The 144,179-nt window shown below is 39.7% G+C and overlaps 2 protein-coding genes and 1 non-coding gene across 4 annotated transcripts in view; 1 reads left to right on the plus strand and 2 right to left on the minus strand.

Moving 5' to 3' along the window:
- Positions 1-25,289: 25,289 nt before the first annotated feature.
- KCNK13 (potassium two pore domain channel subfamily K member 13) lies at positions 25,290-92,579 on the minus strand. The gene is made up of 2 exons (XM_061998212.1): positions 92,216-92,579; positions 25,290-28,344 (listed from the first exon to the last, which is right to left on the minus strand). The coding sequence occupies exons 1-2, from the start codon at positions 92,559-92,561 to the stop codon at positions 27,452-27,454; spliced, it is 1,239 nt and encodes a 412-aa protein (XP_061854196.1). The 5' UTR covers positions 92,562-92,579; the 3' UTR covers positions 25,290-27,451.
- A 7,938-nt stretch (positions 92,580-100,517) lies between these two features.
- TDP1 (tyrosyl-DNA phosphodiesterase 1) overlaps positions 100,518-144,179 on the minus strand; it is a 49,533-nt gene continuing 5,871 nt past the window's right edge. Inside the window, exons 6-16 of one of the 2 annotated variants that reach the window (XM_061998061.1) lie at positions 143,734-143,768; positions 141,408-141,500; positions 139,144-139,314; positions 138,100-138,178; positions 136,368-136,553; positions 135,189-135,237; positions 133,573-133,639; positions 128,520-128,627; positions 127,081-127,183; positions 112,274-112,388; positions 100,518-100,960 (exon numbers count right to left, since the gene is read on the minus strand). In XM_061998061.1, the coding sequence (XP_061854045.1) occupies positions 100,887-100,960; positions 112,274-112,388; positions 127,081-127,183; positions 128,520-128,627; positions 133,573-133,639; positions 135,189-135,237; positions 136,368-136,553; positions 138,100-138,178; positions 139,144-139,314; positions 141,408-141,500; positions 143,734-143,768 (1,080 nt within the window). In that variant the 3' untranslated portion in view covers positions 100,518-100,886. The remainder of the gene's footprint in view (positions 100,961-112,273; positions 112,389-127,080; positions 127,184-128,519; positions 128,628-133,572; positions 133,640-135,188; positions 135,238-136,367; positions 136,554-138,099; positions 138,179-139,143; positions 139,315-141,407; positions 141,501-143,733; positions 143,769-144,179) is intronic. The other variant, XM_061998063.1, reaches the window with a different exon arrangement.
- TRNAL-AAG (transfer RNA leucine (anticodon AAG)) lies at positions 120,453-120,534 on the plus strand. The gene has a single exon. It is a non-coding gene; the product is annotated as a tRNA-Leu (tRNA).

The raw sequence follows: 144,179 nt of genomic DNA on the forward strand, positions 1-144,179 counted from the left end.
TTCTCCCTCCCCATCGTACTGAGCAAAGCTACCTGCATATGTTGAGCTCTCTCGGTCCTCCTTCTCCTGCCATACATGCTGCCAGCAAGCCTGATTGCCACATTTCTCACAAGCCCAAGTACACTTGCTTTTTTGCATCAAATAAGTTTTCTGCCCAAGCAGAACACAGCCACTGCACCGTGGCCTCTCAACTGAACCCACATGAAGAGCTGCTTCTCTCACTCCATTCAGCAGTTCTATGCCACCTGACTGGCAATTCAGGTCCTGCTCCCTCCCTGCACTTCTCTTCGCTGTATAGAATCTGTTCCTGTGTCACAGGCTGCCTGTTTCCCATCTCACACAACACAGCAGTTTGTATACTCTAACTGTCAGCTACCCTTTTGTTCTCATGGTATGTTTTAAGAGGTGTCACCCCCATCTAAGAGCCAAAAGGAACTGTGGCACTTGATCATGCTGCAGAGCCTGTGGCACCCACAGGCTACTCCAAGGAACTGGTTGTGCTGACAAAAACTTGTAAGAGTGATGCATTTTTCCCTCCCTGCTCTCTTTTCAGTGCAGGTCATCCTGTTTGTGTCTCAAAGAGTGCAGCAGGAGAGGCCACCATGCTGTTGTCACCCTTTCACCTCTCAGCACAGCGAGGAGAGAAAGTAAGAGGCAAAGCAAACGCAGCTTTTGCTGTGTCCCACCGAGGAAGCCGTGGCTTGCAGAGCACTGCCAGAGCAGCAGAAGGGCTGCTGCAGGGAAGGGCCTGAATAGGCAAGTGGAGATCCACCTGTGGCAAACCAAGAGACCTGCAGCTGTTAGAGGTACCAGTCAAAGCAGCTCACTGAAGGGAATGGGGGTCCCTGCTGTCATCAGAGTAGGGCATTTTAGTGTATTTGTCTAAGGACAACACTTTACCCTTTTTCAAATTGCCATAGAACAAATTACCCCACCAAAACAAGGAGCTTCAGAGGCTTTATTCAGAAGGGGAAGACTTGCTTCTTGCCAACCACACATAGCTGTCACCTGCACCACCTGATTAGCTTCCCACAGTCTAGTCTATGTTGTTTCAGAATGTGATCTATCCTATATCTGACAATGTCATTTCTGTTTCCATGTCATGCTTCAATTGCCCCAGTTTGCAGGAAGTATTTGGGTGTTAAATTTGATTTCAGACATTATGTTTCATTTTTACTGGGACTCTTTCACTCACCATTTATTTAGCTGCTTCAGTCACTTGCATGGCAGGTTGCCCATTGCCAAGGCATCTGAGCACCTCATCACCAGTTTAATCATCAGCAGACTGACAAGCCTCAAATCCTGAGAGACTGGGCCAGATTTTACAAGGGGTGATTCATCTTTCAGTTGACAACTTCCAGCTGCTGATATTGGGAGGTTTAGTCCTCTGTATAGACTGCATAACTGTCTCAATCAGTCTTAGCCATTTAATGCAATATGAAGAGATAATGTATAAACCAGCTGATCCCTGCTGTGAAAGGGCCTGTTTGCATTTGTTGGCAATATCATGAAGGGCATGAACTCTCTCTGGTGCCACTGACATCCCCTGACATCAGTGAGAACAAGGCAGGGGTGTCTCTGTGTGTCATCTTCTTAATCCATGGTATCAAGATTATGAATCAAGACAGTGTGAAGCATCTTGTACTATAGCAGCATGGCTGTGAGCTGCAAGGAGGAACATGCACAGGGCATTCCTTACAGCCTCAGAGACCCTAAATCAGTGTGTAGGTTGTGGGAGTTCCTGGGACTGATTTCTAATCTTCCTGGTGGCAGTCTAACAGGATTGTTGAGAGGCAGAATCATTTCACTAGGCTGTAAAATGCATGAACAGCAGACAAGATTTATGACATATTGTGTGTGAGTAATGAAGTTGGTTTAGTATTTACAAACACTGACAACTCCAATGAGAAGCTGATATTTTCCAAAAGTACAGTGTTTTTTAAAGTTATCCTTAGAAAACCTCAAAACCATTAGAAGAACCTGCAAAGCCAGATTAAGGAGTTCAGAGCAGATACACAAAGCACAGTTAATGTTCATTTTAAACAACTACATAAAAAACTTTGATTCTCAAAATGAATGTCCTATTCCTACCCATCTCTTGAGGACATATAAAACAGATCCAGTAAGCACACAGCCTATAGGCATGTGGACAAACAACCAAAGTTTGTAGGCTTGAAGAGTCTAGGTGCCACTCAAATTGGTGGTATGCTGTGAGAGCTCTAACCCACATCTTTGCAGAACCTTCATCCAACAAGCTAAGAGCATTACAATGTCAAAGCACCACACGTTTAGGGAAAGGTAGTGCCATCCCTCCTGGGCAATGTTAATGTTTAGGGCAGTCTTTATTAAGTTTTCTACATCTTATAAGATACATTGTGTGCTCACAGGGCAACACACACCATTTGAATCCCACGGAAGACAAAAAAATGAGTGAAGAGCAGGATCTGGATCCTAAGAGTCACGTATATTTTATAGCACTACTGACTATGGACATAAACAACTGCAGAGTTGAATGGATTTCTGCATAATTGGCCTCCAATTGCCTGCTTAGGGCCAAGACACTGGCTTTTCACAAACTCTGACTTCTTTCCTGCTCCTTTTTCTTTTATTTCATCATATTTAAAATATGTGAGAAGAAGATGCCTTAGAATTGTTTCCATTATTATCCATTAATTATTTGAAGCATAATTAATATTCATTTTGTACAGCATGAAGTAGAGCAGAAAGTAACCCTGGTTTTGGATAAATTAATTTCTTAACATCTTCAGGTAGGAGGAGAAGAGTCCATTTTTTCTGTTCTATAACCTTTGATAGTGTTTTATTCAAAACACAATTAAATCACAGCTACACCCAGGCTGGCAGACACCACAGAAGCCTGACTATCACTAGCAAAAAGTGAAAATCCATTTTCTGCCCCCCTCGCAGGAAGGGCTGATATAACTGAGCTGTGGAGAAAGGGTATGCTCTTTCTTAAATTTGTTTCTTCCACCAGTTATCCCTAGGGAAGCAGTATAACATGTTTTTTTAAAGTCATAGCTCAAGGATATTAAAGTTACCACAGGCAAAAATCATTTTATTGGATAACCACTCAACAAACAACTATTCTTCTGCCTCTGGACCTGCCTACTTGCACCTGTCCTGTTTATTCACACTTAGCAGGGTGAGTGGTTCACTTAGTTGGCTCAAAAGGAAATAATTGTGTGTGTCATCTGCAGCTGGACAAAGGTTGCCCCAGGACTCTGTGAAAGCCTTTCCCCATCAGAAGGTTTCCAGCAGTGGATGCAGCAGAATGAGTAAGGATCCCTCCTGAAGCCATGGAGTAAAGGAATAGGTTTGCCTTACTTGTCAAAGCTGGAGAAGGTCTTCTTTTGAAGGCATTTGCCAACCAAACACTACCTCATGAAGTGAGACTGGGGACAATTCAGAACGTCTCAGCCTCAGGACAGAGATGGACAGCGCTCACTGTAACATTGCTTGATACAAGAAACTGTACATCAGATGTCAGGAGTGAGTACAAGAATTAGGTGCATGAATAGGTCAGATCAAAGATTACAAAACCTCACAGCAGTTGACTGATTAAATAGAATGAATTTTCAACCCAATTTTCTTCCCTCCAGCTTTGAAAGCATACCTAATGTTTTAGGTAACTAAAATCATTAAACTTCAGGATTTGAAACCTAGTCAAGTATTTTTAAACAAGATGAGATTATCTAATAGCATTCTACCGTTTTGGAGTGCAAAGTTTATACTGCATGAGGAGCTGTGCATGTAACATTCACAGAGTGCAGAACACTCCACGGTGGCACACAGCTTGCCCTACAGAGTCCCTGTTTGTGGTAGTACAGAGCACATACAGTTTGGGAATCCCTGGTGTAAAATTGAAAAGACCACAGTAACATCCTGTAGCACTAATGATGTTCATTAACACTTGTCATCCATTGTTTTGCCTGCAGTAAACTATGACATACTGCAAAGATGAGATTAAACTTTAATGAAAATGTGCCAGAAAGTCCCCCTTCCTGCTGGTTAAAACTGAAAAGCTGAAGTGGCAAGCAGTGACTGGATAGTTGCTGGTGCTCAGGAGAAAAACGTGACAGGATGTCTTTCCCAGGGGCTGTCACCTGAACAAAGAGAATTTAAGTTCACATTAACATTAGTCATCTGCCAATTTCACTATCCATCAGCAAAACCTGAATTGTGTGAGTAGTTAGAGCAGTAATAGAAATACAGCACAGAACAAACATTGCAGTATTGAACTATAAGTATTTTTACCAATAACTTTTTAGAACAAGAGCCAAAGCTGAGAAAACTTGCTTGAAACCAGGCACTGATGGCAGATTGGCTGGAGCACACCAACACAGTGTCTGTGCCAGACACAAGCAGTAGTGTGCTGCCTTGGAGTGTCTCGTTTTACGGTGTCAGTCTTTCAGCCCCTAAATAACCTGTATGGTGTGTACACATTTCTGTACCTCGTCACAGTGCTCAGAAGTTACCTATTTTTTGTTTTTTACCACTCCAGAGTAACACTGGGGAGAACATAAAGCCCTTGGCTTTTGTTCTGTAGCAGGTCATGTATTGGTTTCTCCAGGAGCAATAGACATCCTCACATCCCTCTGACAAGGCCACCTGCACTCTTTCCTCATGTGCAGAGTGATCTCCTACTGCTACTACTTTGCAATGCAAATAATAGTTTAAGCTGAACATTTTGCAGGTTCAAAACCTGATAATCTCAGTTTGCATATGACCTCTCATCAGTGCCCTGAAGGCCCTGTTCATAGCCACAGAGGAGGATGCTTCTGTAACGCTGCAGTGGCCACCACCACCAAGGAACCAAACCAGGGGGATGTACGTAAACTTCAAGTTCCAGCTTTCCCCAGCCACTTACAAGGATACATAAATCACTATATTGCTGTGACCCCTTACACTTCAATCTAATGATTTCATGCCCACCATACTATTAATTTTAGACCTGCTGGAACCTCTAAATGAGCTGAGCTGGGGCAGAATGGGAACATGCAAAAATGGCTGTTTCAAAGCAATAAAACTATCCTTTGGATGAAGGATATACATCTATTATACTATGAGAAATCAGATAGCAATAACTGAAATCCACAGTACAGTCAGATACCTTAAAATGAAATTATTAATAATTTACTGAGTTCATAATACTTGGGTAGTTTTTCATATGAAGGATGCTTTATCAGAAGACAAAGAAATATCTTTGTTCTTTTTACTACTGCTGCTATCACCTTATTGAAGTAGTAGGATATGTCATCTTGCCATATAAGAAAAATGAGTACTTCAGAACCAACTTTGCAAAGTGTGTAGCTGAAAGAGATACAGGTGCTTACATAGCTGCAATAGAAAAGTAGATCATTAGAAATGAAAAACACGTTTTCCCTGTAAATTTGGAAGAATGGCGAGAGGCAAATCAGTGAGACTTTTTTGGCCAGCTAGAATACCATGTTGTAAGAGTGAAGATGGTTCAGTGCCTAAGGTCTTGCAGAGCTTAGATCAGGAAGATTTTCTATAGAAACATCCCAGTTTTAATAGCACTGGCCGTATTCTCCACTGCTTTTCTCTTATTCATTTTGTGTAGCTGTTTAAACTGTTACGATCAACCCACAGAACTCCAATGTGTATTTTCTCTTACACAGAACAAAGTAAGACAGTAACATCCACCTGACCAGAACCATTCAATATTAGACATGACAATCTTCTGAGCAATATTAACTGTCTTGTTTCTGGACATAAGTTCTATTTAAAGTGAAAGACATTATAACAATTTCCCAAAGATAATTCCCAAAGACAGTCTGGGATGCATCGAGAAGAATGTGGGCAGCAAGTAAAGGGAGGTTCTGCTCCCCCTCTACTCTGGTGAAGCCTCATCTGGAGTACTGTGTCCAGTTCTGGGCTCCCCAGCTCAAGAGGGACAGGGAACTGCTGGAGAGAGTCCAGCACAGGGCCACCAAGACGATCAGGGGACTGAAGTATGTTCCTCATGAGGAAAGGCTGTGGGATCTGGGGCTGTTTAGTCTGGAGAAGAGGAGACTGAAGGGTGAATCTCATTAATATTTATAAGTAAGGAGGTTGGGACATCCCTTTTTTCTATAGTAGCTAGCAACAGGACAAGGGGTAATGGGATGAAGCTGGAACACAAAAAGTTCCATTTAAACATAAGAAAAAACTATTTCACTGTTCAGGTGAGGGAGCCCTGGCACAGGCTGCCCAGGGAGGGTGTGGAGTCTCCTTCCTTGGAGGTCCTCAAGACCCAACCTGGACACGTTCCTATGTGACCTGATCTAGGTTGACCTGCTTCTGCAGTGGAGTTGGACTAGATGATCTCTGGCAGTCCCTTCCAACCCCTACCATTCTATGATTCCCTGATAAACAGATTATTTCATAGCTATCCATTAAGAGAACTCAGGTAGTCTTTCCTAAGGCATCTTGCACTCACTGCTGCCAGCTACAGATTTGAATCCATCATTAATCTGATCCAGTATTATAGTCTTCTCTCCTCAAAGATAAATGAAAGTCCTACCTTTTAATTCTGGGATTTTTTTTTTTTGTGGTGTGGGTGAGTGGAATGAGACTGAGTTAGAGGGTTTCTGGTCTTGAAGTTTTTACCCCAGGATGCTCCCTACTACCTCTTAATTTCAGATGCATTACATTTATAGTAGAAATAGTATAATTGTACTTTTGGTGGGAAAAAAGAAAGTTACCACCAAATGCAAAGTGTTTCCACCCTTAAAGGCATTGGAATTTGGAAATTGGGTACAAAAAAAGGAAAAAAAACAAACCAACTGTGATAACATTTTCCCTGTGCAAATCTTGACATTCTTTAAAATACCAATTCTGAAAGGCATTATTTTAAAAGAGAGACTGATGTGAGAACAGATTTTGGAGTTGGATGGGATCATCATGCCCAAAAATTCCTTTATACAGCTTAATGGAGTAGCAGAAGCAAGGATTACTGACTACTCTAGGGTATGTCTTTTTCCCTTTCTCTTTTATTGCAGCTGTATTACACATTAATATTTGTATAGAACATTTGAACAGTCATGGTAGAATAACTTGACATCTTAGGTAACCTAGCAAGTGAAATACCAGGTTTTTTTCAGACTCTGTTCCCATGGAAAGGTCAAGTAAAACTGGACTGTAAGAAGGACAATCCTTGGAAGAAGGAAGAAACCAGCTTAAATGCTTTGATACTTGTGCAACCTGAAGATAGACCTCTTTCAAGCAGTGCATATGCTACAACCATACAAACAATAAGATTGCTATCAAGGCAAGCTATGAGAGGGGTTTTTTATTGCTCAGTTGTGACCTTTTGGCCAGCAGATGAATTTTATGACTGAGAAAATTAAAATGGATTTTTTTTTTCTTGTAAACCTACTATTCTATTAAACATCTGTGAAGATAACCAAGGGAAAAAAGTGAAGTAACAAGCAGTAGATCACCATGATAGCAGGAGATGGCTCTGAGCAGAGGCAGGCTCAGGAAGAGCAGATGGAGCTGTGCAGAGAGAGCACAAACACTGCTGCAGAAGTGCCCAAATGGACAATGAAGCTGGTGGGGCTGAAGGCTGCACATGACAAATGAGGGCAGTATGATACACTTTACAATGGAAATACGGCATTTAAGTGGCACAGCAACTTCCTAGTCCACACAGAGAGGGATAGAGAAAGGACTGGAAGTCACATGGTAAGAACAGAGATAGATTAAAGGGCTGTTGCAGATCTAGTCTGTAGTTGGCAAGGCCAGGGAAGGTTTGTCTAGTTCTATGTAATCCCTAGCTCAGAAATGCCTCACTAAGCCCAAATGTTGTAGAAATGTTTCCACATCCATTATGAAATGTTGGCACAAGTGTAGAGCACTTGAAAGAAATAAAGAGATGGCACATCCATCCATTGGAACACGATGGAACTGAAGCAGACAGCAGCTGCTGTTTCACTGTGGTTAGCAGATAAAAAGTACCTCCAAGAGGCATTGTAGAAAAACTGTTGTTGTTCAGTTAAAGATATTCAAACTCGCAGAACCAAGGAGCCTGTGTTAACCATAGGCAGCATAGCATTCACCACCATACTCAACTGCTTCTATCCAAATGCATATATGAAGAGTCCAGATAGCTAATCAGGCATCCATAAGTAAGAGGACGAGGAAAGTAACAGTTTCCTTCTGAAGTGTTTATCTGAGGAACAGTGAACACAATTAATGATTTTGAAGAGATGGAATTATCTCCTTCCCCTTATGGGCCTCATTTTTGTAATCATCTGAGCCAAGCTGCTCTCTGAAGGCTGAAAGTACCATTGTATCTTTTTCTCTAGGCTCAGATAATCTTTGACAAGAAGATATTCAGTTGAGCCTCTTGAGATTGATGAGATTTCTGAGTCTTGTCAGGAGAGATGTACCTGCTATACTTGGTGAACAAAATTGCAGGGTCTTCCTTTGCTTATCAGAGACAGTCCAGGCTGATGTGTATAAAAAAAAAGCTACAGCTCATAGGCTTCAAAACACTTAATTTCAGTTTCACATTCACAAGGGATGGCCTGGCAAAGCCTAAAGATGTTTAACCAGTCTCTGTCTTTGCCACATATTTGCACTAGTGTAATAATTAGAGCCACTGGGCTGTTTCAAGTTCTTATGCTTGCAGACATGACCTTTACTTTTAAAGTCTTAAAAAGGATTTTCCTCTTCCCTCTCCACAATTCAACACCTAGAACCCTGTCTAGTGTCCCTACCCATAATCTACTTCAGTAAGTTTGCTAGAACTGGAGTTTGATCTAATTTGTCTCAGATGGATCAGTTGGATGGCTTGAAGGATTCCCTACCAAATACAAGCACAGGGCAGTCCAGAGAAACACCAGTAAGTACGATGTAAAGGCAAAATGATTAATGCCCTTTATCCAAGCATGGATGTAACCCAGTACTTTGTGTGGTTAAATTCAGTTCTCTTCCCTGAGAAGAATGAGGTAAAGTGGAGTGGAAGCCAATGTTCTCAGAAGAGATTCATAGAGATAATCACTAGTGATAACAAAAGAGACATGCCTTAAATACATCAGGGAACCACCCGCACTCTGCTGCTTTATTAAAGCAACTGCTAGTGAGGTGTCTAAATCAACTCGTTATGAAACAGAATGTCTACAAATTACTTTGCAGCTTCGTGACAGTCTTAGAATATTAGAACTATTATAGATCAAAGCTATTTTATGTGTGTGCTTAAAGTAGTACTGCTTTGGGAATAAACATGCAACTACAGTAAGTGTCTGATAAAATCCTTAATAGCCAGATTCCAATATGAAAATAATACCTGTATGTGTATTTGCCTTGCTGCAAGTGGAATGGCTTGACTTTGTGCTAAATTGCTAAAGCTGTAGCAAAGTTAACCCCTATTGCTCAAACAAAAGGTAAGTGCTTTTGAAGTAGAATGCTCGTATTTTGGTCTACTGGTCACTGAAAAATTTCAGATGACCATGACATGCAGCACAGTGATAACCCCAGAGTGCTATGTGGACACAGATTTGTTAAAAGGCTTACAGTTAAATGAAATTGTCATCCTTTTTCCTATTACAGATAATTCTATTTCTTCTGTCACTGGGAGAAAAAAAATTGTACAGTAAGTAATTTTAAGTATTTTTGCCATAAAACTTGTCTGGTACCAAATCATTAAGAGGCAAAAGATTTTGAAGGTTGGGAGGAGAGCCACACAGCAGTTAAAACAGTGAACGTGCGAAAACGGTCAATATATTTTTAAGAGCTAATATAAAGGCACACACATGAGATAAATAATGCAATTTCCAAAGGTAGTTTAGCTGAATATGTCTCTGGGATGCATCTCAATCATTCTTCTTGCTCAGTCTAGACTATGAGCATTTCAGTTCAGCCTCATTTCCTAGACTGCTGCAGACACGATATGAAAAAACGCATGACCTTACATAGTGCTGCCATTTAATCTATTTAGGATTGTCGTTCTCTTTAGCTTTTGGCTACCATCCCAGGAAAAGCACATAGATAAGGGAAACATTTGCAAAATAAAGGAGAAGCCTTGGAGGAGTTAATTCAAAGAAGCTAAACTGGATTCTTTTCTGCAGGAATCTTAGAAAATCTGCTTGCAGAAAGTCAAGCAACTTTAACATCTAGGAACAAGCTGAGGTTTTTACTGTAGGTATGACAGTAGCATATGCAAATGAATCCATTGATAGTTTTGAAATTAACTATCTGGACAACAGTAGAAATGAAAATGCAACCCTTCAACACATTAGCAGATTGCCTGTAGGTATGGCAATCTCAAGAGCAGCATTCCAAGGCACTCTGTGCTCTGGTTCTCAGCTCACAGTAAAACTAAGACTGTTACATCTTTATTTTGCTGTTTTCCCTCCTGCATTCATGCCTGAAACTTCATACCAAAACACACTCCAGATCTCTTAAGTGTTGTGATTTTTACAGTTACATCCTCTTGAAGGGCAAGAAAAAAAAAATAGCCATAGTTTTGAACTGTGTTCTTAGAGACTTGCAAAGATGTCTGTTCGCCTGTAGAATCAGCAGCTCCAAAGAAAATGACTCAACTTCTGTGTAAGGCAAAAGGTTTGAGGTAAAAATCACATGACTCAATATATATATTTTTTTTTTCCCCTGTAGCTGTTCCTAGAAGACAGAATGAAGTATCCTGTATTTTCTGCAAATAGAGAATGGAAAGGAGAAACATGTTTCCTTGTTCTTTTTTGAGGTCATCTATCCCATCATAATTTCCATTTAAACAGGCTACAAGAACCCCAGTGCAATAATCAGGAAGAAAAGGAACCTTCAGTCATCTCCTTTTCAATCAAATATTTTAATTTAAAAGCAGAAGATTGCAGTACAGTAAGATATGGCAACTCATTCTGCTCCTGTATTTCAGATAATTAATTCATAAGGATGCTCCATCTGCTATATGAGGGGAAGGGAGGAGTGCTGTTAAATGCAGAGGAAACTGCCAGCCTACTAAGTGGCAAATTTCCATGAGCATCCACAGTTTTCTCTCAATCTGCACATGTAGACTTCCTCTGAACGCAGCTTCCAACATTCAGATAAAAAAATAATGGCCAAGTGAAGTAAATGAGACCACTTAACATTTATTTTCATCAGCAATAAGTGGGTTTAAATTATCATCGTGGCATTGGCATGCTACGAAAACCTCCAAGTCAATCAGGAAATAACAGGAAGTAATCAGTAAATTGTGGGAGTCTTCAAAGTGAAAAAAAGAGGGTAAGTTTAGCAGGAAGGTCAGTGAAACTTGACATGAAAAACAATTCTCCCCTCAGCTGCTCTCAATATTGGTAAAAACAAATGTACTATCAAAAGTTAAATATACTTGGCTACCCCTTAGAGTAAGAACAAGGCTTTCAAACATGATTAGAGTAACCAGACAAAACAGAAAACACACACAAAAAAAAAATCTCCCAACATCTAAAACCTGCTCACTACTTCATTAGGACTACACTAATAAGCACTAAGAGAAACCAGTCACTCAATAACTGTCAGAAGTAACACAATTGGAAACAAATGGGAGAACTTGTGGTTATTTCATCTGAAGACTGAGAGTCTTAGAACTCAAAGACTGAAAAAAAAAAAACCCAAACAAAACCAACCCAACAAAAGAGATTACTCACTAAAGGAAGCCACGTTCAGATGCAAAACCAAAACCCATTGCAAGGTCTCTTCTATTATCACGTTAGTGCACTGGCCTTGCCCAAAGAGCTAGTCTTTTAGATAGGCTTTCAATTCTCACTCTAAAGTTCATCAAAACTGATGAAGATTCAGTGTCTGGAAGGTGGGTTCCTAAACTTGGCATGTTAGTATACCAAAAAGAATAAAGGGGAAAAGCAGAAATCTTCAACATGTGTAGCTTTCCAGAAGCTCCTCTAGTCTCATTGGTGTTGATATGACGGAGGGTGATTCCAGGTAACAGCAAGCTAACATCATGTACTCAAAGCTGCTAACATCAGACAAGCCTACTGCTTGATGTAAAGCACAACACACTCCTGACAGAGTACTTGTTGGTCAGTATTGATTGCACTGGAAATGAGGAATAGGCAGAGGAAATGGAAATGATAAATTGGAAGGTACTGACAGCCAACGAGAAAAGAACAACCAGATTCACACCCACACATACGTGCATTTGTCTCATCTCAGCTTGGTAAGTACATCTCAGGACAGCTCCATTATCAGTCCATGGTGCTGCAGTCCAAGATGAAAATGGTGTGCTTTTTTTGGCCAGCTAGCACAGCAGAGTACTCCACCACCCCAGCTGTTCACCAGAATAGATCACACAGAATTTTATGCTTTAGGACAAACCTCACTTGGTCAAAAAACCCACAGCCAGGCAGAGGAGTAATGTCTCTACTGTGACATTAGTTACTGCCTTTCCTCTGTGTAATTGTGGTAGGAAAAGAAATGGAAGGTGTGAAGCATGCTGAGCAGGTGCTACAGGACTGAGCTCTCTCACAACCTATGCTGCAGCTCTGGTCCCCCAGCTATCCCCTGGCCATACATCAGTGGCACACAGAAACTGGGCTTGAGACTTACACCTACCTCCAAGTTTCCTTCAAAAGGAAGTGAACACAAGTGACAGAGGTGATGTGAGCTGCCTGATAAACAAGTGTCCAGCAAAGCCTGGTGTAAAGGAAAGGGTGACCTGAAGCGTCCAACATACAAAGGAGACCTCTTGTCCTCTCATATAAGTTCAGCCTCAACAATGATCACAGCAGTATCACAGAAGTTAGTTTCCCGATAAATAAGTACCTGGAAGCACTGTTAACAGGCCTTTTCCCCACCAGTTTGCCTAATTCTCCTTTGAAAGAATTAGAATTTTTTTGACACTTCCAAATTGGAGAACTTGCAGGCCCAAAGTAACATTTTCTTACACAGATATAATCTAAAGAAAGCAGTCCATGACCCTTGAGTCACCAGCTTGGGATACAGGAGTCTGCTCTTTAGAAGAACAAAAATCAGGTCTGATCATTTGCTCCCAACAGGGACGTCAATCTGAATATTTGTCCTCTGCTTATACAAAGCCAATGCATTTGTTATTTCAAGCAAAGCAGGAGGAGAGGCCTGCAGGAATATGTAAAACACAACCACCTAGGTATGCTAGGACAGCAACATAATCATTTACTTCCCACATGGAAACTGAGCTCTCCCCTCCCTCATCACTGATACTGTATTTGTAAGGAGCACAAACACAGCTGCAAAAATAGCTTCTGAAAAAATATAACTGAAGCCATAAAAACCATCTAATTGTAGAGACTGAATTTCAATGAACAGAAACACCTGCCTTTTGACAAACAGCACACACAGGAGCTGGATACATGGATTTGAGACATTGCATTAGAGGGGACAAGTGTCTCATCTGGCTTTTTGGTGGGATCATGAGAGCACTTTGACAAGCTGTGCTAACATACTAATAGACTGGGTTAGAGACACTCTTGCCCAAAACGGCCCAAGTCTGTGACAGGCAAATTAGATTAGAGAGCATTTAATTGACAAGCTCTCTTTTTGGCAGTGAGTGGTGACTGTCTCTCCTGTGACAGGACACATCAGGGCCTCCCTGCACTGAGGAGCAGATATGTCATCTCATGTTGTGCCCCATGGAGCAAACAGAAGGTGGGGTCTGGGGGTGTGGCTGGTAGGGCTCTTCCAGGGAACTGAGACTGAGCTGAAGCAAGCTACAGATCTTGTCATGCTGCCCCTTGAGAAGCTCCCGACTAACACGGGGGTTTCCAAGCTCCACCAGCTGAGAGCCGTGCCCAGCAGCAACCATAGCCATCTAAGCCAAAACTCTCATCCTTACCACGGCAAACCCCACCGAGACAGGACACTGTGGGCCTCACTGGCCCTAACAGCCTCTCCCACTACGACCACAGCCTGGGCTCATGCAGACTCACCTCACCATCAGCAGGAGCCAGGGGTCCCCCACACTGCCTCACCAGCTTGGATTTCCTGCCCAGCTGAGCACAGCTCTGTAGAGAACAGGCGAGGGCATATTTCTCCCCCAAGCCCAGATCACTATTTGCTTCACCTGCAGCCTCTCAAAATGCCTTACAGCTGTGAGGGGCGGGAGTGGGGCCTTTGCACGGGGCTGAGATCAGTCCCTCTGCTTTGAAGAATACTATGGGGGCCAGGCTGTATCCCTGTTGCAGGAGCAGCAAAAGCCTTCTTGGTTTAGCTTCGAATCTCTGCTCAAACAGCAGCCTTTTGACTTGAGCAAACACTTTTGCATTGTGTTGCAAAATGCCAAATTCCACTTTCCCTCCAAACCACTTTGAAAAGATGTTTGGAAAAAACCCTGAAAGTGCTTCCTAACGTCAGCTAGTTTGTAGTTTTAAACACATATTGGTCAAACATTACCTGAAAACCATGTTTAAAAGGAGTTAGGGGGAAAAAAACTCAATATGCTTCCTAATGTCTCCTTGTTTGTAGTTCTAAGAAGTAGCCATTTTGGCCAGTGTTACCTGAACAAAATTAATCAGTGCACATATGATAATATTTCTATCTTTTATTGACTAGAAAAAATATCAATATCTTGATAAAGTATCAGCATCTATTATCTCAAAATAATTTGCAAACCATTTCTGGGTGCCAAAATAATTAGACTGCATGTTATGGATACTCTCATAGCTTCCCATTTTGGTAGCCACACTCAATGAGGATTGTACTTTTATAGTGTCATATTTTAAACTTCATTATTGGTTTCAGCACCATTATTTCTAATAACTGGTCAATAATTGTATACTCTGAATGAGAAACTATCATCAAATGAATAGGTAATTCAGAAATAGTGGAAAAATCACTTTGAAAGACTTGAATCTCTTAAAATGGGAGTGTCCAATGATTTATTATCACAGTTGACTGTCTTTATAGCCTAAGCTTATGTACCAAGTCCCAGCCTCTGCAAAAAGCAACTAGCTTTTGGAGATACAGGCAATTGCTTTTTTACTTGCCTCTAAAAATATCATTCAGAACCCACCTCATGCAATTTAATGTTTTCCCTTTAAAATAGAATGCACTCAACTGGTTTGTGGTATATTACATCTGCTAATAATGCAGTGTTTCTAGTATGCCTCAGAGTTGCCTCTAGCCCAATGAATGTGAAATGTTATTATTTGTTCAGGTTTTCTACTGACCCTGAAATATTCTCATGTTCTTTCCTGGAATACTCTGATTCTGATTAATTATTAGAGTATTTGTGCTGGCAGCTGGTCTGAGTCAGATGTAGGTTCCTTTCCCCCTTCACAATACCTGTTTATTATTAGAGGTGTGTCATGGTTACAGCCTCCTACTCACACTTTTCGTTGTTAATAAGCTGGGAACCCAACTGTTTGGACTTTTTGAAAGCATTTAACCTCTTGGTTATTTTCAACCACATTTGATGCAGTGGCAGAAATATGAAAGATATTAAATTTCTACAAAATTTGTGAAGATCACAGAATCACTGAGTCTTAAGGGTTGGAAGGGATCTTGAAAGACCATCTAGTCCCACCCCACTGCCAGAGCAGGACTACCTAGAGTGGGTCACACAGGAACCCATCCAGGTGGGTTTTGAATGTGTCCAGAAAATGAGACTCCATAACTCAGCTAGGCAGTCTGCCAGTGCTCCCTCACCCTCACAGTGAAAAAGTTTTTCCTTATGTTCTTTTGGAATCTCTTATCTTCCATCTTGTACCCACTGCCCCTTGTCCTGTTATTGGACATTGGGATGTATGCCTCAGACAAAGGCGAAGCAAGTGTTCCCTGGCCTATTAGCAGCCTGCCCACCACTGTCAGCTTAGGATGCACTGACCAGAGAGCAGGGGGCAATGCAGGAGACAGAGGTACTAAAAATGTTGGAAATAGGATTTCATAGTGGGTTTGCTATGGTTACAGGAATAAGCTGAGAATACCTGAATACTGGATATTTGGTATCTAGTGGAGTATTGGAGTGTCACTGGGAATAGAAAGAAACAGGCTGGATTGCTTTGCTAATTGTATAGGGAATATGTGGATGTTACAGTCCTTGTAGGAAATAAGTATAGCTGAGATTAGACATAAACTTTTATGTAAACAGATATTACTAGTTCTGCTGCTCACAGGAAAAGTTGCTCATAGTGATCTTAGTAAAGAGATGTTTTCAGTAAAGGAATATCTGAGTAGAATCTTACAATTTCATCCTAAAGCTCTTCCAAAACTGTCCATCTGTGTAAGCATCTGCCCTAGGAATGTGCAGGGGGGGCTGGACATCCAAACTGCTGGCTGGGAAGCGAACCCTCTGTCAGGGAGCTTGAAGCACAGCCTTTTCTGCTACTATGGTGCAGGAACATGGGACTGAGGGTGAGTGTCCACGAGGCCCCCAGCACGTGTGTCTGCCTGGCTGGTGAGCCTGCTCCCTGGGAAAGCCTGAACTGAATAACCATGAAAACAAACCCCAGGAGCAAGGAAATCCCTTGCTACTGCAAACAGCTGCTTTCGTGGGATGGGGCTATGCATGGCATATAGAATCACAGAATTGTTTCAGTAGGAAAAGACCTTTAGGGTCATTGAGTCCAGCCACTAACCTCACACTGCCAAGCCCACCACTGACTCAAATCTCTCAGCACCTCATCTACATATCTTCTGAATATCTCCAGGGAGAGTGACTCCACCACCTCCCTGGGCAGCCCATTCCAGTGGAGCCCCAGCTCGCTGTGTGGAGCAGGATGCATGTAGTGGCCGTGTTCACAATGCAGGCAGCATTCAGAGTGATGTGGCCCCATTGCCCCCTTTCTATGGAGCTGTGGTATAGTGGATTGACAAAGTGGGCTGCTGTTGGAAACACTGACTGTTTTACAGTGGCCCATGGAATCTGACTGAAAATAACTCCAATTTTGGGTTCAGGCACCTAAATAATCTAGATCTTTTGGAAATTTTATTTGGGAGGAACATAGTCTAAGGTACTTAAGTCCTACTCTTCCCTTCAGAAGAATACTCTGTTCCTGTATTAACTCAGACATGCTTGGATTATTCCCCTGCTGCAGCTCACCATGGCAATAGGATTACTGGGTTGTATGCAGCAGGCTGTTTTGCTTACACATTTAGGGGCAACTTCTTGAAAAAGCTGTCCCAAAAATTTCCCACTTTACCATTCCCACTACACCCAGTTCTCATTGACATCCAATGTCACTTCCTAATGGTGGTAAGAAGATGAGGAGTGTGTTTTGTGAGTTCTCATCACTTTTCTCCCTGTGGTCCTGTTCTATGTTGTCTCTGTTGATTGCTACTATTGTTATGTTTGCTTCCAGAGCCTCCATTTAGCTCTGTGCTGTCCTGTGCTGTAAACTACTTGTTGAAATCATTACTGTTGCCAAACAGTTGTGATGCAACTCTTCTCATGAGCCCATTCAAAGTTTATGAAAATCAGGATGGCTTTACTGTATTGATCTACTTCCTGCAAAGCAGATTTTGTATCTTTAATGTGTAACTCTCCAGAGTTCAGAGAGGAAGCAGCAACCTCCAGCAAGCCTTTGCTCAGGCCAGCTTCCTCACAAGGAAGATTTCATTATGATGGGTATTTGGTGGGAATGCCAAGTATGTTTTACACTTTTTTTTTTTGCTGTCAGACAAGCATTTGCTAGTAGACTGTAAATCAAGACACCTTAGACGAATGAATAATGAACTTCCCCATATGCAGCACATTCATTATAAATCCACAAGGTTTGTTTGGGGATTGAGGCAAGGAAGTTTCCATGATCTGCTGAGCACACGGCTCTATTCCTGTTTGTCCTCACAGAGATCAGTCTCTCAAAGAGATAATCATCAGCCTGACACATCAAGGAAAAATTGTTCTTGAAAAACCTTCTTATCACACACAGAGAAAGTTTTGTGTTTCAGTACATTTAGCCAATCAGGTAAAACATGTCGAGCACAATCTCATATATAATAGGATTTGATGTACAAACATAAATGAAAATTGAACTCATATATCTAGAAAAAAAATTCCATGCTGCCTTTTGACTTCTTTTAAATGGATTTTGATCAGTAGGACAGAAATACATGGTGCAGAGAAAAAAGCCCAAGCCAAGTCCTACTATATATGACCAAAATACTTCTGTATTTTTCAGATTAAATTCTTCCAAGTAATCTTTCAAGTTATTTCATCCACTTCTGCAGCTCTGGGAACACAATTATTTTATAAGATGTAACTGTAAAAGGACTGAGTGGAATTTTATTTTGGAGGCTTGGTAAATCATTATTTACTTTTGCTTGATTTTAAACTTTAACAACTTTTTACCCTGATAACAAGTTTTGCAAATTCACTCAGGGCTCTGCAAGATGAATCTTTTCCAGCTCATATCTCATGTCTTGGAATAAAAATGTTGCAATTGCAGCTTATTGGCAAGTACACTTAATAAAACTAACACAAGATGAGTGCAAAATTGATCAGGAAACAGTAAGTACAGAGTGATACTTTACTTTCAAACTGGAAGAAGGTATCTATTGAGTTCTGCAAGACTTACCCTCAGTCAATATTTTATTAATAACTTGGATGATGGAATATAGAACACAATTTTAAAGTCTGAAGATGCTACCAGGCAGTCAGAGGTGATAAAGATGCCGAAGGACTAGGATTCAAACCAAAATGGATATGGGAAAGAGATTTGAAAAAATAGAAGCAATTCAACAATACTTGTAAGATGTACATAGGAATAATCACCTGCATAGACTGGAGGCACTACAGTTTAGGTAACAGTTTTTCACAAAAGAATTTGGCATTAACAGCACATGACAGTGTTTTAAAATAGCAAGCACTAGCCTCGAACCTAAATGAACAGGATGTTGTACGCAAGACGTGGAAAATAATCATGCTGCTCCAAGCTCCCTTAATAACTTATTTTCTGTGTCACTGTATCTGATTTGGAGCACCGTACGTCAAAGGAAAAATAAATGTGGATCAAGCAGACAGTCTGGAGCACAATAGAGCAACTATAGAAAACGTCAAATAATGAAAGGAGATTTTTCTAATCTGAGGTAGAGAAGACTGAGAGGAGATATTTAAAAAAATACCTTCCTTTGGAAAAGGAAGGCAATATTCTTTTCTTTAGTTTCAGCATGGCTAGAATGCAAACAATGTGCCTCAGCTGCAGCAAGGGAGAGTGAAATTAAGCATTTGGAAAAAAATGTTTAGAAGTGAAATCAATGATGCTCTGCAAAGAATTGCATGGAACATCTGTGCAATCCCTAACATTGAAAATTCATTAAGAACATGACAAAGGTCTCTGTTTTCTCATCGTCTCTGGATACTAATTATTGCTGTCACACAGAGCTATTACACGGTGTTGAACAAGAACCAAAACTTTTGCAAATATTGTGACACAGTTCTGTAGTTTCAGTTGTTTAAGCACAGGGCATTTAAGTCTTGGGCTTCTGAAGAAGGTAACAGTACTCAGGGCTGGGATTGATTTTTATATAAAAATGCTTAAATCCTGGTCAATTAAGATGGTCAGTTAAAATCCTGGTCTATTTTTTTAGTGATACTAAAATATCACAACACTTGCTGGCTTCCCTTCAGATCTTTGCTGGAAGTCTGAGGCAATGTAAGCCCTGCTTGACACCTTCTCAGCTTACAGGACATTCAGAACATCATTCCCTCTCTGTGCCTCACTTTCTTTTCCTCCTGACCTGCTTTGTGTGGCTTTTCTTGTTATCTAACAGGTGGTGAGCCTGCCTGTCAGACTTTTTCTCAGGTGAGGTGCTAAATTTATGACAAGGTGTTGGAAGTCACTTCTGTGTGAGACATCTCCCTCTGACAATTTTTTTTTAAACTGGACAATGTTTAAAACAGAGGAGAGGCACACAGACATGTGTCTACATTCTGATCCCATGCACTCTGTCTCCATAAGGCATCAAGCAAAACTGCATTCAAAACATCTTGCCTCTGGTACTGGTGTGAGAAATTCCACTTGAATGCCAGTGAAATCATGGCTGAGAAGCTGATGAGATAAAAACTTCATCATCCGTGCCATCACTGTGTTTTACAGCAGCCATGAAGATTAGTCCTTATCAGAGGAAGAAAGTTAGTCAAGACTATTTTTTTTCTACTATGTAGGGTAGTCTGGAGTGTTGTTGATTGTTACTATGCTCACTGATTAATACAGACCCATTCACTTATTAGAAAGGTAATTAAAAAGCTAATAAGCCAAAAGTAACAAATACTGACTCTCTGAGGCCAAATCAACTCAGCAACCTCCATTCAATAACATAAGAGTCACAGGCCAATTGGATGTACAAAAAGAGGCGGAATATCCCTTCCAGCTGCCAAGGCACCAAAGTCACTTCTGCTGCTTTCCATCCATGTACCTGAATGTGATACTTGTATTCCAGCTTCTTGAAATCTGTCTTGCTATTCTCAATGGGAGGAGGAAAGAAAATAATAACAATGTCTCTTTATCATTACATTTAATAGATGAGGTTTGGCTCTGAATCCATGTTGAATAAAGAGGTGGTTGTTCACAAGAATCGTCTCAAAAGGTGACAGTGAGTCCACTTTCAAGTGGACTTGAAAATTCAGCAGAGGCAAACCCCTCCAAAAAAAAAGGTGGGAAGAGGATCTTACAGACGTGGACTGAAGGAAGAAAAGAGAGAAAGAACAAGCTGACAAAGGCAGTCAGCACAGGGCAAAACTTGCCATTGCAGAGCCGCAGGAAATTTCAGTGGCAATGTGATATTTGTCAGAGCTTCCCAGCTGAGGAAATGAGTGACTACCAAGCAATTCTTACAGATAATAATCTGGATACTTTCAATTTTAAATAAGTGTTCCTTGTAAGTAGATTATTATTTGTAAACCAAATAATGGTCCGTGGGTAATACACTGGTGTAGAACACAGTACTGGATGAGTACAATTAGCATTTGCAGAGCTGGTAGTAAAAGCAAAGAAAAAGGCTAGTCAACGTTTCTTTGGATTATTTTGTAGAATGACATTAATTCTGGTGAAAAATGCCAGCTAAAGAGCTCAGTAGCAAAGTCTCCATTAATTTCAGTGGGGCAGAATCAGTTCCTGAGCTGAGAGGGCAGCCAAATGCAGCTGTGTGTTCTTTGCCAAAGGGGTAATACCCCTGCCTGGGAGCCTTGGGCTGCCAGACTGACTGACCTTTTCGGTCTTTGACATCTCTAGTAAGGCAGCCAACAATTAGGATACCTAGGGATTGAAATATCCATCTGCTATGTATTAGTGTGAGAAAAGCAGCTGCCTAGATGCTATTTACAAAGAAAAGTGTTTAACTTAGAACTAGGTATTGCCTAAACACAATAGCTGCAGAGGAAAGGCCTTTGGGTATGGGGTGGTGGTCACTATTTAATGAAAGAAGCAGCATCACACAGCAAATTACAGATATTTGCACTGGGATGCCCAGGAACTAGCTGGACATGCTTTGGAAAAGAGTTTGGAGACTAGACAGCATCCAGAGGCCTCCTTCAGAGTAAATTATTGGGTGAATTTCTGAACTGGTGGTTCTGGACAGTGTTATCTCTGTTTACTTCTGTCCCTGTAGACTAGATGCAGACAATCTGACACACAGAAGTTAATGGGCAGCAATTGCTGCGACTGCAGCCACATGGACTCTGCTGGTTACAGAGCATGTCCCTGACCATTGCAGAGATGAGAGCAATGGTGATTCCAGCGTGTTTCACTCTAGCAGACTTTGCACAGCACCCACTATTCAGACCATCAGCTTGTTTCCAGCATTTAGAACAGATGAACAAACACAGCTTTAAAGTTCTTTGATTTGAACTCTGACTACTCACTAGTAAAACCAAACAACTTGAGTTCTCAAAGAGGAGGATTTTAGCAGCTCCAGGTGATACATGTAAAGGTTATATATGGTTATTTTTTTTTATTCATGTACATATTTTTCTTCTAAAGATATAGAGAGGTTCAGATTTTTCAGGTAAGACTGACTACAAACGGTAAACACTGTCAGTGTTCTGTTGCTTTGAAAGAGGGAATGGCTTTGAAAGACATTTCAAAACAGAATGTTTGACGACTAGGGCATCTTGCCTCTCTCTAGGAGCTTCTGCATGGACACATAATAGTAAATCTATCTGGAATTCACAAACTGGCACACTTGCTTGGAAAGAGAGCCTGTTGATGCTACTTCTAATCAAACTTTCCCTTTATAAAAAGCTAAGCAGCCTGAGGAAAAGGATATTTCATTTTAAACAAATCTCACCATCATGCCTCTCAAAATCTTGTCAAATTTACATCCTTTACTCTGTTATCACAAATAGTTTCAAACAATGAAACCGGGGAAATATTGAGTGGAACTGTAGAAAAACATAATATTAATCAGTTTATCTGTTCCACAAGATTGTTCTTACATTTACTAATGCTTTTAGAAATCTGCAGCAATGGGGTTTTTCTCTGGTTTGACACAAAACAGCTCTATTAACATTGCCCACATCAAAAGGCTTCTGACTACTTGAACCTGAAGTGTCATTCTTTGAGTTCATACTGTTTCTCTTAAATCTAATAAAGAATAGGACTGTGTTGGTCTACCTTGGAGAGCAATAGCTTTAATTTTCCTCGTGAAATGTGACCTTTTAAGCAGTAAGCACAGAGCACTGTGTAGGCATTGTTGCCAAGAGATGTTTGGAAAACAGGGAAGAGGGAAGGCATAGTAGTCTTATTTCCTGGATTAAGCAAAAAACTACAGTGAAAGTTCTGAAATAGACAGATTGGACTCATATTTGGCAGTATTTTCTGCACAGGGGAAAGAAAATACTTGGCAATTCTCCACAGCTTGTACGTGACATTGGACAAAAGAACTTTACTGCTTCTTGAAGAGCCCAAGAAATTATGATATTAGCCCAACTTTAGTAAACTAAACTGAAATAACAAAAGATGCAAACTGTATGGATTGAAATGCTGACCCTTCTCTCAGCTAAGGCTCACTGAACTGCTGTTCCCAGAGCAGAGACATTGGAGGGTCATAGCAAATGGCTCCATTTTTGCAGCTGCTGGAGAGGCGTCATCCAAACAACTTAATGCCCTCCACCTCCAGAGGAACTTTTTCAAATACAATGTTAATCAGAAAGCTTTTTTCCTTAACCTGACCTCTTTCTCTTGATTAATTCGGTCTGAAAAATGGAGTCAGTTTGGTTTTAATGCCTAGCCCAACCTTCTCTTTGTTATTCAATTTATAAATATGTCAAATACAATTAAAACCAGCAGAGGCCAAGATTAAACCAAACAGACTATAAACATTGCCTGTGCTGTTTGGTTGATGGAAAGCTTTCACCATAAAAGGCTTTTACATAAATTAATTCAGCTATTACTGTGCTGCAGCACTGAAACCTTACTCTAAATGTTTGAACTTTTCAGGGACAGCTTGAGCTGTCAGGTGGGTTTAGATTCAGAACTTAAAACACAACTGGGATTCTGACATTGCCTAAGGGAATTAGGTACCTGACTTCTATTGAATGACAACCAGTGTGTGGTGGGAAGTGAATTGACTTTCAGCAGCCATTAGATGCCTTTGAAAAGCCTGTTCATACCCTTGTAAACAGAGGATCATGTTCTTCATAGAATCATAGACTCATAGAATGGTAGGGGTTGGAAGGGACCTTTAGAGATCGTCTAGTCCAATCCCCCCTGCAGAAGCAGGGTCACCTAGATCAGGTCGCATAGGAACATGTCCAAGTGGATCTTGAAGACCTCCAAGGAAGGAGACTCCACACCTTCCCTGGGCAGCCTGTGCCAGGGCTCCCTCACCCTTATAGTAAAGAAGTTTACCCCTGTTTAAATGGAACTTTTTGTGTTCCAGCTTTTGTCCATTACCTCTTTTCCTATAATTGGACACTACAGAAAAAAGCATTGCCTCATCCTCTTGACACACACCTTTCAAATACTTGTAAGTATTAATGAGCTCTCCCCTCAGTCTCCTCTTCTCCAGGCTGAACAGCCCCAGTTCCCATAGCCTTTCCTCATAAGGAAGATGTTCCAGTCCCCTGATCATCTTGGTGGCCCTGTGCTGGGCTCTCTCTGAGTGAACTGGTGATGAACTGAGCTTTTTGCAACTTCTCTGTCCAATGCCTTTAGTAAAAGAACTGTAATACCATTGGACTGGAGTCAGGAATTTCCATTTTCTGATATTCAAAGCTTTCTTATTTGTTCCCAAATATTCTGTAAGAATTCTACTATCTCCTAGGTAAAGCTACAGGTAAAGTTACCTCATTCATATTTCAGTGTGACTGCCAGAAGGGGAACTCAGTGACAAAATTAGAGGTCTTTTGGGGGCAGTATGACATCACGGTACAAGATGGCTCAATCACAGAATGTACCAGTCCTTCATCTCTGGAATGGCAATTCACATCTGAACAAAGATGATTAGACAAAATTAGTGCACTTATTCCCTCTTTATCTTCAGTGGACACAAAATCAGACCACAAATCCACTGCAGGGAGCCTTGTAGCTGTCAGGCTCAGGTCATAAGAAAGTCAAGTCTTGAGAGAGCAGGAGTGATCAATGAAGGCAAAGATTTCATACAGCCTTGTACAACTTATTTGATCAAGGCTAGACATTAGTCCCTCACTTTCCTAACCACAGATGTTTTCAGATCTAGTGAAAATAGCTGATAAAGATTCCTCCATGGTGATGGGTAACTGAGGCTCGGTATCACAAATAATGGAAAGGAGCAGCAAAACTTGTCTCATGTCTTGAGAGCAGTTGAAACCATCTGAAGATCATGTGTCATATTCCAAAAGCTAAATAACCTCTGTTGAATTGACTATAAAGGTTGTCATATTTTGTCCATTTCCATCAGTGTATATGTGTTTTTCTCTCTCATTCATTTTGCTTTCTTACCTATTTTTGAAAGTTAATTGGAGATAGAAGGTTTTGAGTGAAAATCCTATCTAGAAACCAGATCTATCATTAATGATGACACAGAAGTATACAATAAATGAGCTAAAGAAACTTGGATGTTTTAGTAATTTGTCTGAGATGATACTGTGCAACACCTCAGCCATCTGGAAAACAGCACGTCTGGAGCAGTGCTGAGTAACTTCTGTGTTCAGTGCTCAGTAAAATCTGACATTTGCAACTCAGAGTTACCAACTGTCATAAGCAGAGAAGCAAGCTGCACTTTTCAAGACCGTGGCTGTTCTGCCCAGAATGAGAACCCTGAGATCTTGGGGTTACAAGCAGTGAACAGAGGCATCACTGAATGAATTGGGAAAGAAGGCTTCAGAGCAGTATGTTTTGGTTTTTATATCCAAGTATTTTTATTCAGTGAGGTTGAGACAAAGAAGATCTTGGGAGAAAAAAAAAAAAGTATAACAATATAATGGATCTTGGGTATTATGATATCATGTAAAATAATTCAGTGGCAATTTTTGCTAATAAATACACCCCCCACACTCAAAACAAGCCAGACTGTTTTCTCACCAAAGTTAGGGTTAGGGCCAATTCAGATTCTACACAGATGAAAATATGAAGGGAGACTATTGGCAGTATTGCACTGCTGCCCAGCTGAGCTGGTATCAGAATCTGGACTAACAGCTTCAGCTTGAACCTCTCCTTGTCACTAAGGACAGCAGGATTTGATTCTTAATCAGGATTTTAGCTGTAAAATGTCAAAAGAGCTTGCAACTCTTTTCACCAGTGAAGTAACTTGGTTTAGTATCTGGTTTTACTTTACTATATGAAAGGATTCCAAGAGGCATGTTTTTGTTTTCAAATTCAAATGTTGCTTAAATGAGTACTAAAATATTATTCTACAGTATTAGGAACCTAAAGAAAGTAACTTTTGTCCAGAAGAAATAAAAAGAAAATGATATAAATTCCTAATACAAGTTAAACTGAAAAGGCTATCTGTATTTTTCTGTATCAAGAACTGCGTAATACTGTTTTAAATTCTCCAAAATGGTAGCACTCCGCAAGGTTTTTCGGTCCTGATGCATGTACTGTTCTTTTCAGGGGGAACTGGATCAGGTCATTTGTGACCAATTCTGCTTACCCATACTCTCATACACTGTCTAGAATAATGCATTTCACAGTTAAAGGAGAATGAGAAATTCAGGTCAGTTTTCCTTAATTTCTTGCTAGACTTGACGTCAATTTAATCCCTATTTCTCCAGTTACCTAATACAAAAGATTATTTTACTGTCATTAAAGATCACCTCTTTTCTGGTTTTCATATTCTTCTCACTGCCATTATTCTTCTTATTGAAGTCTCCTTTCAAGTCATAATGAACACTCAGAGCATATCATTGAGGAAAAAAATGAGGAGCTGAACATTTTCTATTTCCCTAATCAAGACCATGCCATTATCATCATTGAAAGCCAGAAGGAATGACAGAATTACATGAAAGGCAAAAAGGACACTGTCAAAGCGATTTCGTGGCCAGGGTCGCTCCTAATAATACACTGAATGTTGGCATGGCAATCTAATTGCATGCTAGAGCTTGTTGTGTAAACTCAGTTACTAGTTGCATTAATAACGTTGATGCTCAATTGCTTCAGTCACAATTGAGCAAAATACAAACAGAAATTTGGAAAAGCCTCTGATTGTCACTGTGGAATAACTGATATAACTCATTAGTATGTCTGTTTTAACTGTAATTTGATATTTTTGAAGCAGAAAACCACGGTGATTAATTTCTAGAAGAAAAAGTAGCCTAGAAAATCATGTGTTTTGTAAATAGAGAGGAGAAAGTAAAAATAGGGTAAGTTTTTATTCTATTACTTTTGACAGTGTCCTTTTAAAGGGAAGACTAAATTAAATTCTAAAGGCCAAATTCTCTTCTTACTCACATCACAACAGCTCCAGAATAGTCCTACCAAAGTTCACAGCATTATTCCAGAGTTGCACAAATACTAATGGCAGCAAAAGTTTGCTTTTCAAGCCTAGTTGTTTCACAATAGGAATACATTTTAAGAAGTGATACATTAAAGAAAATAGTTTGGGATTTTTATTCCATTCAATTAGATCTGTAAGATCACAGAGAAAGCCTTATTCCTCTTTTGGTCTCAGATAAGCTAGTTTCAGAAAAGAAGGTATGATGAAAATCAGACAGAAAGCTCAGAAAAACCTTTGAATTAAGAATGTGCTCAGGAGACACACTTGTTTTCTTTACACACCACAGATTTCTTATCCTGAAATCTGTATTTCATATAAATGGAGGAGAAAAGGAAATGGAAAACTGATCTGAAGGCTAAATTAAATTTCTCCTGCAGTGACCTGTTGGAGAAATGGAAGGAAGGAGAAGAAGGAAGGCTGAGACTGGTGCAATTCAAACAGCAGAGACATTAAGTGATGACCTCCAAAAGAGTATGAAAGGTCTTCCAACCAGAAGTATGCCGTTCCCAGCCATCCTGCCCTCCAGCGACACTCTCCCTGGCTATTTCCGCTTGTTTCACGTCGCTGTTGTACTTGTCGCTGTTCCACTGTTATTACTGTCATTATTTTACCTATCCACGCTTGTCTCTGCAAGCCTGTTATTCATAATTGCTAGGGCTCCAACCCCACCAGAGAATCCATTTTGCTTGGAATTAGAGCTCATTTGTCTCGGATAGCCATTAGCAGTTTCCGACAGCTGTTTCTGCATGATGGCCAGCGAGACTTTATTGGAGGCTAGGAAGTCTTTCATGGAGATCATCTCTCCTGACAGCCGGCGTCCGTCCGTGTCGCTCTCATTGAACACATCGGTCTCAATGGAGATGTTTCCCCGGCTGCGCACGTTTCCCGGCATTACCACGTTCCTCCGGGAACGAAACAATTTTCTTTGGCATCTGTGGCAGCACCTGCAGTCCAGCTTCTTTAATATCCAGTTTATGGATTGTTTGATGACAATAGAGATGACATTAAACAAGGAATAGATGCAGCACACTCCCATGAGTATGAAGACAAAATTGCCAAAGCGGTAAAGGCCTTGGTTCTCATACTTGATGTTCTGGCTGCTGACCAGATCACCAAAACCGATGGTGCTGAAGGCCACGAAGCAGAAGTAAAGTGAGTCAAAGTAACTCCACTCTTCAATTGGTGTGTACATTGCAGAGGCACAGCAGGAAATTACAAGTGATGCTACACACAAAATCAGCATGACGTAGTACACGGAGGGCTTCCAGCCTGCCAGGCTGTCCACCTCGGAGGTCCCCGAGCCCCGCCGGCCGTTGTGAGGGAGGACGCCTTTTCTCCTCAGCTGTCTTTCGTGGCAGGACTTCATGACATAGGCTATGACAGTGATCAAACGCTCCAGGAACAGGTTAAAGAACAAAATAGTCCCTGCACATCCTATAAGGCCATAAAATATCAGAAAAATTTTGCCTGCAACAGTGGCTGGGGTGGTCATGCCGAATCCTGGAAGACAAAACAGAACAGTTGAGAAAACTTAACCTGTAGTTATTGTGTCACGAGTTTTGTCACATGCAAGACCAACAACGGTCATCAAATCCCTGAGGTATAGTTCAGCTCTGGAAAGAAACCCAGACACTCTCCCTAACTCTTACCCAGCTGTGCTTGATGATGCTCCAGCAGTAAGGGGAAGGAACCTCCTGCCAGTGTTTCTTACAGAATCAGAATGAAAAAAAAAGAAGAAGAAAACACACCAGAAAGAAAATAGTGGAGGTCTGAATTTTTGCCTAGTTACTAGGCTCTCACCATCCTTCCTTGTGCCTTGGATCACTTGCAGGCTTCAGGGCTGTCACACCCCGTTTCTTCTCTGATGCACCATGGGTCTGACTTGAGGGTGGCTATTGCCTTCCAGGGGTCTGTCCTCATCAGATCTTTGTAACATAAGTGGAAATTTTTCTGAGCTTCACTTCGCTCCTGCTGTAAGTGCAGGTGGCACATCAGCCAGCACCCAGCACAGCCCAGGTGGGAAATGCCAGGCTGGGAGCACACCCTGGGGAATGCAGCCCTTCATGGGGGTCCCCAGCAGGCGTTAGAGCTTCCTTGCATCTCACCCTGGTGTCCGTCTCCCAATATCAATCACTTTTAAAATCAGCATTGCTGATTTTTTCCTATTTCTCTGTGTCTCCACAGCTCAAGTATCTATGTGAGTCTTAAAGTCTTCTCTGGTCTCATTCCCTGTTGTGGGGTTTCTCAGATCAGAGGTGCCTCCGTCTTCTCTCATATCTCTCCCCTCCTAAAGCCTCCAAATTATAATTTTGTCTTGATTAAAACTACTGATAAGACAATTTTGCTCTAATAAGATATTACTGAAGAATAAAAAGCATGTCCAAAACATCATTGAGCAAACTGGACACTCAGGATAAATAACTTTGCTGCTGTTTTATTAGGTTTAATAAGGGACTACATAACTGATAATTAAGTCAAAACAATCTCGCTGACAGAAAAATCATGTTGGCCACAGTTGTTTCCTTCTTTTTGTTAATTGTGAGATCCTAATTATCAAATAAAGACATTAGGCTCTGGGAAATAAAGGAAAACATATTCAGTGTGACAGGCTTATTCTTGGAAGATAGATGACTGTGGTATGAAGAGACCATGTCTCCAACAGCACCGAACTGTACTCATCTTCCCTTTGCTGTCAACATGCTAACAGCACAGATTGCTCTCTAACACTGCTCCTATCTCACACAGTTAAGCCACAGTTCTTGCCTTCACCCCTCTGGCACAACTCCCTCTGAACAAAAGCTCCAAGCATGGCCTCTCGAGGATTGCTGCATCTTTGCCTGCATCCACAGCCAAATGACAGCATCCAGAGGACATATAGGAGGTCCTTGTCAGGCCTCCTCATCAAATTTCCACACTAGAAAGAGTTAGAGTGCAGCTCTTTGTTGTGGGGAACAGCATGACAAGAGATAAACCACATAGAGAAAATGTTCTTCATGAAAAGAACTTTTTGCTGTTGTTCTCCTTGGCACATAAATAATTCCACTTGCATTCTAACTTCCTCTCTGCTCTAAGACCTGATGCCCCTATAAACTGTAGTTTGATGCTTACTTTCTGTGCAGACCAGCTTATATGCAAGTCATGACCTCCACCCTGTGGACAGACATGTAAAGACCAAGAGATGACAAGAAGCCCTGTAGCTGTTGGGGTCTTCCCAGAGCAGAGTCCTTGGCCCACCCTGTTCACTGAAGAACAGAAGCAGCTGCAGGCTGGGAAAGGTAGAGAGCCTCTGGCACAGGGTGAACAGTATCATGGACTGGCATGCATATTTCACAGAATAAAACAAATACCTTGGCAAGAGAAATGCAGTTAAGGCTCACACCTCCAGCACGGTGTTATGCCTATGGGTTGCTTCCCACAGGCCTCTCTTGGGAATCAGCCACTGGCATCATGAGCAGAGCCTGAGCTCCTCAGGTTCATTTATTTAGTCAATTAGATTTTGTCTCTGGGCTCAGTTCTGCGTGGGTAAAACCCCACTAGCAAAGGCTTTATAAAAGCACTCAAATAGGTATGATTGGGAAACACATGGGGAACTAGAAATATTTTTAAAATGTATGTGGAACATTGATCCAGAACATTGATCCATAAATACCAAAAGATGCAGGACACTGAGTGTGACTGTCTCTTGTCAGCTCCTCCTCATCAGGAGGGGCACTCTTCCTGGAGTAATGGTAATTTCTTGTTCATTTTTTCTATTTACACATCTCAACATATAGCAATCAATATCAAAATCTCTAAACAAGCACTAAAAGGGAAAACCTGAAAGCAGTATAAAGATATTAATTTAACAAGTATTTTCCTCTGAAGATCATTTATAAAAAATGATCTGTAAGCTTTTAGTCCCAGAAATAATTTCAGTTCTTGAAATGCTTGGTTAACTTTGACCATTGCTGTATTACACCTGGCATTAATTTGGGATGCTGTGTTATAGACCAGGACTTGTTTGACAATAAGTACATTTTTCTCCAACTGGACTCCTGGGTTTGAAATATTCACAAAAGCAAGTAAATTTGGTGAATTGTTTCAGCCAGGAAATGCATGAGGGCAAAATTGGAAAATGGTTGCAACAGTTGAAATGTAATGGAGTGTTACCTTTTGGCATTTTTATTATTAAACTTTTCATTTCAAAATACCAATCACCTTTTCATTTGCAAAATTTCAGTTTGAGTTCTTCTGTAGGTCCTGCATGAAAAATTTCAGTCCTGGCAGTCTGAAAGACATTGCTAAAATATGAGAAAGAGAAGAGAAAACAAAAGCCAAATACACAGAAGGGAAATGACTTAGCAAGCAATTAGAGCTACAGACTGATTCATATGGCATCGCGGTGAAAGGGCAAGAAGTTAAATTGCAGACTGGGAGGCAAATACAGAATGAAATTACAAAATCACAGGAATGAGGAAATAAAAGCAGCTGATGACACGTGGGCATTATTTGAAAATACAAGATTGCTTCTTGTGATGAAGAAATAAAAACTGGAAACAACTGCATGAGAAAATGCTCTTGATTTTTTTTACAGAATGCTGATGAAATTTAGATAACTTTATTTTACAAACTGGGTGACATTTCTTGATACAGAGTTATTACAAGTAAAAGTCAATATTACAGTTAATCAAGTGTGAAAGATCATTCTGAGTTGGGAAAATTCAATGTTTTTAAGGTACTGAAATATGTTTCAACTGATTTGTTAGATATGTCTGCAGATATGACACTATGTTATCACCACTGATAGATATGCATGACAAATCCTTAGTAAAAATCCATATTTCTATGCTGCAATTCACATGATATTGATTTGCCTATGTCCCATGACACGTTGACTACTATATACTGGTCTTATCTTTCTTAATATTCAGCTCAACTAAGCAACTTCATCCCATGAAGCTTCAATTTCCCTTCAAATCTTGTGGTTCATGGTTTTTTGCACATATTTCTTAGGCAAGAATTCATTTTTTTTCCTGAATACTCATGCTAGTTTTGAATTTCTCTGTAGGAGAGCTACATTTTCAGAAGTTGGAAGGAATTTAAATTCCGAGTCAGTAAAAGTTTTCTAAAGGATTGTACACTTCCTATACAAAACCATTTGCAGATTTTGTCTTGATAGCAAAACTTCTATTACGAAGATTATTACTTTAAAATCCACTTGTGTGTTCTGGTCATATTGTGTGCATATTCCAAGAGGACATAGTTTGCTTACACAAAAGAACAATTTAAAAGTGTAAACACGTTGATAGTATAATATCACAGAATCACAGATTAGTAGAGATTGGAAATCACTTCTAGAGGCCATCCAGTCCAAGTCCCTGCTCAAGCAGGTTTGCCTCGATCAGGTCATACAGGAACAGGTCCAGGTGGGTTTTAAAAACCTCCAGAGAAGGAGGCTCCACACCCTCCCTGCACAGCCTGTGCCAGGGCTCCCTCACTCTCACAGTAAAGTTTTTCCCTCTGGACCTTTTTGTGTTCTGTCTCACGTTTAGTACCCCTAGTTCTATTGCTGTACACTACAGAAAAAAGTGTCGTCCCATCCTACTGACATCCACCCTTTAGGTATTTATAAGTGTTGAGAAGATCCCCTCTCATTCTTCTCTTTTCTAGGCTAAACTGCATATTATCATGCTTCATCATTTCCTGAAGCAAGCACTGGGTATAGCCAAAGAAAAGCAAGTGGCTGTAATTCTTATCAATAGTCAGATTGGTAAGGACTGAGGTCCAACAGACAGTTCTCCTAAAACAGAATACTCTGAGATAAGGTAAATATCAAATAACATCAAGTAAATAGTGATATCAATCTAACAGTAACATGCTTATATTGAAATCTAAGAAGAATCAGACATCAACTTTCTATAATTAATCAACTCTACAAAAACAATTTATTTGATCTATTTTCTTTCCTCATACCTTGAATTATCAGCTTCTGAAAATCTAGAAAAGCCACCCAGCCACCACTGCTCTGCCCAGTCCCCCAGCCCCATCACATCCCTCTTCCCAGCCCTGTCCAAGGGGGCACAGCCCTGGGGACTTGTGCCACACAGCATGTCACACACACAGCACACAGCCTCTGGAAATCCAGCTGCCAGCTCCAGGCCACCATTAGGTCACTTCCTCTTTTCTGTTGTAAACTACTGCAGCACTACCCAGTGCATTTCTCCTGGATCACTACCCACACTCAGCTGCCTCTGCCCAGAGAGACAAGGTTTCGCATGTGTTTTAATTATGGATGTCCTGACATTCACAGGTTACAGTAATTAAACCTTGAGTTTTCATTTCCTAGTATGTTTTGTTGCCATGAAAGAGTATGAGAAACAGTTCATCAACCCTAATCCCTCATGAACAAAGCCTGGAGCACCAAATATAATCTGTGTGTAGGAAGACTAGGACAGACATATAGATTTTACAGTTAATTTTGGATCATGAGATTGGGTCTTTCTATCATTCTGCAAAATATTGCTCTTTTTTTTTGTGACACTTCCTTTCTTTTTTGAATGTGTGCAGTTTGCTGCTCCTGCCTTCCCCACAAAAAGGAAGTGGGTAGAAAGAGGGGTAACACCACACCAACAATAATGAATCATTGTGATGTTATAAATATAATTAGAAAAGAACTTTCCATTGATCAGAACTCTTTTTATGTGATGTTGTAGCTGTATTCCTAATGAATTTTCTCTTTAATAATTTGCAGTGGTTTTACCTGGGCCAGGTTTTTGGTAGCGGGAGGGCTACAGGGTTGGCTTCTTTAAACAAAGATCTGCCAGAAGCTTCCCCTGTAGCTGACAGGGCTAATGCCAGTCAGTTCTAAGATGTACCCACAGCTGACCAAGGCCTGGCCAATTAGCGACTGAGGTAATGCCTCTTTGATTAACATATTTTGAGGACAAAAAGTTGTTGCACAGTTGCTAAACTGCAGCAGCAACAGGGAGTGAGAATGTGAAAACACGTCCACAGACACCAAGGTCAGTGGAGGGGAAGGAGGGTGCTTAGGCCCTGGAAGAAAGACTCCCCTTTGCCCTGTGCCCTGTGGTGAGGACCCTGTTGAGGCAGCTGTGCCCCTGTAGTTCATGGAGGCCACTGGGGAGCAGAGATCCACTTGCAGCCCATGGAGGAGCCCACGCTAGAGCGGGTGGCTGCCTGAAGGAGGCTGTGACTCTGTGGGAAGCTCACCCTGGAGCAAGTTCCTGGCAGGATCTGGGAGCCTGTGGGTAGAGAGGAGCCCACGCCAGAGTAGGTTTGTTTTCAGGACTTGTGATCCTGTGAGGGACTCAGGCTGGAGCAGTTGGTACCTGAAGAACTGTTCTACTGGTGAGTGACCCACACTGGGGCAGGGTGTGAGGAGCTGCCTCCATGGGAGGCCCCATGCTGGAGCAGTTTATGAGGAACTGCAGCCCATGGGAAGGACTCACACTGGATAAGTTCATGAGGGACTATCTCCCATGGGGAGGGACCCCACACTGTAGCAGTGGGAAGTGTGAGGAGGCCTCCCCCTGAGAAGCAGCGGCAGCAAAGTCCATCTGTGATGAACTGACCACAACCCCCATCTCCCATCTCCTGTTCTGCTGGGGTGGAAGGAAGGAGAGTCCCAGGAAAAGGGAGAAGTGGGGGATTCTGTTTTATTTCTCATCTCCCTGATCTAATGGTTTATTAATAAATAAAACCTTTTTCTCCCCAAGTTGAGTCTGTCTTGCCTGTGACACTAATTGCTGAGCGATCTCCCTGTCTTTATGTCAACACACAAACCTCACTATACTTTTCTCTTCCCTGTCCAGTTTAGGAGGGGGAGTGATATTACAACCTGGTGAGCATATGGCACCCATCCATGGGCAAAACCACCTCATTGTTTAACTCTTTTCCTTGCTTTTTTCTATCAGCTTTACTTTGGTTACGATTTGCTGGGGAAATGAGGAACAGCCACTGAAAAATGATGGAGGATTTTGACAGGTGTGAACCAAGGTAAATAGGGTCAAGCAGTGAAAAGATCATAACTGCAGTGAAAAGATCATAAAGAAAAAAGTAATTAGGAAAGAGAAAGTTTTAGATACATGCAAAGATGCTGACCCTATTTCCCTCAGACACCTTTGCACTGAGCTACCCAAACAAGGTTATTTTGTACTTCTAAAGGAGAGGCAGAAGAAATGATCTGAAGAGAAGGTGTACCTCAAGCACTTAATGGAGAAAATGTCCTGTTCCTACAGTGTACAGACACAAATAATCTGGCAAAATCCTCGTCTGTCACGACAGCCTACTCTGATTCTCTCTGAGCAGAATAAGTAGTCCTAGGAAAACTCTGGTTCTGCTGGAGTAATTGTCACATGTAAGAACTCTTGTAGAAACAGCTAAAGCAGTCTCAAATCATGTCACATCGCTCCTCTTACGGCAATGCTATGTCAGCCAGCTTGTAACACAGTCTTGTTCTGGAAAGGAATGAGGACATTAAATCATTCTCTGGATAAGAAGAAGACACATTTAAGACTTTCTGTGTTACAGGAGATGTTCATGCAAGCAGATGCACCGCTGTCACAGCTACCTGACAGCAGTAAACTTGGACTTGACTGCAATTTCTGATACAAAAAAAAAAAAGAGTCCAGTGTTCTAGTCTAGTTCATTTTGCTAAGTGCAGAACATCATATACACATAACCCTTTCTGTGATTTCCCATCAGTGGAAGCTCAGCATCTGAACTGGCTAGTGAGATACATTCACACACTTTGTCTCAGCTATTCCTTTCAACATCTTGACCTTCTCTCTAATAAGGAAGGGAGAATGAGCCAGCCCTGTCCTGAAACCCTTATTTACTGCAACAATTATTTGACAAAATAATATTTCATTGGGGACAGCCTGGTGTGTGGTACCATTTTTTCATTGGCAATGTTATTTTCTTGTATGGGTGACTACATGGTGGAGAAGAGCTCAGCCTGCCCAGGAAGGCAGGGACGTATGGCTATAACAGCACTCCTTTGTGCTATATGTTCTTCTGTTTCCAGACCTGCCTGCACAAGCAAGCTCTGCACCTCCTGCCTGAGCATCCCAAGCACTCCAGAGCTGTAAATGCTGGAAATGTCTTCAGAGCTATTAGAGCTGAGTCTTATCTTCAGAGAAACTGCTATGCTGAGTGACCAGCTGCTGGGTGCCCTGGGACCCTGCCTCAAGTGCCTCAAGATGCTGCTTTCTTCTTTGCCAGTCTGAACCTGCAATGTCATGCTCAGGCTGGCTAAGAGAGATGTAACCTTCAGCAGAGATCCTACCAGGGTTAAATCCATTCTTAAAGGGCAATATTGATGTTGAAACTAATGACAGAAGAAGTTTCGATGAAACAATAAATATAGTTACCCATGTGCAATCTACACTTCCTCATATATATTGAACAGTTTTTTTTCCTCTCTATCTTGTTTGGAGAGTCATCAAAACTGGCAGACAGCACTCTCACTGCTGTTTCACTGAGGCTGAAGTATAGGAAGAAGATACTACTGCTTCGAGGTCTACATGAGTCCCATGCTCAGCCTGTGCCACTGTGGGGATGCAAGACTTATGGAAAGATTGTGCACAACTTTTTTTCAGAAGAAAAGCCTTCCTTTTTTCAGAAGAAAACCCAACCTTGAAATACAGATGTAGGTTAGTGTAAAGCTGAGAGTGTGACTGGGACTTTGAAAGTAGAAAAAGCAAGATTTTGGGGCTTTCACTAATTTCTTTTTGGGGAGCTTAAGAAAAGGTCAGTTTGTGTTACTGTATGTGAGGCACTGTCCATATTTAATACAGCGAGGTTCAGCTCACAGTGAATCATTGTTAAAACCTGTCTGGAGAGCTGGGTACTTTTGCCTGTCCTTCTCTCATTTCACATCTATGAACTGCCTCAAACAGAAGCCTAGCTTAGGAAGAACTTCCAATGTTAAGAAATCTAACAGACATAAGTAAAAAAATCAGGTGCTAAAGGGACAACATTGGCTGAAAAATATAATAAAAATTCAATTTTAATAGACAACATCTTTATGGCTCTGTTGATGCCTCTGTTATAATGTCTGTGTAGCCATTAAATAATATATAACGCTTTGGCAGTGAGAGATTCTGTAATTTTCTTTGCTGTAAGGTTTTTGTATAAGATAATTTATGGAAACCCTGCCATTCTGCTTTATATAATTAAGGTTATATTTTATTTAAGGTTCATTCAAGGTCTTGTGTAAGAAATATACACAGCCTTGATACAGTCCCTGTGCTATCATAAATTCACTGTATAAATATTTTATGCCTAACTTCTATTTTCCCTTTATCATTTTCATGTAGTTTTTGAAGCCTGAGGCGTCTTTCCATCACCCCTAGATAGATTTGTAATTCTGTACACCTTTTGTGTTACTATAGGGATAGAACCGGGTTCAGTTTTGAAAACACCTTAGTATTATTTTCAAACTTCTTTGTGACTTGTTGAACTGCCATTTCAAGGTTTGTGTAGTTTTTATTTAGTCTTAAAACATAAAAATATGTATCTAATTAAATAATCTAAGTGGTGATAACACATTTGGACGTCATATTTAGTGAAATATTTATATGTCATACAAAAAGGTACTCAGGCCCTAAATTTGGGTGCAAAACCCCATCTGGTATAGTGTGAACACCCATCAAAGCCAGCCGTCAATATTTTATCAGGCTCTAAAAGGCAGAATAATATCAGTGACCCTGTTGGAGTTACAGGAATGTTGAAGTCCTCCATCACTTCTATACTAATACTTCCCAGCCCTTGGGAAGGTGATAAGAGTTCAGTCTCTGCAGCTGTTTGCAAATGTGTTGCAGAGAGCAGCTTCCACACCTTTCCTCCACAGAAACATCTGGCCCTGTGGTGACAGAAAGCCCAGCTCAGTGGGGCTCAGATTTCTCTTTGGGTGCAAGCCCCAGACAACCTCAAACCTTGTGTTGAACCGTGTCTGGCAGGCTATGCTTTGGTATAGGTACCGTAATAATGGCAAGTGTTATTTCTCTGGACAGGTAGCACCAACTGCAATTCAGCACATGAAGCTGTTAGTGTTCCAGTGCCCCATCTCAGGCCTCTGGCAGAGCCTGCAGCCTGAGGCCATGGTCTGAGTCTATTGGGAACCAACTTTTTCCTTTTTTTTTTTTTGACACATGAAAACCCTGCATTTTACAATGAAAAAAATCCACTTCTATTCAATGTTCTGATAAGAGAAAGATGCTAAAGCAGTAGCATTTCTCTTGTCCAAAGAAGTTAAAAATAGATTCCTAGGTGCTGGGGGGGAAGGTACACCTCTTTGTGCAGCTTCACTGCACCAAAACCAGGGGACTCATCTGACCCTACCACTGACTCAAAACATTGCCTAAGTCTTCTCCCTGGGGCAGACATCAACACACCAAGGTGGCAACACTGTGGTAAACAGATGTGAGGCAAGTTCAAACTACAGCAAAGTGTTACTGTTTAACACTAACTCTCTGAAAATATTTCAATGGTCATAACATTTCTAGATATTGTCAAATATTGCATAAAGAATATGTTTTCAGAAGTGTGCTGCATTTAAGTCATATGATCCCAAAAAATATGCACTTGTCTCACAGGCTTTCCTTAAAATTGTAATAGCTGGAGTATCCTAAAAGACAAGCTCTACACAAATTTATCAAAGGAAGAATAAGGAAATACCAAAAATGGTAGAATGAACTGATCTTTTCCATATCAAAAAGATATCACAGTAAGAAATGCCATGGCTGAGGATGCATTGTGTGTAATACAGTAAGAAACATTTTGTAAGAAACAAAATGCTATAAAAATAACAAATAAAAATTTGAATCAAAACAAAAATATTTTACATTTGAAAATCAAATGCAAATACTTTTGCATTTAAGGTCTTTGAGAGGGGAAATGCAGTAATAGATTTGTGATGTACATTCAGCTAACATTTAACACAAAAAAAATTCCCTGTAAGGATGTTTTTTGGGGGAAAACGCCTTAAAATATTGGCTTTTCTTACTGATCCCAGAAATGTCTGCTCAGAAGACAGGTATATAGATTATACACTGCATCCTTAAAGTGTCTGTGATGGGTTGAAGAATCGAAAGCAGACTTAAAGAACTTGAAATGTGATTGAAACAGATTAAAAAATTTCTCCGTCTCAGAGAATGCCTTTATACCTATGCAAAGCGCAAAACACATATCTCTATGTGTCCAGATAAGCGTGTGTGTGGATGATGAATACATATGTACACACATAAACCTTTTTTTCCTGTTTAATAGACTACCTTACTAACAATAAGCAATAGCTCCAAGCAATAACTCATCTTGGCAGGATAATACTTTATCTGAATCTTGAATACAGTTAACACTGTTTAAGGTCTTGTTTTCAGTCAGTTAGTTTGTAAACCTATTAACTTCAGCTATTGAGGAATAATGTTGTGAACTAATTAAGCCATAGGTTCATCTACACTAAAATTTTCCATTTAAATGTAAAAATTTGCCTGTATTTCAAAGAGTTTCCAAAGGTTTGTTTAAATTTCTATATTGCATATTTTTTTCTTGGTGTATAGGTACATAAGATATCTTATTTTTCTTGTAAGAATGAAGTGTTTCTGTCTCTGCTGGAGGGCATTTTAAACACAATACTATAGGAAAGGTATATACATTTGCAGCTGTTATGATTTGCTTTTCAGTCCAAGAAGTTTTAACATAGCTCTCCTCTGGAGTACAGCTTTAGTGTTTCTTCCCATTTTGAGGGTAAGGCTTGATTTTAGTTTCCCTCTAGTAGAAAAAAACAAGTGGGAAAATGTAATGTCTGTATTCCCTTGGTTACATGAGACTGGGGAAACTCCATTAGTGGAATTTTAGTGAAGGAGATTTTGTAAAATTAAGGTTATTCCCTGGCTTTAAATACCAAACCAATCAGAGCTATTTTATGCAACAGTGTGACCTGCAGCTCAGCTAAAGCAGAAAAATCGAGGCTGTGAGCGTTGAGGTCAAAAAAGTAAAGAAAAAATTCTCTAGCCTTACAAGCTGGAAGAAAGCTGGAGACAGATAAAGAAAACTAATTTTGTTGACGTGAAAAAATACTATGAGTACATGTGTGTATGTGATTTCAAGCCTTATCTTGATGGCAGAGAGGAAGATTGGGAGCCATTGCTTCCAAAACCACCATGTTCCAAGGGCCTCAGCATTGCTACCGAGGACAGAATTCCTCCAAGGAATAGAAAACTTCACCTAGAAAATTAGGTTAGCTTGATGCTTGGATACATCAACCTTCAGAACAGATCAAAGGAGCAGAACATAAAAGACAGCACAAACACTGGTTTAGTTCCTTGGAGACTGACAGAAAGCCCCCAAAAGCTAACAATAAAGACAAAAAAATTCACAGTTCCTAAGCAGATGCTGCAGGGATCACAGATACAAAGCAAAGACAACAAGCTCACACCATACAGAAAATGTTGTTGGCATGGTATGTGGTCAGATTTTAAAAATATCCTGTATAAAAAAAGGATGTAGATATTAATGTGATTAAAATGATGAAAACTGGCAGGTCAGACTGCTCAAAGCCATGGTCAATCTGAAGAATGGCAGCCTACTCCAAAGACTACATCTACAAAAGGTGCAAAAATGCCATAACAAGCTTAGAACACTATATATAAGAAAAAAAAAAGGAAGAAATGTTAGTGATAGCAAAAGAGCACAGGGACTTGTCATTTGGAGAAAGAAGTTAATGCCAAACAGTGTGCTGGCTTCTATCTGCACAGCATATAGTGTTGGTCAGAATGTCTTCTTCAAAAAGCAAGGGCTTACTAGGCCACTGGCTCATGGATGTCCTAAATGAAATGCACCTGCTCCTTCTTGTGGAGCCAGAGATGCTCTTCTAGTGACAGGTCTATTGGTATATGTCTGTAAGAAAAGCCTGTATTAAATGACCAAGCCTACTCATATGCTTTTACAGGTTCCAATATTTATTTAAAGAAGGACCTATATATGTAAAACAGGACAGGAGGGTTCACACTGAGCTACTCCAAATTCTCCACGGCATCTTTGCCTTGCTGTCAAGGTATTGGTCCATTGCAAATGTTTAAAAAATCCCAACACAATACCTCCTGCTGCAAGGACTGATTCTCTTCTTATCTATCTGGATGATGATCAATTCTCCTCTCTGTGCATCAGGCATACTCAAAATCTCAGCATCAGCTGCCTTAGTCACGCCAACAATTAAACAAGAACAAGACAAGTATGCAGAAGAGGGTAGAATTGAATAAGATTATAACAAGGAGTGGACAGAAGCTACAATGCTGGGCATTTTCTGATACAACTAGACAAGTGATGTACTAAGGACATCTCAAAATCAGAGGATGCCTGAGGTTGGAAGGGACCTCTGGAGACTGGCTAGTCCAGTCCTCCAGCTCTAAGCAGGGCCTCTCACACACAGCAGGTCTCCCGTCAGATGTGAATTCATCTAGAGCATTAAAGGGATGCCAGGCCTTCCAGTCAGATACTTATAGGTTTGTGGAAATAAAATAATACTTTAACAATGTCTGGAAACAGAGATGTTTATAGCAATGATAAAACTGAAGTGAATCCTTTCAGAAGTGAAAGTGTGAAACTGCTTCTGAAATACTTCAGATTAAAGGTTAAACTCCATAGTAGCCTTTGAGAGACCCACAGAAATTATTTACTTTTTATCTGCTTTATGAGGTTTTTCTCTGCAAGTTTCACCAAATTGACAGCTTTTGTTTGTGAGGAAAGACTGCACTGCTGTTGTGAAGGTAAGCAGTCTCAGAGGGGCTATCACCTCTGCCCACAGGTCTCTGGAGCTGCCTCACCCAACAGAGGAGATTCTTACCAGAGCTCAGTATTCCTGAACCTTCAGGAGAAGCAAGCTCTTCTCTGAGTGATTACTTGAAAACAACCACTGAGTGCAAATCAAAAGGTTGAAAACTGTAAGAATAAAAAACTTTGGGTGGAAATGCCTGGACGAACTTTAAACAGATTACATGGGTTTTGGAATGCAAATTATGAACTCACTTTCTTAAAAGTCTGAAAGACCTAAGCTAGGGCTATGTCTTGGCCTCTGCACTAGGAAATGCAAAGGCCCATCATATCAAATATTGTGAGTTAAATGAAGGAATGACATTTTAAAAAGCACAAAGAGAATTTAATCATAAGAATCATCCTACAGAGTTCAGATTATTTTGGAAGAGGGCTTTTCCCAGCCTGTCAGAAGCTGTTAAGCCTGGAAGCAGAGAGGTTCAGCTGCTGTCAAGCCTGTGTAAAATGCTCTCCTTTGTAAAAGCCTTTTTCACAGATGTATTGTGGTTTGCTTTTAATGCTAATCACTTAACTACAGTTAATGAAAATGATTTTACAGAATCTGCTTATGAAAATGGTGAACCTGAGAAAACTTTTAGTATGTATGCTCACCACAGGATCTGAAGTATCTCCTATTTAGTTCATAATGTATTCTGCCAGGGGAAGAAATGCACAAATAACTCTAAACACAAAGTATTTTCATTTAAAAACCCCTGGAAAAAAAAATTATAAAGAAAGAGCAAAGTCCTGGCTCTTCTAGAAGTTCTGAAGGTGTCACCTGTGAGGGTAATAGGTTTACATGCTTCTAACCTCATCATTCACAGTGCTTATTCCCCAGCTGAACATCTCATTTTACTTTGGAAATGAAGCACAGAATTAAATAACAGAATTTCTCAGAAGTAAGCAACCAGTGCCTTGGCTAACTGTGAGAAAACAAATCTGAAAGTTTTGGGGCCAGTTATTAAGTCGTTTCTGCACTAAAGACTCTGTGCAGCCTTTTGTCTTTCTGTAACAGCTTCCTCTAAGCCATGTCCAAAACAGTTTGCCACACATGAAAAGGAAATAGTGTTTTGACACAGCATATAATGCACATGCTGAAAAATAGGTGCAAAAGCCTATGATGCAAAGAAATCTCAAAACAAAAAGCCCGTGAGTGAAGCAATTGGGAAGGAGTGTATCAAACTTCCATCAGAGGGGCATTTTCTTCTGAAAGCAAAGCTTATGAACTACGTAGAAAAGAAAATGTTTTTCATCCAGCCAGGAGCAGAAGAAATTAATGGTTTCAAAGTCACAGCAACATTCTTAACAGGTAGGGAAATAAGTCACATTCTGCAAGGGATGGATTTAAATGAACAGAAGATTAAGCTTTTACATTGTGCTTTAAAAACATTCCCAGAATTTATGATGCAGAATGATATAGATGGACAAAAATTAACCCCACAGGTCATAGAATGGTAGGGGTTGGAAGGGACCTTTAGAGATCATCTAGTCCAACCCGCCTGCAGAAGCAGGTTCATCTAGATCAGGTTGCATAGGAACATTTCAACAGAATTGGGAGACCATAACTGTCAAACTTCCAAAGTGCAAAATAAGGTAAAATCCCCAAACCACACCAGACCACTGTTAAGAGTATAGTATGATTTGAATATGTATTAACATTAAAATGCTGAAATACTAAGTTAGCTGGTCCAGTACCAAAATATTTAATGAAATAACAAAATAACAAAAAATTAATTAGCAATTATGTCAATGCACTCAGCTTCATCAAGGCTGTTAGTTCCTGGGATGTGAATACTTGAATGAAAACTATGGCTGCACTAGTGATGCCATATTTTGCTGTGCAGAGTGTTGCTGCCTTCCAGGACATCTGGGAACACCTGAAAATCTGTATCACACGCACTGGGTTTGATAAAAAACTACTGCTGTCCCTTTCTAGCCTCCTAGAAAGTGAAAATTGGATAAAATAGTTTTATTAGTACATAATTTTAAATATATTTCAAATATGTGATTCAAAATCATGTTAAAATTTAAATATGAATAAAATTTTACTTTAAAAAAAATTACTACGAATGTTTTCTTAGAAGTGGTTAAGCAAAACTACCAAAAAAATAACATCAGCCACCAGCTGTCTTGCAGTCCCAAGAGTGATGTTTTACTTAGAAACATGACAAAGATGTTCTTTACTAGATGCATGTCTGGGCTTGCTAAAATATGTTTTTAGCTAATCTTGACATGTTTATGGCTTTATGATTTATCTTTTACAAAATGTCCTCTTTATCAGAAACACTGGAATAACAAGCTTTAAGAATGATAAGTTCTCTGGTTGAGGTAAGAAAAAAGCACCCCATGCTGTCCCTGAGTAGGATGTGTTTTAAGTATCCAGTGGAAACTATAAAATCCACTATTACCTGAACATTTAATGACTGTTCTGGAACAGTGTATATGGATCAGAGAAAGAGGAATGAAGATGTCTTGACAAGTGAAGAATAAACTAAACCCCATTCATCAATGTGAAAGAGCACTGACACAGCAGTCCAAGGACGTTAAGACACCCTGCCAGCCCAAAGACACTTCCTTTTGTGTAAGATCTGTTAATCACCACTGTAACAGCAATATTAAGGTGTCATCTGTCAGAAGATCTGAATACATTGAGGTAACCTCAATGGTCCTCTTCCTTGTGTCTTCCAACCTCACATTGTGGTTTTGAGTATCAGGATCTTTTCATCATCGACTTATAAGCTTCACAACTGACAGCAAAACTTTTAAAGCTCAAGATGTTTTAGCATAAGACTTTCTACTGAAGACCTAACTTCCAAAACCCCTAATGTCTATTGTATAGAACTTCCTGCTTGAATATCTGCACATCATTACTGTATAACCCGTGTACTTACCAGTGAGGAAAGCCTAGCAATGCCTTCACCAACTTCCCAAATACTGGATCCTAACTGAGCAGAGAAAACATCTAGATTTCATTCAAAATTTCAAAGTGTGTTTGGTGACCTGCCACCATAGCTGCCTATCACTGAACCTCCTTGTCCGAAACACTTTTCTTTTTTAAGTGTGTTTATGCTGTCGGTTACAGTGGGAGCCACCTGGCTCAGAAACCAAGTTGTTATCTGATTACTGGTTTAGTAAGTGCTTTTTGGCTGCAAGTAAAAAAACAATGTTCACGACTTCAAAATCCCACTCCATCTGAGGAATGATACGTTATCTTTAACAATATTTTCTGTATACATATATCTGGATCTGAAATATTGTCAACTAGTGAAGACACATTGGTTACACTGATTATAAAAATATTAAATAATACAAACAAAAACTATGCAATGAAGTGATAATAATGATTTATGGCTGTTTGATAACAGCAGCTTCCTTCCAAATTATGGTAGTCTGGTATTTGAGATGTTTTTCCCATCGTTTATTTCGGATCCTCAACACCCCTGTCAGGCATGACCAGGGATGAAGTCAAGATATCGACTTCTGCAGGACTGCCAGTGTGAAGTTTCTGAAAGTCCTTGTCCAGCTATTGAGAATAAGGAACAATAATAAATCACAGCTTACACTTTTCATGTAGCTGATGAATTGCTCCCCTGACTGCATGATGCCTTTCACTTTTAGCCCCTTTTGCTCTTTGTTATCTGTTTTCCTCTGCAAAGTTGTTCCTTGATTCAAATCATTATATGGACACATTGAAACATCTTTCCAACAAGCATTCAGACCAAGAGTCATCTTTCCCCTTGCTGCCTGGGTAGCCATCACTGATTGCTGGAGGTAAAGCAATGAATTGTTTTTAGGAGCTGCTTTCTAGCAGACCATGTTACATTCCAGCTCCTGGGGAGGATAATTTGTCCTTCTGTTTGAAAACTGCTGCTTTTGAGTACAGTCTCAGCTTGAGCAGCCCATTACTGCCTTCTCTTCCAAATGACCACACAAGAAAGGGGAAGTTTGCCAACTGCAAAATGTTTATGTTTTTTAGCACATGTATAAAAATGCATTTCCTCATCTCTTGTAAACCAGACATAATCCTATTCCTTCATAAAAGACCCTGTACAGATGGAACACACTGGAAATTCCTACGTTTCTTATGACTGCTCATAAAGTCTCACACCCAAAGAGTTCTTATATTCTGCATAAAGAACATAATGGGATAGGTACACATTTCCCAGATTTAATTTAATAGAAATATCAATGTCATGATAATTGAGGAACACAGGGCATGGGTCAATATGACTATATGCATGTGCAAACCTTCCCCAAAAACTTACTGGCAGTAAGTAAGAGAAGAAACCAGTCAAAACTTTCAATTTAATAAGGAGCTTTGGCATTAGAAATTATTTGTTCTGTGTTAATCTTAACACCAAGGAGAATTCAGAATTAGTGTTGTTCCTTTCGCATTTGCAGACCCTTCTGTATCAAAGCACTTCTACGTAAATTGTCCTTGCTGTCTCCTTCACATCCCTGCATGAAACACCCTTCCATTTCAGTAGGATGAAAGAGGGAGTTAATCAAATTTGATCTAATCAGATGAGGTTGAAAATATGTTTCTTAAAATCATGTTAAATGCTTGAATTTAGTTGCTCAGTGCTTTTATTTTCAGTAGGCAGGGAAACCAAGTTGACTGAGCAGTAGTTACGAAGTAGTTTTAGCCAGATTTCTGTATCCTTTGTAGATGACGGCATATCCGAGAAATTCAGTGGGTAATCAGATTTTGGCCTTGATACAAAATATATTCTACAAATTAGACAGAAATCTATTAAGATAAATGCAATTACACGAGTTTTACAGCAATAAGAGTAAGGTGAAATTTTACCTACAGCCCTGCAGATACCCATATGTAACAGTATCTTGGTAGACAGGAGTGTAAATGCTATAAATAGAATGGTTACTTTTGTCAGCATTTTACCTTGTCTAGAAACTGGGGGTTTGCCCAAAAAAAAAACTTCACATCTGAGGAAGTGAAGTTTTGTCATTAATTTTTGTGATGAAAGCAGATATTATATCACCGAAACAAACTAGGGAAAGCAAAGGAATAGTGTAGACCAAGAACAACATATGCTGATGATGCATACTACTTTTGTTTTCCCCTAGGTTTGTATAACCTTGCCCAAGATCATTCTGCTTCTTAAAATCTGAGAGCTGATTTTGAGGAATAAATGAAAAAGCTACATGACACCCAATCATGATTTGAGGACTCTGTATACAAAGCAAGATAAATAAGTTCCTAAATAAGCTTGCAATTGTACAGAATTGTCTGTCTCGGTATGTAACAACTTAGCTAAGGGCTGACACATACCAACCTCCTCTCTGGAATAAATATACAGAATAAACCAAAGAAGAACTCGACTTCAATAACCAAATTCTGTGTAGCTGATGAAGATGCAAAGAAGGATCTAAAGCTAGAAAACAATCAATTTAATTCCTTTACTTCTCAGGGAACGAACAATGTCTGATGGCAGGTCCTGCGAAGGAACAAACAGAACTGTTTTAAAGAGCCAAAGGCTCTCAGCAAAAGAAAGATCTTCAAGTCCTCAGAGAATGGGACATTCTGGGGACAAGACATGTTGCCCTAGAGGAGAAGTCACAATGAGGAAAGAAGTCTAAATGAAAAGATGGCAATACCAGACAGACAGTGGTCCCGTCCATTTAAGTAAACAGAACTTTCAGCTTCATTTGAGTATTTCTTCTGCTCTTCAGAGAAAGACATGGTTGATTTGGAGTATTTGAAGAGTTTATGTGGAATGTGCTTCACTGTATGGTCCTATAGAAGTAAACCACGTATCAGAGCTCCTTGGGGCAGGAACTCTGGGAAGGGTGGTGTTAATGCTGACAGGGTGTCAGTATCAGTCCTGAAAGCCATGACAGCCAAACAGTCAGAGCCATGAAACTAAAACAGTCGTTCTTTTCCTAGAAATGTGTTAGAGACACCAAAATGGTTTCAAACTCAAACTTGGGAGGCTAAAGCATAATGTCCAGGAAATTTGATGCAAGCACAGAAATTTGGTGAGAATGCAAAGGAGTTAATTTAAAGGCAGACTACACAGATCATTGTTCTTGCTTAAAAAGAAAGAAAGAAAAAAAGCACATACTCCAGAAATAAACACAGCTGAGAACTTACTTGCTGAAGTAAAAAATCCTGTGCTGAGCACCTAACCATTGGATGTATGTCAAAGACCTATTGGCTGAAGACAAAATCATATATTGATTATAAATCAAGTAAATCTTTAAATACTTACCAAGGACTAAAGCAAAAAATGGTACATCTGCAACTAAAGTGTATTTAATGAAAAATTCAGGTGACAAAGTCTAACAAAGAGATATACAAACCCCTAGCTTTTCTTTTGATCTTGAAAAATCTGCAGGTTATTATGTTGCTCCAAAACTTCTCTAGATGCTTAGCTTTGCTGGAGTGCCCAAAGATGCTCCTGAGCACTTCTGGGATGCACAGATGAGACTATTCTCTACCCAGGTTCCCTCAGCCCTTGAATCACTGTCTGTACTCTAAATGTGGCTAAAGCACAGTAGTAGGACTGCATTTGGCACAAAACACAATACCTATTGCCACTTCTACTTAACCCAGCTGGCAGCCTGTTAGGGAGAATCTGAGATTTTGATTCAGTCCTCTTGACATCGCACCCTCATGCAGAGCACTGGGGTGGAAGCAGTGTACATGGACCCCGTGTAAAGAATAGTAAAGGATTCTCCACCACGCAGGGCAGAGCAAAGCTGTTGTTTGGAGGAACAGCATCCCAGTCCAGCTGCATCCCAGCACTCCCTGCACCAGCACAGCACCTGGCAGCCAGAGCAGCAAGTGCTATAAATGCACAGGTGCAGCTCCTTCTTCCTCTGCCTGCATATACTGTAGGAGCACATGCAGACTAGGAGCCCCTATATATGCTGCTCAAAAGCATTTATGGAGTGGCTGCTGCAGGCAAACCTGGACATTCCTCCTGTGCATTGCCAGCACCCAGTAATCAAACTCCACAGGTTTTGCTGGCAGAGGAGGCTTCTCTAGACAGATCTGGCTCCTTGTGTTACCCACATTTAAACTGGCCTTTATAGCACTCTGAGAAATGTGTCAGACTCTCGACATGCCCTGAACATGTCTTGAATATAAGGTGCCTTAAGACACAGCTGCACACCAACTAGGTAGCTTTTTCATGAAGAGCAGCATGCCAGGTGTCACTGTGGTCTTTAGAGCAAGTCAACTGGGAAAGGAACAAATCACAATCGTTTTAACAAAACTCTAAGGTGGTACACCTCATGTACACACAAAATTATCAAGTATCTACTTGAAATGTCTCTGTTCAGACTCTAACTCAGGGTTTCACTTAAGGTGTCACAAGTATGGAAGCAGACTCAAACATTCTGCTCTAAGAGTTACTTTACATGCAAACTTTCTTTTCTTCCTATGTTCCCTCTTTACTAGATAGCACTGAGTCAATGTGAACCTACAAAATAAAGCTGGATTAGTTCTTTATTTTTTATGACTATATCACTACCAGGAAAAGTGTAAAAGAGAGGTTCTTTACAGTGTTATAGACAAGAGATCTTCTGAATGTGCCTGAAGAACTGGTATTGGGATCAATTTTATTTAGCATCCAAAACAATGACCAGGGGAAGGGAGAACACTGTGAGATCCCCAGATTTGCAGATGACCCTAAGTTTGTTTGGGTAATCAAATGCTACTCCAAGAATGAGGAAGGATTTCACAGTACAGAGTGAGTTTGCAGAAAAGTAGCAGATGAACTTCAGTGTAGAACTGTAGGGAATCATATAGAGGGAAAAATAACCTAAACCATGCCTATATCACGTTGAACTCAGACCTGGCCATGGGAAGACCATTGATGCTTCCCTGAAATTATTGTCCCAATGTGCAGCAGCACTCAAAAAAAAAGAGAAAAAAAAGGGCAAGTCAGAAAAAGGGCACTGAAAACAGACACAAGGGCATCATTTGGCTGCTAGATAAGAATCTTGGTGTGGACATCTTGAACTGCATTCATCTCTTGTCTCTGCGTCTCAGGAAGGTTCAGAGAAGGTTAAAGAAGGTTCAGAGAAGGATGGCAAAAGTGATTAAGAGGATGGAGTAGCTTTTGTATGAGGAGAGAACTTCTCTGTTTGGAGGGGAACATGGTGAAGATAGATATGAATAAGGTCTGCAAAACTGACATTGTAGGAATGTTAAATTGGAGTATGGTATTGACCAGATCCTGAAGTATTGGGACTAGCACATCTTTCAATGAAATAAGTAAGAAACTGCTTTAAAAGTTATAGGAAGTTCTTTTACACTCCAAGAGTTTTCAATGTCTAGAATTTGCCTCCAAAAGAGACCTCTAAGGCAGACAGTATAAGCAAACTCTTTAAATAAAAACAAACTGATAGACAACGGGTCCATGAGCAGAGGGGAAGTGGAATGGGTCAGAACCTACCTTCTAACATCCATATCCAATGATTGTGGATGATGAGGGAGTACAAGGACCTGTGACTTGCACCAGTATCACTTTCGGCTGGAAGCTCTTACTGGAACACCACACTGGACTAAAGGGAGCATTGGTCTGGTCTTATTGGGAATTTCTCATGTTTTAGAAGAGCCTTGCTTTCCTGCCTTCTGAGTCAGGGTACGCATGTTAGCCCAACTCTGCTGAAAATTTGGTAGGAAGGCTCCTTCTGTTCTCCCACTTTCTCCTTTTGTTTTGCATTAGATGTCACACTTCTATTGCATTCCTTAGCAAAAGCATTAATTCAAGCTACAAACCCCTTTTTACCTTATTTCACTACTTAATAAAGCATATGTCTTAGAAAATAACTACTATGAAAACATTTTAGAAACATCTAATTAATCAGCTTCTAGCAATTCATAGGGATCAAACACAACACATTGATTGACACAAGAAAAACAACACTGAGATGAGGGAGGCTGGGCTGACTGACTTCAAGCACGTAATTAAATTTTGAGTACTTCTTTCCAACAAGTTTTGATGTGAGAATTAATCTGTTTTCATAAAATTGTTAAGAGGTATTTGTAAATCAGGATTACTTTACTACCTGTCAATTTAAATTTCAGTACCAGATTCTATCACTGAAAACATATAGTTTGAATTGCAAATCAGTGTGACATCTCCATACATTATTACAGTACATATTTCCCCACAACACAGAATAGGCATGACTGCATGCACTGCCATTTTTGTTCACAACTCAAATACAAAAATAAGCAGTCTTGTGTAGGTGACCACCTACATCCTTTGCCACAGCTAAGGCCTTGGAGCTTGTGAGGAAGAGGATGTGCAGTTCTTCCATTCTTATCTCTCCACAGAACATTCCTCATTTTAGTTAAAGCCTTAGCTATTTTTACCTTGGAACAATTGAGTCTGAGGAGATCTCTGATGATTCAGGCAAAGACATCATTTGTTTTGTAGCCCATTCTGCACGAGGAATGGTAACTGCTTTTTTTCAGAGACTTTGCTCACTGCAGGTTTATTGTAGTATTGTCTTACTTTGGTACATAACAAATTGCAAATTAAAAAACCACTACACCTGACACCTTTTACATATGCCCACAAAAAAAAGTTCTTTCTTTTAGAGAGACTGTGCAATTATGTTTCATACATTACGAGTAAATATTACTTTGCTTTTTCTAATCAGATTAGTAAATTGTGAGTCTTTATTATGGCATCCTCTGATTAATTCTATTTTAAATAGGTTGAAGTGACTGTTCTTGAACTCAACAATGTGAGGGCAGTAATTGAGCATAATCACAACTTAATGATGTGAGCAGGTGTGAGGAAATGACAGATTTATTCCAGTGCTGTACAAGCAGGCACATGTTAAAGCAGTTTGCAAAGATTAGGTCTACAGTGTAATGTTACCTACTGGTACAGATGTCTTTAAAAGCAAACACCTTTGGATGTTTTGGCTTGTAAGATGCTAGTACATCACTTAAAAACTTCTGAATTCCTCATTTTACACAACCTCTTGTTGCAGCAATACCCTTTTTGGAGTGAGGCAAAGCACAGAGTGCTGCTATGAGTAGGAAGGGATCTGTGAGTAGTGGAACTTTTCTACCCACTGCACTGGCTAAGGAAAATCTAGGTTCCCACTACTGGTTCCATAAGCTTTTCCTCTAGGATTTACACACCTATTGTGTATTTTCCAAGTGTCTCTAAAGCACAGGCTTTACATAACAAATAGAAGCTCATATTCAATTTGAGAAGCTGTAATATACTTCTGTTTCATGGTGTTTATTAGAGGTTACTTCTTTTCTAACTTGTATTTGGACAAGAGAACAGCTATAGCTATGAGAACGGAAATAATAAACTCCTTCAGGAAATCAGTAAGAGAAATCCAGTACAATGCACACCAAGTAAGAAAATGAAGGTATCACTAGCATTGGTGAAACATGGTCTTGAGGATTTCGAAACTTTAATGTTCAGTTTTGAGCTGCACCACTATTCTGAGTTACAACATATGAACCTCAGCAGTTCTCACTCAGAGACTTCACTGTGTGGAGCCTCCCTAAACACTGTTGCAGTTTTGCTATTTAATTATATGGAATTTGTATAATTCAGTGCGTTAAAAAGCTACAGATCCACAGCTTCACATAACTGGCAGGTGGTCACATATGTTGGAGATGCAAGAAAGAAAGAGGATGCAGGAGGAACTTGGTGTAAGCTCAAATGACCTGGTGTAGAGAGCTTAGTTCTGAGCTCAAATATCCCAAACATTAAGATTGAAAAAGACTGGGACCGAATCTCCAGGAAGACAGACTTGACAGATGCTGGATCTATATCAGCATTGTCCATCTTTTACAAAATTCCTTACACTTTCAGGTGATGGCAAATCTGAGTGGGGACTACAGGGCAAGAGGGTCCCATTTATCAAGTTTTGTCTGAGCCCCGTTGCTGTAGTTACACCAGCACTGCCAGCATAATTGCAGTTGTTGTCGGCTATATTGACAAAAAAAAAGAGAGTAGCTTTCCCAATTTACACTGAAATTTGACAAGGATTTATCTCGCTGGCAATAGCAGCAGCTCTTGCTCATTAAACCCTGGCTTTCTTGTTATGCCAGTGCAATTGTCTGTAGCCAAACATCGATCCAAAGGAAAGGTTAAAGGTCAGAGTATTTTTAACCAGATGAGTTCCTTGATCCAGCTAATTGCACAGCACCCCAAGAAGCAGGTAGGTGAGAGAGAGGAGGTGGTGCTGGGTGTTGGATGTGGAAGAGATTTGGGCTACAAGGTGCAGCACTGCCTCTCAAGGACAATGCACAGCTTTAAGGATGTGGTGTTCCCACCAGACCAGCTCCTACTGAGTAAGTGATTCATCAAATCCTTTTGGGTTTGGAAGTGTTGTCCTCTTATTTCTGGAAACTGTTGTTTTCTGAAGGTATGATTTCTGCAAGGAGAGGCTGAGAGAGCTGAGCTCTTTCAGTGCTGCTCGCTCTGGCAGAGCTCCCCTCAGGAGGACCAGTGAGATAGCACCAGGGGCCTTTCAAATGGGTGTTGCTATGGGCAACTGTATATAGGAGAATGTGGGCAGAGGCAGAGAAAGCCAGGAGGGTGAAGAAGAAACAACAGCCCAGCAAGAAGAGCTCTCAGAGTGGGTATAAATGCTGATAAAATGGCAACTCGAGCAGTTCTATGAGTGATTGCAAAAAAAATCACAGCCAATGTGCCAATGGGCGAGAGTTATCACTCCTGGCAGCAGATGTGAGTTTTCATGCTTCTTAAAATGATGATGCAGCACTGCCTTTTCCTCTGAGGCTGGGGAGCAGATGGAGGGGTGTAGAGAGACAGAACAATAGCCAGCTCTGCACCTTCCACTCCTATCTTCCTTTCTCTTGTGAAAGATGAGGAGGACCTGACACCTTTGGAGGGAGAGCCGTTCAGTGTGATCAATTTACTATCTTCCTCATATCTAGCTGGGAACAACTGTATTATTTTTAAAACTTTGGAGTCATTAGGAAAATTCTTATTCAGTTTCTCTAAAGACACCTGCAGACTGTCTGCCAGGCATCTGCACAAGTCAGTTTGATTTGAGCAATTTTAGTTGTCAATAGAAGGAGCAGGTAACCTTCTGTGCAACCCTGCCTTGAAGAAAAACATTAATTCTTTCCAGTAACATAGAATGTAGCAGAAACTACTACAGCAGCTACTATACACCTAGAGTTTAAAGGCTGACTTTTATTCTAGTTGCTTTGCAACTGCATTTAGGAGTCTAAGATAGAGAACTCCATGCATGCCACCATGCCTACGCTTTGGTACCCTTCCCATGACTGTATGGCACCGAGTCAGAAAGCACAGTGAATGCAAGCTGTCAGGTACGTCAATACTGCTGCTGTAAACCCATCAAAGAACTGTTTTTCCTCTGTGGTCTCCAGTTTGCCTTCCCCTGCTGCCCTGATCTCACCCTTAGATACCAGTGCAGGGGAGCCAGGAGTGCAATACTTCTGCTTCCATCTCAAAGGCCACTTAGACAATAAAGCAATTGATTTTTCTTAATTTAATATTCCATCCTGTTGCTGTTGCATTTCTCTTCCCAGATCTCAGATGAAGTATTACCTTTCTTGTCTGTTCACTTTGCCTTAGGCACTTTGCTGACAGAGGTCCAGCCAGCTTAGGAGGAGGGGGCTGAACCAGGACATTACACAGCCAGGCTCCTTTGGGACACACTCATCCACATTAGACTCCATCCACCTCTGTCCAGTTAAATCAACCTTTTTTTTCAAATGTGGCAAATTACTCACTCTTTAACAGAAACCCAAATGAGACCAAAGACTGATGGGATTTCCTTCAGCAAACATTATTCCTGCACAGCTTTGAGTTTCATATATTGTGACATTTGTTTCCAAGGCAAGAAATCAATTGCAAAGATATACGAGAATTTACTCAGAAGTTTACAAGCAGCTTTTAAAATTTTATATCATTTATTTTAGTCTTCTATTACCCAACAGATAGAAGCAAGCTCCACAAAGAAGTCATAGTGAAATAGTCATTGCCAGTTTATGTTTCACTTCCATTCTTTTCCATGAAGGATGATTTTACCCAAGCCCAACTTTAATACACTGAACTAAATCATATCAGGAACTGAAACAACCCCAGGTCTCCAATTATTTTCTAGCATCATTAAACATGTACAGTAAGAAGTCTGCTATCACCTCATGGAAAAAACTGAGGCCTTTTCTAACTAAGTGTAATTCTACCTGACAACAAAATCCAGCTTTCTTGCCCCTGCTTTTAGTCTTCTCACATTTGATACAGGCATAGAAATGTACCATCTAATTTTCTTAAGATTTCAAGCTCCTCCACCCTGCTATTTATGTGCACATAAACTAACTGGAACATTGCAAGAAAGAATTTCAGTTTTATATAGGAAACGCAGAACATGACAAGATTTCACTTTAAGGCAGCTGCATCCACAGATGAAGCACTATGTTTTAGCACACTGGAAAATGAGCAACTGTTGACCCCCATAATTAATAAGTATGTTCCAACATTTACCACTGTAGAACAAGTGAACAACTCCATTAATACTTGTCAATTTAAAGCAACAAGGTGCAGGAAACTGCCATATTTGCCCTTCATGGAAAGTTAAGCACACCTCCATGAGTGATGGACATTTTTGAGTCTTATTCCCACACCTTAAAACTTCTCTTTTTCTAACGAAGCTTTTTGCTGCTTTCCAGGATGAATCCCACTGAATGTCAATGAGCAATATCAAACTGCTATGAGAAGATGCACCCTTTTAGCTTGACAGACAGAAATTAGAGCCTTGCAATGAAATGTGCCCAGATGGTGTGGGGCTTATGCTTTGAAAAAACTGAAGTGGTGACAGGAAACAGGAACTTCAACTCTTTGAAAAAGAAAAGCAGTAGTTGATGGCACATGCAGTTAAGAAATGATTGTGCACTGTGTGCAGTGAGGCTGTATCTCAAACACACAGACTTCCCCTTGAGTTTCTCACCAAAAAGTGAATGACTGAAAATACTGTCACTGCTTTCAAAAACTTACACATTTGCTAAGTTTATCCTATGGTGGAAAATTACTGTCTTGAAGCCATGACAAATTGAATGGCATGGGTGTATTTTTGAAAAATGGATGAAAAAACCAATAGATGGCCACTCAGTCCCACTGACATTTTCTTTCTGCTATACAGAAATCCGATGCTCTGTGCTATTTTCTTTTTGTTAATGGTTTAAGTTGATCCTAAGAAAATTACCATTTTGTCTCTACAATTCAAATAAAAACCAACTCAAAAGTCAAGTATTTATTTTTCTTTAACAATGTTAATAACACAATTGTAGACTACTGAAAGTGAGAAAAACAACAACAGCAAAGCATTTCAGTGACTGCCGTATGTGGCCCTTCTGAGGGGTTTTTCAGTTATTTTGCAGTTAGTGAAAACAGGTATAAGCTCTGCTTTGCTCTCTGGGCAGGTTCTCAGACAGCAGTATACAATGCCATAATGTTTTGGCTGCAAACACTCCAGAAATGTGATGATTTTTTTTTTTTAAAAATACATTAAATAATCACCAGGCTTGCCATAAGAATGTGTTCATTAACATATGGAATGGTAATTAAAGGCTAGAAGAAAACATTAAATTAGCTTTATTTCTATGATTTAGACTGTCCCTAGAGATAAATACCTCCCATAGAGCACCTTCTCATGTATTTTGATGCCTAAAATGCAGAGAAATGTAGAGGGAGTCACTTGTCTTCACGTGTATCGTATGAAGTTCAGAAAACATGGCAAGCAAATAATGGAAAAACTGTTTGTGTCTGAAAGGGAGCTTATTATGTAAGATAGAAGATTATGTTTAAAGAATTAAAATTCTTTAGATTAAGAAAAATAATACATAGTTGTTTACTTTCAGTTATGTTAATATTCTTGCTGGCAATTTTTTTTGACATGGGAAGGCAATGAAAACTTCATCAGGAGACAAAAATTCTCCCTTAACCCAATAGCAAAAATGAACCACTGAAAGCCTGAGCTGGCCAAACCATGCAAACCAAATCTCACAGATGGGCTGCCTCTAAAATCAGTTTTCCGTTCCTCATGCAGTCACAAAAGCATCCCACATCCTCCTTTTTCATTAATCAGAATGAACGAAAGATTCTCCTTAGAAGAAAAGTCTCATGACAGTCTACTATTCCAATGACTCTTTCCTAAAACTTTATCTTCTCTCCCTATTCTTTTTATGTAGTTTGAAGCAAGAAAGGCAAAGTGGGGACTTGACCAAGTAGCAGAAAGACAGAGAAGAGTTCACTAATGCATCTCAGGTGTCCTATGAAAAAAAATGGATAAAATGAAAAGACTGAAGCAATGAAGCACGACATGAAAGAGAGGCTGTCATAATGACTGTCAGTGCCCTGACATCATTTATTCTCAGATCAGGGGAGGAAATAGGCACAGAAATTACAATATGTTTCTCTAATTGCAAACGTGTGTGGAGCAAGCTAAAGAAAATGTTCTATTGGTTTAAATGTAAAGAAAATTCCCCTGCACCTGGAGTAAAATGTCAGCTTGGCTGAAATCAGTGGCAAAGTATCACCTTGAAAACTGAAGAAGTTAATGAAAATTATTATTAATAAGGCTTTAGCACTGGTATTTATGTGTACTTTTCAAAACTGCCAAACTAAAAAAATTACATTCCATTATGTATGTGATTAAACTGTAGTAGCATTAGATACTTAAGCATTTTTGCTTAATTTAACAGCTGTTTAAGCTGAGGCACAGGGAAGGCAAAGTCTATCCATCAGTTAGTGGAAAAACCTCAAATAGATGCTAGAAGTTTTTGACTCCCATGTCTTTAAACCACTAACAGTACTACTTCCTTGACTAAGCAGCTGTTCAGTAAGTATAAAATTAATGCTTATCAGGAAAACATATAAAAGTACTAAAAACAACTAAAAGAATCTGCACCTCACATAATCTAAGAGATTAATCACGCTGGCATAAGGCCTGTTATGCTAGCACACATCTGACCTCTGATTGACTTCCCAGAGACAATTTATTCTACATTTGACTTCACAAACCCTTCCATTGCTAAAGCTTCAGTACACTTGCTGTGGCAGAAAGGATGAACTGCAAAAGGCCACCAACAGCAATGGCCACGCATCTTTCTGGTCTATGCACTGTGATACTCCTGGATTTCCAGCCTCCCTGACAAGGCAGAATGTTAACCCTGCAGCACAGTTTGGATTTTCACCCATTCAGGTTTGGAGGCTGGTTTCAGTGGCTGCCCTCACCTTTGTGTGCTGGTCCCCATGTCAGCACCACCTAATTACCTCTGCAGTTCTAAAAGAGTCACAGCCACTGATGTGCAAGTGTTCTGCCTGTTACACAGTATGAGGCATTATGCTTAGCATATGAGATGCTCATTGGGTCAGAAGCTGGAATGGACTGTAGATAGCATTAAATGAAGGCGAGAGCATGCTTTTAAAATGGCATTCACTTCATCACTCTCGTGCTACTGTTTGGTTTCCCGAGGGATGTAGATATGGTATTATAGCGTCTGTATGCCAAACATAGTGCATCCCAGCTCTGAAAATAAACAGATAACTAGTCTTCAGAAAGGGAAGGGCTGCTAATGATTGACTACAAGACAAATTGGTGATGGAATGTCTCCTTCTGTATGTCAGTGAGACAGCAGTTTAGACTCCAAAGCATAACTACTTACACAGCTTATTATAAAAAATCTGGAAAATTGTCTCTATTTGTGTATATTCTCATTACCCATGCACAGATATTCACATAGAAAAATTCTACACTACCCAAAGAGATTGGTCTAGTGCTACGTTGCTCCTTTCTTACACCTTTGTAACTCCACCATAGAATAGCTGTTTACTCTGGGGAAACACAATGATGAGTCAGATACCAAGACAGCAAATTCAGTGACATATAAATGTACAGTAAACAACAGATGTAAAACTCTGCATAAATGACTCAGTACCAAGCAAATAAAATAAATATAATATGATAGAGATGACAAAAACTGGGGGGAAAACCCATCAAAATATCCAAATTATTTTAATAGCCTAATTGAGTAATAAGCTACCTAATATTTCAACTACATTACTTTTATGTTACATACAAAAAATCTGAAAATATGTAGTATTCTGAAAGCTCCTCGTTGGGTATAACTTTTCCATTAAAAGAAAGTTACATAGCATTCCAGAATTTAAAGTAAGATCCTTATTAAATCAAGGCTTCTAACCCACTAAAGTTATTAAATTGGCTAAATGATATAATGTGGTAGCATCTGCATAACTTCTAATAAAATATTGCTCATTGTCTCAGAACACATTTGAAAATCCTGTACAAGAAACACATCTTACTAGAAGAGATGTTTCACAGGTGCCTCTTCTGCTTGTGACTAAGCATGTCAGCTCCCTCAGCATTTGCAGTCTTAGTCCATCCCTATGCCCAGCTTGGCACAATTGCAGGCTTGAAAGGAAATAATAAGAAATAATACACAAGACTTTTAATTGCCTTGAACAGAACAGATCAAAGTAGCTAGGACACTTGACAACAATCATCTTCTAGACCACTGTTTATTCAAAACCACATTCTGACAGCTAACGGCTAACAAAATTCCCTTCCCCCCCCCCCCCCCCCCGATATTCATCTTCAACTTCTTCTTGCTTAATTTCAGTCCATTGCTGTTAATCATACTATTTTTCATGCTAAGTAAATCCACTCCTCCCATATGTTTACATTTTCAAATATTTATAGATTGTTACAAGTTTATCCTGTACTACCAAATATTTACAGCCTGTTACTTGGCTGCCTCTTACCATATGATTAACATTTGCCTTTTTAAACTCTCTCTGATCTATCCACATCCCGATCCACTGGAAATTTGTGTGGTTTTTCCTTAGATTTGCTTTACTCTGCAAAAAAAATTTGCTCAAAATAGAAAAAAAAAAAAAAGAAAGAGGTGCAAAAAGCTTTGGGTGTATTTACCCAGATACAGCTGTGAGTAAGCACTTCAGCGTCTACTCCACTTTGGCCAGGCATGTAGAGGGACTGGTTTAGGTGAGGAGCTGACCCAGGTCCTCTGACTGGCTGTGGACAAGGACAGTGGCAGGCAACCTGTTTGCTCTGCTGCGAAACTTTGTACAGAGCAAGGAGAAGGACATATTTCCTCTAGTTCTTTGTCACCTCCACAAAACTCCACAAAACTCAGTGTATTGACTAAGCAATAATTGGGTTTTCTGGTTTCTAGAAGCACAATGGAAATACATAATCTGACTTCCAAAAACCACTTGTATTTTTCTTGCTGCTACAGCATTTATCATGAGGACACACTAGTACTGCTTTTAGGGTTCTTGACTCAGAAAAGGGAAGGGAATTGTTGGGTTGTTTTAAAAAGAAAATATTTGCTGGAATACCTTCTTAGAAAAGGGAGGATCTTAGAATCATAGAATCATAGAATGGTAGGGGTTGGAAGGGGCCTTTAGAGATCATCTAGTCCAACCCCCCTGCAGAAGCAGGTTCACCTAGATCAGGTCACATAGGAACATGTCCAGGTGGGTCTTGAAGACCTCCAAGGAAGGAGACTCCACAACCCCTCTGGGCAGCCTGTGCCAGGGCTCCCTCATCTGAACAGTGAAATAGTTTTTTCTTATGTTTAAGTGGAACTTTTTGTATTCCAGCTTTTGTCCATTACCCCTTGTCCTCTTGCTAGCTACAAAAGAAAAAGGGATGTCCCAACCTCTTGACACCCACCCTTTAGATATTTGTAAATTTTAATAAGATCTCCCCTTCCCAGTTCCCACAGCCTTTCCTCATATGAAAGATGTTCCAGTCCTCTGATCATCTTGGTGGCCCTGCACTGATCTTTTTAAAAGCCTGTAAAAGTCACTTAGATTCCTCACAGTTCTTTCAAAATCAATAAAAAGTGTGATATACCATCAATAATCACATGACTATATTAGGAAATTCATGCTGTCTGCAGCCTAATACCATCGTTTGTAGTAAAACTTAATTACTACTGATGTTCACATTCCAAACAATGATCTATTAACAGAGTTAACTCTGGGCAGCTCTAACAAGCACTTAGGAGAAAAGTCCCTGTTAAAGCTTGTGGTGACCCTCCAAAATCCAAACACAGCCTCAATAATAAAATGCACAGTTACCAGTAAATTTCTCCCTCAAGGTGTCCTGTGTTTTAAAGGAAATGTCATTTTTTTCAGTTTTTCTCTGGTGAGGACAGGCTCTGAATGAAGCCTTTGTCTCCAAGCATCAATTTTGAACCACCATTCACACCAAGTACTACAACTACTATCAAGGGCTACTTTAATAGACTGTAGCCTTTCTGATTTCATTATATACCCTGGTCATGGGTAAAGTTAAAAAGCATATCAAGTGCTAAATAGCAATAATACAAAGTATAGAGGCTAAGTTCATTTCATCACTAGTAATTTTGCTGTTACTATGACAAGTGAAAAAGCATTCCCGTTATTTAAGGCACGATTTTGCAGTGCTGCTGCTGTCCTCACAGTTCTGTAAGAAACCATCCCAGAGATACTTTACTTTTTTCATATCAAATCACTTCTACATCCACCTCTGGCTTTTCCCTTGTGGAAAAATGCTGCCAGCCCATGTCCTTGCATATCAGTTGCAGCTCTGATTTTGATGACAGCTTCAACACAGCAATTTAATCTGATCCTGTGAAAAACTGCATGCATGCATTGGCTCTTTTGATTTCATTCTTGACAAAGGAGACCACAATTGGGCCTTGAATTTTGGTGAGGAAATGATGCATAAAGTAAGATAATCAACTAAATTAGTCTAATAAAAACATGCTTAAAGTAGTCAAATACATGATGAGAACGACTAGAAAGGATACAGCCTTTCACAACAAAAAGAAATGCTGATTTGACACACTAAACTATTTTATTATTAAAAATATGTTGAGGTGAGTAAAAATCAAAATAGCTAACAAATGCTAGAGCATAAAGAACAGGAGATAAGCTTCATCTAAAATATGATACAGGTCAAGGTACTGTATAAATAACTAAAGTTAAACACTTATATAAATTGCTGGAATTTGGGGTCAGGGTGTGCAACATTGTAAAGCCCTAGTCTACATCACTAGTGAGATCTCATTGCAGTTATTATCCTCAGCTGTGAGCTTCTCTCACTGTAGGAGAAAGAGGATTCAGGGTATTAACAATAAAAAGCACAGGAAAACTGAACAGAGAGACTGAAAAAGCTCAGGGTGTAATTATGAAGGGAAGATATACTAAGGTGAAAATAAAAACCAGATTCTTAACGGTATGCAGAAAGCGAAGAATTCTTGCTTATATTTTCTAACCCAAGAACAAAAGTGTATTTGTTTAAATAAAAATACTGATGAAGAAGAGAAAATATTTTCCTATACCTGAATCACCAGATAGGGCTTGCACTTTACCATGCACTTGCACAAAGCAACCCAGAAGTGGGTATAAGAACTCTACACACTACTGCAATTTAAATATGAATAAACCCAAAAGATCATCTCATCTATTAGTCCATCCAGAGCAAGGCTAAGTTACATACCAAGATCCAAAAGGCACTGAAATACATTTCAGATAACATCTATCCTGAAGCTTTCTCAGTCCCTCTAGCACATCTCTCACCAGACAGTGAGCAGACCGCTCCCTCTGCCTTTGCAGGTTCCTCTCATGTAGTGAAACATTTCTCCTTCCTCTTTCTCTCTTCAGCACAATCTTCAGGTTTTGCTAACAGATGATATTTTTAAGGCTCTGATCATCCCAGCTGTCTCCTCTGGACTCTCACCACTTAGATGCACTTCTTTTTTGGGGTGCAGTGCTCAAAGTACTCCTCCAATAATTGCAAATAAGGACTGAATAATTGCAAGCAAAAATGGCAGTGCTTGCTTTGGTCACCTTAAAAGCAATATTCTTGCTTATAAGCCACAGAGTGAGACCTCCTTTTTACTCCAGAAAGGTATCTTTGCACATTCAGTTAGTGATCCTCTGTAACATCCAGATGTTGTTGATGAATTTTTACATGACCAATTGTCCAGCTTCTGCACTTACATAATTGGTTTTCTCCAGTGCATCATTTTGTATTCCTCTATATTAGATGTCACTCATTCTTGCATATTGTTCCTCCAATTTGAGTTCTCAACTTGCCATTTGAAAGGCTTGAGTTTTGAAAGTAACATTTGAAAGGCATTTGAAAGCTAAGAGTTTAGTAAATAACTTATCTCCCTTTTCATAGAAAGACTTCCAGAAAAAATATCGAATAATTGCTCTAGGATCAGACTACCCTGCCATAATATATGTACACACACTCACAGTGATGACTTCTGTCTGAAGAGAGATTTGCAACCATCTCGTATGCACTTTACAGTAACTTCATCTAGACTATGTTTATGCAGGATGTGCATGAACAGTCATGTGAGAGTATCAAAATCTATGCTAACATTTATGACTTCTCTGTGTTCCCACTGAAAAGGCCCATTACTTTGTCATGGAAAGAAATTCATTCATGAAGGTCATCCTTCATACACTGACTTTCATGGTGTTATCCATCATTTCCTTCCTATGCAAGTTTTCCCAGATTATAAGAAGGAGAATTATTTTCCTGTTTTTTTATTTCCACTGGCACTATATGTATATATCTGTCTCCTGAAATGTATTTATTCTGTTCTGTATTCCATATTATAAAAAGAGAAGAAGAAAGAAAATGTCCAGTTCAGAGAAAGGACTTTGTCTGTAACTGGAGTTCCTGCAGATGCAGGGATCCAAACCTCAGGCTGCCCCTTTCCCTGACTTTGTAATTACAGTGGACTAGAAACTAGCCATACACATCAGTAAACTTGGGTTTTTTTCTTGAAATGGTCTACAATTAGAATTAACTAAAATTAAAAATACTAAAGTGTGACCATGCAGGAATTTTCAAGGGGGAAAAAACCCCAAAATTTCAAAGAGGCAAAAGACAATTATTCACAGAAAGCAAATGAAGAAATGAAAGAAGATTGTCACCTAGCATGCCCACCTTACGTGTCTGATTCTCAGATCGGTTCTGTCTTCTTCCTACCTTTCAGTATTCATTAAAAAAATGTCCAGTATCTTTTCTTATTTTTCTAACCAGTTCAATGGAACATTCTTCCCCCTCCGAAAATGAACACTGGTAATAAACAGCTTTAACATATCAGTACCTCTAACCAAGCCATTTGAACCAATGAACATGCTAAAATGTATTCCTGTTATCAATCAATAAAGAACACGTTCCTGAAACTGTGCAATTTTTTATTTAAATGGGTTTTTTAATATTTTGGTTGTTAACTGGAAAATGTACTTTTCACATCTTTTTATTCCAAAGGGATAATAAAAATCTGAGGGTTTTTTTTAATTAAAAATCTGGAAAAATTATCAAATATCTAAGAGTATACAGTCTTATATACTGAGGGTTGGACTAGATGATCTCTAAAGGTCCCTTCCAACCCTACCATTCTATGATTCTACGATTCTACACAGTTTATACTATGAAAGACTGTTCAGTACAGCATAGTGTGACACAACATAGTAAATAACATCTCCAGAACTAGGTGCTTAATGATTTTTTAAAGTAACATTGTCATAGAACATTTTCAGAAACAGAAGTTGATTAATTGAAGTTCATTTGTATTTGTCACAGCTTAACTTGTCAAGATATTGCATAACTGTTCCTGATAGCTCCCCTTTTAGTGAAGTCATCGTCCAATCTGTAACTGCTTTCTGCATTTCACAGTTGTCTGTCTGTCCCTAGAATAGTCACTGGACAACCTCAAATCTGTCTTTGAAGCTGTTACTAATATTTTGGTACTATTTTTCTTTATAACTCCCACTGTGTGTATACCTAAGCTGCTTATTGTATGTCTCTTAACTAGCTAACGATTTCTTCCACAAACGATGCCCAGATGTTCCCTCCCAGTTTGTTAAGTCTGACTCCATCCTTCCTCTTCTAGTAAAGCAATTGCAAAATATTCTTCTTATAGTTTCTTGATGTTGTTTTAAACTTCTACCTGTTCATTTTCAGTGGATAACTTCATGCATTTTGTACTTCTATCATCTTTAGGTTCCAAGTGAATGAGTGGTTATTTCATGCAGCACAAGCAGCAAAGCTGTCACAAGAGGTAATAAATATTGGTAAGTCGCAAACCTCCAAATACTCCATTTTGACTACTTGTTGTTTAAGGATACACTGTAAAGCAAAATGCTTCATCACTGCATGGGAAGATGTGTGACGACAGCCTTGTGAAGGTGAGCACTTTTCTCTTGATTGCTTTTTACTCTGGCAGAATACAACAAATGGTTTGGTTTCAGTTAAAGAGCTTAGGGAAGCAGGGAAAGATAAAACCAGCAGATGATTGTTCCTGTTGCAATAAAGGGCTAGAGGATCAAATCAATAGCGTTTATATGCATGTTGCAAAACAACATGAAGAATGTGTATATATCACCCATGTGTTCACCCTCACAAATGCTTCATAACCACTCCATAATCATTTAGACACACACATATCCTGTATCTCGTATAGACACATATAGCTTAAAAATATATAAGCATTTTTTTCTTTGTATTTGCATTATGTACTTGACTGCTTGATAAAATATATTCTCTGTCAATCTCTGGACATCTGGAGTAACATCTCAGGTGTGCTCAGGCTTTGCCCCACTGCGGAGCCATGCCTGACCCGCAGTAGGAATCACTGTCTGCTGTGCAGTTCAGCCACAGCCCTCGCTGGTACCTCCAGGACACCATCAAGATTCCCCCAATTCAGACAGCCGCTACAACACTGTAGTGATGGTAGGCCATAGCAAGACCATAAAGACAACTACTCTCTTCATTTTTAGAAGAGATATGGGGGGAAAAAAGACTCTAATAAACAAAACCCCAATCTAAGAATGATTCCTGTTTTTCACTTCTAGCAAAACACCCGTTATGTCTGCTTAAATTCCTAAGACATCTCCTTTTGCAGACTCATCTTTGCCTCCCACTGACAGTGGACTTTGTACTTCCTTATGCATAGTTCATTTAACACTTTGGGATCCCATGCTAGCCACATTTTGCGATGAAAATTTTGTTTTGGCAGTATTAGTAGGATATAATTACTAAATATTTTGTCTCTGTTTTAATTTGTAATAAAATGATTGTCTTGCTAATTAACTCAGATTTATTCGGCTGCATGTCAGCCCACCAAATATGAGCTAAACTTAGCCCTTTTACTTTCATTTATATTATTGCATGGAATAAATTCAATTTTCATTCCTTTTCTAGCTCATATAGGTGGGGATAAATTGTATGGTGCAGTATGCAATATCTCTATGGTATGGCCAGCTGACATTATATAGTAGCGACAAGAGCAATTTCTGAGTTAGAACCATGTAACAGGCTTTCCTTTTTATGTAACATAGTTAACATCCTGTTGAAATAACACCAAATAGATATACTCTTACTGGTGAGGGCATAATCCGGCAAGCTTTAAAAGAAGCAGTAATGCAAAGTATGCTGTACTGTGTTATCTGTGCCAAGTTTCTCTTGCATGATTTAATTATGCTGTTCAGTTGACATACTAGAAGAGAAAGACATGAGAAAATTTTGAGTGGTATCAGCACAATTTTCTATGTGATGCTGGTATACATGGGCTTTGGTTCTTTGCAAAGAAATCTTTAGGCAAGCAAGATGTGTTCTTCCAGTGATGTCAGTCTGCCTCTATTTCTATTTCAAATTATTCCTGCAAGGAAAGATGAGCAGTGCTTATGTAAGGCCAGAAGGCAACAGTGTTTTTTCAGCTCCTGCATGGTTGCTGTGGAGGTGGCATTTAAAGATCCCACAGCATTTTAAAAATGTGGAGAAGTCTCACAGTCCTAACCATACTCCCATCTTCCTATCTGCTGAGGCAATGATCCCTTTCACTTTTGGAAGGGGAAGACTAGAATATCATCTTAAGGTGAGATCAAATTTGAAAATCAGAAAGATATGCAGAAAAACATCACTTCAAAGCTAACTAAGCACCAACTTTCAGTATCTTGCAAGTCATCCCTGACATATAAACAGGAACTCTGAGGTATCTGAAACTCAGATCATAGCATAATCCCCTTCAATTTTGATGTTCTAGACCATCTGTAAAAAAGTTACTGCAACACCTTTGCTGCCACATATGTCCAAGTGCGAAAAGTAATTTCAGGGTCTACTCTCTTGTACTGAGATAACCAAGTTCATGTAGTCCAAAAGGACAATTTTCTACTTCAAATATCTTGTCAAGGAAGGCATCTTTGCAAGATGACACTGTTTGTGGTATGGTAAAGATCTCAGTCAAGTCATACCTTAGAGTACTACCTGGCAAGCATAGCTTGCTGATTTTTGGGCACATTTCCCATTCCAAAGTACTGATCCAATCTTATGATATTCCAGGATTAAATATAAACCACAATAATCAACACAACTGGATGCATCATCATGGAAACACTAAATCATCCATTTCTTAAAGACATTTATTTCCTTCCAGATCACACATGTATTTTTAAGAACAAAGTATCACTTCTCAAGGAATAGATCCAGTAATATAGACTCTAGAATAAAGGAAAACTAAATAAACCAAACTTATGTAGGTGAGGAACTGATTTCATTTCCTTCTTCTTTCATCCTTCCCTATTATGAATTGACCACCAAGACACAAAAGTGTTGCTGAGTTTCCAAATTCAAGACTTTCTGCACTTAGATAATTACCATCAGTCTCTCATCTAAGACAGTAGACCTGTGGTTCAAAGCACATTCAGTTCCCACAATAATCAGTGACACTGACTCTATCAGTGAGGAACTAAAATCAACAGTAAAGGTGAGTTTCATATCCATATGTGTTAAGCAGCAGCATTAGCATTGTAAAATGTGCAATCCATTTTTTTCCCTAATGGCAGAGCTATTACTTTCATTGCTATATGGCTCCTGAAGTCAGGACAGAAGTCTTAGGATGATTTGCATTTCAATATGGAAACTAGAAGAACCTGAGAGCTGCAAACTCAGCTTCATAAAATCATATTGCCATGGGTACAGGACTGCATCAGCAGTGATATTTTCCTAGCAACTAACAAACATTATCAGGACAGCAGGCTTTCTTGTCCATACCTGCAATACTGTTCTTTTTAGCTGGCATTATATGTTGGTTCTAAACAATGGTTCTAAATTTTTTAAGTTACAAATACTTGAGTTCATCAGTGAATGGTTTACATTCTTTGCATTTTGAGGATGATAATTTGTCCTGGATTTTCCCTACTGGGTACCGAGAGCTCTGATAATTTACAAGTCCCAGGATTATACTGGGGGAAGGGGAGTGAAAATCTCCCCCACTGAATTTTCTCAACTGACTCAAAGGCTGCCTCTCCACTTAACTTTTCTCTTAGACTACCAAGGGAGATCTATCATGCTCTTGATTTTCATTAAATGTGATAATGTGTAAAAGTCAAAGATGATTCACTGTATTTTATGAGGAAAAAAACACAGCTGTTCCTTTTTTACCCAGCAGGTTTTTTCATTGTCCCACAGCAAAGAGGAGAAATGGAATTTTTCAGAAAAAAAACATGTTGGAGGTAACAAAAATTATGTCAGGTGATAGTATCTGAAAGGTGAAAGTAAAGCTTTGTGTTACTCATCATCATAAAATATTTCAGTTTTGTCTTACTCATCTTGATTTGCTGCTTAAGTTTTAGTCTAAGAGTAGGTGAGCATCCACACTCTGTATCCTTCCTGCTCATCTAATTTATTTAGAGACTATTTACAAAGCAAAAATATTTTTAGGCAAAGATTTTATTTGGCAAAGATCTAGGACTCATGGATTCCCTGCCTAATTCTGCTATGAGAAGCACTCTATACCTCTAGTGAACTTATGTATGTACATATAAAACACATAAATACAAAAACGTTCTTCTCATGCCTAGCCAGGAATTAACTGTAATGCAATAACACCCACAGATACGTTGTGAAGCTCAGAGCTTCCAGAAATGTAAAGAAGAGCTTGACAAGTGATAGCAATTGAGAAAATAAGCATATACATAATTTTAGTTGGGCTCTGCAATAAAATGGAGCTTATGTGTCTACCTGCCCATCTCTCTGATTATCTGTCAGTCATACTCTGCTCGAGTAATTTTAGGAGCTGTTGATCAGTCTCAGTTAAGCAGGGCTAGAAGTCTCTGAGATAATTATGATCCTACAGATTTTCTGACAATAAAGAGTTTGACTAGTAGACAGAGATGTTAATTCATGCTATTCTAAAACAAGAGCTGCCTGAAAAAAACTTGTGTATATTTTGACAGCGATCAGCATATACACAGTGGCCAGCGTTTAGCAATGTAGCTCTCGTTAAGATACAGCATGCGCTGACTTTTGTGAAATTGAGGGGATCAGAAGACACTTAATGGTTTCTGTAGAACGGCTGGCTGAAGGAATAAAAGGAACAATTTAAAGGGAACTGAGTTAAAGTATAAAATTAACATTTCAAAAAATCCAGTTATAACAGATACAATCTTAATCAAGTTTCAACACATCTTCACAAACATCTAGGCCAATTGCGATGTTACACACCATTAGGCTGAAATCTGTTCTAACATCAGCTTTGAGGTTACTACCAGTTGTGTGAATGCACCAGGTACAGCTAGAACCATCTCCTAGACCATCCCTAAATTAATTTCCTTTACTTGGACTTCACAGACATCGCTGGTTTCTTTTATGACTTTGGTTAGATACACAAATGTTGGTGTTTATGACAGGAATAACTGGATGCACTTCAAGTGCCTAAAAACCACGGAGTCAGCTAAATTATCTATGGTTTCTACAGATGTGAAAAGATGAAAACACTAAATCAAACACTGATAAATCTGAGGAAGAGTTTGCAGGTCTGGTTCATTTCTGTTTATTATTTCACACGCTTGTGTAGAAGTGTGTAAATGAATGCAGATCTTCTGTGGCACGGTGTGCAGCAGGTATTCATGTAGAAGTCCCCCAATAGCACGGGCTGTAACTTTTAAAAAAGTCTGTAACTTTTAAAGGAAACATTCTGTAAGACTAGAAATCTTTATTTCTAAGAGCTACTGCCCTGAAAAAAAGTAATTTCTACCCAAGTCTAAGCTAGTATCACAGCTCTGCAGTTGTGGATTAGCATGGTTCATAGGTGCGATGGTGCCACCCATCAAGGCGGTCCTTGACCATGCACATCTTGTGCTGAGACCTTGTGCTTTAAGGGCAAAAAGCCACACAGTTTAGGCTTTGCACTTCATGCATACAGTTGACTAATGACCATGACACTGTTATTGTCATGGTTCGTTATGTTATATCAAAGGGAGAACAGATTGTTTTCCCAACAAATTGCTCTTAATTTAGTGAAACTAAACTGGTGTCAGTTACAATCCAGAAAGGTTCAAGGGAAATAATATCTGTGAAGTGCTGCAGAGATGTATTTTATTGCTCATTTGTGAGTGTTTTGACAGTGACCACTGAATCCTTTGATGTTTCCAGAGGTTCTCATGGTGCTGTTATGAGTTTTAGTAGATTCTGTAGTTTTCAGATCAATAGCAGGAGGATTTATTCAACAGCAAGTAACAGGCTTATTCTTTTACTCCACACATCAGTTTCAAGCCTACATATTTTTAGCATAATACTTTAAAAAGAAAATGTCACATGTAAAATTAAATGGATACTAAAAATTTGAAATCTGATCAATCTTAAAAATAGCTATCTGCTTGTCTTTCTGAGACTATGGTTTTACAGAAGATTTCACTTGCTCTTCTGTTTCACCTTGCTAGTAATGCTAGTATGAAGAAAACTAGTTGTACTTCACTGTCTTGTGAAGACATAAATGAGGGGGAAAAGGAAAAAAACTACATTAATTATATATTTTATGTGTATTTACAGAAGGAAAAGATAAACCTCATTTTTGCAGAGATCTATTTATATATATTACTTGCTCAGAAGAAAGTAAGTTTCAGGGTGACAACTGAGGACAGGTAAGATTAAGCATCTGCATAAATCTGGATTGTATTTCAGACACTGCATGCGGCACCATCTATTTTAGGCACATTTTCAACACAGAAATTCCAGAGTGCTATTCAGACTATCTCCCCTTTGCAGGCTCCTGACTTATAAAATTCCTGGAGCATCACTGTTCCTCCATGTTGTGGTTTGGCCTAGCCAGCAACGAAGCACCACAACAGTCTCTCTCGGTGCCCCAGTTGACCCCCACCCTCGTTAGGATGGCAGAGGCCCCAGTGAAATGGGAGTAAAAAGATAAGCAAGGTTGTGGATCAAGACAACGGCAGGGAGGGCTCGCTGCCAATTACAGTTCCAGGCAAAACAGACTCCACTACTCAACTTAGAGAGGAAAGTAGGAAAGTTTATTCTACAAGAAACAGAATGGAATCAAAGCAAAAAGTGAGCAGGATGGTGAGAAAATTACAACCAGCACTTTCAGATCTCCCTCCCCCATCCCTCCTTTTCTCCCAGGCCTAGCTCACCACTCCCAATATCTCTACCTCCTCCCTCCTCAATGGCTCAGGGGGGCAGGGAGTGGGGGATGTGGTCAATCTCTCACAGATGGGCTCTGCCGCTTCTCTCTGCTCAGATGAGGATGACTCCTGGCATTCTTCCCCTGCTCTGATATGGGGTCCTTCACACGTGACGCAGTCCTTGGTGAATATCCCTGGAGTGGATTCTTTTCTATAGTTGCAGCTTCAGCAGATACAGGGTCCCTCTCTCGGGACATGGACTCTTCTGGTCATAAGTTTAATGAGCTTCTTTGTTGTGGGCTCCTCCACACAGCTATAGCTTCTGTGGACATTGGGTCCGTTCCACAGTACATGCCCTCCTCCGGCCATAGTCACTGCCCCTGGCATGGAGTTTTTAGCAAAATGACTCTCTGCCCTTGATGTGGGGTCTTTATCAAAATGCAAACAAATCTCAGCTTCGGGAGTCGTCGCCATAGAATGCAGGGGAGTCTCTGCTCCAGCACACCTCCTCCTCTCTTCCCTCACTGACCTTGGAGTCCGCATCGTTGTTTCTCTCACTCTTCCTACTCCTTGCACCACCAGCAGCCAGAAAAGAAGGGATAGAAGAAGGAAAAAACAGGAAGAACCCTCCTCTTCCAGCTTCTTCTTCTTAAAAAGTGATCATGGAGGCATCTAATTGGCTCAGCCCCAGGAGCGGGTCTGGCTCAGAGCTGGGGAGAGTCTCAAGCAACTTCTTACAGGAGCCATCTTTACAGCCCCTTCCCCCTTACCAGAAACAGCTCTCATGTCAAACCATGACACTCCACAAAGTACCTGAAGCATTTAAATATGAGTTGCCATGATACTCTAGAGCAACTCAGCCTGGCTCGCCAAACTTTGCATTCCAGGAGTCACACTCTCTTTGTAGCTCAACTTACTTTTGTTTTCTAGGCACTGGCAATTACAAATTCTGCTCCAAATCACATATCTAATTTTATCGCATATAGTGGGCAATGACTGAAGTAGCAATCACCTGGGAAGTCAGAAGCTTCAACTCTTAAGTCCTATTTGGCCACAGGGAGGATCCATGCACTGCTGTCACTCCCCTGAGCAGTATCTAAACCACCAACTTGAACACAGGGCTGGGACAGAGCCCTTTCTTTCCCTTCTTAGGGAATCTGGGCCCTAGCACTGACTATAACAGGAGGAGAAACAGACCATGGCCATATTGATGCTAAGAAAGATAGTGACCATGTCACCTTTAGTTTTTCATTTTACTAGTATGACAAAGTCCTGACACTGCCATCACTTACAAAAGGACTGAGGGGGTCACCTTTCATCCCTGCCCTGGGAAAACTGAGATTCTTCAGAGGAATCTGCTTGTGGAAAAACTGCTCCTGTCAGCCCCTTAGCTTATCACACCAGTCAGCTGGCTTGGGTAAAGGCCAACTGGGGCTTCGCCGGAGCTCTGTCCTAGAAAAGCACTCTTCAGAAAAGACAAGATTCAGTCCAATACAGCCTGAAAGCCTCAGCCAGGTCTGTGTTGTCATCAGGGACAAGATAATGGTCAGAAACAAATGAGCACGTAGACAATAAGGAAGGGGAGTGGGGGGGGTGGGTAGGTGTGAAGATCAGATGCAAAATCTGTAGTCGTTGAAAGCAATTTTATCTAAAGTGGAAACCATTCATATCAGTGCCTGTTGGACTTCTGCTGTCATCAGACCCGACAGCTTTACTGAGTCCTGAAACAAAAAGGAAGACCCAGAGAGGCTCTGAGAGAGATATACTTCTCTGAAAGGACTAGTTATAAACACAACATTCTTCATTTTAGAAATAAATTTCTGAAATTAAAACCCATACTGATACTGTTCCTATTTTACCAACATTGAATTAATTATTTTGCAAACCAAAACCTAACGAGTTCATGGTATTTCAGGTTCTGACCCATCTTATAAGCACTAATTGTGCGGTGTTTAATTACGATTATTATCTACTCTGCCACGTATGTTTCCGATTACATTGCTTAGTTTTGTGGGATCTTGCAAACATCTGCTCTTTTGCAAGTTTTCTGAAAGGGCAAGTGCTAAAGACAGTACATTGCTAGAAAATCAGTATTCATATGGTTCAAAAGGCTTTGCCCATTCTTTTGAAATGGCAATTTGAAATCCTAAGTACTTAAAAGCTGTATTTTGTGTAATTGAGGCTTTTGCTTCTTCCTATCTATAGGTCTGCTGATTATCTCTTAATTAATGAAGTGATGACAACCAATTATTTTTACATATAATTACATCTAACACAAAGCATATAGTTAAAAGTTTGTCATAGAGCTACAAAGATGATTAGGGGACTGGAATATCTCTTATGAGGAAAGGCTGGAAGATCTGAGGCTCTTTGGCCTGGAGAAGACTGAGAAGAGAGATCTTAGCAATGCTTATAAATACCTAAAGGGCAGGTGTCGAGAGGATGGGGACAAGACAAGGGGTAACGGACACAACGTGGAACACAAGAAGAACTACTTGAACAGGAGGAAAAACTTCTTTACTGTGATGAAGCCCTGTCACAGGCTGCCCAAAGAAGTTGTCAGGTTTCCTTCTCTGGAGGTTTTCAAAGCCTGGATGTGTTCCTGTGTGACCTGATTGAGGTGAACCTGCTTTAGCAGGGGGCTGGACTGGATGATCTCTAGAGGTCCCTTCCAAACCCTACCATTCTGTGATTCTGTGATACTCACTTAACTTTCCTTCCTCCCTGCTAACGCAACATTGTAACCTTAACATTTTTTGCCTTACTGCTGCTGGGAGCATCAGTGAAGTTATTCCACTTTAACATTTTAATTAAGTGGCAATTAAGTTGAAGAACTGAAATGTCTGGGTCACTCATGTCTCTCAGGATGCTTCTTCCAGGCAAGTCTACAAAAGACTTAAAATGCATTAGGATTCTGTTGTCTTGCTATGGATAACGTTTCATTAAAGCCATGACAGGGAGCTACACGTCTCTGCAGGGCTAAACCCATGTTTTATCACTGATTTGAGTTAGCTATTCTCTGAGTCAGAGCCCTGCGAGAGCACAAGCCTCAAAATAGTAGGGAAGGCTCACTTCACTTTCTTGTGTTCACATCCATCAGTGCTGTCAGGTTTTTACCAAAGAGAATTTGAATTTGGCTCTGTGGTTAGGGCAGAGGTTTCTGACATCCTCTGTGGAACAAAAATGTTTGTTTGTTTTCTCTGGATTCAAGCAAAATTCTGTTGGTCACCACAGATGAACTTCACCAGGCAGAACAAACTGACTTCTTACCAAGTCCAATAATTGTCATTTGATGTGAAGAAAAGCCCATGTTCTCAGATGACTGATTTGTTTCTAATTTTAAAAACAGAATATCTTTTAGAAATTAAAAACAAGAAAGGAACAAAGAAATAAAATGACTTAAACTCTTAATTCTTTCTGCAAAGTGGAATTAACTAGGAATTTTCTAACAAAACATTTTTTGCATGGGGAAATAAAGCATTAAACCCAGTGTTTCACAGAAACATTTTGGTTTTGACATATTTTTCTCAAAATAGAAACAAGATTCTGACACTTGAGAAGACATCTTTCTTAGTGGTCTGCTAAAGAGCCCAGTTTCCTTGCGTGTGGCTGAGAGCCAGCCCCGCTCCGTGGGTTGTCTGGAAACAAGTAACTCATAACCCCAAAACAACCTGTCGCAGCGCCAGAGGCTCACGACAGCCCCGCTGTGCTGGCGGCTCTCGGACGCACAGCGCTCCTCAGGCTCCCTTTTGCATGGGGAGAAAATACTCTTATTCCAGGAAAAGGTCTCCAGCCGTCCCAACATCAGAAACTGTCCGGAAACCACTCTCCTTTTCAGATTCAGCAAGCAGAGACCGTGGTCCACTTGGCAGCATACAGAATCCCTGGCATTATGTATCTGGCTGCTCCAGATTGCTTTGATAAGTTAGAAAAAATATTATTGCAGACAACTTTTTGTATACAATCTGTAGAAACTTTTGGACTTTTTGTGCAAATGGTATCTTGAGCCTGAACTAGTTCCACCAGGTCACCTGCTCCTCCTAACTCCTTTGAAAACACTGCTATTGCCAAGTGTCCTCTAGCACTCTAATTGGGTGCTAAACTTCTGGCCTGGGATGGATCCAAGATCAAGGCTTTAGTGGACCAATTATCAATTACTAGCTTGCTCCTTGCTCATTAAATTTGCATGCCTGTTTATAAACAGTTCTGGTAAGAAACACATTATCATTCTATAACTTGGTCTATAATTCTAAATTATGCTGTAGTGTTGCACAAATGAAATCACAGGTGTGTTGCAGCCTAATTTACCATTAAAAGGCAGATAAAATATTGATCTACTATTTGGATTTACATTATTCCCAGTCAGAAGCCGATTGTCCCCTTAATATTGATCTCTTTGTAGCTGGTTATCTGCACTCCATTATTTTACAGCAGAATACAGGGCCAGTGCCTGCTGGGCATTACACAGAAAATAAGACTTGCAGAACAGAATGTAAGAATGAGGAAGAAAATATTTTTGCAGAAAGCAAGTCCTTCCACAGCTGCAAGAGGCACAATGCTCTGGCAGTGGGGTAATAGTGGGCTGCATACCGTGGGCCAGAAAGACAGATTCTGCATCCCTGGTTACAGGAGACTTACAGCAGCCAGGATTAGAAAAACATTTCTACATACTGCTTTGCTGACAGCATCTTCCCTTTCACAAATTTCAGGCAATCGAGGCATAATGGTTCAGTTTTTCCAGTTATATAATTTGGGCACAGTTCCAGTTGATAGGATCACAGTCAAAACAACAAGGGAGGAGATAAGGGGACCGCATTTGCAATGAATATAGAATTTAATATGAAAGGTAAATAAATGATGTGATTTTAATATTTCAGCCCAATCAGACAAGTCTGTCTCCCTTGCTACGGATACTTCTTGTTCTGTAAATTCATAGCCCTTTATATTTATTCCTTTCTTCCACAGATCTTTTAACTTGCAGCTTAGTCACCCAACCTTTCTAATATCACAAGGCAAAAGCTGGCTTCTAACGCCCACAGCCTCCTCATTGCGGACAGCTGTACCTCAGACCACTGGCCTGCACTAGAAGCAACTGCTGGGAAGTGCTTGTGGAAATCCGAGCAGCGCTTCTTTTCACTTACATTTCTTGCTTTGGCTTTCTCTATGCTGATCAGGTGCTGATTCTCTGTCAACTCTCAAACTAATACTTAAATGTGTTTCACGCTTTTTTTTTTAATTCCTCATTATGTCAGGAGTTGATATGATTTTGTCAGGCTTGCGAACACTTGCCAATGCTCCCCCATTAATCTGCCAGGGAAGCAATTCTAGGTATAAGACTGTTGTATCTCACAGCTCTAGCAGCAAATAAACACATCGGAAACTGAGCTGATATTTTTGTATACTTCTGAGCTGCTCATTTTCATGCTAGACTTGGGCTACTCCCTATTACTTCCTTCTTGTGCAACATGTGCTGTCATGGAAAAACTGATCTGTTTGCAATTGAAAGTGCTGCTGATATAATGCATTGCTCTACAACCCTCCCCACCCCCCAAACCAAACAACAACTCATAGATGAAGAAACACTAAGTCACTTATTCTAGCCAGCACTTGGTTTACCCTGGAATGGACAGTTACACCCCAGATAGTCTGAAAGATTGCTCTACTGCAAGGGAATTTTCACCTGAGCGTGTATGTGAGTGACAGTGCCCTTTCCTCGTTAGCTTTGGAGACTGCTTGAATATCAGTCTGACTGTCTCCGAGTTATATGACTCTATCCCACAGGAGAATTTTCTGCTACCAAGGTAGGTTCTTGTCAGCAGCACTCTTGGTGCAGCTGTAGCAGTGTGATCTAGATCCCTGCTGCAATAATTTTGCAGAGATCTGCATAATTCTCAAAATCCTTAGGAAGATTCCCAACATGTTGGGGCAGCATTGGAGAAGATTCTGAAGCTGAGATAGAGGCAAGTGATGTATACAAAGATTGGTTTTACTCTCGTCAGGTTTCTGGTTCATGTTAGTTTCTTGTTTAGGAAATTCTTACACCAGTCACACGATTGGTCCCATTCGAATGCACATGTGGATGGAGTTTAAACACCTATGCCCTTGATTAGGGTGAGATTATGCAAATTTTAAGCCTTTGCCACCATCAATTGTAAAACATCAATTGTACCCACTCCAAGTGACCAGATTTTCTACAAATGCTCCAAGTGATTAAAATGCTTCCCACTGAAGTGCTAAGAAGTCAAGCTGGCATTCTTCTTGTGAAAGAAGTAGACAGACACCATTAATGAACCGATCCTTTCATTATGTTGAAGGTCTTTCCTCTTCAGCAACTACAGATATGACCGTTGGCAACAAAGCCTCAAGCTCCAGGTCCTTCAAAAAGAAATTAAATGTTGGAACAAGCACCCCTATGATACTGTAAATGTCATATGTACGTGACAACACCTGTCTTAGGACTCACTAAACCAAGCAGTTCAGGAACATGAAAGCTAAAAGATTTTGGAGCATAGTTTCATTGTTGAATGGTAAGTGTCTATATTCTTTAACCAAATCTATGTCTTCAGTCTCTTTGGAATACCTGCAGATGAGGGACAAATGCATTTAGCCTCAATAGTATCTTGTGGCACTAAAAAAAACCTGGATCACTTCATCTGCGGCAAGGGACAGTGAGTACCTGTGCTGCTATTGAAGCTCAGCAGGTGACTCTAAGCCTGTGATCTTCATCTTAAACACTTGCCTGCCTACTAGCCCTTTACAGAGAGGTCTTCTTTCTCTGCAGTTTCCCTGATCACTTCTACTGACTGCCTCTTCCTCATTTCTGTGGCGATACTCAGTTGACTATAGGTTTTCCTTTGAGCATGGACAGAAGATGAAAAGTAGGATTTACACCTTCTTTTCTAATGGAGTATTTAGGTTAATGAACCTCAGGGGTAACGGGAAAAAAATTTAGGAAAAGCAAATACATAAACTACTACTAATGGATGGTATTCCCTGGATTTTATTCAATAGGAACAAGATTTTAAACTGCTCTGAAACATGACTGTAAAATCACCTAGAAAACAAAGCAGACCTGGTCTATGTGTATTTTGAATCAGGCCAATGCTTTCCTTATGTTAGAAGGCTGGGCAGATTTGTTGTAAAAAACATTGAATTTAGCCCCTTGAATGCTGGTAAGATAAAAAAAAAAACCAAACCACTAAAAATATCTGCCCTTCAGTGCAACAGCCTCTCCAAAATATGACATAAACTTGTAGACTAAATAAAATGTTATTTTAAAAAAAAACGGTATTTTGTCCTTGATTTGAGTAGCAAAGCACTTTACAATCTGTATAGATGTAAACTGCAAAAGATGGCTTTTAAACTGATTGTAAACTCAGCCACCTTGTTATTTACATGCTCAACACATCAAGAGAACAGTTCCAAAGTTTCTGCAATAAAACCTCATCCAGCTAATCTCTTTTTCCAGTACCCTCCTATATCAGCTCATGAAGCAGGAGATAATTAATTGTGGGGCAGCTATAGAGAACAACTATTTCAAACAGGAGCATTTCTCCTTATAAAAGGACAATTTGCAAAGCAGTAACCTTGCTCTTGCTACATAAATTACAAAATATTTAGTACTTATTCTGACAAGCCTGTAACATGCTAAGTCCCTCCAATGTGGGGAACCTTAAAATTGCCATTAACAGCCCAAAAGAGTAAATGAGGGTACTCATGACTAAATGTTTTATTTCTTTGCAATACTTCATTACTAAACTTCTGAAAAACGTTTTCTTTCAAAATGTCTTGTCACCATCACTGAAATACAGTAGTCCTGCCATTAAACAAGGCTGTAATGAAATAATAAACAAAAGCTCATGAGTATCAGAGGATAGCCAGAATACAGTGCTCAGCTGAAAACCTGTACCTGTATCAGGAGCATCCAAACTAAAACACAGACAAAGCTCAAGTCTTTGTTGCAGAGAGTGGGGGGACAGTTCTAATGATAAGGGGCTTTGCTTTACAGCTCATCTGGAAGGCAGTGTCTCTTTCAGCACAAGGATGTTTGACCTTGCAGTGAAGTGGCACTTCTGAGAAAGGAATGGCCAGTACTTCTCCTGGAGCAAGTAGGACAGTCTTAAGAACTTTCTCATTAAACCACTAACCAAGCTTACACCTGCTTACTCAGTGAACTAGGAATATTGCAGCCTGAGATGGACAATGCAGACTCTAGTTCTTTGGGCAGAGGAAAAGTTCCATTTAATGCATTATACATAAAAGATGAAAGGAAGAAGAGCAGTCTGTGTAACAAAATTAACTCCTACTTAGAAGAAGAAACTGGCCATTACAAAATAGATTTTTTTCTTACAACAAATAGCACCAAAGAGCCAGTGCACAGCATATAGGGAATGGAAAAGTGATATAATGTAGTGACACTACAAAAAGAAGGAATAATAAAAAAAAAGAATTAATCTATAATATGAAAGAAAAGTTGCATTTAAAGAGTACTGTCCTATTTGTATTTTTATAGCAATAACTTCAGAAAAAAACCCAATTTCTTCTTCTAGGTGGACTATAACATTTCTTTATTTTCAAAGCAATTCACAGAATATGCTGGTTTTGCTCAAACCAACTTTAAGACTGTTGAGCTTGACTACAGAAGTAGCGTTATGGCTGTGCATAACACCACATAATTCAGTATCATACCTCTTTGGTAAGCATTGTCCTCTGCCAAATACAATCAGCAAAGCTCAGCTGTCTGTACAGGCTACATCTGCATTGCTGGCATGAGTAAGAAAATCACAAGTACAGATGTACACAAGGAACAGGCTATTTTAGCAAGAAGGCTGGACAGCTGTTGCTGTGAAGTTCTGACTAATCACTGCAGTGTTGCAGAAAAGTACAAAATGGGTGCAAATACATGCTTAAAATAGAAAACTTGTTTTAGTCAGCATCTTTAGTACATTTAAATTCAATGTTTTGCTACTTGTTTTGCTTTTTTACAATGTCAAGTTTTACACTGGAGCAAGAATTACTTTCCACTTCTTCAATTTTCCAATAACTGAAGACAGCAGAACTGCTTTGTATTAAGAGTCACACTTAAAATAGTAATCATTTCTCTGTGTTAATAAAATCACATTTAGGATCTTATTAACATTCTTATTGCAAAAACAAAACCATCTTGAACTCAAAATTGGTTTGAGGTTGCAAAAAGCCTGGGCTATATTTGCAATCAACAGCACCTTCTGATATTCTGAATTTTCACAAGTCAAGAAGATTGAAACACTTCCACGAGATGTATGCTTTCTTCAGGGATGGCAGTGTGAAATCAATGGAACAATTAAGGCACATAAATGCTATAAAAACCCTAATGTATTTTTCCTGTCAATCTAAATTATATTACAGCATTTCAAAGAATTATATTCTTGCATTAAAATGTTTTTTTTTTAATTTAATATGGAAACAATGCTCTTCTGAAACAGTTTTTTACTGTGCTGAAAAAGCTTTAACAGCTAAATGGTTTCTGCATTGATCACCTGAACAAATGCTTTACTTTAACAGCTGAAATAATTCCATTGAATAAACAGTACTGTTCATACCCATACATGCAAATAGCAATCAAAGCCTTTATTTTCAGTATTCTATATGTTGACTAAACTATTCAAAAATTCAGCTAAAAGACTGTCAGCTAATACTGGGATGGAAGTTTGCAACCCTTCCCCCTGGCATTTATGATTTAATTAGCACAACTTTCTAATTCTTTCTATATGTGAGCTAATTCAAGTAAAAGTAATTATTTTATACTTATACCTATAATATGAATCCTTATTTTGAATGGATCTGCTTTTAATCACTTGAGTCATTATGGTCTCTCTTTTTTTTTATTGATCTGACTGTTCAATATACCTAGACTCTTACTGTCCCTAGAATTCATCCACTGGACAAATTAAGACTGCTCCCATAATGACCAAGTAATTTGTTTAAATTAGCGTTTTTCTTTTCTCCATCCAAGTTCATTGCGTGTCTAATGTTCTCAGTCCTGATTAGGCTTCTGCTTTCAATTAAAAATGTAGTTTTCCCTCCAGGAAACGGGAAAACTTGGTCCTGCATGTGTCACCACTCCAGTCAGAAACCCCGCATGCGCTGTGTGCTCCAACATACAGAATTAATTAGCAGAGAGATCTTTTCACAAGGTGAATAGGCAGGAGAGTGGCCTATTCTGGAGAATGGAACCATTTGCCAGTTGGCTCACCAGGAGAAAGCCAACATCTACCAGAGCTTTCCTTGGCCTGGTATTTCTAGGCCCAGCCTTTGCTAGGGAGCTGCAAAAGCAGCCATGAGCGTGGTCCATTTCCTGATCTACTCATCCTTCTGCAAAGGCCCGCAGTGTAAATGTCCTGGGGACAATGGCTGGCTGCTTGTCATGTTCCTTCCAATGTTCACCTACTGAACTCGCAATATGTCCTTTGCACACTCAGACCGCCGACAAAGGTCCCTGCTGCATGTCACCTGAAGGACTGTGTTCTACTTTCAGCAGCGCTGCCTTGGCTTGGGACTTTTAGAAAGTCCAAGTGTGTTAAATCAGTTGTGAATTTAGGATTTGGCCATAAAAATCATTTAGGCCTTCTAACAATTTTAGATATCTAAGACTTATTATCTATCTGTCTTTGAAAAGTGGGATTCCACAACAGGGGCCTCAGCCATGTCCCACCTAAACATAAAGGCAAGGTCTGGGTATGCCAAGCTACCCTTCCTCCCTTTTATTTCCCCCCATCCCCTGGCTTCCAAAGGAAAACAATGCAAGTGTAGAGCCCAAAATTAAGGCATGGTTTATTTTGCTAGGAGTCTCTTTTGAACAAGTAGGAGATGAAAAAGGCAGAATATCCACTGCTTGGTTTAAATGAAATTTCATTTCCTTAATTCTTCATCTGTTGAATACAGGTAACCATACTTTCCTCACACTCTTTGTCTCCAAGTCATATCAGTATATGCAACACTAGCAGAAGGAGGTACAATTAATTACAGTGACATCCAGTGAAGCACTTAACTAGGACCAAGTTCAACAAAGTAAAAATCTGTTTCTTTTCAGCTGGTTTTTGATGATTCTTTTTCCTTCTTTTTGTTTTTTAAATTCCAGTAGCAGTAAAGATACTGTTATATATGACTTCACTGCTTTAATTAAGTGCTTCTCAGCCCTTGATCAGTTCTGGCTTACGCTGCTTTAAGGTTTATTTAATTTGAGATGTATCCTAAGCAGGGTAATTGCACATGTCAAAGCCTGCTTCATCCTAATATTAAAATGTTTCTTTGATTTCTGAAAAAAGTCTATGAAGTTCCAGGTAAATTTGTCACAAAATTCTTTTCATCTGGATTCTAAAATTACAACTGAAAAATTGCCAAAGAATAAAATTCTACATGCAGTGTAAAATTCTTGAGGCTAACAGGGTTAATGAATATATACTATCATAAAACCTGGAGGAAAAAAGATCTGTCAGAGGCATAAAAAGGTCATTTCATCCAGTCACTGCTCAATGGTAGAATTAAAGATTCTAGCGTCATTTTTGGGAGTGTCTGCTTAACCTGAGTGTAAAGGAATCTGGTGATGAAGTCTCTACTGCATTCCTAGGGATACTGCACAACTGCTTCACTTAGCATTAGGAAACTGCATCTCACATATAACCTGAATCATCTTTGTTGTAATTTAAGCCTGTTAACTTATGTTTTAGCTCCCATGCACTTAGAAATTACAGTGTTCAATCCTTCTTGCATTGCATTCTTGCATATTATGTTCTCCCTCACCAAGTCCATTCTTTCAGCTGTGCAAATCTTGTGATTTCTTCCAATTTTTGTGTAAGTTCTGTTTTCTAGATGTCTGACCATAACAATCACTTCCTTCCAGACCCTGTTTCCAGAAATGAAGCAGTTCACATCTGAAAACTGTATTGCAGACAATGCTTTCCAGTACTGCATCCAGCAGAACTACTTTGATGCCATCTTCCTCATCCATTTCAATGTGTTTTTTTAAAAAAAACTTGTTTTACAAAGGCATAGCAACATCTCTGGATGGGAGACAGATGGTAGCTCCCTGCAGAATGCCATTTGAGGTATCTTTCTAATCTGATAGTGATACAGTGAAAATTACTAAAGGAATATAACATCCATCTCGTCCCATTTCTAGTTCATCACAACCACATCCTCTCAGGTTGCTTACCAAATGTGAGGCAACATCAAAAGTCATGCTAAAGTCAAGATATTTGACGTCTTATTTCTTATTCACAGGGCTAGTTACCTTGCCATACAACAGAATAGACTAAATTTGACCAGATCTTCTGTTGGTAATTTCATGTTGATCTACTACTTCACTCACTATTTCCAAATTGATATTTACAAGTATCTGATCACCCATTCAAGGAATTTTCAGTGCATGAAGGTTAACATGTTTGGACTATAATTTTCTTTTTAAATTCTGTGCTGTCATCATCCCTTTTTTAAAGACTGGCAGACTGTTTGCCACTATCCATTGCCTGGAATTTCAGCTCACTTCATGAGTTGCCAAAGGGCTCATTGCCTTAGTAATTTTTTTGAATATTCTAGAATGCACTTGAGTTGGCTTAAATGATCTGACAGATTTAGGGATTCTAAATTCTTTTACTTTCCTCTTTACCACAAACGTTAATTGCACCACACATCAGTTCACAGTTGATCTTTTCAGGAGACTGATGCAGAACAACGCATGAAACATTTCAGCCTTCCTAGAATAATTTGTTGAGAGCTCTTTCTGTTTTTTATAGAGGAAACCAAAATTTTTCTCAGTGTTTTTAATCAGTATTGTGCTGATGAATGAGTTCACGACACCCTTGATACCCCTTGCCAATTGCATCATGTTTTGAATGGCTGGAGTTTTTATTCTCTCCTATATTTCCTTGTATTTGTCTTCATTGATCTCATTTTCCATACATTCTGTATCTGCTTCCTTCTTGTGACTGAAATCAATAACTTAAAATTCAGGCACATTGGTCTTTTATTAACATTTCTGCCCTCCTTCTGCCTTTGTATCTCTTGAGTCAGCACCACTCATATCTTTGTCCAAGAAACTGCTAGCCTTCCTTAACTCATTTTTTCCTTAGTTTTGGTTCCTCTAAGATTGCATACATGAAATCTCTGAGATTATGAAAACTATTGCTCTTGAAATCCACTGGTTTTTTGTTCTTCCTCCTTTTCCTCTAAAGAACAATGAACTGACTGTGATAGCAGAAGCTGCCTTCAACAGTTCCACTGAAACTAGGCTAGAGTCAAATACAGAAAGGCTTCCTCTTAAGTTGCCTGAACGTTTCAAAAATTTTCTAGAGAACTTGTGCTCATCTCCTAGCAGATGCACCAGTGAACAGATAAATCCTCTATGATCTAGTCAAACCCTGGAGAACCGTGCCAGCTCCTCACAAAAAACCCAATCAAAATCTTCTTGAGAAGAAATTATTTCCTCTACAGACTTCAGAGTGCTTTTAACTACTTACTGGTCTTGTTTAAGAGAGAGAGAACCTGTATCAGAGAAGTCATAGTCAGTGTTGCCAGCAGTGGTATGCTGACTTGGCTCTGCTTCTGCCTCAGTGCCTACTTTAGATTGCTAGGGTGGGATTTATTTCATCTACATTTCAACAGCAATAGTATAAATATCTACCTTTGCACTTGGCACCTGAGCTGTTTTTTCCCACTCGGGGCAGAGGAACAGACATGTCAGGATATATTAATGCCTCTGACCTATTTTAGATACCTTCAGCAAAATTGGATGACTTGAAGATCACTTGAAGACTCTGGCACTAACAAAAGTAAGAAAATCTACACCGGAGAAGCGACCTGGGCTTTCCCCTAACTTGCTAGGCTATCACGCCTCTACCTTTTCTAATCTTTCTTGTAAAAGGACTTCCAGGTGAATTTAATTTTATATCTCCTTTCCATTACATGGTTTGCTTTGTTTGAAGATTTCTACTTTGTTCAACTTATAGCAGAGACTGGTGGCCATTCTGTCATTATAACCACTGTTCTCCTTTTCACATTTTTGCCTTTATACAGATTTGTCATGTATTACAGAAAGCTTTCAGTAAAAGTTCTAATGAAACATTCACTTGAGCATGTAAGCCATTCGGAGCAGGGGTAATGTTCCAGTTTATTAACAGATGCAGTCCTAGGCTGGTAGCAATTACAAGTTGAGCTGACAAGTACTTGACAGTTTCTGTAAAAAAAGTAAATGGCCTCAGTTTACCTGCAAGTTCCCTAAAGCCTAAGAACCTCTTCTGCAAAGGCAGAACAAAGAAGAGTAGGAGAGAGGAGATGAAGGATGGGAATGAAAAATTCTTCTCTAGTGATGCCTTTCCTGAAGCACTCTCCCAAGCCCAAGGGAAAGGAATCAGTCCCACCCTCACTCTCAGAGCTATCCATGCAGCAGTACCACAATGCATTTTTAAAGACGACCTATAATTAATGAAGAGGAAACGGTCTTCCCCCTGTCTTTCTTTTTTCACTCAGCCAGCTCCCTTCATTGCAAATAAACCTCTTTTTCGCTGCCACTAATTTCAGAATTTCTGGCTGCTGTTTCCTCTTGTTGGCATGGGGCAAGCTTTATTGTTTCTCTTTCTTCTGTAGCTCCACTTTTAAGACATCTATTGTCATATTTTTACTTTTAATTAAAATCCTACTTACAGTCCTCTTAATGCAAACGCTACATTATTTGGGGGAAAAAAAAAGAGCCCTGTTCTATTCACACCATGAAAGCTACCAAGACAGTTTCAATACTATCTGAAAAAAGCAACCTCCAAATCAAACAGTGTAACTTTTTTTTTTCCCCCCATTTTGCTTCTTGTATATCTGTGGAATATTTCAAAGCAAAATCTGCCCTTCTAAATTTCAGCTCTTTGTTCATTATTACTTACTCAGGCAGACGCACTTTCCTCTTATCACTGTAGAGTTGTTGATACATTACTGCAATGACATTTTTATGAAGCTGTCTCTTGTATACTATTTCTGCTCATCAGAATTCCTAGTTTTCTGCAGTGAAACTGGGAAACTAATTACCATTTTTAAAGTGTGCCAAATGGGAAAGGACAGCAGACATGATATTCAGTAACCTGTATTCCATTTTTTCAGGGTACAAGTGGAATATGCTTGTCAAGGAATATGCTTGTCAGAGACTGCAGGATGTGGTAGATTCAAAGGAAAAGAGAGAATGGGTATCACACTAACTCAAACAGTCATGACCTGCATTGATATTTGGGGTATTCCTATCCTTCTGGTCACTCTACAATAAACGGCGGCAGGAGAAGCTATTATCATAGAATCATAGAATGGTAGGCTTGGAAGGGACCTTTAGAGATCATCTACTGATACATTACCTTCAACAGAGCTTTTTGGAACTAAAATGTTTTATTTCTAATTGTTTATCTGAAAGAGAATGTGAACAGCCTGGTACAATCTTCGCACTCCTACTGATGAGTATGGCAAGATGACAAAACGTACTTTGTATCCAGGAAAGGATAGCGGCTCTAGGACTATAATGCTTGGGTTCTGTACACTGTACAGAAAGAAGGAGGCACCTCAGAAGGGTATCTGAAACAGCCTCCATGCTGAACTAGGAGTTCCTCATAAGAATGTCTCCATCACTGAAACAGCCTTGGTAAAAAGAATCCTGGAATCAGTAAATGATCCATAAAATTGAAACTTACATACACATTACCCTCCACTCAATATAGCCTTCATCAAGAACAGCCAGAATGTGAGAGCTATGGTCAAAGCAGGGAACCAAAACCTTAACTCCTTGTGGCAGAACTTCAATCACTATACTTTTCATTCAACGGCTGCATACCACTGGGGTGGTTATTAGGAAATAAAGAGGGATCTCTTTAAAATAAAGTGTATAGGATGTTGCATTTGGGACAAGACCCAGGGTCTGGTGGTGCTTCTGAAGTTCATGATTAGGCAACCGACATTCAGGGACAAGACAGTGACAACACTCATTATGGGTATAAAAATGAGCTTGGCCTCTCTGAGCTAAAAAGTAGCTCTGTTCTCACTGTTGGGCTGGATAAAGTGAGGCACAGAGATGACACCTACACTTTATTAGTGAATGAGAGACACAGCTAGAAGCATAACTGAAAGCACTGACTTGTATTTATGTCCTCTAAATGGTAGGAGACACTGACCACATAAACATCGCTGTCTTGAGGTGTCGGCTCACCACAAAGAAAGAAAAGACCAGAATCTACGATTAGAAAAATCCAGAAACTGAATCAATCTATGAAAGAAAAAGCATTAGCTCTAGTGAGCTTATCTCACTGTCCCACCCAGGATTATAGAGCCATGGTTATGGCTCAGTGGCTAAAGCAGGTAATTTTGAATAATTAGAGCTGCTTGCAGCATGAACGATATTTAAAGATGAAAAATGTTAGCTAGGAGAACAATGTACCTGCACTGTATGAGTTCAAATAGTTCAGGCATGGTACAGGTAGGTAGTGGTACATCCTTTGGTCTCTGTGACACCAGAAGTGAGCTTGAACCTTGGTCCTAGGTGGAGTGTTTGGTGCAGTTGTCATCCCTTGTTCCCTAATACATATGGCAAAAACATGGTGATCTCAAGCCTACAATCAGTAGCCCAGCTCTCTGGGTTTTATGACGTTAGTAGTTTGCTGGCCATTATCCTACATATATACTATTTATGCAACTCTGCTCTGTAGAAGGCACTGCACTTACACATGTGAAAGTGAGAAAACAGGCCCTTCCTCTGACTCTCATCAGCACTCCCTCCTTCATGACAGACTGCTGTAACGTTGACAGTGTGGCTGTCTCACCTCATGCAGCCTTCCCCATTAATAAAGGATGCTCCCACCAGCAACCCTCTCTAGCTGCTTAAACAAGATGCTGTGACTCCTTCTGTCCCCTTCAGTACAATATGCTATGTGGTTGCTCATCACTCTATGGTAAAAATCTCACCCTTTGCTCCAGGAAATTTTACCTCTTGGTAATGCATCAGTGGACAAATCTCACCTTGAAACAAGACTTTAGACCTCCAGCCCAACATGCTGCAACTTCTTGCAAAGAGTAAGGATGCAAATTTTGACAGTTTCTCCAGAAAATATACCTCATTTTGGGACGATGATATAATTTCCTCCTTCATCTTCACCACTTTATAAACAGCTCACACTGAAAAGAAGCAACAGGCACAAACTGAAATACAGGAAATTCCATTTGAATAGGGAAAAAAAAATCCTCTTTTACTGTCAAGGGGGGGTCAAACACTGGCACAGATTGCCCTGAGAGCTTATGGAGTGTCCATACATGGATTTATCCAAACCCTGACAAGACATAGCCCTGAGCAGTCAGCTGTAGCTGACTCTGCTTGGAATGTGGGGTTTGGACTAAATGGTCTCTAGAGATCTCCAAGCTCCACCAGCCTGTGAAAAGGGCAGACATATTAGTTTGAGGAGTTGCTTTGGGCTATGCCTTTATGACAACATATATTTCATTCTATTAAAAATAAACAGATTTTAATTGAGATCATAATACGTGCTGGAATGGGCATAGGGTTGGGGTTTTGTACATGAGATAAGGGTGTTTTGATGCATTGATAAATTCTTTGTTTGATGCAACTGAAGCCAACAACGGGTTTCAAACAGTTTCAAGGAGCAGAGGAGATCTAGTCGCTGCAAATACCCCAGTAAGCTAACCCTCTGTACTGCGCAAGGGCTGTACTGTTCACCTATTTCCAGTGGAACTGAGGATGTCCAGGTGCCTCTCACAAAAGATAAGCAGTGATCCAATGCATAGATCTTCAAACCCCTGGGCAGCAGCTTCCTACTTCTTGGAGGCATTACTGTCCCAAGGTACCACAAAGGTCCTCAGAGTGCCTGCTGATGATTGTGGCCTTACAATCTAATGCCACTGAACACCAGAGAACCCAACAAATACGGAACACCCAGAGCCCAACAAAATGCATTGCAGTGCAAATTGGGACTGAGATTTTATTTTACTCTCAGGTCTGCAGAGTATTTTATTAGTTTATGCAAAGTGGATGAGTTTCAACAGAAAACACTGACACTCAGCTTAAAGTTATTCCCCAGAGTGGTGGTCAGGGCACTTGGCTGAGATATGGGGATGTTACTCCAAGAAAGAAACTGCACTGAGCTCTCATATCCTGAGACAGTACTACTATCATCCAACTTCTAGGCAAAAGGGACATTATATTACATGACAAAGGGCTGATCAGAAACCCAAGTAGGCTTTGGTTAGTTAAGCACCCTTATGGGATGGAAAGGCTTTGACTCCATCTTCTCCCTTGAGATCACCTCCTGGTTTGTTGAGGTAGTGTCCCTGTTGGGCAGGTATCGGTGTTTACCTTCTTACATTTCTAATGCTTCCACTTACTGTATAGGTAACCTTAGTGCTGAATTACACTAAGCAGAAAGCACATCAAGATTAGGAGTTACAGGCTGAGCACTGATAGAATAAACAGTTTTATGGAGCAAACTGTAAATTACTAAACTGAGAAAAGACATCTTATTGTTTTATTAATTCAACTCTGTTTAGCTTTGCATTTTCTTGTCAAATGAAAATAAGCTGGTTATATTTAGTTTCAACCTATTGACTTAAAAGCAACTGATACCACACTCTTATCTTTCCAACAAACATTTCAGTTGCATTATAATTAAAAGGACAGTATTATTCCCTTAGATATTGCAAAACTCTTCTTTCCTCTGAAAGCCAGAGGAGGGAAGCCTGGAGGCCCAGCCGAGGGGATCTGGCCAAAGCACAAGAGTCTTGTGAATGCCTGGAGAGCCCAGCCCGTGCTACATAAAGAGCTGAAACACACAATCAGTCGCACAAAGCAGCAATGCTACTGAGACGATTAAGAAAGAGGGATGCTATTGATATGATTGAAAGAATTCACTTTCGATCCACTTTCCCACTTGGGAAAGAATGACTTGATTGATAAAGCAAAGAGAAAGTGACACCATTGATAAGACTGAGAAAGAGGTCAAAAGGAAGGACAGGATGTAAATTGCCAAAGTCCACAGACCATATGCAATCTGAAGGAAAAAGGAGTCTCAAGGACTCCCTGCAGAAACATTGGTGGAGCTCTAAATTGTGGGCAATGGAAATCAGCAAGCCAAATTACCAAAAAGTGTGAGTAAGTGGGTGCTTGTGTTTGCAAGCTGCCACAGTTACTAAGACCACAGGTATCCTTGTCTCCTTAACAGTCTCATTTACAGAAGATAAATATTAACAGTTACTGGCATCGGTTAATACACGTGAAAAGTAACTTTATCACTGCAAAGAGAGTTACAACATTGTGTCTTTCTGAATTTAAAGAAGTCTGAAAGGACACACTACAACAGTCTCTGAATACCTAAGAGGCCATTCTCTGGGTATGAAGGATGGTCAGACAAAAATAATGCAGTTCACTGAACTGCAGCAAGGTAGACATCAGAAAACCTTTTTTTTTTCCTATAGTGACAATGATAATGCACCAGGCTGGAGTACTTGTGGAAGTTGTGGGATCTCCAACAGCGCAGATTTGAAATGGCAGCTTGGATAAATGTCTGTCAAAGAAAAAAAAAGTCACATATAATTGACTCTCTCAAGGAACTCTCTCAAGTGGCCTGGGTGCACTTCGGAGATCTGGTCCCAGCTCTCTTCACCAGGATTTTGTGGCTATAGCACAGGTTAGCGTCAACGCTGGGAGGTGTTACAATGGCAAACAAACTACAGCAGTTACAGAAAGTGGGCTCAACGATGTTACTTGAAATTACCAGTTCAACAGCACATTTAAGCATAGTTTTGGGTCTTACAGACTAAACATCTAAGGATACAAAACACCCAAATCCTGATGCCTTGTGGCAATACAAATCCGGCCCAATGACATCTTTCATGACAAAATTAACTCCAGACCTAAGAAATTCAGTATTAGAGAGAGGTTGAGCAGAACCACTGAAGAGCTTTAAGTATTCTACAAACTGCAGGAGAGCACAAATACTCACATGAAGTAAGGCATCTCAAAACTCCTCTTCATGTGTTAATGGAGATTTAATAAAGAACTGCTGCTGCTAATTAAACAATCATTCCCCAGTGTCTGTTTCACACGTGGAGGGAGACTGATGTGAATTGGAGATACCATTACTAAGATTTAATGACCCCATTTGTCACAGTGGTAAAGCACGCAAATTGCCTGCCTTTAACCATAGCAGGCTCCATTTCTCCAGGGCTTTTAGCTGTCTGCAGCCACCTGAAAGAAACCTTTGTGTCGATATCCATGGGCTCCCTGGAGCGGTTATGTCAGCTCCTGATGCTGCCCCTTTCATCTTAATGTACTCTTGTCAGCCCCCTTGGACTTTCTATTCAACATCACCTTCCCCCAAAGGCTCCCTCAACCTGATGAAACTTCGGTTTATTCACAACTGAAATAACTGATGCCCACCGACTTGTTCATTCTGCCTCAGAAAGAAGAGTAAAAAGTCGAGTAGTTTGAAAACCAGCCTTTCCAAGTTGTACACTTTGCAGCGGCACACTACGAAACCTATTTTATAGTTTTTGTTAAGACTAGATCCTCAGAAAGGTCCCTTTTCAGCTTACAGCCTACGAAGCCACCTACTTTAAATTTCCCAGAATTTAAAGACACACAGCGTTCGGCTAAAGCTTTCGGCTTCTGGTGCGACAGCTCTCCCACAAAGTCTGCCGCCGCATGCCGAGGACAAGTTGCTTCGCGCAGGGATGCGAAACTCCCGCGGAAAAGTCTGTCAGGAGCTGCCCTACGCGCCCGGAGCGCGGCCCCGGAGCGACAGCGGCCCTCGGGCTACGCTGAACCCCGGGGGCGCGGAACCGGAGCGCGCTTCCCCACAGCGCTGTGCTTCCCGCCGCAGCGCCCGTTCGGCAGGAGGAGGGCAAAGAAAGGAACAGTGACAAGACCAGGACCGTGGCCGGCACCAGCACGAAACACGCTCGTGCTGAGAGAGCGCGCGGGGAGCTGCGCATCCCCGGCCACTCTCGCCCCGCCACCGCCCTGGCCACGGCCCGTCCCTCCGCCGCCGCCGTCGGGTCACGCTACTCACCGATAGTGGAAACGACGGTGCCCACGAAGTAGAAAGCGCCGGTAAAATCCCATCGGGGCCGGACGTCATCAACGCGGACGCCGGCCACGCTGGCCTCCTCGTACTCCCGGAGGAAGTGTCGGAGCTCGGCGCGGCTGAGGTTGTGGCGACGGGTGAAGTTCTCCAGCCGCTCCTCCCAGCGCTCCTTGGCCTCTCGCTCTGTGGGCTGCTCGATGGCCGAGAAGACGGCGGCGCCGCACAGCATGTACAGCACAATCAGCACCGCCAGCAGGAGGAACCGCGCGTTGTCCGCGTTCAGGCGGCTGGCGCTGGAGCAGCAGCAGCCGCCGCCGCCGCCACACGCCATCCTCCGCCCCGCGGGACTGGGCTGCCGCGCCGACACGCTACGTCGGGGCGCTGCCACCGCCGGGCATCACGGCGTCGCCCGCCCGGCGTGCGCGGTGCCGCGGGGCTCAGGGTGCCGCGGGACCCGGCGGCGACGAGCAGCGCTCCCGGGAGCCGGCCGGCACCTCCGCCCCGGGGGCAGGGCGCTGCCCCGCCGCGCCCGGTACGGCCCCGTAGCAGACGGGCTTCGGGCTGCAGCGCATCCCGCTCGCGAGGGAGCCCCCCGTCCCGTCCCGTCCCGTCCCGTCCCGCCCCGTCCCGTGCCGCAGCGCCCCTCAGCCCCGCCGCGCCCCGCGCCAGGCTCCCGTCTCCGCCAGTTTCATATCCCCTTTCTTCCCCCGCCCAGAGCACGTCGGAGCGGGGCGCTGGGACAGGCACCACCAGGCGCCTCCTGCCTGCCGGGGGGGCAAGGCGGGACCGACGGCAGCTCGCCTCGCCGCCCTCCCCCGCGCCGCGGGGCACCTCCGCGCTGGCCCGCGGGAGGCGGCTGCCCCCGACCCCGTGCCGCCCCCGCCATGGGCACCGAGGAGCCGCGGGCGGCTTCCCTGAGGTGAGCTGCCCTCAACGGAGGCGCGGCCGCAGCTCGGAGAGAAGCCGCCCCCCGCCCCGCGAGGGTCTCCCCGGTGCTGCGGGCGGGGCTGGGCCAGCACCTGGCGGGGTGGGACACCGGACAGCCACCACCCCTCAGGGGGCGGGGGGCTGCCCCCCGGGGCCTTCCCGCCCGCCCCTGCCGTGCCCTGGGCCGGCGCTGAGGGCCGCTCAGGGCAGCGGGGCTGCGGCAGGGGCGAAAACCTGCAGTGGGTGATGTGCCCCCGCTGTCAAAGCACGAAAAATTACCCCCTTTTGCCAAAAGAGGGCACCCGGCTCTCTGCGGCTCAGGGTAGCGCTCGCCTCCTCGACAAGTTCGTTCTTACCGTGCCGCCCTCTATCACTGGGCAGTCGAAGGGAAATTGGATGTGGAACACAAAGGCAGCTCCCTGCCTGCAGTGTGCTTTAAAAATGTTTTATTTTCAGGGTCAGAGAGCTCTCAATCCCAACCTTCGGGAAAAGTCTTTGTTACTATAAAAAGAAAAAGCTAAACTCAGCAATATCCAGCGATTACTACAGGGCTGAATTCTGCTTTACAATTATTGAGAGCTAGAGTTTAGCTATGTTAAGTGTTATTAGTACGTAAGCACTCTTTTCTGTGAAAGACAATCTATGAGTTTCATTTTTGAAGGCAGGTTAATGATGTATTTTTACAACATTTACCTTCCCTCCCCCCCCCCCCCCCTTTTCTGTTAATTATATTGCAACTAAAATGCAATGGAAACTAACAGTAAGATCTTAGTAATTACAAATCTCCCTTAACAGTAGATAATAGTGTACTTAGTGTAAGAGCAATTGATGGTCTCATGGCTTGAGGCATATTGTCATCATGGGTATTGGTCTGACTCCTGGGAGTGGACTGTGAGCAATTCTGTGCTGATGTTCAAGGGAGGATCACCCACTGCACGGCAATGAATCTGCACAGTATAGAGAGAAGCCAAGTCCTTTTCCCACATTGCAAGGTAAACCAGCACTCACCAGAATGGGATTCATGTTTCCTCTTTGGTTTCTTCCTCTTTGTTGTTATTCATAGGTGATCCTGCATCATGTTGCAGGAGTCTATTCCCTTTTCATTAGTCTTCAGCATAGGTTGACATATGACAATTAAAATTAGCAGCAATGCTGTAAGACATTAAACAGCCCCCCAAAAAATAAAAGAGGAAGATGAGATGCCAGTCAAAGTAACCAGGCACTGTGCCAAATCCTAAAGATAACCACATGCTTCCATAAAAATGCTGGTGTATCTTTGTTGATAGTTCCTATTAGAGGGAAGAAAAAACAACCTTACATTTCCCTGCTTTGCCAGTCAGTAGGATGATGGATCTAAATCAGTGTTCCCCCCACCAGCAGAGGCAGCAGGACTGACAGAGCAGCCTTGGTCTGCGCTGAAATCTCCATCAATGGAAGTTGTTCTGGAGTGGCTTGAATTAGCAAAGTGGGAGCCTTTAGCTGCCTGCAATCCTGTGATTGCCCAAAGGAATGTGAAGAACAGTCACATTATCCAAATAATTATCCAAGGATATTGAGTTCCTCCTATCATTTGCATACAATGCTTTTAGTGAGGAATAGTCATTTTTGTGTTGGTCTTGGGTGTAGGGTGCAGATAAGCACATCCCACGTGGTTTTGAAAGACAGTGAGGTATACTACTGTCACTGGGCACCAAAAATTACAAATCCCCACAATTTGTCAAATCTGATCACCAAACTAAAATGATATAATAGATGTGCAGTGATTTCATCTCTTGAGAAAGCAGCTTTTTAAGGACATGCTCTGCATTAAGGGATGGAGCAAGTGTGAGCTGAGATTGACTATCATCCTGTAGCAAAACAAATAAAAGATGGTACTGGCAAATATCACAGGTGTGACACCTTTCATTGTTTTAAGCTCCTCTTCCTTTACTTTCCCTATTTTAATTAATGTACCAAGTCTACAGAAGTTTCCTGTAAAAACAATCACTATTCCCATTGCTGTTGGGTAGACAGCTGGAAAAACTTGAGTAAGTGGAGAGCACAAGCAGTGTAATCATGCAGTCCCCTATGCAGAGCATTGAAGCAAGGCTGCACAAAGAAAAGCAACATATTTACTGGCATAAGGGAAAGAAGAATCTTTTGGTTTCAGGTGAAAAAAAAGTTTAAACATGTTACTGACATTGAATTTAATCTCAATTTGACATTAACATCTCCCGAGCCCAAATACTGAATGCATTGCCATTAACCTCAGCACAGTCACTTGTGGCATCATTATCAAGAGGCATGCTGTGTTTCCCTACCCCTCAGCACTGCTAACGTGCAGCTCCTTAGTGTTTATGTGTGTGGGTATTTAGTGACAAAAGTATTGGTGGATGTGAGGCTTTGCACACGTGTAAATAATAGAAGAAAATTCAATGTATTACTAATTCTATTGATGTTAAATTATAACCCTATGATTAAGAAAGCTACAGTCACTGAGTACCCTAGTGACACTATCACCAAATGTCTAGCCAGAACAGAGCCATTATTGATGCATCAGCAAATTACTTGGAAGACTCATGGAGAGATTTAGTCTCCCTCATTGACAGTATCAGTACTTTTTACTTAAACGTCTCCTTTTGAAGTGGTAAGTTGGAACACTTAACTAAAATACACTGCTTGTCTTTGGAAAAGCTATGGGAGAGCTGCAATTTACTGCTGAGAAAATTTTATAAATAAACATCTTGCTAGAGGAGCAAGGAAACCAGCCTTCTGTTACTTTTGAAGCTGAACAATACTTCTGGAACTTAAAAACCTTGGTATTAACAAACAAATAAAATAAATCCAAAAACTTCATGAACTTGGGGCATCTAGAGTAGGCTACACTTTGCAACACCTCTGTTGATTCACTAAGAATTCTACTGAATGTGAAGTAAGGAACAATAGGATCATTTCAGTTGGAAAAGGCCTCTAAGATCAAGTCCCACTGTTCACCTTGTGCCACCAAGTCCACTGCTAAACCACATCCCTCAGCACCACATCTACGTGTCTTTTAAATACTGTCAGGGATGGTGACTCAACCACTTCTCTAGGCAGCCTGCTCCAGTTCTTGACAACCCTTTTGGTGGAGATTTTTTTCCTAACAGGCAATCTAAACCTCCCCTGGCACAACTTGAGACTGTTCCCTCTTGTTCTATAGCTTGTAACGTGGGAGAAGAGACTGATCCTCACCTCACTGCAACTTCTTTTCAGCTTCGTCTCAGCCTCCTCTTCTCCAGGGTAAACATCCCCTGCTCCCTCAGCTGTTCCTCATCAGACCTATTCTCCAGACACTTCACCAGCCCCATTGCTCATCTCTGGACACGCTCCAGCACCTCAATGTCTTTCTTGTAGTGAGGGGCCCAGAACTGAACACAGTATTCGAGATGCAGCCTCACCAGTGCCAAGTACAGGGGGACAATCACTTCCTTGGTCCTGCTGGTCACACTATGTCTGATACAAGCCAGGGTGCCATTGGCCTTCTTGGCCACTTGGGCACACTGCTGGATCATGTCCAGCTGGATTGTTGCTTCTTGCCTTTATCTAGTGTATGCATCTCTCACAAAGCAGAAGATGCTTAGCAGTAGAGATGACTGAACCTGGCTGTATTAAAGAGACTTTCATGAATGAGTCATGTGGAAACTTTTTCCATCTCTCACATCAGTTACTAAAGTGTGGCTGATAATGATGATCATATTCCAGTCTTCTTCCAGAAGAACACAGAGAATGCCCTATAGGGGTATTTTCATTTGAAGATATTTTAAAATTTAACAATTAGGAATGTGAGGCAGAGATAGACAGGGCTGCAAAGTCCCTGCAAGGGCTTCTCAAGAGCTGTCCTGAAGAAAACTTCCACTTTACATTTGCATGCTGTTTGTTTTCCAGCATTTCATCAGGTAAGAAAAGCATGGTGGGGTTGATAGTTTAGCTTTCCAAACTGCATAACAAACAACCACAGTTAAGAGCAAAGTTTTTCCATTTGTTCATGCTTTTGGTAGTAGAACTGGCATGATAGTGGCTTGCATGTTAAGAGAGAAAAGGATACAGAAGAATCACCCTGTGTAAACTCAGATCAGAGTAAGAAAATGAGTTAGTAAAAGAATCCAGGAGCCCCTTCGCCTTCTTCCATTCCAAGCAGTGGAAAATACTAAAGGATGAACCTTTTACTCTGGTTAATGCAATGGTACCACAACACCTTGACAGCACTGCAGCACTCCCACTGGTAACTGGGAATTAGTTTGAGTAGAGAGGAAATTTTGGTAAATGGTGAAGCAAAAAAGCTAGTATATTACCAAATAAACCCCCAACTACCAAGGAGATAAAGACTGAAGATTAACATAGGAACTTCTCTGAAGTGACACAGATCCTTTCAGCCTTCAGTACTTTCTGCTACGTAATTTTCTTTTGCCCTTCAGGATGCCAGTTACAGTTGTTCAGATTAAAAGAGGCAAGGGATGGAATGGCGTGACTTACTGTCAGTGCTCAGCTAAAATTCTGACATCCTGGGTCACAGTGATTAACTCCATAGATGTAAAATGTCAGCAACTTCATTATGTCAGTAGAAATACCTGTGGGATTAGGTAGTGTCTAGCATTATAAATAACATTACATCTCCATTCTAGCTTTTTCAAAAACACACACTGGGTAGTGAAAATCACAGTAAATTAGTAATTTACATATTCAGTTCTTGGTATCACATCTCTATTAATTTTCCTTTACTTAAATTTTTTTGTGCTGTTATTTCTGTTACCATGTTCATATGTGTTTACTGGAAAGCAGCCTGGAATATCAAAATCATAGAAAGCCTCAGCAGAAGAAAGTACAAGGAATTAACATATCACTAATTGCTGAAAAAAACACATTGATACATTTAGGAAAGCCACTGAATGAGACAAGTTTGCACACCCAGCCTGGAACAAAACATAGGGTACCTTTTATGCCTTTTTATTTCTGTGATGCTGGATTTAATCTCAAGTGTGGTGAAAAGACTCCAGACAGGTCACTGTATCATCATCTCCAACAAATCAAAATCAGATCATTGCATCACTATGTAACTCCAGTAAGAAACCACACCATGTTATGCTACCCCTGACAGAAGATGGATCCTTTTCAGAATCACAAGCAACCACTAAGTTTCGTTCCTTGTCCCAGGAGAGGGTAAACTGGTGTAACCCCATTACGGTAATGGCTACAGCAATGCAGTCCAACATTGAAGTGCCATTGTGAATACAAATTTCCAGTTGTCCACCTTGATCTCTCCCTCCATAGGGCATAGGGCAGCTCTGCAATTTGCTTCCCTTCCCTGCTGTGACCTCTCTGATGGATGGTTTGTAACACCACTATGGTACCTTGTACAGGTGGGGGTTAGGAATCAGTTGGGCTTTAACAAAACACAACCAACTGCATTAGCCATGAAAATTGGCAAGGGCTTGATCAAATTGCTTTAGCCATTTAGGCACAGAAAAATTCACTACTTCCTTCTATGCAATCTAATTAGCAGCACTGCAGAAATGTATGCACATCTTTTGCACCAGCATGTACTGATATGTGCATGCTGTTCTGGAAGAGCATTGTTTAAAAAGTGAAAATGACACGACAACATTCATAGCCATTTCAACCAAACTCAACCTTTATTTAAACTGTTAGTTCACCTCACACCACATACTGTCTAGCAAATCAAAATCCCAGCCTTCACTCTTCCCTCCAGCAAATCAAACTCCCAGCCTTCACTCTTCCCTCCAGCAAACCAAATGCCCAGCCTTCACTCTTCCCTCCAGCAAACCAAATGCCCAGCCTTCAGTCTTCCCTCCACCTCTGCCACCCAGCAGTGCCTTGTTTCCATGCTCTGTGTTGGAAAAATTTCCTGAGCTTCCCTATTGGAATGGATCACTTAGTTCCCACCAATGGACTTTGGAAGGATCTTCTGACACAGCATTAGACTGAGTCCTGGAGAGATGAAGTTGAATCATGCCAAGTTCCTGGAAGCCAAAAAATTACAGCTGGAATTTAACCAGGAATGCCTCAGAGCTCTAGAACAAAAATAGAAATACTCACTTATGTGACATTAAAAAATCCCATTCTTCACAAATTAAAGATAAATGTCCATCGTTAGTTCTTCTAGAACTCTTAAAAGCTTTCCGCATATGGTGACATCTTTCTACTTAGAACTTCTCTGATTCTCCAATTCTCACACAATGAAAACAATTAAAATCATAATACTCTGTTAAAAACAGAAGTATAACAATGGCTACGAAGTTGCTACCTATGTTCTTAGAGAACACCGTTCCATTTTCACATTCCCTTCCCTGATGACTGTCTTTTCAGGCTCATCAGGGACAGCATCAAACAGTTTCTGCATAAACTGAAAAAATTCTGCACACAGAATTGAGGGAAGGTGAGCATTCTTCCTGTCTGTACTGTGCACATGCCAGCAGCACTCTGATCCATACTCTACTCTCATTATATGCAAAGTTCTCAAAAGCAGATAAAGCAATAATAATGATTGCTGGGCCCCTACATTGCCAACATGCTCTTAGAGATTAGCAACCTGAATACCTAAGTTCCTGGTATTTGCTGTGAAATGTGAGTGTAAAATTTCTCTTACAGGTGAGGCTGTTCCACTGTCTAGCTCCATTACCCTTTGAAAAAGGGACTGTACAATGCTTTTGCCAATGGTTACTCAAAGCTGTAACGTTTTTGATTTGAAAGACCATCTGATAACAGCACCAGAGAACCTGAATGTAACTAGAGAGGGTAGAATCACAGGGAAAAGACAGGAACAATGGAAATGAAGCAGTACTTCACGGAGTTTCTCTGTTGATTGGTCTGTGAGTGTAGGAAAATGGAAGAAAACTTGCTAGGCAGATGCCACGACAATTTCTTTAAGACACACTTTTTCTATGGTAATTTTTGAATGAAACAGGGCTAAACACTAAATAACCGTTCAGCAGTAGCGCATCCAACTGTACTCCAAAGCATCTTGGGGAATGACACTGCAAAATGAATCAGGTAGCACTGGAACAGCCACTAGTAAGATTATTTGGGATCCACGGGGAATTCTGGCTTTCCAGGCTGAAGGACCAGTTGCTTATACGCCTCACAACATTATTTAAGACTACTCTTCAGCATCCAAGTCCACTCACTTCAGTTTAGTGTTTTGTACAGTACTTGGGTATCTCCAAGGGGGGAAGGAAAAAAGAGAATTAGAAGCCAAATACTGCAAGAAGCCAAAACAGCAAATACTAAAGCTTGCATTAGAAGTGATCAGTACAAAGCGAAGTTTAAATCCATTTTGAAGTGTACACACTTAGAAGAAGGTGAAACAAAGGGTATACAAACAAGATTGACTTTATTTTTATTTAAATTTTACATACAAAAACTTTTATTCCAGCTACTGGGGCCAACTGACAGTATCTCAGAACAGAACATTTTAAATTCATTACAACCAAAAATACAAAGAGCATCTCTGTGAACAGTCTACACTTGCTTCAATCTCCAAAAGCATATCAGGAACCACAGTAAGGGAAAAACATATAAAAAGGTATTAAAAAAATGCGGGTTCACTTACAATAATATGGTTACAGATTGCCCAAGAATCTCCCCATTATCAACGTTTTAATGTTTCTTTCAGCTACAGATTAGCCACTACAGCAGACATTAGCGTGGCAGGCTCAGTGTCAGTAAGTGAAACCTCATGGAATACTGGGAACAGTCACGATGGAACCCACATATTTCCATGTGTATCAGGGGCATCAGTGTAAGGAATATTCCAAATCCATGGCTGATCTGTAAACCAAAACAAAAACATGCTCATGACAAATTCAGATATGAAATGTAAAATTCCAATCCCCTTCCTCCTGTCCCTTTGAAGGGAGGTCAACATTTTTACTGATTTTCATATAACTCAAAGTACAATTTCAGTTTAATGGAAATAATTACTCAGCTATTTTTCATAATGGTAAGATCCAGAGTTTTCAAAAGGCTTTGCTTTCCCCTCAGTATTATTTTAAAGATATTTCTCATAACCCAACATACTCCCCACCAGCTGTAAAATAACTGTATTTCAGATAGTATACAAGAACAGTAATGCAGCCAAATTTGGCTTGGCCCATAGGCAGCAAATTTTGTGCTGCCTATCTCTTAACCCAGCGAAATTATAAATTCTAAACCACTGTAACTATCAGTGGTTTTCACATGGACAGTATGAAGTCAGTATCTAAGAGTGATGCTGCCTGAACTCTGCTCACACTTCCCTTCTTCAAACACTGCATCTTCAGATGAGAACAGGTTTGCAGCAGACAGCTCCCTCTCTCCAATTCTGAAATACAGAAGCTATTCCTAGTCTTGGGAAGGAGAAAAGGCAATGTCAACTGCTGGCTCTGCAGAAAAGCAGCTGGTCTATGAAGCACAGATTAAACTGAAATGTACTGGGGGTGATGGGAGTAGCTCATCTACCAAAGCCAAGCTACTCATCTCATCTACTTGCTGAAGATTTGCTACATGTTTGTCAATAGAAATTTCAGATAAGCCATTGATTATGATTACTGTTGTCCAGTTTTAAGTTTACAGGATGCAATGCCAGCTCTCACAATGTATGAAGCGAGAATTACTACAGCAAGAAGAGAGTAAGAAAGTGACAGAAACAGTAATGAAGGGATGTACAAATAACACCATCACACTATGACACCATGCCAGTTAAACATGGAGCAGGGGGAGCATTCCTACCAATTACTTATTACTTGCTACTAAAAGGCATTTAATTCTGGTACTATAGTTCGGTATGTTGCAGTGAAACACAGTTCAGCAATGCAAATGTTTTACAGAAGTGTCTGTTTACAGTAGTAAGAAGGTAAAGGAAAATGGTTTAAATTACAACAACATTGAATCTACTTGACTTGAAAAAGGACTTCATGTTTCAAGTTTATGAAGACTGATAGTGACGTTACAGGTCACAGGAATGTGATCACCAGAGAAAGAGCAACTTGTGCAACAAATAGCATCTTTCATGTAATATACAAGAGCAATAAAAGCTAACATCTATGTCTTTCCCTGATTTAAAATCATGACATAGATTCTAGGTGGAAGGAGTAGTTGGGCAGCTTTTGGTTACAGCGGATAGGTGACTTCCAAGCACAAAAAAAAGGACACTGGAAACTGGAAGAAACTATTACACTTAACTCACAGTGAACTGCCAAAAACTGTCTCTAGGTTTCTGTATCAGATGCAGGATATCTAGACTTTGAGTGATCTCTTGGAAAAAAAAAAAAGTAGCACCATTATTTCCCTAAGCTTCTTTTATCAGTCTCCTGCTTGAGAGCCAAGCGTGCCTTTGATTTTTTAGGTGATTACCTTACCACATAGTAAACATTAATAGCTGTAAGAATGGGTACAGAATAAGGCAAATGTTGCAAAAAGCATCGAGCATTTCAAGAATACATTAATATTTGATTGTTGACATCTACCTGTGACATCAGAATAAATCCAGTCCCACTCAAGCACAGAAATCTATCAATTGGAGTACATTATGCAACGTGGTCCCACCTGTCTTTGCTACCATCTATAGTTACACCATTTAATTCAGCAAAACACAGGCAGAGGAAGATTTAGATGTACAGAAAAAACTTCAGTCATCCCTTAAAGCACTCTGAGAGGCTTCAATATCTAATTTTGTTCTTTTTTAATTGTGGCTATCTTAACATTTTCCTAAGGTAGCTATTAACATACTTGGAATTTTTTTCTATCAATGGGGTGCTGTTGGTTTTATAAAACATCTGACACTATTTTAATAAACCATGTGTGAAAGTATTGCTGCAACAAATTACACTTATTTTTAAAATGACAGATCCAATTTAAATTATTTATCACTTTTAATAGGAGCTATAGCAGCAAGAGAAAGACAGTGACTGTGTGCAAAAACTGTATGACCATAGCTGCTTATTACTGCACAGTAAAATGACTGCCAAACTTGGAAAGTTAAATCCTTCAATCTTCTGGAAGAAAACCAAGTGTTAACTGTTCTCTATTTATGGCCCAACCATCTATATTTTTAAAGTGTGCCTTCCACACCTTTCAAGTTCAATTCTTCATTTTTGATACCCTAACTTTGTCTCAAATGCACCGTTTTGGAATTAGCATTACCTAACAACCCAGTAGCACTGCTTCCTTCCTGCCTCACTCAGAAGCAGCAGAATTCTAGCACTAGAGCTAGGACATGGTAAAATGAATGGGGCCATTCCTACCTCTCTGCTATCTGAAATCTCAGACAATGTGCTATTTCAGTTATACTTAGGCAGACTTCTGAAGATTCTCTCACAACTGAATAGACTATCCCATTTGATTTAAAGTGTCCCTGGAGAACAAGTTTTTCAAGTACATCTGATCAATCACTCAAAGAATCCTCAACATTTTGAGATCATGTTATAGAGCATGAAATCATGAGCTTACAATGGTACAAGAAGACTGTTTTGCAATTTTAAACAATAAATGGTATTTTACAAATTAAGTATATTGTGAAGGTCAAAAACATGCCAGCAAGCCATCTCAAAACTTCATGTTCTCCTAAGCATGACAGATGGCAGTACAGTATGTACAGCCAAACCCAGACAAGTGTGTGAATTACAGGAACATCCAATGAATAGTAAAGTATAAAATACAATTAAAGCATCTTTGTGATCCTCTTCCTACAGTTTAAAATACAAGGTTTTTTTGCACTATGGGGTGAGATCTAGATGAGAGTTATTCCTGGTGGATTTTCTAAGGGCAGGGGCTGGATTCTTCTATAATCTTTCACAACATCTCATGAGTCTTTCAACTGAGACATGTAGCTTTGAAGTATTAAGTGTTCACATGTATAGAAAGGTTACTCATGAATCATGGGAGTTCTTCAAGTCATTCTACACATACACTCCAATGCAGTAAACTTATTCCTGCTGCCTGAGGCTTGGAAGTTTTCCCTTCTGCAAAAGCTGCATGCTATACTTCAGTCTCTTTTTCCTCTCCCTTTGGATAAGCATGGCATTTAAAAAGGAAATAATCTTGTACTCAATGCAAAAATCATAGCTGAAAGAGAAAGGCAGATGGGGTATAGATGTGGGATCTGTAATAATATTCACAACAAGGTAATAATTCCTGAAGGCCAGGATTATGATCACTCGTTGAGGAAAAAAAAGAAAAAGAAAACAAACCCCAGAGCTGCAGTTTAAAAGCAGGATTTGCTTTGTTTCTCAAAGTGTTGATGTGGTGAGGAAAAAAAAAAGTCCTCTGCATTTTTCTGAGACCTTCCCAAGTTGTTCTAAAAAAATCTCCTTAATGTACTTATGTGTTAGCTTCAAGTTCCTCCCATACAGCAGATGATTTTCTCAGTCAGCAAACTGTGTAATATCTAAATCACAAGTGATATTCCCCGACTACATCAAGCTGCTTGTACATGTTCCCATGCAAAGGTACAAAACCCCCCAGGGGCTCTATCTGTTTGTGTAATGTTAGTCTGTTGTAAGAAACTTCTCAAGAGAGTGAAACAAAAGTGATAGGGGAATCAGTCCTCAAGCACTCTAAACAAAATACTATGCTTTCATGAAAAGATCAGGTCAATTTGTGTTGGTAAGAGAAGTAATAGCAATATTGCAGCTGGGAATTGACAATGGACCTCAATGAGAAAATAATTTTACACAATGAAGTAGCAGCAGTCATCTGAAAGACTCTACAGAGAGAAATAAAAATCGCAGCATTATCAAAGGCACAAAGAAATTTTATTCATAAAGATACCTTGCTAAGTAAGACTGGCTGTTGTGTGGATGTTTTCCACACACCAGACTTGGTCATTTTCTGTTTTCCTTCCAAACAACCTTTAAATTATATTGCTGGCCTATAGGTTTCTTTTATCCCGGTATCATCAATACATTCAGCTTTGCCAGAGTCTTTTTTTGTTACAACAGCCTGAATCTGTTAAGTTAACAACAGAGGAGTTCGGGACATTGTTAACTGTACAGTTTCTCTGTAAGTACATTAAGTAGTACTATCAGCTACCAGATATTTTCATTTTTTTAAATTCTTTAAATGTTTTGCCTTGAAGATGCACCTGCTGCCCACAAATGGCCTTGTGTTGTTCATCTGAGTGTTGGAAGTGAGCAACTACAATTGCTTGCTCAAAACAGCAATTTTCAAAGAGTTAATAATGTACATGTTGCACACAACAAATGTTATCTTCTAAAAATTAATGAGGTCCTTTGTCACTTTAGAATAGGAATGATCTTAATGTTTTAAAAACTGACAGATGTAAAATGTGCCTGTTATTCCCTGCAACAAGGGAGAGATAGAAGCTATGTATATCATGCATAATAAAACTGCTTTGTGCTGGTAATTTATAGCAGCTAGGAAGAAATATTTTAACAGAAAAACGGCCTAGTAATAGCTCTCTGTGTAACCTCAACTCTGATCTGTTAGGATGACATACTGTTATATATTCTCAGACTTCAACTACAAATCTTGTGCTCTGCACAAGATGGATCAAATCACATATAAGTTCAACAACTGGACTACACATCATAACATCTATCCTGAAAAAGAATAATCAAACCAAAGTATTTGTAAAAATTCTTGGGCTGACCAATTACTGAAGTAAAATATTGACCATCCGGTAAATTTGCCGTCTCATGATGATGCTCTAAACTGAATCTGAAGCATATTTTGGAAGAGGCCTCTTAGCCAAACACAATCTTTGAGCTCAGACAACCTAGTGACTCCTTGTGGTCTTCAAGTCTGTAGCCCTAACAAAACAATATCTAGAAGTGTTTTCCTAGAAGGAAACTTAAGTTTCCCCTCACATTGTGTTAATTTCTTCACAGTCATTATAAAAAGCTTTTATAAAAACAAACCAAACCAGGTTTTGCCATGTACTCAAATGTTACACTTGGACTCTCGGAGGCCATCTGAGGAAGTGTCTGATGTCAAGTTGTCCTAAGACAGCTTCAGTCTCAAATTGCAGGTTTACCACTCAATAATAATGCTTTTGGTTTCACCTAGGAAGGAAATTGATGTCAACAAAGACTGAGATTGTTTCCAAACTCACTCCATGCTATTAGCCCTGGTATATGGGCTACAATGGCAATGTATACATATAGATTGCTGATTGAAAAAATGGAAAACTAAACTTCTAACCACACTCAGATTTATATTTACCATTGCTCTAAGCGTTAACTGAAATGCTTCCTATTCAATGTATTGGTATCACTAGAAACATGACTAGCTTCTAGTTGTCATCTTCTCAAAAGAAGGGTATTCTCCTAAGAGTTTGTATCACATTAAGCATAATTGAACATACTTGTTCTCTAGAAGTTCCTATATGATGCTTCCAGTTGATTTCTTTCAAACTCTACAAGTACACAGGTTTCATGTAGTTATGCAATTTTAATTAGAAAAAAGGAGGTTACTGAAAAATGTGAATGACTACTCTCAAGTCTTCTTTCTTAATTTCTTCAGAAATATTTTAATTACTTGACAGAGAAAGTGGAGAATTCTAGAACTTTGGACAAAATGCAAAGGTAGGAGAAAGGTAGAGGCCATATACACTGACATTTTTCCCAGAACTTATCTGACATCCTGAGGATACAGCAAGTCCTTGTAGGAGAGCTCTAAGTAATAATGGATTCCTCTAGCTTAGCTGGACAAAACACTGATCTCTTCTTTAAGGCACTCTGCAACTAGCACAGGGCAGGATAGGTTAAAAATATCCCAACTTCTTTAATAATAGGATAAACACAAATACATAAATCTACCAGAGCTGGAGGCAAATATGCCATGGAGTTTTTCTTGTTTTTATCCAACACAACAGCAGTTTATGTGTAATAAAGGAGATGGAGTGTTACTAGTTTCCTAAAATCATGATAAATATTTACCAAATGTAATTTCACCCTACTCCCAATTCCCACTCATTGAAAACTAGAAAAAATATCAAGCACAATCTTTTTACAAGAAAAATGTCGATTTGCTTTTTCATGTAATTGTGACAATGGAATATTGAACAGTGAGCAAGGGAGAAAGCTGTTCTTGTGAGAAATGTTACAGATCATTTCGTACATCCTTAAGAAACAAAATCACAGCTGTCAGAGGGTGAAAACTTTAGCTAGAGCACTAATGAATTGTTAAGTGGTTTGTTCATTTCTCCACAATGCTGCAACTTCATTAAAGCAAATTTCCACTTCATTTGCCTGCTATTCTTCCAGCCTTTCCTAACATGAGATCTGACAGCTTTAGCCCCCAGTTACTAAGGGTAGAATAGATTTTCCTGCTGGAAAATAATGAAATACATTGTTACAAATTGTTAGAATGGCTCAGGAAAAAAATCTTCAACAAAGAGCAAAATAACCAAAGACCAATGCAATTCATATAATTGACAAAGATAGAGAGCAAAATGTAGCTTTACTCTAGATTAATCAGAACTAATCTGGAGCTTGCTTTATTTTCTTGTATATACATATATTTTCTGGATACTATTAGACAACTGAACAGCCAATTTCTTTCCTTGATTTGAATACATATACTGAAGTGAAAATTGAATGAGAAAGAACTCGTTTATCAGAAATTATCTACCCTTCCCTACTTTATGAGATTCTCTTCCAGAGGGTTTAAGCAGTTACAGAGCATTTTGAAGTAAGAGTTCAGAAAAAGCTTATATAAATTCTTGCCTTGTAACCTAGTCACAACTCAAAGAACGGCTGATAAATATATTTTTAGCTCATCCTCTTTTCATAGAACTGTAAGAGTTTGGTAACAAGTGCATGAGATTAATATATCTGAAATCTGTCAGAATAATAATGCAGAGAAATATTTCAGATATGTTTCCCTTGCAAAGGTCTCCCTAAAAATGCAGAAAACAGAGCCAATTAAGCAGAAATCTAATGATACTGAAATGTAACTAGAAAGGTATCTGCAACTCACCAGGGAGAAAAGCAGATGAAATAGCCCAAAATACTGAATCACAGAATCATAGAATCATAGCATGGTATGGGTTAGAAAGGACTTTTAGAGATCATCTTATGTCCAGCCCCCCTGCTAAAACCATGACCACCTAGAAGCTTGCTACAATACAACAATGTGGTTTACATATATTGTAAACCATAGACTCACTGGTTCATTGAGTGAATTAAACACATAATCACTACTTTCTGACAATGTTCAGGTCCAAAGATATTTTTTGAAGCATTATAGGATGGTTTGTTGCTGCCTTTTTGCTGTTGCTTTTTGTTATGGTTTTTTTTGTTTGTTTGTTTTTATAAATCATCCTATGTAGTTGAAATGAGCCACTTCAAATTAAAATACTTCTGCTATGGTTAGAGAGCCAATCAAACTATTCTTTGTTCCCTTCAGGAAAATCAAATGAGTCTGGTTGACATAAGCAGATGGAATTTATCTGCCCGTGTACTGTAAAATGTGGCTCTGTCCAAGTTTGGAATGCAGCTGAAAACTAAATGAAAGCAATGGGAAAATTTTAAATGTAATACATCACAGAGGTGATATTTCACAATTATCCTACGAGTGACATCTTAAAGCACATCAGTACATCCTCCAGTGACTACAGCTTAGCCTATGATTACATTTCATTGAAGGATAATCCATCTGTTTGGGAGAGAAAAGCAGTGCAAAATCAAGAAGTTACCTGTCTCACAGTGATTTCTAATTTATATTCTTTATAAATCTTTGGAAGGAGGAAGAAAATCTTTGTGACTATTTCTCCAAGGGATTCTATTTTTCTGTTTTGCCTAAGCTTGAGTTTTAGGATGAAACACACTAACTAATGAGGCAAACCAGGCAAAAGTGGACAAATATTCTGTATATTTTCCTCCCTCTTATATGGAGTGAGAGAAAAGTAGGACAGGGGCCAAATTATTTTATTATTATTGAACTGAATAGATTTTAAAAGACAGCAGATCAAGCTCATGAATTATAAGAGCTGAAACCAGATAGATTATTTACATAATTTACTGATGAGTTTATCACTGTTTGTCCTGAGATGTATTTTATTGCTTTTTAAGATGCACTTACTTGACTGGAAGTTTTCATGCTGGAAGTCCAGACCTACCTGATAAACATCAATTAATATGACAGGCAAAGAAACTCTGCAATTAAATTATTTCCACAAACTAAACAATTGTTTTTCTTTCACTTTGTTACATTATATGCCACTAGAATTCTGTAACATTAAGCATATCTGATGCAAGATTTGAATTTGTAAAAGTACAGGAAAAAACAATATATTTTGGTATACCTACTTTCTACTGGGAACTGTACATGCCAAATATACGGCCCCACTCCTGACCATCTGTTCACTATTCCACTCACTTCTGCTCCCTCCTGCTCCTGATAGGAATTTTCTGATTATATGAAAATGATGTGCACTTTGTTTTCCCTTGGCTAGAGAATATGAGTTCATGGAAAATCCCCCAGAATCTTTTCTCCTTCAATTATAGGGATCAGTCTATATGGTTTCTTGAGGGAAAGGACAGTTACTTACATTACTGCTTCTCAAGACCTCATTAAAATAAATCTATGTATATCAACCTCCAGAGACTTTGGGAGTTGATAACTATATTGTTAAGGATGGATTATTTTATGACTCCATCTCATAGCACGGGAATTCTTTAAACATCTTTTCCAAGAGGAAGCTGAGGAACTGAAACAGAATATTCAGAAAAGACTTGTGAAAAGGAAGCAGATGACTTTGCTTCCATTGCCAATGCCCAGACAGCTTGGATTCTGACATCTGTTCACATCATGGGAGAAAGCTGAGACCCAAAAGCTGAACTACAAATGAGCTCTCCACAGAGATCAGCTGTTCATGAAAAAAGTAACAAAACAAAAAAATTGGAAAAAAATCTTTACATTTAGTTGAAAGATGCACAAAACTCACTGACACAGTAGGCTAGATGCAGGGATTAAATGAAGAACATTAATTATACAACTCCATCTTTGCTCGAGGAAGACGGCACATGTCACACATTTGAGAACATAGACAGAATCGAACTTTGAATCTTTGGTTGTTTTTTTTTAATTAAGAATAACTTTTTAGAAAAACCTTCCAAAACATAAGTTTGAGCATTAGTTAACAAGCAGACAGAGTAGGTGTCCTGGAGCACAACAGTTAGTTTAGTATATTCTTCCCCTTTAGTTAGCTAGTAACACAGGTACAACCCCTGCTACTAGTCCCTGAAACACATTAACAGCACTTAAATGGATGGTGTGTTCTATACCAAAAAATTATAATAGACTGTATTATCATTTCTAGATTGAGCCAGTATTTTTTCTCTGGGAAAACAAATACCATTTAAGAATTCTTTTAGGTAAATAGAAAGCTCTTAAAACTGAAAAATCATCTTTGCAAGTTAGAAAAGTAACATGTATCACCATACTGAAGAGCTGAATGCCCAGCCGTGCAGCTGGTGCCATACTCAAACGGTTTTGGCTTCTGTGATCATGGATCTACTTCTGAAAAGTCAGGTTGCTGGGTGCTGATGGGATTCACCTGACCAGTGGGGCAGTAGCTTCTTTTGCCAACAACTGTCCAGACTTTTAAGTAGGGCTTTAATCTAGACTCAGTGGTGGAAGGGAAAGGAGTTTTAAGCAACATAAAAGAGCCAGGCTGCTGATGTATTAGGAAGCAAAAGGTAAACACCTGTAGAATGCTGCAAGAATTAGGGCTTATTGCTCTAAAAAGGTGACATGGTCAACAGCCCAGCTGAAGTACCTTTAACCAATGCACATAGCATGGATAACAAACGGGAGGTGGAAGTCACTGAGCAGCTAGAAAACTGTGATCAAATAGATATCGCTGAAACTTGGTGGGATGCATTACAGAACTGAAGCACTGCACTTGATGGCTACAAACTGTTCAGAAGGGACAGGCAAGGAAGAAGTGGAGGGAGAGGGGTTACCCTCTATGTAAAAAAGAAAAGTGTATTGACTGCATAGAGCTGTGTTTGAAAAACAGCAATGAACAAGTTGGGAGCTTATGGGTCAAGTCGAAAAACAAAACCTTGTGGCAGGTGTTTCTTACATGCCACTCAATCAAGAGGATACAGCTGAACAGTCTAACTTGAGCTAGAGGAAGCATCATACTTGCTGGCTCTGATCCTGCTGGGGGAATTCAGTCACCCTGAAATGATGTGTCTTTACTCTTATTTACTATATAAAACTCTATCATTTACTTCTCTGATTTTAAACATTCTTCTTCCCCACATAAATTGTTAGTTCAAAAATCTACAGAAAGATTTGAGTTGCTATGAATGGTCTTTCCTGAACTCTTTGTTACTATCATTTTAAGCTCTACTACACATGATGACTTTTTTTAGATCATGCCTTCTAAAAAACCAAAAATCAGTTACAATCTTTACACATTAGTTTTAAGAACAAAAATATAAAAAATTACTCTTTTAAACTATTGCAGGTTGTGCATCAGCATCATTATTCTTGAAGTATTTTTAGGTTTTTGAGCCATCATCACTCCACAGCAGCATGTACTTGTCACTTCCCCGATTCGCATGTTCTAGAGATAGTCTCAGAAGTTGAGAAGGCTGAGTTTGATAAATCCCAGAATTTGTCCCCTCTACCCCTCTAAGGGGTATTCCAACACAGATCTTCAAACAAATGAAGTCTGAAACTATGAGATACAGAACGGACCAAAACCAACTCTTCTTTCTTCTGATTTGCAGTAATTCTTTTACATTTGCTCTATGGTATTTCTTATACCTGCTCTCTTCCCAACAATCCTCTCTCAACACTCCTGTTTCCTGTTAGTTCTGCAGAAAAACATGTTCATTTCCTAAATAATATCTACTTTCCTAATGCATATAAGAATTCCAGAAGAGGAATGAAAAAACAATATTTATATAATAATATTTAGGCTGTTGATCCAAAACTTAAAGAACAATAGGGAAAAAATTAGAACTGTAAGACTGTCTAGTTGATTTCTCTGAAGCCGCAAGCAGAATGTAGGACTGATATAACCCCAAATGCAGCCATGCCACAAAAATGTTAAAATGACTCAGTTACCCAAATTAGCTTGATCCATATATATACACTTACTTTTCTTTTGAAGTTACACCTTACCTTTGCTTCCATACTGTTCTGGTGGCAAGTCGTAAGGTATGGGAAAATATGTTGCTGAATTGTTACTTTCTGAAAGCACTTTCCCTCTCACTTGAAAGTAACCTTTGTCCACTCCCTATAAAGGAAAGTAAACGTACAAGAAGAATGACTTATTAGTTTGGGGGGAAAAAGATAAATCTAATCCATAATAGATTCTTTCTTGATAAAGGTATTTTAATTTAAAAAAATCCCAAAACAACACAAACTTTTGTCTCCATTCCTGACATTAGACACCCCCTACAGCACCTTCTTGTCTTAAGAACTCAGCTTCTCTTCTTATTACTACTATTTCAGGTGCCTCTTTCTTTTATATTCATTGACTTGGCCCAGAGGTGGGTTCACATTGGGTATACTCCACCTTCTCAGTCCCTTACATGTATACTAATCTCTTTCCATGTTCACTAGATAAATACATTTTTGACTTTGCTTGTGTGAGCAATTCTATCTAAATTGCCTAAGGTCTTTGCTAGTACCATATGGGCAGCATATCTCAATACAAGAAGATGGTGCTTCTTTTGCATAAATGCTTACCAACATTGGAATCAATTTTAAACAAAATATTAACAGCTTTGGTGTTTAATATTTAACCAAAGAGAGAAGCTTACAAGTTTTCTCTTTGCTGTTTAGTTTCATCCTGACCATATTAGTTAGATGTTCAGTGTGTTTCGGGAACGGAATTAAAATTCAACATGTGAAACAAGCCTTCAAACCCTTGCTTTTCAAGTATCTTGGGTAACACCACTGATGTATGCTAAAAAAATACAGTAAAGGTTTGAAACTGCTTATATAAAAGTTTCAAAGACTATACTTGTATCAGAATGACAGTGAATCTCCAACAAAGTTAAGGACTACAAAAAAGAAGCTATAATGCAATACAATGCAAGAGCAGATAGATTTAAAGGAATTCAAGTAATTTCAGTGGATGATATTGCTTAGCCACTTCTCCAGAGAAACTGAATCCCATTCATCATGAGTTATTCAAAGGCAAATTTCTAATAGTAAGTTTTCCAATAGCCAATCAAGTACAATTTGATTAGAATAGACTAAAAGCTTAAAGGTTATCAAGCTTTTATTATTTACTTCTGAGACATTACTGAACAACTGTATTTTTCTTTCTAGATTCATAGAATGGTTTGGGTTGGAAAGGACTTTAAATGTTATCTAGTCTAACCCCCCCCGCCTCCCCACAACGAGCAGGGACATCTTCAAATGAGATCAAGTTGCTCAGAGCCTAGTCCAACCTGACTGTGAATGTCACCACCCTCATGGTAAAAAATTCTTCCCTATATCTAGTCTGAACCTACCTTCTTTTAGTTTAAAGCCATTAGTCCTTTGTTGTGGTTACAGCCCTGCTAAGAAGTCTGTCCCCATCTTTCTTATAAACCCCCTTTAAGTACTGAAAGGCTGCAATGTCTCCCTGGAGCTTTCTCTTCTCCAGGCTGAATTCTGAGCCTTCCTTCAGAGAACTGTTACAGTCCTCTGTTTTTGTGGCCCTCCTTTGGACCTGCTCCAACAAGTCCATGTCTTTTCCTCATTGATGACCTCTGAGCTGAATGCAATACTCAAAAGTGCGGCCTCACCAGAGCAGAGGAGAGGGGGAGAATCACCTCCCTTGAACCTGCTGCCCATGCTGCTTCTGATGTAGCCCAGGCTGTGACTGGCTAGCTGGGCTGTGAACACACATTGCTGTCTCATAGCTGAATATTAACTTATACTTTATCCAAGCTTTAGAATCCATCAGTCCAACTTTTACTGGATTGCTGTTTTGCAATAGTACAAGCAAGCCTCTTAATTATCACTAGATAATAAGTTTATTCAAAAAACACATGCTGGATGAATTGATAGTCTCATCTATATAGAGCACTTTCACAATACTGTAAGTTCTTCATTACTGAAGTTTCACTTCACCCAACGTTAGCATTCTAAGTTGGAGGAAGCAACATTCATATGACCACACAAAGCATAGGACACAAAGCAGCCTTGCACCTTTTTCTTTAATATTCAAGCAGCATAGTAACAGAGAAAACAGAGAGTTGCCAGTGACATTGTCAAGCTGTATTACAGCAGTTCTAGAAAGTCAGTTCAAGAAACTCTTTTAGAATACAGATGTTTCTTTTGACTCATGACCCAAAGGAAAAGGAAAGTACTAGTTATGATGTAGGAAACACTGTGTATTATTTCAAGGACTTGTTAAAAGCCTCTGAATTTTAAATATAAGAACAGAGTAAACAAACAAACAAGGTCCATGCTAAAGGACTGTGTGAATGAAAATCTATTTTAAACTTTCCCTTCTTAGACTATTAAAGTCAGGGGAATTTGGATAAAACTTGATTGAAACCAGGTTACAGCCTTTTGTAGAACTTAGCCTTTCAGTACTAAATACAGTGTGTTCAAAACAAACCAATGTAGAGATTTAAGATTATTTTTAAAAGCTCATAAATATCTAAGGGTTTGAAACAGACTGAACAGAAAAATACAGAACTTGGAACTGCTTAGAAAAATGCAATAATCAAGTGATACAGCTTTACTTCCAAATCACTTGGATCACTCAAAGATTGATACAAATCTAATACAAAAATGCAAATAACCTCACTTAAGTCTGTACTGGGAAGAACATGAAACATGCCATAGATGTTATATAGCTCACTTAGAACAGTAACTGTGTAAGTTGTGGTGGCAAAAGCATTTCTCATGACTCACGGTAGCCAGGTTTCAGATGGTGGACAGTTTGAATAGTGTGCAATCTTAGATACTACTCCTTAGGTGATATTTACATTGCAAACTAAAATAGTTTGTATGTGGTTTGATTGCCCCAAGTGCCTGTAAGCTTTTGTTTTCCACATGCAGCTATGAGTGAAATGCAGAAGGGCAGAGAAGGCTTCTCTGCTGTATCATGAGCTGGTCCTTATTATTTTGCAATGAACTTTGTATGGATACCTGATTAAGAGCACCAGTTACACAGCTGGTGTCTGGGCACCATCCAAGTATGAAACTTTAAACTGCTATCAAAATACACAGTATAAAACATCACCTATTAGGCCTTTACACACAAACATAGTAATCACAGTAATTCAACTATGCCCCATGTATTCCACTCTGAACCTCATAGCAGTGTGTGCTTTTCACAGAACACAAAAGAAAAAAAGCACCACTTGGAGGGCATCTTGAAGCTCATTTTCTTTCCTGCTATCCTTTACTTTTTTTTTTTTCCCCCAACACAGTAATGATCTTGTTCTTGTTTCATTTCTTCTGCTCTCTGTGCTGCATCTTCACGGAGCTACTTCACTGTTTTTCAGGCATTTTGCTTTTTTTCTCTTTTGCTTTCCTTTCCCTTGTTCTTCCACAGTAATTAGTTATATTTTCCTCTCCTCTGAGAGTCCTATTTCTTCTCTCATGCTGTCCTCTGACCTCACCAGTACACCACCAGTTAATACAAAAAATGTTTTATTTGTCTGACAGAACTCAATCTGTAGAGCTATTCCATTCAGGACACACTAATCTAAGAAAAGATACTTAGTTTTCCTCAAAACATCTTGGAGTAAGAGACTAGGTTATGGAATACATTCTTTAAAAAGGCTCTCTAAGGAGATTCACATGCTTTTAAAAATAACTCTCATGTGTCCAACTTCACACAGAAATTGAAATGTCACACATTTTGTCTGTTTTGAGCATTTCCTGGATGTTGACAGCTCTAATTACTGATTCCAAAAAACAAACCAGCAGGATCTTGAGTAAAAAAAAACTCTGCCTGCCTTGTAAAATTTCCTCAGCCCTAAACTATTCTTTTAGAATTTTTCCCTCTGCAGATTTATTTTGTTCTTTGACTGCTTCTCATAGCAATATATTTTCAAGTGTTGAGACACATTTTCCCCACTGAGAAGTATATACTCTTTTATACTTACTAAACTTTAGATGCTGTTGTGGGTTCTACAAATGGCTTAGTACCATACATTGCAAAAGTAGGGACTGGGAGGTAGAATGGCAAAAGTAAGTAGAACAGCTTTTAAAATTGTCTTCCAGCCTTTTTTTTTTTTTTTGCCCCAATCACTGGGAAGACTGCAGACTATTAAAAAAAAACCCAAACCACTCATCACACAAAATAGAATTGCTATCCCTCCTTGAGTGGGAGTTAATACAGTATCACTATAGCATTTTGATGCTACTAAAGTAACTCCTATAGGAGATAGATGATTATTCCATTGTGTACTGGGTTTGTGGGGCCAGGTTATAGTATCAAGGGGCTGTAGGGGTGGCTTCTTTAAAAAAAGAGCTGCTAGAAGCTTCCTCTGTATCTGATAGGACCAGTGCCAGTCAATTCTAAGACAGACTCACTGCTGACGAAGGCTGGGCAAATTAGCAATGGAGGTAACATCTCTGTGATTAACGTATTTGAGTGGAAGAGGTTGCTGCAGTTGCTAAACTGCAGCAGCAACAGGGAGTGAGAATGTGAAAACACAGAATCATAGAATGGTAGGGGTTGTGTCGTGGTTTGGCCCAGCTAGCACAACAGCACCACGACAGTTTCTTGCTCGATGCCCCCATTCACCCCCACCCTCGTTAAGATGGCGGAGGACCCAGTGAAATGGGAGTAAAAAGATAAGCAAGATTGTTGTGGATTGAGACAAGGGCAGGGAGGGCTCACTGCCAATTATGGTTCTGGGCAAAACAGACTCCAGTACTCGACTTAGAGAGGAAAGTAGGAAAGTTTATTCTACAAGAAACAGAACGGAATAAAAGCAAAAAGGGAGTAGGATGATGAGAAAATTACAACCAGCACTTTAAGATCTCCCTCCCCCATCCCTCCTTTCTTCCTGGGCCCAGCTCACTGCTCCCGATATCTCTACCTCCTCCCCCCACAACGGCTCAGGGGGGCAGGGAGTGGGGGATGTGGTCAGTCTCTCACAGATGGGCTCTGCCGCTTCTGTCTTCTCAGATGAGGATGACTCCTGGCATTCTTCCCCTGCTCCAACACGGGGTTCCTCCCCCGGAACACAGTCCTTAACAAACTTCTCTGGTGTGGGTTGTTCCCAGCAGCTGTGGCTTCTGCCGATACAGGGTCCCTTCCTCGGGACACAGTCCTTGGTGAATATCTCTGACGTGGATTCTTCACCGCGGTTGCAGGGTCCCTCTCTCGGGACAAGGCCTCTTCTGGGCATAAGTTTAATGAGCTGCTTTGTCGTGGGTTCCTCCCCACAGTTGCAGCTGTGGATATTGGGTCCCTTCCTCGGGACAGGGCCTGCTCCGGCCATAGTGATAAAGGGCCCCTCCTTCGGGACAAGGCCTCCTCCGGCCAAAATCACTGTCCCTGGCTCGGGGCCTTTAATGAAGTGAATCGCTGCCCCTGGTCCGGGGTCAGCTTTAGCAAAATGAGTTTCTGCCCCTGATGCGGGCTCATTATCAGAATGAGTCTGTACCGCTGATGCGGGGTCTTTAAAGAAATGAAAATAAATCTCAGCTTCACCAGTTCTCTCCATAGAATGCAGGGGAGTCTCTGCTACAGTACACCTCCTCCCTTTCATCACTGACCTTGGAGTCCGCATGGTTGTTTCTCTCACCGTTCCTACTCCTTGCACCACCACCAGCCAGAAGAAGAGAAGAAGGGGCAGAAGAAAGAAAGAAGATGGAGGAAGACACCTCCCCTTCCGGCTTCTTCTTAAAAAGTGATCGTGGAGGCGTCTAATTGGCTCAGCCCCAGAAGTGGGTCTGGCTCAGAGCTGGGGAGAGTTGTGAGCGACTTCTTACAGGAGCCATCTTTGCAGCCCCTTCCCCCTTACCAGAAAAGGCTGTCATGTCAAACCATGACAGGTTGGAAGGGACCTTCAGAGATCATCTAGTCCAACCCCCCTGCAGAAGCAGGTTCACCTAGATCAGGTCATGTAGAAACATGTCCAGGCGGGTCTTGAAGACCTCCAAGGAAGGAGACTCCACAACCCCTCTGGGCAGCCTGTGCCACTGCTCCATCATCCTCATGGTGAAATAGTTTTTTCTTATGTTTAAGTGGAACTTTTTGTGTTCCAGCTTCTTCCCATTACCCCTTGTCCTGTTGCTAGATACTATAGAAAAAAGGGATGCCCCAACCTCCTGACACCCACCATTTAGATATTTGTAAATGTTAGTAAGATCTCCCCCTTCTCCAGACTAAACAGCCCCAGTTCCTGCAGCCTTCCCTCGTATGAAAGATGTTCTATATCCCTGATCATCTTGGTAGCCCTGTGCTGGACTCTCTGCAGCAGTTCCCTGTCCCTCTGGAGCTGAGGAGCCCAGAACTGGACACAGGACTCCAGATGAGGCCTCACTAGGGCAGAGTAGAGACAGAGAAGAACCTCCCTCGACCTGCTGGCCACACTCTTCTTGATGCATCCCAGGATGCCATTGGCCTTCTTGGCCATGAGGACACATTGCTGGCTTGTATTTAGTTTATTATCAATCAGCATTCCCATGTCTCTCTCTGCAGAGCTGCTCTTCAGCAGTTCAACCCCTAGCCAAGGTCAGTGGAGACAGAGGGGGAGGAGGTGCCCAGGCACGGGAGAAGAGGATCCCCAGCAGCCTGTGGTGCACACCACGGTAAGGCATGATTATAAGAGTTTAAGACTGTAAGACTTTCCCATGCCAGTAAACAGAAAAAAGCCTGCTCTTTGGCAAAACTCTTTAAAACCTCACTAGTTTGTGCAGTAAAGAATTAAAGATACATACAAGCTTTACAGTGACATGCTCCTCTAAACAGAAGAGTACACAATGAAATGCTTTCTCAATATGTAGGCACACTTATTCAAAGCTCAGGTAGATCGGACCTATTTTTTTTTTGTAATAAACTCTTGCCTTGTAAAACATCTCTGCACACCTTTAGCACAGGAGTCTAAAACGCTTGTAGCAGTTCTGTGAATACTAGAAGAAAGATTCATCATCCTGAGGTCCACATATAAAATCTTGGTTCACCTGCACTGTATTTATTTCATACATGATAGAAGACTTAATCTGAAACTACAGAAATCAAAGAAGAAAGTGGTTCTACACTACTTTGGAAGTCGGGGTTACAGTCAAAGACCTTAACCTACGTTATTTTGGTTCTGGTCTAAGTCAAGCTATGACTGAAGATGCTTGGTTCATCTGTTTGAATGCAGCAAAAATTTAAGTAGTTCAGTGCTGATGATCACATCTAATGGCTGTCTGCTCTCTAACCCAGACTCAGCTCATACGCCCATCCCCACAGGCAACTGTGAAAGACTAGTTTACTCACTATCAGTCAAATACAGCATTTCAGAATCTGAAATGCCACTGTTAGTTGCCTGGGATTGTCTCTAAATGTAAGCATAGCATTTGATATCACTAGGTAGTCAAATTGTGGATAAGTTCTCAGTTTCATAGCAGCTACTATTTTTCTGAGTTTGTATTTACAAATGCTGAGTGAGTAGTACCATATTCTTCAATCTTTTTAGAAGATATAAATATTTTACAAACTTTTATACCATTTTAAGGATCAAGCTTGGTTTATCTTGCAAGCTTATCAGATACAGAATCTGTGAAATAGAATTATTTATTTGAAAAGCTTGCCATTAGACACTTCCAAGATTTTTTCTAACAAAATAATTTCTGCAACATGCTTCCCAGAACTCCATACTGTTAGGTGAGGGGGTTGTCTCAACTTGCTTTACATGTTAAAGATGTAATTTATTTGGGCCTCTGGAAAGGAATCCCCAGCAGCTGAAAGAACAAGATGAACACATATGAGAGTGAAGATGTAGGAGGTGAGAAAGAAATGGAGATAGAAAGGGAAATGAAGTTCAAACACAGGACACAATATTACTTTTTAATCAAGAGAAGCTTGTGATCTAATGTCAGCATCAGCTGATTTTTCCCTAAACATTACAATTGTAAATGATGACAGCTGCTGCTATGTTGAGAACAACGATTCAACATGTTTCTGAGAGTCTGCATTAGCACACCAGGCCAAAACCCAACCTCAAATCATAAATTCTGGAAGCATTTGAAAAAACAGACAAGAATTGGCAGTCAACAGATGGCAAACATGGAACGATCCACTTCCAAATTTGTAATCGGCAGAAATAGAAGGCACAGACTGCAGAGCCAGTGGAGTTTCTAACATTAGGAATATTAACTGTATGCTACCTATGGCCACCAGGGTAGCGTGGCCGAGCGGTCTAAGGCGCTGGATTAAGGCTCCAGTCTCTTCGGGGGCGTGGGTTCGAATCCCACCGCTGCCAGAAATTGTTTTATGGTCATATAAAGGTCGTCTTGGCCTACACAAATCTGTGATTCCAAGTCGTCTTTAATTTCTACCGGAATAAGTGTCATTAATTTTGTGATCAAACTGCATGAAACAACCTGAAGAAGCGTGTCAGAAATCGGTAGTATTAAATCAGCATTCCAACAGCTAGAGTGTAACAAGTCTCTCAAGGCTTAAGAAGGCTCTGTTATGTTTCAAAGCATTTCATCTACATTATATTATCTATATTTTTAATTGCAAGCGAACTTCAGAAACTTTTAGTCTATTTCTAGTTCTCCATTATCTTCAAAGACTACTCTGCCATGTAGTATGTTAAAATCACACTGAAGCAACAAGTTTTGACAACCAGACAAGTTACCACAGATACTTTTTTTTTTTTTTAAATGCAGAGTTAAATGCAGTGCATGTACACAGAGGGATTCACAAGGTAAGCACTGTAACTTGAATATTAGGCCACTGGATGTACAGGAGGCAAGTATTAATATCTGTCTCTGACTATCTGCTTGTTTTCAGGTGTCTCTTACAGGCACCTCCCAGTAAAGAAAGGGAAGACAGCTGCAGTCCCTCTCCCCAGTTTGCTCCCATATACACCATTATGGCACTACTGACCCATGGCTTGTTTTTTCTGGTTGCTGGTCTTCACAATTAAGTATCAATGTTTAAGAAACCAGGAGGAAAAGAACTAAGTATTCTCTTCCAAATGACGTATTAAATGTTATGTTTTCTTGCAAGTTTTAGGAGAGCTTCATTTAAGTTGTGTTCTGAGATGTCTGAAACTCAAACATAAGATTATCTCATGCACACCGGCAGATTTTAGTACAACCACCTGTACAGGAGCACATATTTGTGTGTTTTCTATGACAAATAAGAGTTGAGATGGCTTCAGAGGGAGCACTGTACTTATACAAAGCATCTTTATCTTGTATACATTTTAATTATACTGCTCAACAAAATAAAATTAAACTTTAACATTAAATGTGATATATTAAAATGTTTCTTATGTGTTCACATTTCTGTCTATTGTGGAGAAACAATTTTCTCATTCACCTATTGAAAAACAATCAGAGGCTAACATATTACATACCACTGTGCAAAAAAATACAGCAACCCAGACCCCATGAGTGAAGAGAAATCTGAGGACATCTTTGCCACGTATTTAGATCTGCATGTTTCTCCAGATTTACACTTGCATCTCATGTGCACCTTTGTCTCCATTCACCACCAACACGAGTGATACAGAAAAAAAAATATACAGAAAAGTAGTGAGAATGATCAAACAATCTTTGTCCTGGGAGTAGCTGAGCAGGCCAAGGACTTTACAGCCTAGAAACAGGCAAAGGTCGATAGAAAGAGTGGTATGGAAAAGGGGAATATGGATCTCACCGTTTTTGCATCTTTCAATGCAAGATAGGAAAACCAGCAAGTGAAACCTACTTTTAGAACATCATGCTACATATGATGGTTAAGTTGTAAAACTCAGCCAGAGCAGCTTGTGAGTGCCAGAAACTAATAAGCATTTACAACAAGATATGGTCACAGAAGAACCTATAGTCTCAAGAAATCTTCAGGAATAAACTACTACATACATGCCTGACCATTATACTTCTCTGTAAGCATCTGCTTTTGGCTGCTGAGAGTTTTGAGATGTTTCTTTCATATGACAAACTAAAGCCTTCTACTCCCCCAAGACTGGCTATTTTCAAGTAGCCAGTATGACAAGGGAAGGATCTAGGGGCTTGGCTCTAACAATTATAATGCACAATACATCTTTCCTTAGACAAGTCCTAGTCATTTACACCTACTTTAATCCAAAACTTTACGGATCTGCCTTTTCCTCAGGGTCTGGTTCCAAAACAAGGCCAAAAGAAGGTTCTCTCAAATGTGATCCTGTGCTCAACTCTCTGCTCTCCACCCTCTTGACTTGTCCCTCCTACTTTGCATTAGCACTGACTTCTGCATGAGTTGGTTAATGGAACAACACTTTGAAAACATGTGCAATTTTGTTTTGGCCAGTCTGAGCTGGTTTAAAGCACAAGAAATCCACTGAGCACTACTACCAGTACAATGAAAGGAGTGATGAGAGTCACTGCCAGGCTACTATCGCAGCAGGGCCAACTGATGTTAAGCTAATCTATGGCTTTAACACATTTGAAAAGCCAGATTCCTACCCATCTGATGTTAAGCTAATCTATGGCTTTAACACATTTGAAAAGCCAGATTCCTACCCATCTTATCAGATAGTTAATTCTTCGATAGACTGATCTGCTAAGAGGTACAACAACCTGCTTGCCACCAGCATGTGACTTTGAGTTGGAGCAATGCTTCACAACATATTATTCTTACTAGGCTGAGAGCCTAAGCCTGCAGCAGTTGTAGGGAGGCCTTGAACAACAACAACAAAAATGATTGCCACAATCTCAAGATTGTCAGCATCCTTTCTGGAAATTTTAACTTTGTCTATAACGACTGAGCTCTTGATCTCAGCCAGGTTTGTATGAGTAACTTTTGTTGTTCTGATCCACTGTATGAATAAAAATTGGATTAACTTACTCTATTAAGTAACTAACTACTTCAGTTCCTGCTCAAGGCTCTTTTTTTACTGAATATTGTTAAAAAAATGTTATAGACTTCAATGACAAAGGATGGCCAAATAGACATTACTTGCACTTCTAAAGGGTAATGACACCTTTGAAATGATTTTGACAGATTGAGATCCCAAGGGGGAGATCGTATCACTAGAAAGTCTACTGCAGGGCATAATGAGACACATCCTTAGCGCAAGCATCTCAAGTTATAATTAAATCTCATTTAAAGATATTTGGAACCATTTTCTTGAAATGTTGATTCTTAAAGCTGAATAAAAGGAAAAACTTTGCCAAAAGCACTGATATCTACTAAGACATTGCAAATATATGTAATGACAGGCATGTCATTGCAATGACAGCAGTTTGTACAGATATGCCTGAGGAACCCTTAAACTAATGTGGACACTACTAGAGAAGTAATTACAACATGACACTTACCATGCCTCTGCATTAACTCTAGTTCTTGGGTAGTTTTGTCAATTTGTATTGAACTCTACTGCTATATTCTCAAGAAAAGCCTTGTGTACCTAAAGTTATTTTGGGTTTTCAGAGAAGATTGCACCATGGATGCATCATAAGGATAAATTTACACTGCAATAAAACCCATCAGGCATTAAAATCCTTAATGGCTACAGTTAAATTTGTTTCCAGCAGTACTTATTCACTTGTTGGTAGTGACTCATCTTCCCAATGTGTACATTTCTGCACTCTCCAAAAAGCTATTTGGTTCACAGACAACATCACTCTAACCCCCTGAACACAGCTTGCTTACATTTCTGTAACTTTGCTGGGGTACAAGAAAAAGTTCATTTTTGAAAATACTGTCCCCTAGCTTTTGCATTTGACACTAACTATACCAAATGTAAGTTGTGCTTATTTTCAACTTTAAAAAGAAGTTACAAAGCAGCACAGAAACTGAGAGAAAAACACAATATGAAAACTAGAATTTCATTATTGGCTTAAAGTTGACAGTCACACAGATGTTAGATAAGATGGCACAATAACACTATGACAATCTTAAAGCCTGAAATCTTTTTTGAGGGGACAGTCACAAATGGACAAATTCTACTTCTCTAATCTGATACTACCTTGGCAGGCATACTACAGAAGATTGCAGTCTCTGCTCCCAGTGTATGAAACATTACTTTTCCCTCCTTTCTGCTCCTACAGTCACTAAAAATAAACATTTTTCAGTCCCTTACTTAATGGTCAAATTTTCAGTAGTGACTTTTCTGCACTGAAGAAAGTTTTTATAATGCTTACTGCTTCAACTAATATCAAAATAACACAGAACTATACAGCAACAGGTGAATCTATTCTTTTCCTGAACATGGAGGGGATTGGAACAGGAACATCCCAATTGCCTTTTCCAAAAGGCTGATCAAAAATAAAAAGCAGAATGCCAGAAGTCAAGGATTCTTACATATTTAAATACCAAAGATGAGTTGAAAGATGAACTCATCTTTGAAGTTCTCTGAGGCTCATTTCATAAACAAATTTAGCAAGTGCATATGAATTTAGAATGCAGCAAAAGTTGCTGAAAAACCTTTAAGATTTGAAGCAATGCAGCCATCCTCCCACATCAAGCAGAATTATCTCAAATCCCTAAATAGAGGTTTGGCAAACAAGGAAGAAAAGAGGTCAAATTTTCCGCAGTGTTTCAAGTGAACCCTTCCTCTCCTGAAAAGAGACCCAACCAATGTCTTTTTTGCCTCTCACCCTATTGACCGTGAGGCTTGAGCTTCATTCAGAACTGTTTAACAAAGAGTATTTACCAAAACTGGTCTTTATATTTGTCATTAATAGTAGAGTGTTTATATTTGATTTATAGAGGAATCTACCTAGAAATTTTCTTGTGTGAACAGGTCTGCAGGCTCCTGCTACAGGCTGGAACAGATGTGTTCTTAATCATCAGTAACTTTAGCTTAGACATTGCATTTAAATTCTAGTCATTCTGGTGCAAGACAAGAATAAAGAAGCCACATTTTTCACTAGTTCTCAATCTCAAATGGCTAGGTGGGTTTTACTCCAACTGCTAAGACTGGACTCTGAGCAGAAACAAAAATATTAATAGTTTTGAGATAAGCACCTGGATTGATGAAAAAGCAGAAAGGTTTTAATAGCAGAATAGTCTAACTAGCTTGCAAAGAAGATAAAGTTTTAACTTCATATTGATGAAATTTTCTAAGACTCGAGTGCTTCAGAATATTTTCTATTTCTGATAAATACTCTTGAACAAAAAATTCTGTTCACCAAAATGAAGTCTAATTTTAGCACAAAACTGAGTACGTTCTAGAAAAATTCACAAGAATGAAACCAAAGCTATGGAGACTTCTTAGATCTGGGGAGAATTTAGGCCTGGTGAATAAAATTTCAGATATTTTTACCCAAGATGTCATCATCTGAAAAGCATACTGGTGAACCCCTCTTCCCTGCTCCATGTGCAAGAAATTCTGTGTAGAATGCAGGATTCAGGATAGAATGTAAGCCAAACATTCTCACACGAGGTTTGGGGTTTTCTTTGTTTTTGGAATGGGGTTGTGTTTTGGCTTTTTTTTTTTTTAACCAGAAATTTTGCAGATTGATCAGATCTGACACAGGTATATAGTCACTCTTGGCAAAAAGACTAGCTCACTTATTCCTGATTTAATGTCTATTTGAAGTAGGTTTTCCAAAAGAAGCAACACATTGAAAAGCCACAGGAATATGCACAATCATTTTACATAATTTAAAATCTGGTGATCAGTTATGTTCACACAAAAAGCTACATCCACTATGCACGAATCACACCAGTACCACATGTAAATTCTTTGCACGGCAGCACCTGCAGATAACTGTAGCCAACTTCTTAGAACGTTATTTTATCCCTTGAGGTCAGCTACTGTTAAAAGGCAAATAATTTTGCACAATATTTTTTCCCAATGCTTCATTATTCTGGTATTAATATTTGCCTGTGCAAGTGATGTTTGCTTTCTTTAGAGTGCACTGATATTAAACCCAAGGTTTCCTACTAAAGAAAGTTGGAGGAGTTTTTTTAGAGGGTGAAAAACCAACAAGAGTAGTTTAATATGGTACTTGATGTCTTAAGAGAATAAGCTGAGTTGTGTCTACAAACTGTCATGGTCTGGATACAATTTTCATCCTGGAAAGCCTTTAAAATAAATCATAGGGAACAAACACTAAAAAGATACCCCATACATACTGATAATTGTGCTAATCCCCATAGTGTCTGCTACAAGTGCCCTAAGACTAGAATACAAGGTAGATGGACCTTGGTTACCATGAAAAGCCATTTAAGATCTCCCACTCCTCTGCTCCACATACACTAGAATAACAGTTATTTTGGGTCAAATTTTTCTTTAAATACTGAAACTGCTGTCATGTAGGTTTGGAAGATACAATCCTTTAGCTCTTAAACAGCCTTTTAGGAAAGTGTTCTTAGATTTGTATCAGAGATTTTAGAAGACACATTTGAGAATATGTTCTCAAAGCAGAAAGTTTGAGCAGATACAGTCCCATGGCTTTGCAAATGCATTTCAGGGAAATAACAAGGACAGCAGTGCAAGGCTAGGAATAGTATTTCAAGTTCCGATCTGTACACATCACTTCAGTGTGAATATGCACTCACAGTCTAGTTTTAAGAAGCACAAAGAGATTTGATCACTTTTCAGCAATGTTTTGTATATGTTACAGTTTAAAAATATGTCTGCCTTTCAGTAACGTGCCAAAAGCCACATCAATACCAAATCCATACTTGCTGTGTAGGAAAACCGACTGCTTCTATTTTAAAGAATATCTTGTATAAACTCCACTTGCTATTAGCTTTCTAACCTGGAAACACAGAACCTAGTAAGCAGATTATTCAGTCACATTTGTATTCATCAGTATTTGCAGATTCTCAACATATCCCAGTATTTGTATTTGAACTATGAACTTACAAATGCTGAAGGCAAGAAAAGAACTCCAAGTTCATATGAACGGATCATCAGTTGGGTGCCATTTTTTTCCAGAGCCCCCCAGGCTGCTTTAGATAGATTGGCACTGCAAAGAGAAACAAAGCATTTCAGTGAGCCATAATCTTCACAGCAGAAAATGCTTAAGTATCACAGCTGTAGCAATGCACTTGTAGCACAACTTCAATCAGAACAATCTTGGAATAAAAAATGATTTGGGTGCTATTTCTTATCACTGGTTTTACAGCACAGTGGGAGCAGCAGAGGCAATATATAGAAAGGTATTCCAATAACTGGTGAATAATTATACAAGCCTACTTGTGTCATACAGATGTTATAATACGTTTAGTACAGAGCATGTTTGCAAGTGTTAAGCAGTATCTTTTGCACTTGGCATTTTGTTTTTTGATACATTTACAAAGGCAGGTATTTATCAAAGAAGTATTTTTGTTTTAATGTTCTATTCAGCATACTATACTTAATCCTTCGTCAGTAGTTGCTATGAAGTAGATCAATATGGCAGACAAAGTGAATGCAATCCTGTTGTCAAACCTACTTCTACAGAAAAAGATACAAAGCTTAAACATTATGTTTCAACTGACAGACATATTGGATGCTTTTTGACAATAGCAAATGGTAGAAGAGAAGAAACATGAGAAAAATAAAAGCATCCATGAATTTCTTATGAGTTAGATTCAGCATCACATTTGCATAACTGAAATCCTTTAAAAAGCACCTTAATCACTCCTATTGCAGTATCTGTGATGAAATTTAAAAAGTCAGAATATAATAAGATTTAATTAGCTGAGCTTTTAAAAGTAAAGATACAGAGATTATAATCTATAGTATAAGGATTGCACAAAAATCAGTTTTGGAAAAAGTGAAACATCTATGTTTTTCATTCACTATAAAACATTACCTCCTTATGTCAAGAAATGTCACGCTCCCTCAAAAAAGCAAACAATAAAAAACTAGACTTCAAACTAGACTGCTGAACAACTCAGTCTCAGAAAAGGTCATTTTCCAAATATTAGGTACCTACATGTTTTGTAACAATAAGGCAGCGTAAGGATAAACTTCAGCTTAACCTGTATCTGTTTTGTACAGACCAGCACATTTGTGTACAGTATGTGCTAAAGAAACGTAACCAAGGGTTTTAAAATACTTATTGCTTCAGTTGATGATGAACCCTAAATTTGGCAGCTACATCTCATATAAGGTTTTGCTGCAATTGCCAACAGTTCCTGACACTGTCATTTTGACCAGCAGCCCTGGCAATGTGATGAAGAAACATTTAATATAGCCAAAAATTATATCACCATCTGTAGTATTATGAAGATTATAGCAATAACTCACATGAGCCTACAACTGACAACAACTTTATACATATAGACTTTTTTTAAGCAACAGGTATATGGTTTTACCTTGTAACTAAGAACCATGCAATCTTCTTGAAGTCTGGAGAGGATCTCATGTATGTCTTAATGTGAGGTATGGCGTGACTTCGACCTGAGACTTCAGCTGACCATTTACTAGAAAAAGAAGGGCAATTCTTTTTGTATATAGTTTTATTTTGAGGTGTAAAAAAATACCATATTACAGGGTCCTGTCTTCAATGTTACTAGCCTATACTTGTCACATCTAATGCTTGTTTCGCCTGAAGAGTGGCGGAAAATACTTTAACTGAATTTCTAATTCTGATATCCAGTCTTCTTAGTAGTCAGAAAGGCTTTTCATTACAAACAAGTCAGATATTCTCTTCAGTGTATTCAGCCCTCCTAACAAGTTTCTCTATTTCTCTACTCCAGCCATCACTCAAGAAGCTAAGTCCAAACTTCCAGACATTATTTCTTTTTTTGAAGAGTTATCAACGGTTACGCCTTTAAGCAAAGGAGCTTAACACCAACTTAAACCTTGTCAAACTCCCCAAGCTTATTACAATGATCCAAAAAGTAGAAGCAGGGAGCAACTGATAGATTGTTGGCACTACCCTTCTTCTTGCCTTTTCTGTGCCCCTATGCCACTGAGAAATTTGAAGGCTTAAGAGAGTAAGTCATATGGATGTGTATATGCAAACACTAGTTGAAAACAACAAGTCATTGCTCGGGTAATTCAGTATCAATGTTACAGAAACTATAAGCAGCAGTAAACACAGGTACATGGTATGTAACCAAGGTATGTAATGATGGCATTTAGAGTAAATTCCCTTTCCCAGGCCCTCCTCAATCTAGAAGAGGGTTTCTAAAAACATCTTTCTCCAAGACCTACTTAAACAACCCTACCCTCCAATGAAAGAAAGTAATTTCTGAGAACTGGTCTTGTATTCCCAAAGGGGAAGACCTGAAACACTGTATGACTGTTTGGAGCAAACCCACCCATCTTTGCATTTTGATGCAAGCCACGTTAAGTCGCTTCTGAAGAACACACTAAGTATAAAGAAACAGCTAACTAAACTTTTGCTCTCATACATAACTCTACGCTTTCTGTACATATATATGGCAAGGTTATAACATAACTTGGCAATTCTTGTTAATGGCTTTTATCTCACAACTGATAATTATAGGCAAATATTATCTTTAAGGCACAAAAATAACTAGGTAACTCCACTAACTCTGTAGAAACGAAAACCAGGTACAGCAGAATTGGAGACTTAACATAGATTTTTTTTTTTACATCTCATTGTCTTACTCAAGGACAAACTTCTCACTAGTAACTGCAATAATTTTGAGATATTATCTGTCTATTGCCTTTTTGCCTACTTCTCTTGACAGGTTCAATTAAGTACTGTGTTTTAGCAAGAGTACTACAGCTTCTTTTCCATTTACTAGCTACAGTAATCTAATTGCAGTTAGTTTAATTTAGAAGTAGTTAAAACTAGTATTACGGAAAGTTAAAATCAGAAAGGGGAACATATATTTTGGCCATATTTTCTTCAGTAAGATAAGCATATGTTACCACAAAAAGAGGAAAAAAAGCAATCACGTTCCCTGATGAGGTTTGATTGTGAGTTTTGAGGGGTTTGGGTTCTTTCATTTGTGGTTTTTGAAGTAATTATCTCATTGAAAAACTCAGAAGCTTTTAGTAATAGCATAAATAGCAAAAAAGTATTTAAGAAATGCATTCTCTTCAGCCTAAAAGGCAGCTTATTTCCAGACTGCATAATGGAATAATAAGCCAAAAAAAACCCAACCCTGGAGAGGATTTCAGATGGGTACAATACCTTATTTAATCTACTGTTAAAAAGGTAAATTTCAACTTCACCATTCAACTTTCCTGGCAGATTGCAAAAAGCCTGAAGTAAAATATAACAGCAATTGCTCTGCACAGCAAGGATGACAGCATATGTCAACATAACAATTTTGGGACACTTTTAGCAAAATTGGCTTAACAGATTTTAAGCTGTAAACTTTTCATCTGAATGCAGCTGGAAGAGGATCTACACAGGACTAACCTCACAGTGCGGAAAACTTCCGGCATATTCAGTCTCAGAAATAAATATGGTGAAGTTCAATTAAACTAGTTTTGAGAAATTTTTTTGAGCAAAATCATAGCTTGAAGTAGCTTTTTTGTTTTGAACAGAAGTCATGGTACCATGTAAACTTAAAGTGTGCAGTGAAGGAAGAGAGTTATGTGAGCAGGTACTATGAGAATTTGAACACTTACACATGAAAGCCTTTTTGCTATTTTTTTTGTTCTCTTGGACTTCTAGGACTAGAACTGCTTATCACTAATACGGCTTAACTCTGACTTTAGACCACTAATCCTGACATTTTTAACAGTAACTTGCTACCTCCTTCCTCCCAGTATTTTGTGGTATTTCAGTCAGCAGCTTTTTTCTTTTTAATTACACAGCCTCCAATGTGATGATTACATACACTGAGTTAAGGAGGACATCTGAAAGGACATCATTTTCCAACTCTATTTATCTCTCCCCTACATGTAAAAAAGAGCTACTCCTTCTCCTTTCCCATAAGTATAGAAGTATTTGTCTTCTTTCTTCTCTGGTGGAATCTCTAATTCCTTGTTGGTTTTTGAAATTTTTTTTTTTTATTTTTAACATCTTTATCAACAACCTGGATGAGGGGACAGAGTGTACCCTCGGCAAGTTCCCTGATGACACCAAACTGGGAGGACTGGCTGATTCCCCAGAAGGCTGTGCTGCCATTCAGCAGGATCTCGACTGGCTTGAGAGTTGGGCAGAGAGGAACCTCATGAGGTTCAACAAGCACAAGTGCAGAGTCCTACCTTTGGGAAGGAACAACCCCCTGCACCAGTACAGGCTGGGGACTGACCTGCTGGAGAGCAGCTCTGCAGAGAGAGATCTGGGAGTCCTGGTTAACAATAAACTAACCATGAGCCAGCAATGTGCCCTCGTGACCAAGAAGGCCAATGGCATCCTGGGATGCATCAAGAAGAAGGTGGGCAGCAGGTCAAGGGAGGTTCTGCTTTTCCTCTACTCTGCCCTGGTGAGGCCTCATCTGGAGTCCTGTGTCCAGTTCTGGGCTCCCCAGCTCAAGAGGGACAGGGAACTGCTGGGGAAGAGTCCAGCACAGGGCTACCAAGATGATCAGGGGACAGGAGCATCTTCCTTACGAAGTAAGGCTGTGGGATCTGGGGCTGTTCAGTCTGGAGGAGACTGAGGGGGGACCTCATTAATATTTACAAGTATTTAAAAAGGTATATGTCAAGAGGACGGGCTTTTTTCTGGAGTATGCAGTGATAGGACAAGGGGTAATGGAACATAAAAAGTTCCACTTAAGGAAAAACTTCTTTACTCTGAGGGTGACAGAGCACTGGAACAAGCTGCTCAGGGAGGGTGTGGAGTCTCCTCTGGAGGTTTTCAAACCCTGCTTGGACATGTTCCTCTGTGACCTGATCTAGGTGGACCTGCTTGAGCAGGGAGGTTGGACTAAATATCTTTAGAGCTCCCTTCCAACCCCTACTATTCTATTCTACAGTAAAGAGGAATTCCTCTAACTCCTTTACTGCCCAAAGCTTTGCATTATTGCAAGCCTTTAAAAACAGCTCATCTTATTATTTAATTCTACTGAAACAGGTCCTATCATTTTTTGTGTTTCTCAAGGTACCATGAATAAGAAGTTGCTGTAGGATCATCTATTCTGTTACTTCAGGGTAAGAATATGCATCTGAGTAGTAAATACAGAGCAGTTATGTAGGGCCACTTGTAATTTGCAAGCAATTTGAAAGATTAATTTAAAACAGCTCTTCTGCTGCCAGAGCAGGACACTAGTATGCCCAATGAGACAAATATGTGGGTATTTTTCCCACTGAACAAGACTACATCCATGAATGATCTCATTATCAAATAACATTCTGTGCATTAGAGACTAACCAAAAAAGCTTACAGGTTTCTTCCAATAAAATTCTCATAAGGTATATGCAAATGGAAACTGCATTAAGGCTGCACAAACAGCACGTTTTACTGTCTCTTCACTATTTGAATCATGACTGAACAATCTTCAAGTCTTGAAGGTGTTTGCAGCCTTCTCCCTTTGCTGAATGAGCTCAGCGGGCACACTTCAAAGGCAGGACAGATAAAGCCTCCCACACTTTGTTTCACTTCCCTTCCTTAGACATTGAGTAGCATGACTGATAGCAGCAGTCATATTGACTCCATAGTGGAGGTTTCTCTCTAACTAGCAGCTGTATTCTCAGTTCTCTGAATATATACTTAACTTTATACACTCTTACTTACATACAAGTAAAGTATCTTACCAGTTGGTGGAAGAGTTAAAAGTTTCTGGTGAAAGGAATGGGGAGCTGTAGTCTTGTAAGAGGTTACCAGACTTTTAAAAAAATTTATTTTATCTGTTCAAAACAACTTTTCCCATTGTTCTCAGAACACACATTAAGTCTTAAAAGATTTGGCCTGAGGGAAACATTTGGCATGAAATGTATCAGAGTTTGGCAAAAGTAGTAGCACGTGAAAATAGAAGTTCTTAATAAAAAACATCAGGCACCTTTAACAAAAGATGACAATACCATAAAGGACTGAGAATTTTTGCAGCAGGACTGTTATATTCAAAAAACAAACCAAAAAAGTCTTCTTAACAATGCTGTCTCAGCTGAAATCCTGTTAATATTGAGGCACATGTGGGAATGTAAAATACAACTGTCAAAGAAAAGAACCCCCAAAAAAAGAAAGGAAAAAAAAAAGTAACACTATTCCACTTGAGAGAATGAAAGCTTAAATAGAAGCTTAGGGAATCCAAAATCTGGTAGTGTCCTCCACTAACAACAGTATCCCATATGACTTTTTATGGGTAAATAGTCCTTTTGACTACATTTTGGATCTAAGACCACTAGATAAGGAACTAAATGCTTTTTTTCTAATTAATTTAAGAATATCATGCTTCTCACCACTTCCCCTTAATTTCCTTTTACCATTGAAACATTAGAGCATTGTAAGTTTAAACACAGAGTCCAAGGAAAAAAAAACCACCAAGTTCTACTTACTGAAAATAGGAATGCAACCACAGTTGTTTCTGTGCTGTCTGTATACTGTATGGAAGTGAGCCACCAGCTAAAGGAAAAAACAGAATGTGTATATACATTTGTTTTTTGAAAGACATTCTCAAAGCAGGAAGCATCCGAGGAATAAGCTATCTGTACTATCCTCGTGTCTTTTCAGAAAATAGTTAAATGCCTCAGTAGTATAAAATGGTATATAGTTAGGTGGTTTTGTAATTCTTACAATTTAGCAAGTTCCTAAACACTACATAGCACACTTACACTAGGAAAACAAAAAACAGTATACAGGCTATAGAATTAATTCCTCTTAGAAGACAGATGTTTATGGGTCATTTTTTGTTACAATAGCACTTATTACTAGATTAAAATCATTACCCATACAAGTTAGAGGGAAAGTACCAAATGGCTTTCAGCAAAATCAACCAACCAACCAACCTGAAAAAACATCAAATAACGTTATTTTAAAAAGCAAGAAATTGTATTTTTACTGATTTGGTCCTTGGCTAGTGCATGTTGTGATTTCTTGAAACAGATTTAACACGGAAGAATCCTCCATGGCACACTGAGTTATATTACTGCTGTGTATGAAAAACATGATGCAAAACCTACTGCATGTAACTCACCCTAGAAAACGTCACAAGGAGCTGTTATAAAAGCTTTACTACTCCAGCTGAGGCTGGAAGCACCCTCTGGAGAACATACAGAATAACTCCCTGCTCACAGCAGGGTCAAATGGAGCACGTTGTTCAGTAGCATCCTGTCAGGCTTTGAGTATCTCCAAGAATGGAGACCCAACAATCACTCTGTGCAATCTGTTCCATTTAAATATCAGAAAACATTTTTGCTGTGGGGGTCCTCTGGAATAGCCTTTATCTCAATTAATGAACATTAGGTTAATTAAACATAAGTGCTCCTTTATAAATCTGTGCCAACTACTCCCAATAATCTTCTTGTCCATCATATGCTTGGAAATGGCTTCCAGGATTCTTTGCTTCATCACCTTCCCAGGGATCAACGTGAGGCCAACAGGCCTATAGTTCCTCAGATTTTCTTTCTCATCCTTTCTGAAGATAGGAAATAATTCCTTTCTTTCGGTTCTCATGAATCTATTTCAATTGCCTTGACCTTATGAAGTCTAATCAAACAGTTTTGCACTGACATCAGCCAGCTCCCTCAGCATGCATGGGTGTAACTCACATTAAGTAGCAAAATATCTTATTCTCCACTTTGTCTAATGTGCGGGATGACACCACAAAGAAAACACAAGAACTTGGCACAATCAAACCTGATTTTTCTGCCAAGATAAGACTGGAGTTAAAACAATGGGAAAAAGCTGGTTTCCCACCCACCCGTCTCATATAGAGATGTATGAACACAGCTATACACACTCAATAGCTGTGTCCACAAAGCTTTTTCTGTTCAATCACAGGAGGGCTGGAGTCAGACCTCCAGTAACAGTAATAAAAGGACTTCACTAACCATCTACTTTACCAAGTTCTTACAAGGTGATAACTTCAGGTTCATTCAGCAACAACCACTGAAATGATTTTGCAGGACATTATGCCCACAAAAAGCTGGTAAATGGGGGTTTGTGGACTTACCAGGATAGCCTTCCAGACTTTGCCTCACATTGTTCACAGTTGGATAAACCTTCATGGAGTGGGAAACAGAAAAAAGGTAAATTTATAATGCAAGATGTCAATTTTCAAACAAAAGCCTTCTTAAAGAAAGCTTACTTGAGAAAAAACCCACAACATTAAAAAAAGCTTCATTTTAAAGAATGAATAAAATTACTCTGCACACAATTACTATTAAGCTGCTGGTAACAAAGTATTTAATATTTCTATCACTCTTGCAGACCTTACCAAAATTAGCTTGCAACAGCCTAACAATCCTGCTTCAACACTTCCATAGTGGTCACAGTGGGCTTTATGAAGATTTAAGACTCATTTCTCAAATATGAGTATGGAGGGGCAACCAGCAGATGGTACGGATGTAGTTAGACAACATTTTCTGCTTAATTTACAAGCTCCTGTGACAACCTTGTTTCTGCTCCTCCCCTTAATTGTGCTAGGAACCAAATAACTAGATTGGGAAATTATTTGGTTTAGGTATTAATCACTCAGGGTCCAGTTACATCTCAGTAGCAGAAGCAGCTGCATGTACAAAGCTCAATGGAACACAAGCTACAGCATAAGATTATAATTTTGTTTAGGTTAGATATACTCTAGTCTCATGCAGGTGGAAGTTACAGTACTCTTTTATGGTATACCATCCATGAATAAGTGTCACTAATGGCATCTTTATGATTTCACAATGGAAACGACATTCATGTCTTCTACCCCTCTACTCTTGCCCTGGTGAGGCCTCATCTGGAATCCTGTGTCCACTTCTGAGCTCCTCATCTCAAAGAGGGACATGGATCTTCTGGAGAGAGGCCAGCGCAGGGCCACCAAGATGATCAGGGGAATGGAAAATCTTTCATATGAGGAAAGGGTGCAGGAACCGGGGCTGTTTAATCTAGAGAAGAGGAGACTGAGGGGGAATCTCATTAATATTTACAAATATCTAAATGGTGGGTGTCAGGAGGTTGAGACCTTTTTTCTATTGTATCTAGCAACAGGACAAGGGGTAATGGGATGAAGCTGGAACACAAAAAGTTCCACTTAAATATAAGAAAAAAAAATTTTACTGTGAGGGTGACAGAGCAGTGAAAACAGACTAAGATGTAAACAACAAATGAATAACCACTAAAGGTCACTAGCATCTAAAAACCATACCAAATGAATTGGCACATCACATTTATGGAGAGTTGTCACATTGCTGCCTGCAGCCACTAGGCTCTCCTGGAACTCTGAACACAGCCATTTGGACCCATCAGCTCCCATTGAACCAATGCTTGAGAATTGCCCAACAACAGGCCAGGATTCCTGTGCTGGTACCGAGGAAGCAAACTCTTTCAGAAGCTAGAGAAGAAAATGAAAACACTGTTAGACTTTAACAGGCAAAGAATACCTTTATTAGTGGTCTTATATCACTTCTGATATTATAAATCCTCTATAACTCACTTCTGACACTGGAAGGGATTAACATTCATACTATATATTTAACTTAGCAGTAAAAACATCATCAGACTCTCCAAATAAACCCACCGTTCCTTCAAGAGAAGATCAAACATTGCAAGTTTTACACAAAAGCACTGAAAACAATGATTAAATAATGGGTAAAAAGAATGCCAGCAGCTCTTCCTAGAAGCATGGAACAGCTTCAGAAGTCACAATAAAGTAAACAATTGAATCTTTTTATATCTGGTGGTTATTGGCTATAAAATTCTTCTCATATCCTAAAGCCCCAGCTACAATAGAAGTCTACAATAAAGGGAAAAAAGAACAATGGAAGAGAAAATGGAAAGAATCCTTTTAGAAGAGTTCTTTAGCTGTGAATGGAATTTAAAGTCACATTAAAAATGAAATTTTATGTAGTGGATGCCTTTTTCCTCCCCTCTAGACAGGACATATAAGTGAATGGCTTTAGTTGGAGTTGTCTACCAGGTCTATCTGTACTGTCACCAAAAACTTTTGCCACAAGACCATTTTTATCCTCTACAGGCTTTTTTTTTTGTTTATTTTGTTTCCATTCAATGTCTCAGTAGGCAGAAAAAAAAAGCAAACAACATATCAGAAAAGAAAAATTCTTTACAAGCAGAGGGAAGTCTAAAGGAGTAACTTTGTGATGAAAAGCAATGTGATAAATAGACATTTTGTGAGTCACTGAAGTTACTTATGGACAGCACTAGAATTCCATATAAAATTCACAACAGAAACTGAAGTAATGCCACTTCAGCAGGAGGTGAAGGATGAAAGTTCCCCAATTACGAGGCATGAAATAGATGACATGAAACACCTTACCTGGCACTAAAGAAATGCTGAAAAAGAAGGGGCCCTAAGGACTTAAGATATGTAATCCTGTATGAAGAGTTATCCACAACTAAAAACCTGACTGAATTGGTGATATCAGCTATGTGTAAACTGGTTTTAATTTACTTTTTTGCCATGCCATTAGGGAAAAAGAAACTGTAAGGGTCATTAACACTTAAGTAATTAAAATGAGTCTGTTCCCTATGTACAGGCAAGGCTGTATGAATACATCTTTCCTCAGAAAGTGCCTTTAAAAAAAAGCTATATTTGGTTTCTAGTAATAGATGACTGGAATTTGATAGTGTCATACTTGTTAGAAACACCAATAGCAGATAGGAAGTAATTTCAGTGATGGTAACTCTTCAGATACCTGTAAGTACAACAATGGAGACTACAAGTTGACCATGGTGATAATGCCCAGAAATACCATGTGCAAAGTCCACATTATCATAAGTTACAAACTTATGTTAAGTTAAATTGTAACAATGTACTACAATTGCTGATTGTGGTTGGAAAAATTGAAAGGAATTCAACAGTGATCCAAAATTGTATTTACGGTTAAAAGGATATTAACAAAAAAGGTTCATTTTAGTACCTTTCTGAGCCTAAGATGACCCCACTTTTCTTTATCACTACCTTGATATCGTCCAGGGGTAGAACCAAGCAGATACACTCTACAAAAAAAGAGAAAAACCAATATAACACCAAGCTATTTGCAGCTCTGTAGTGTTTTGGTTTGTGAAGTATTAAGGTATTTAAGTAAAACCTATTAGCAAGGTTGAACAAAGAAGCACAAACAGAAATATTTGTTCTTTCACACTTCAGATTTACAACATAAAGAAAAGCAAACTTTCAGCTGTAAAATGTATTATTAGCATCCTGTATGGCTGTCATACACCACCAGGCTGTCCTATAGTCTAGACAGGAATCACATTTATTTTGTGTACAAAAATGCAGAAGATAGATGATGTTAGTAATAAACACAAACAACTCTTGTTCAGTACAGAACTGGGCATATAATTTTGAGTAAACCCAATCTATCGCTACATCCAAATCAGGAGATTCAGGTATGAGATTTCATTTGGCACCTAATAGTTCAGATGCACAAGTACAGCGTTTTCAACTGTCTTCCTAACAATGGTTTACTCCCCAAAACCGAGAAGAGACTTCCCCAGAGCCACAACAATTAGATGCTTTAAGAAGCTGTTCCTCATGCCCAGCTTTATCCACTGCCCCCTACATATTTTATATGGCAAGGAACCAATCCTTATCTTAACAAGTAACTCTTCCCTAACACATGCATAAACTCACATCAGCCAGGGCTCAACCAACTTGTCCAAGCTCATGCAGATGACTAAGTCAGGCTGTTAGCTTACCTAACTGTAAGGTATGTACTTTTTTTTTCATCCCCTCCATCTTGTAAGACTCCATAAAATTTTATGTATTAAACTAGACAAGGTTTTAGTCTTTTGTCACCACAGTTCGACCTTTTCCACTTTTATTTTCAAACAATTTTTGCTAGCTTATAAAATTTCTATTAAGCGAAGAGATTTGCACTTTCTGAATTAAATTAAGCAGAGATTTTTTTTTCTTTTAAAAACAAACATGCAAGTTGCTATAAAAACAATGTAACGTATACCTTGTCTCTGATAAATCATGTTGTTGAATCAGATCTATCCATTCCTTGAGCGTAGGGGAATTGTAAGACATCAAGTAACTTATTAGGTCAGATTTAAAATGAGTTTTAGATTCACCAGCAGAACCAGATGTTTCCTGAGGTAGCCTTGGATATAAAGGGCTTAGCCATATTCTGAAAACATCACAAAAACAAGGAGACCACGTATTAAGGTATGGGTTGAGTGAGTGATTAAAGCTCATCTGAAGGTCTTCAAGGACGACTAGACAGATTTATTGTTACACTAACTATAAAACAATTTGTATTTACAGTTACAGAATCCTCAAGTCTTATACTCAGTACTGTAAAACTAATACTTTAAATTGAAAATAACTATTCTCACCACATTTATCCATGCATGTGTTTAAAGCTTTCATCACTGCTAAACAGGCCAGGCTCAGACCCACTACCAGTCCTTTCATCAAGATTTTCTGTATGAATAGAACACTGCAATGCATTCTGCTAACCTACTGGTTTAAGTAATGATATAGAAAAACACCAATTAGAGCATCTGAAAGTTCTGCATAGTCTGAAGAGTAGACCACAGTGATGACTTGCCTCCATAACTCCTATCAGAATAAAATACAGTTGGCACTATGCAGGGAAAACATGTAGCATTTCTTTCCAGATCACACATTACTGTAGCCATAGAAACCAAAGGTTCTGCATTGTCAGCTTTACAATGTGTTGATACTATGCTTTATAATTCAGAAGCCTATAAAACAAAGAAACCACTGAACTACCACACTGGTGATACTGGATGTTATCACAGTGTGCAAAAGCTAAAAAGAAGAATGTTTTTCCTGTTTGACAAGTAGGGCAACTTGTTAAGCATCCCAATAGGTATTTTCATGCCTTCTTTGCTTTCTGAAAAGATAACTGCCAAATGATATTGAAGCTAATACTAAGTAAAAGATTTAAAGAGAAAAAAAAAAATCAGTGGCTATATTTTTGCCACTCAAAAACCCTTATGAGAACTTAGAACCATAGAATCATAGAGTGGTAAGAGTAGGAAGGGATCTTTAGAGTTCACCTAGTCAAATCCCACTGCTCAAGCAGGTCAACTTAGATCAGGTCACATAGGAATGAATCCAGTGGGGGTTTGAAGACCTCCTGAGAAGGAGACTGTACATTCTCCCTTGACAGGCTGTGCCAGGGCTCCCTCACCTGAACAGTAAAACAGTTTCTCTTTATGTTTAAATGGAACTTTTTGTGTTCCAGTTTCTTCCCATTACCCCTTGTCCTGTCACTAGATAAAACAGAAAAAAGTGATGCCCCAACTTCCTGATATCCATCCTTTAGATATTTTTACCTATTAAGAGGAGACTGTGAGGGAATCTCATTATCTACAGCCCCAGTTCCTGCAACCTTTCCTCATAAGGAAGATGCTCCAGTCCCCTGAGCTGAGGAACCCAGAACTGGACACAGGACTCCAGATGAGGCCTCACCAGGGCAGAGTAGAGGGGGAGGAGAACCTCCCTTGACCTGCTGCCCACATTATTCTTGATGCATCCCAAGGATGCCATTGGCCTTCTTGGCCACGAGGGCACATTGCTGGCTCATGTTTAGCTTACTGTTTTACACCCCTTTACTGTGGAGATCTAACTAAGAAACGCTCTGATAAAAATAACCAAGAAAACAGGATGTAGAGAGGCCTTATATTAAACATGTAACCTAGTACTATTTTTTTGTGCTCTTAACAGTTTAAAAATTTCTCACAAAACACTCAAACCAGGACGAAAATTCCTTCCAAAGAAAGGATATTGGGTCATCTACCATATTATGGAACCAATGGTGCCCAGTATATAGCATGTTTCATTCTAGATAGAGTCACAGTAGGGACAGATCATTTGCACATTCAGACTATTCCTGCAGTATTAAGATAATTTTTAAATAGTTGCTCCAGATTTTTATAAAAAGTACTTTACAGCTAGGTAGCTTTTTTCATAGAGATAGCAGGGCATAACCAAAGATCTTAAATCTGTCAGATCAAGTTTAAGGTAAGACAGCTCAGGGCATAATTTTGTTCACAATAGAAAGCAAACAACATTCAGGCTTAGACAGTTACCACCACTCTAGGTTTGATTATTCTTTTTCTGTCACAATAGCTCTATCTTGGGAGTGAAAGTCTTGTAGCATCAGATCATCTGACCTAGAACCCTGTCTCCTGCAGTAGGAGATACCCATGGAAAGTATTAAACATACACCTGCTTGAGCTTGTTGCTTACCCCTGAGTTTTCTGGTGCCAATCTTCTGCAATAAGATTGGATGTATGTATCACAACTCGAAGACCTTCTTCATATAACAACAACATCATTTTTCTTTAAAAAAAAAAAGAGATACATAAAACTTTGTCTACTTGAAGTGCATGCACTGAGAATAGAAGTTAACAATTCATTAAAATGCTCCAAGATAAATATTTTCAAAAGACTCGCTCTGCATAGTGAAAACACTTTTGACTTCAATCCATGTGCAGGCCATCTTTGCACAGCAGTCATTAGACTACCCCATACATTTTGTCAGCAGTATCATATCATCCATTCCAGAGTACAGCTTAACGTGTCACACAACTGATTCCCAATGTGAAAACTTGCAGAACCTTCTATATTAGCTATGTTCTTCAGATAAACTTATTCCTTTGCAGATAGTTAAAAAAAAAGAACTAAAGAACACAAAAAGGCCTTTGCTTAGAGAAGAATTTCTTAAAACATTGTGCTTTTTCCTTAAACTGGAAACTTAAGAAAAAAAAATTATGTAGGTAACTAACCACTGGGGCAACAAAAAAAGTTATTTATTTACCATAAACCCTAACCCAAGCTGCAGTACAAAGGAGTTTTAAAATTAGTAGCCAAGTTAAAAATGTGTCTTTAGTTTTTGTAACCAAAGTGCTCAAATTTGTATAAACAAGAGTTCCATAGCTGTGTAAAGACAGTTTATTCGTATGACCCTGAAGGATGAGATGGTTTCCATGGAAACCAATGCTCAAGAATGAATGAAAGCTGCAAGGAAGGATGTGCTTATTGCCATTGCTGTCCCATGGCAAGATAATTCTACACAAATTGTATCAGGCTCAGATTCAGACAACTATTTGTTCAGTAATTTCTGTTAATGTCAGAGTTCAGCAAATTAACACTCACGTAACTACACTTGTTTTCCCATGTTTAATGCATCATTAACATAATATGCAAGAACCTATAACTATAAAATAGTTCCCCACGTCTGTGTTATGCCTTGATCTAAGCACAAATTGAGTTGACAGTAAAATAAACATCTTGCAGCAAAATAAAATGCAAGATAAATGTATAGAAAAGTGACAACTGACTAACCTCAAAAACACTGACACGTAATTTAAGTTTTACATCATACAACAGCAAATATGTCAACTTACACTTGATGGGAGTGAAATGTGGTAAGTTCCACTTGGAACAAAACTGTTTCGTTACCCACCACGATCCAATTTACTGCTTTGCTACCCACTTGCTGTGTTCCATTTGCAGCAGAACACACATTCAGACATGCACTACCCAGAACAACCCTTTTAAAGATGAGGTTAAAGAACTGTAGCATTCAACATCACTATCACTTATTTATCCTAAAATGTGGTGAAAGAAAAAAATTGAAGTTAAGCATACAGAGAATGAACGCTGCTGCTTAAACTGCTTAACTGAAAATAAGCTAAAGCTTTAAAAATGATCAATTTGAGAAACTGCTTCAATTCCTTTTGTGCCTCTCGCTAAGCATGAGAGAAGCAAGATTCCTTTTTAAATGCTACTTTCTTTCCTAGGTCAGTATGCCTCCTACCAGAAACACATATGGACCTTAAATGGTGATTTCTGATCAGTGTTTTGATGTAATTTAATGTTTTCTAAAATGTGTTACATGAAAAGTCTAATTGATTAAAAAGTACTGCAGTGGCCCAAACCCAAAGATCTTTGCTACAATTTGCTCTTACTTGCACCTCGCAATCTACAAAATTCTCTGACAATTCCGAAATACCAAATTACAGTTTTTTCTCTGAAAACACTCCAAAACTCAGTAATTATTTCCAGATCCTCCAAGGTAACTGCAAACTCAGCAGTAAATTGGTGTTGCGTCCGACCTGCCAATGACTGACCAAGGCAACTTTAGTGTTGAAGCATGAGTTACAAGCCAGGACCTGCAGTTCACAATTGGCTAACTTCTACATCTTGTATCTGCCTAATAGCTGATTTACTTCCTTAAGCTAGAACAATCTTATCTATAAACAGAAAATAGTTACGGCATTTTTTCTTTAAGATTCAGCAATATGTATGAAACTCAACTTTATGGCTTTCATTTTTCTGCAAGTTATTTTAAACAGATACAAATAGAACATGAAAAAATACTACTCTGAAATGCCATTGATACACATTATGCCTTCATAATTATGTTTCCACAAACAATAATCTATCCTCCTATCCTGTAAATACTTTAAGACACTAGATACTAGCTAGTAGTCCAATCCTGGTAACTGCATGTACCAATTCTGTGGACAGCTTTAGAAGTGGATTGTTCTGCTTCACAGCTGTTACTTACGTATGGTGAGTTCCAAATGCAATATCCAGTTTAGCCTGTAAAATTAAAAAGTCAATTGTTAAAAATTCCTATTGTGTATTCCTATATGCAACACTTGTTAAAGGAGAGGTGCTTCCTCATTTTGTGTCCTTTCACTGCTCTCTAGTGGACAGATCAAAATACATTCTTTTTCCCCCTCAACACCAAATATACTCTCCAATTTCTCAAAGTTAAGACTTTAAATAGCAATGCAACTCTTTTCTGAAACTGCTCCAGTAGAATTTCTGTTCTCTTATCAGCAGGTCGTTTCAGAAAAGGAACTGAAACCAACTTAAACAGGAGATAGTTTTATGCCCTTGCAGCAAAGACAACTAACAGTGTCTTGCGCTGCATTAGACAAAGTGATAACAACAGGCCCAGGGAGGTCACCCTTCTCATCTATTTAGCACTGGTGAGGCCACATCTAA

This window comes from Colius striatus, chromosome 6, assembly GCF_028858725.1.
Source record: "Colius striatus isolate bColStr4 chromosome 6, bColStr4.1.hap1, whole genome shotgun sequence".
In the NCBI taxonomy this organism is placed as follows: domain Eukaryota; kingdom Metazoa; phylum Chordata; class Aves; order Coliiformes; family Coliidae; genus Colius; species Colius striatus.

Bases quoted from the DNA above. Each gene is read 5' to 3' on its own strand.
- KCNK13 (XM_061998212.1), bottom strand. From the start codon at position 92,561: ATGGCGTGTGGCGGCGGCGGCGGCTGCTGCTGCTCCAGCGCCAGCCGC. The intron at 28,345-92,215 runs GTGAGTAGCGTG...TTTGTCTTCCAG, and splicing joins CACCGTCGTTTCCACTATCG to GATTCGGCATGACCACCCCA.